The sequence below is a fragment of the Macrotis lagotis genome, chromosome 1 (assembly GCF_037893015.1).
Source record: "Macrotis lagotis isolate mMagLag1 chromosome 1, bilby.v1.9.chrom.fasta, whole genome shotgun sequence".
NCBI classification, from domain to species: Eukaryota; Metazoa; Chordata; class Mammalia; order Peramelemorphia; family Peramelidae; genus Macrotis; species Macrotis lagotis.
Genome location: NC_133658.1, coordinates 373,301,433 through 373,445,611, shown reverse-complemented (window position 1 = coordinate 373,445,611; position 144,179 = coordinate 373,301,433). Strand labels below are relative to the sequence as shown.

Below are 144,179 nucleotides of genomic sequence, written 5' to 3'. Positions count from 1 at the left end.
ATTTGTCTCCAGGCAGCATCTTTTGGTACAATTTATTATTCTCTATTTCAAAAAACTTAAATGCATTTTGCATATTAGCACGTAACTCTTGTTCCTGTCTACTCAGTGGTGGAAATGGTTGGATTGCTTTTATAAAGAAAAAAATGGCTAATAAAATTGGCCTCAGCACCATTGCTTTGCAATTCTTATGAACAGTAAAGTGGTACTTACAGTCATTGATGTTAAAAGCTATTTCTAAATTATGGTGCCATTTATTATCTCTAGTGTCCAAAGTAAGTTTAAATGATGCTTATAATTCATGTTTTACCAAATTTCCTTTTCCCCCCGAGGATACCTCTGATTAACTTATGCACATTTAAGCGCTTTTTAAATTCTTCTTTTATTGCTATTATGCTCTGAAAATCTCAGCGATTCTCAAAAATGGGTAATAAACTTGAGATAAAATGCTGCAGTTTTAGATCAATGCTGACATATCACTGTGATGATTTCTGCAGAGCGAAAGTGATAATGCTTCATATTTACAGAATATATACTAGGTTATTACTACAGTATTACCATTTTGTTCTAAGATGAAATGAGTAATTTACCAATTTATTAAACCGTTACACTTAAGTATTGCTTAGGACATTATCACACCAATCTGTTTACTTAGCTTGAAGAGTTACCATTAAGATACCCTGTTTATTTAGGTAAAATTTGTAATCATCATGCCTTCCATTAACAGACTTATTTTTCTGCAAGCCTAATTGTCTGGAAATGAGTTTCTCCTTATTTACTGTGGTACATTCTGCTTAGCCAGCTAAAAACGTCACCCCAGCAAGAAGTGCTAGAGAAATTAATAATACATACAGAGAACAGTTTTAATTAGTATAATACCAAATGTTAATAAAAGATTTATGATACAGTTAGAAAGTTCTAACAAAAAAAAAGATCTTAAAGGCTTCAGGCTCAATTTTTCAGTTAAAAAAAAATACTAGCATAGACCAAGCAAGCTTGTTGTAGCCTCTCTTGTGTGTGTGTGATTTACCAAAATTGTTATTTCTTTTACAGCTATATGTTTGAATTGGGGACTTCCTTCTTAAAACTACTTTGGGGGGATTCAATTGAAAAAGTCCATATTAGGAATGGGAAATGTGAAGAAAGCCTATGCAGAAGGGAGAGAGTTGGGTACCTTGGACAGAGTACTGAATTTGGAGAGGACTTTGAGTCCTGCCTGTGTCATGTCAAATGCTACCTCAGCAACTGACTTTACCTCTCCAGACCTCTATTTCTTCATCCATAAAATGAACAGATTGGATTCAATGAACTCTAAGGTTCCTTGAGCTCAAAATCTGTGATTTATAAAAGTATATTCTTTTCTTAGGGATGTAATTATTTTTGCCTGTTTTTTAAAACTATAGCATGAGACTATTAAAAACAAAACTACAAGCATGGGACAAAATTTAGTGGTTGTTGTTTTTTCTTCTCCATATGGTCATTTATAGCATGTTTGAAATATTTCACCTCTTTTGGAGACCTTCCACCAAAAATCTTGAAATTATGCCAACATTGAAAAATAGGGAACAGATATGTGTCTATCTATGTGTCTTACTAAGTGTCTTTCTCTCAGGCAAAAAATGTCTCTATTATAGTGAAAGTCCATTCTCAGAAGTCCTGAGGAAGCAAGATCCATAGTTTCCAATAAAACAAAATTATTCAAGAAAGCATTTGAGAGATTTAACTGACCCATCTTTCTACATCACAGAACATATCCAGGCAAAAAGGTAACAATAAAAAGTAAAAAAAAAAAACCTTAACCAAAAAGTCAATAAGCATTTATTAAGCATCTACTACATGTTCTGCATTGTGTTTAACCTTGCCTATGTAAGGCGAAACATCACATAAAACTGTACCCAGGATTTTCTGGATTCAATTCAATCTAATCCAATCCATAAACCATCTATTAACCAATTCCACAAACCATTTATTAAATGCAAGCTATGTGTAAGAAAACATTGTGCTGACTAGCTTTTGAAGGTACAGAGACAAGAATTTTTGTTCTCATGAAACTTACATTCTACTGGGAAGATAAAACATGCAAACAAATTCATGTGAGAAAGAAAAGAGCACTAAATGAAGGAGTGGACATCAAGGGAGTGCTACCTAAGCCAAACCATGAAAAAAAAAAGAAAAGGATTCTGAGAAGTGAACAGGAAGGAATGCCTTCCAGAAAGGGAAAAAGTCAGCATGAATGCTCAAAGGTGAGAAAAGATGGAGGAAGAGAGGTAGGAGGGGAGAGGAGGTGACAGCAGCAGTAGCTGGACCAAGTATATAGAACACTGGACCCAGAGTCAGGAAGACCTGAGTTTAAATTTGACCTGAGATCCTTATTAGCTGTGTGGCCCCAGGCAAATCACCTAATCTCTGTTTATCTCAATTTTCCTCATCACAAGGGTTGTTATGAGGTTCAATTGAAAAAGTATTTGTACAGTGCCTAAAATTTAGTAGGTGCTTTGGAAATGTTAGCTCTTAGTAGTAGTTCATCTGTGCAAGTCCAGTTTAACTGTAATGTGATGTAAAGATGGAAGAGGAGTATTGGAAAATAAAATTGTAGGGTAATTTGGAGCCAGGTTATTAAAAGCTTTAAATGTTGAAGAGTATATATTTTATACAGAGAACTGAGTCAATTAAAAAAAAACAAGCCATTCCCCAATTGACAAATGGTCCAAGGATATGCAAAGGAAATTTATAGATGAAGAAATCAAAGTGATCCATAGTCATATGAAAAATTGCTCTAAATCACTACTTATTAGAGAAATGCAAATTAAAGCATCTCTGAAGCACCATTTCACACCTCTCAGACTGGCCAATATGACCAAAAAAGGACAATGATCAAGATTGAAAGGGAAGTGGGAAATCTGGGACACTAATACATTGTTGGTGGAGCTGTGAACTCATCCAACCTTTCTGGAGAGCAGTTTGGAATTACACCCAAAGGGCAATAAAAATGTGCATATCCTTTGATCCAGTAATGCCACTACTGGGTCTATACCCTGAAGAGATCATGAAAAAGGGTAGAAAAATCACTTGTGCAAAAATATTCACAGCAGCCTTGTTTGTGTTGGCAAAGAATTGGAAATTGAGTGAATGTCAATCAATTGGGGATTGGTGGTGGTAGATGTACAGTATGGAACACTGTTGTTCTATTAGAAACCAAGAGGGATGGGAACTCAGGGAAGCCTGGAAGGATTCGCATTAACTGATGCTGAGTGAGATGTGCAGAACCAGAAGAACATTGTACACCTTAACAGCAACATGGAGATGATCAACTTAATGGATTTTTTCATTCTATCAGTGCAACAATCAGGCACAATTTGGGTGTGTCTGTGATGGAGAATACCATTTGTATCCAGAGAAAGAATTATGGAGTTTGAACAAAGACCAAAGACTATTACCTTTAATTAAAACAAAACCTGTTGTCTTATTATGTAATTTATCTCTTATTTTTTTTCCTGAAGGATATGATTTCTCTCTCATCACATTCAACTTAGATCAATATATACCATGGAAACAATGTAAAGATTAACAGACTGCCTTTTGTTGGGGGGGGGGGGAATTGAGATTAAGGGGAAAATTGTAAAATTCAAAATAAATAAATTTATTAAATTTTAAAGAGAGTGTATATTATATTTTGAGCAGGGAAATGGCATAGGCAGACCAGTGCTAGAGAAAAATCATTTTAGCTGCTTTGCAGTGTAAAGATTTGGCAGCTGGGGCAGTAGGTGGTACAGTGAATAGAGCACTGGCCCTGGAGTCAGGAGGACTTGGTTCAAATCCAGCCTCAGACACTTAATAATTACCAAGATGTGTGACCTTGGGCAAATCACTTAAACCCATTGCCTTGCAATAGCCTAAAAAAAAGATTTGGCAGCTTCGAGGAAGATAAATATTATCAATTTTTCAATTGAATATTTTGCATCTTGTAAAGAATCTCCGTTTAGTGGGTTTGGGAGAAAATCAGTCCTGGACTTGTCTTTTCTCCCCTTTTAATGGGAAACGCTTTGAAATCTTCAGTATAATAACAATGAATTAAATAGAAGGCAGCATTTTTATTTTCTCGGTTTTGTGTGTGCGGGTCTTGCAAACATCTAGTGTTTTTTGTATGGTGGAGGAAAATTCTTTCTCTTGTAGCAAATAATACACACAGTTGCAGTTTCATCTTTGTGTTGCAAGATCTCACTTCCAAACCAGTCAAAATGTTTCTTTTTTTACTTTTACTCCATTTAAGAGTCAAAAACTCCTTCATTCCTTGCTTCTTCAATTAACTAAAAAAGGAAAGAAGGATGGGATAAAGGAAGGAAGGAAGAAGAGAGGGGAGGAAGGAAAGAAAAAGAAAAAAGAGAATGGAAAAAAAGAAAGAAATTCTATGGACTACCATCCAATGAAATATAAGATTGAGGAAAATTAATGTAAGATTTTAAGGAAAGAATTTTACAACAGAGAAGCTCCAGGAACTATGCAATTGGCTTCCTCCTTCCAGCTACAGTGGTATATGCACTGAAGTTCAGAAGTTCATTCTGACTTAAATCTGTTCCAGCTTCATCCAAATTTAATGAAACAGATTGAGAGTTGGCTTACTCTTAGATTAATTTTTTCTTTTTTGAAAACTTTTTAATTTTCCTGGAATTTTCCTAATTTGAGAAATAAATTGTTTCATATATAAACTGTAATTCCCTTAATGGAACCCCTATTTCTGTCATGATCAGTTTCATTGTATTGTTTATATTTGGGTTTATTCTAAGTCATAGCTCTGAGCCCCCATTAATGTAACCCTGACTAGATCAATCTAGATAATATTTTCATTCAATGTAAAGGTACTTATTTAAAACACATTTGAAAATTTCTGGTTGTTACCAAAAATTAGAAAAAAAATATTATAGCCTTGGTATGTATTCACAAATGGTTGACATCCCTCAAAAGTATCTCTTGAATACTAATTGACTACCAGTTCACTCTTTCTCTACAACACAGCAGAAGTATACATTAGTTTATACCTGGAAAGATGTTATGAGCTCTTTCTCTTCCTGGAGCAATTTTGGGAATATTTTTTTAACTTATCTCAAGAACTGAAGAGAAATTCTCTTGCAATGTTTCTTTGTATCTCTTATGTCTCCTTCATTTCTGCCATTCTGATCCCCATTGTATCTTTGCTATGCATGATCTCTTTTTTTTTAGTTTTTTTTGCAAGGCAAATGGGGTTAAGTGGCTTGCCCAAAGCCACACAGCTAGGTAATTATTAAGTGTCTGAGGTCGGATTTGAACTCAGGTCCTCCTGACTCCAGAGCCGGTGCTCTATCCACTGTACCACCTAGCTGCCCCGCATGATCTCTTTCCATCTCTCCTTTCTCTACTCTTATCTTTCAGCTATGAACACCTAACCAGATTTCTACTGTGTCTGGATATACCTTGTAAACTTGCTGTCTTCTTTCCAACTGAAATCGCTCCTTTTCAATTAAAGTACACATGTTGAGTGATGTTCCCATACCTTGGAATTTGTGCAGAGGCGGAAGATATAATCCAAGGAGAATTTCCTCTAATGAATGAAGTTGTCTCAGAACTGAGTACTCTGGGATCCTGAGGCCTATGGACACATCCCACTACACATGTAACACATTTTAAAGACAGGAATATTATCTACATATGCAAAGTAAAGTGAATTCATATGAGGAGGGGAGTATATATTTGAGTTTGAAGATTAAATCTGCCCCTAAGTGATGCAAAATCATTTAAAATCTCTAATTCATAGTTCTCTCATCTCTTAAGAAAGGAAATTGAACAAGACCACCTCTAAGATATTTCTAGCTCTAAATCCTTTGAATCAAATTCTAGGAAATCCAAATCCAAAACAAATCTTTTACTTAGTTCTTTTATATATTTCAGGAAAAAATTTACTGATATTGTTTTTTAAACTGATTAGAATTATTGTTTCAGTTCTCCAATTCATTTCATTTGATTCCATAAACCAGATTTTTTTTGTTTTTGCAAGGCAATGGGGTTAAGTGACTTGTCCAAGGTCACACACACAGCTGGTCTGAGGTCAGATATGAACTTCTGACTCCAGGACTGGTGTTCTGTCCACTGTGCCACTTAGTTGCCCTTTTACTTACACTTATCTATCTATCTATCTATCTGTTTCTTTATTTATTCATTTATTTGGTTTCTGTAGGGTAGTAGGTTAAGTGACTCGCCAAGGTTACACAAGCTAGGTAATTATTAAATGTCTGAGGTTGGATGTGAATGGAGATTTTAAAAAATAGGATTCACACTTTTTTTTACACAAAATACCAAATCAATAGTAATTTTTTTTTGCTTTTTAATTGTGTTCACTTAGCCAACATATTTATTTATTTTTGTAAATTTTCTCTTTCAAATTAAAAATACTCATTAAACAATAAATCTCTACTAAAGGCCTACTTTGTGTGCATGTCTGTGATATGTGCTGATATAGATATAAAGATCATTAAGACACGTTTTATGCTCCTATACATTCCAGTGGAGGTGTATAGGTACAATATATATATATATATATATATATATATATATATATATATATATGTGTGTGTATGCATATCTATATCTATATCTCTCTCTATATATGTATATATACACAGTATTTGCACAGATTCTGCAAAATGAGAGCTAAAGGTCTATATGTTGTAGGAATTTAGCCTTGCTCAGATGAATTGGCAGAACAAGATAATTTTTTCTTTTTTATGTGTATATTGTTTTCTGCAGTTAATAAATAATTGATAAGAAAGCCTCTTTCCATAATTAAAATGGATGTCCCTTACTTGTCACATCTGATAGCTTTTCCAGTAATGAATGGATTTAGATACATGTTAAGCATGGAATATATTTGCTCAGTCTTTGGGTCTATTGCAGCAAAGCATAGTAAGTGCAGGTCAATCTTGGGGGGAGGGATGAGAGGGGGTAGAAGAGGGAAGAGGACTCAGAGAATGCTGGGTCTTATTAACTACTACATGCCTAATATATTACCATGAGTGGGACACTAGGGACAGAAGACATCAGGGACCAAAAGAAGAACACTTCCAAGCATGAGATTACAGCACTAAAGGCTGATAACAGGAGGCAACATTTGATCATTAATGTTTGCCTTTGGTGCTCCCAACCAAGTTCTTCATTCTTTGTTTTCTACAATGTCACCTTTTCTGAAAGCTCCCCATTCACCTAACCAAGTGTCTTCTTGCTTTCTTTGTCTCTGTTATTAAAAAGTTCTCTATCCTTCATTCTTGTTCAGGGCAAATGACTTAACAACAACTTAAGATGTTGTTTGTACAAGAGTATTTGCAATCTAACAGACATCAAGAGCTTTGCCCAAATAGATGATACTCTTGATGGAATTTCAGCTAGAGGGCAGAGAAGGAGTTGGAATAGCATTGGAATATTACTTGAAATTACACCATTAGTTTTTAGAAGCAATAATAGCTCAAGTGCAATCACAATTCTATGAGATAGATAATAAAATAAAGATAATAATAGTTCATATTTCTATAGTGCTTCAGGATTTGCAAAGCACATTATACATATTATTTCATTTGAGTCTTGCAACAACCCTGTGAGAGAGCTAATCCCATTTGACAGTTGAGAAAACTGAGATGCAGAGAGGAAAAATGATTTGCTTATGATCATAAATCTAATACATATCAGAGGTGAGATTTGAATTTGGGGCTCAAAATCCAAGGCCTGCTTTATTTTTTTTTTTACTCAATAAAATTCTTTGAAGAGATAGGGAAGCAAAGAGCTCAAAGGCAGACTTCATGCCGTTCATAGATTTAACTGGGGCTAGTTAACCCTAGTGGTGGAAGGAAGTGAGGGAAAATCACAAGCCAGTCTTCTCTGAAGATCAAAATTTGTTCTTGATTTGTAGGGTTTGTTCTCAAATGTTTTTTTTGGGGGGGGGGTGTTGCAAGGCAATGGGGTTACTTGCCCAAGGTCACACAACTAGGTAATTTTTTTTTAGATTTATTTTTTTTTGCAAGGCAATGGGGTTAAGTGGCTTGCCCAAGGCCACACAGGTGGGTAATTATTAAGTGTCTGATACCTGATTTGAACCCAGGTACTCCTGACTCCAGGGCCAGTGCTTTATCCACTGCACCACCTAGCCACCCCACAACTAGGTAATTATTAACTGTCTGAGGCTGAATTTGAATTCAGGTCCTCCTGATTTCAGGGTCAGTGCTCTATCCACTGTGCTACCTAGTTGCCCTCTCAAAGCTTTTTTTTAGATGAACTCAATGGCTGACATCTAAATCCTATTGGTGAATGTGTGTTCTAATATCAATGGCAAACCCTGACTCTTGTTCCATCAATATCAACAGCACCACCACTCAGGAAGACCTGATTTCAAATATGGTCTCAGAAACTTATTAGTTGTATGACTTTGGAGAAGTCATATTCCCTGTTTGCCTCACTTTCCTCATCTGTAAAATGAACTGGAGAAGGAAATGAGATGGGAAGGCAAACCACTTTAGTACCTTTGCCAAGGAAATCTCAAATGTCATCATGAAGAACTGGCTACAATTGAAAACAACCAAATAACAAATACTAGCTATTATATCATCCTTTATTTTCTAGAGTAGTTGTAGTCTCAATGTAAAAGATATTATCTGTACTTCTGACAAATGATTAACTAATTGATTACAATATTTTTTAAGTATCTCCTATGGACAAGATCTAACTATGTTTTCAAGGAGCTTGCTGTTTATCAAGGAAAGCAACACACACATATACATATATATGTACACATATATATGCACAAATTAGCTATAAGTGTAGGGTTAGTTAGGTAACACAGTGGATAGAGCACCAGTCTTGGAATCAGGAGGAAGAGTTCAAATCTAGCCTCAGATACCTGCTACTTACTTAGCTGTGTGACCCTGGTCAAGTCACTTAACTTTGATTTCTCCCATCCAGGTCCCTCTCCAGTCATCTTGATTCATATTTGGCCACTGGACCCAGATGGCTCTGGAGGAGAAAGTGAAGCTGGTGGCTTAGCACAGCAGCCCCTCACAAACATATCCAATTCATGTGCTTGTTATGGCATCACTTCCATGATGTCATGGTTTTCTTCAATAACAAAGGAAGAACATCATCATTATCATCTGCTGTAAGTGTAGAAGATTGAAAAATAACATGCCCTCACATGTAATAGGTAAAAAGAATATAGGGCACCTTAATTACTAGCAGGTCTTCCAACTTCAGCCTGCCACTTGACTCTTCTTTATATTTCATTTTATCCTTTTGAGAGCTGTATCAACTATTTGAATACTATTTTGTTTTATTTTTTCAATTACATGCAAAGATAGTTTTCAACATTCATCTTTTTATAAGCTTTTGAGTTCCACATTTTATCAACCTTCTTTTCTTTCCCCCCTCCCCAGCGACTAATATGATGCAGGTTATACATGTTCTGTATAAATTTTAGTTATTTCTCATCAACAAAATTGGAATCTTTATCTGACTTTCTCATTATTAACTAGCTCAATTCACTAATCCTATCCTATTACTAATTATTTTACTTGTGGATATTAAATATTAAAGTTATTGAAGATATGATTTATTGACAAATGAGAATGTTAATAAATATAAGGATATTTATAGTTATCCTTTCCACCTTGTGACTTTTTCCATCATAGTTTTGTTATACTGAGTAACAGCATAAGAAATTAAATGCGAATTCTGGGGAGTTTTGTAGAAGCCTCAGATGACAGAAAAAGTTTAGAAGCTCAGAAATGCAGAAATATATGTATAGTGTTGCATTATATCAACCCATGTTTTACAAGAAAGTACTGTAGACATCCCATAAAAGAAAACAAAAAAATCCTCTTATAAGTTTCTATGGTACAAAGAAAGGGCCAAAAATTTTTACACAGGTTTTTAAATCATGAGGGCATTATACCCCTAATCCTTGTGATGAGGAAGGGATAACTGTAAACCAATTTACAATATTTTAGATATGACAAATGCCATAGTCTGCTGCACCTCAAATCATCAATTTATCAGTGAATGGTTCCTTATCACTATCCTGAAAAGAGTCTCAATCAAGTCATTCAGCTCTATCCAAATCATAATTAAATCATCTTCTCTATTTTTCCCTCATATTACTTCTTTTCCTTTATTCTTTCTTCAGTAATCATGGGAAACAAATTTTTGTTTCTCTCCAGTTCTTCATAGATTTCTTTCTTATAAGCAACTCTTTATAGGACTTCTTCATTTAAAAAACAACACTATATGGAATAACTCACAAGAAAGTCCATCCTCACCTTCTTTCTCTCTGTTCAGTAGAGTTTCCTTTAAGTCTTCATGGGCAACAGATAAAATATATATCCTTTCCTTGATTATCTAGATATACTTCCTAACATATCATATTCTCAACTGTCATGTATCTTCATGGATCATAGATAGAACATAGATTTTTCCTAACTTCATAGGGAGAGGAACTTTATATTGTCATTTTCTCAACTGTAAATATAAGACATTGTTCAACTGACTTTTTAAATGGATAAAACAAAACTAATTTTCTATAGGCAGTTTTATGAGCTCTTAAAACTGCAGGACCTGTATCTATAGTTCTTGCAAGAGATGCATTTGAAAGAGGGATGAGACAGATCACTTTTTGAGAATGGAGCCTTGAAGCTTTGGGGCTGTGAAGTGGAGGGTGACAAAAAGACCTCACTTAAGAAGCAGCACTTAAGTTGAACTTGGAAACTTAGAATTCTGAGAGGCAAATAAGAAGATACAGAGGTGGAAGATCTGTACAAGGATTAAGAATAGGAAAGTGTGACAGCAAAACAGAGAGTGTGAAGGTGACTTATATTTTCTTTTCTATGAAAAGCTAAAGCCCAATTGTAAAGGACTTTAAATGCTAAACACCAAGAAACCATTGATACTTTTTAATCTGTGGGGTGACAGAATAAGACCTGCACTTTTGGAATGTCACTGGCAGCTGTGAGAAGGATAAATTAGGGGAAGGAGAGATTTGAGGTAGGGAAGTCAATTAGAAAACTTTTGCAATAGTCCAGATGTGATATGATGTGATAATGGTCTGAATGAGAATAGTGGCCCAGGGAATGAAGAGAAAACAATGAAAGGGAGAAGTGTTGAGGAGGTAAAGCCAGAAAGACATGGAAACAGATTAGATAAAACATCTATTGATTATTGTAGAGGGGGTAGAAGAAGACACTTTAAACTGGGACCTATTGTTTTAGAAAGCATATTGTCTGGAACCTTCTAACCATTATTTCAAATTTAGCAAGATAGCCAATAATACATCTTTGAAGCTAAAGTAGCAGGCAGAGGGCAACTAGATGAAACAGCTGATAGAGCAGGTCTGGAGTCAAGAAGACTCATTGTCCTGAGTTCAAATTTGGCCTCAGACTCTTATTAGCTGTGTGACTCTGGGCAAGTCACTTCATTCTGTTTGCCTCAGTTCCTCATCTATAAAATGAGCTGGAGAAGGAAATAGCAAACCATTCTAGCATCTTTGCCAAGAAAACCCCAAATGGGATCCCAAAGAGTCGACTGAACTGATTGATCAACACTAATGACAGAAAGGAGAAGTCAGTGTCCCATGGTGGAAAGAACATTCTAGAGGGACATGGTCCAAGCTCTTCCTATTTCACATGTTAACTGACTGACCCTGGAGAAATCACTTATTCTTACTGGGAATCAGTTTCCTCATTTTCAAAAGAGGGGTGATAATAATATCTATAAGTACTATCACATAGTTTATTATTTTGTAGGTGTTATTATTTCTTCATTTGCAAACCAAAGATAAGAATTTCTATTCTGGGAAAATGATTAATGTTGGAGAGATTGTGGGAAGATTGGGACATTAATGCTCTTTTAGTGGACTAACCAATCTAGAGAGCAATATGGAACTAGGCCCTAAGAGCAATTAAACTGATCATATCCTTTGACCCAGGAATACCAAAACTTGGCCTATATCCAGAAGAAATCATAAAAAAGTGGGAAAAGTCCCACATGTTCCAAAATATTCATAGCAACTCTTTTTTCCAATTTCAAAGAACTGGAAATTGAGGAGATGATTATCAATTGGGGAATGGCTAAACAAAGTATATGAATGGTGTGGAGTACTATTGTTCTATAAGAAACTGAATGATTGGACTCTAAAGAAGCATGAAAAGAATTACAGGAACTGATGCCGAGTCAAGGAAAAAGAACCAAGAGAACATTCTACACATTAATAACATTTTGAGTTGATCAACTTTGATGGATGAAGCTCCTCTCAGCAATTTAGAAATCTAGAACAACTGTGGGAGACATCCAGATGAATTTTTAAAAAAATAAACAAACAGAAAAATAAACTACAGAATCTGAATGAACACTATCTTCACTTTTTAAAAAATTTCTCATGTTTTTCCTTCCTTTTTCCCTTAGCCCTATTTCCTCATATAGAAAATGACATATGTAAACATGTTAGACACAATAGTACTTGTACCATGTTCACTAGACTGTTTGCTGCTGAGAGGAGGGGAGTGGGAAGGGAGGGTGGGAAAAAATTGTTTAACTTGTGAATATCCATGTAGATGAATGTTAAAAAAATTTTCATGGTATGTAATTGGAAAAATAAAATAAAATATCAATAAAGAAAAAAAGGATTTCTTTTCTTATAGAGTTGCTGTGAAGATCGTATGAGTTAATGAATGTACATATTTTTCAAACCTTAAAGTAATGTGTCAGTGTCAACTATTATTATGTCTTGAGGACTAAAAATGGAACAATTCCTCCTCAACAGTAGTCAGTTGACAACACTAATTGAACATTCTCTTGAAAGAAATTCAGTCCCAGTTACTTGGTAGGTGGCAGGGAGGGAAAAGAATACAAAAGAAATAGGGTTCTTACCCTCAAGGATATTACTTATATTCTAATATACAGACAAAAACATATTCATATACACATATGTGCCTATATAATTAGAAATAAGCACTTCAATGGATGTTTAATTACTTTGATGTGATTATCCCTCCTTTTGCAGTCAATCATTTCTGCCCCCCCAACCTCCCTTCCTTCCCTAGACACCTATTAAAGGCTTCCCCTTTAAGATTATCTTCTATCTACTTTGTCACATCTATATACATACATAAGGACTTCTTGTCTCCCTCATTAGAATGTAAGCTCTTTGAGGGCAGGAAATGTTTTCTCCACTCTTGCTCAACTTGCTCTCTTATCTACTAGCTTTTACCCTGCTTTCCACATATAGACCCAGGCCTCCTCCATTCTTAAAACCAAAACCAAAAGCAAAAACCTCTCATTTGAATCCAATACTCTGTGCTAGCTATGGTATTTACTAGATCTTTTTTTTCCCTTCTAGGTTAAACTCCTTGAGAAAACCATTTACACTAGATACCTCCACTTCCTTTACTCTTGCTTGACTCTAAATCTTCTGCAATCTGATCCAACTTCATCTTCCAACTGGAACTACCTCTCCAAAGTAACTGAGATGCACTTAGTTGCCAAAGCTAATGATCTTTTCTAAGACCTTTTAGACCTCTACAAGTTTCACACTGTTGATCACCATTTCCTCCTAGATAGACTCTCTCTTCCTGATTTTTATGAAGATATTTTCTCCTAGTACCCTTCTATGTATCTCCTCCATCTCCTTTGCTGGATATTAAACCATAGCCTTCATAGGTGTCCTTCAAAGTTCTGTCCTAGTCCCCTTACCTTCTCCCTCTGTACTGCTTTTGCTGATCTTATCAGCTCCAATGAGTTCAAAGATAATCTCTAGGTAGATGATTCTCAGATTTCTATATCCAACCCTAGTCTCTCTCCTGAGTCCTCCTTTAACTGTCTTTTATAAATCAGAGACTGGATAGAGAGCTCAAAGACATCTCAAACTCAATATATCCAAAACAGAAATAATTATTTCCCCTGCAATCCCTCACCTCTCTCTACGACCATCCTCACAGAAACCAAGGCATACAACCTCAAGGTTGTCCTAGACTATCACACCCTCACTCCTTCTATATATCTAGTCTGTTGGTAGACCTTGTCATCCTGACCTTCATTACAGTTCTTGTATGCATGCCCTTCTCTCCACTCATAAACCACTGCCCTAGTATAGACCCTAATGACTTCTTGTCTGGATTACTGTAACAGCCTTCTCATATCTTTTTCCTTTCTAATTCAATGACCAAATGATCTTTGTAAAGTTCATGTCTTATCATGTCCCCTCTGTTTGTTGTTGTTTTCGGTCATGTCTGACTCTTTTGATTCCATCTGGAATTTTCTTGGCAAAGACACTAGAATAGACACTAGAATAGTTTACCTTCTCAGTTCATTTTAAAATGCAGAAATTGAGGGAAGCAGGGTTAAGTGACTTGCCCATGGTCTTCCAGCTGGTAAGTATCTGAGATCAGAATTGAACTCAGATCTCCCTAACTCCAGACCCGGAAGCCTATTCACTTCTGATCACTAGCATCTGGTCTTCTGATAGGTCTCAACATTAGAGTAGCAGTCTGGATCTTATTACTCTCACTGCATGACTAGTCCACCTCCTTTTCTAGTCATAGATTTCTTTGATACTATCTTTTATCCTGCTTCCCACACACCATTTATCATTGCTAACATGATCCGGCCTATTTATGTCCACCATGAGTCTCTCCATTGACCTTTGGATGACCTGCAATTTTGAATTACTCGATATTGTGGTATTCCATGATTCATAGCTCTATAATATCTCTAGAAGAAAATTGGTGTTAGAAAAATAGGCTTTTGTTTTTGAGAGTGCTTTGCAACTTTCTAATGGAATCCAATTTGCACTCTTCCCCCTTTTCAATTATGGGTTCAGCTACAACTCACTGTCTATCTACATGTCTGACTAAGATAAAAGTGCTGATGGATTAACTCAATGGGCTAGTCATCCAACTACATACCATAATCTGAATAATAGTTTTTCTTCACCTACTTTTTTTGTTTTGTTCTGTGAGGATTTGAGTGATTTTGGATCTCATTCAGAGGACTGCAAATTATTTGCAGTTGTCCAGGTAAGTTGGCCAACTAGCACAGTCATCTACAAAAAGGATTATCTTGAGGGACCTCACCAATGAGAGAGAATCTCTTCTATTTGGACTTTTCTTCAGACATCTTCCATGACAGTAGCAAACATTGCTGGATGGCTTAAGGTAGTAAGAGTAAAAAAATAAAAACAATTCCAAAACATGTAGACATGTACTCATAAATTATCAATATTAATGGAGTGATTGGCAATGTATAGAGTTGATCAGAGGTCAAGGTGCTTTAGAAGGCAAAAGGAAGAAAAAGCATTTCAAATGAAATTAATGAAAGATACCCACCATGTTTACATTTCCTTGCACCCTATATTCAAACCACCTCAAGAAAGATCTGAGTCTGTCCTGGAATGGTACCTCTGGCAAAAGCATCCAAGCTCTCAGGTGTATTCTGAGACCAATATTTCTAACCCTCCCTCCAGTTTCACATAGACTCATGATTCTTGGCTTTGTTACTTGCCATAATTAGAAAGAGCCAGCAGATGATTCAGGCCAGCTATATGAATGAATAATAAAGCTGACTGTATTTGGTAAGGGTTGTTTTGTGCTCAAATACTATTTGTCCCTGAAATTAAAAAAGCAAATGGGTCAGATGGTAATCTAAAAATTCACTGCAAACATTTCAAATAGAAAGTATCATGTTGACTATTTCAGATACTAATCAAATATAATCTTATTATCTATGTATATATATGTCTGTATTTATGTATGAATATATTTCAAATAGAGAGAAGGGAGAGGATGGAGGGACTAGAGAGAGAAGAGAGAGGAAAAGGAGAAGAAGGATTGAGAAAGAAAGAAAATATTTAAATAGTGTTTAAGGGTTGTAAACACTTTCCATATATTAACTTATTTGATCCCTATGATAATCCTGTGACGCAGGTATTATCATTATCTCCATTTTGCAGTCGAGGAAACTGAGGCGGGCAATTTGAATTGTCCAGGGTCATACAGCTAGTGTTTTAGGCCAGGTTTTGAATTTAGTCATTCTGACTTCAAGTCCAGAGCTCTATCCATTTAATATCATATTTATTTGATTGGTTTAAATATAGTTGATACTCAAAGACTTCTAAGAGAATCTTTTTTCATCTAAAAAATTAACATTTTATTTCCTAAAAAAAGAAAAACACAGAAAAATTTGTGTGTCTGATCAAAATTTAGGTCATTGTAAAATTTCACTTGCTATTCACAGACTGATAATGTTTGTACTTTGTTCTCGAGGAATACCATGACATCAGAGAGATGATGTTATAATGAGCAAGTGGATTGGATTTAAAGGAGGGAGTTTTGTACTAAGTCACATGCCTCACTATCTTCTTCAGCACCATCTTGGTCCAGTATCTAGATATAAATTAGGACAAATGGAGATGACCCTAGATGTGAGGCAACCAGGGTTAAGTGACTTGCCCAACGTCACACAGCTAGTATCAAGTATACTAGACTTGAACTCAGATCCTTCTGACTCCAGGGCTAGTGCTTTATCCATTCTACAACCTAGCTGTCCCTATAGACTGGTATAATTCCATTGAATAACCCTGTTGATGCAATGGAAAAATTGAAGAAGATATGAAGGGATTCCTTTGAGACCTCTAATTATCTACCATGTGACTGATGAACTGGTCAGAACAATAGTACTCTGTGGGGGCAGCTAGATGGCAAAGTGGATAGAGCACCAACCCTGGAGTCAGGAGGATCTGAGTACAAATTTGGCCTCAGACACTTAATAATTACCTACCAATGTGACCTTGGGCAAGTCACTTAACCCCATTACCTTGCACAACAAACCAAAAAAAGCAAACAATAGTGCTCTGAAATTTAACCTGACCCATTTTTCTTCTTGAATGAGTCAATGAAATAGATTCTTTGGACCAGAGGAAGTCAAAACATGTTTTATTTCAACATGAAGGAACTATTGTTTCCAACAAAGGGGAAATATAATACCCAAGTTGTATAATATGTGACCTACTTGCAAGACAATGCCAGAAAATACTGGGAAAATTCCCCTAGTTCACTTAAAGTTCTAAGTTATTTCTCCCACATTCCAAATTTTACCTATTGATCCCATCAATATCAAATATATTCAGTACTTCTCTTTTGCTATTCTTCATTATAGGATTTGCAAGAAAGGCAAGGGTATTCCCAAGGATTTCCAGACAAGGTTGACTCCATTGTCTCTCTTTCTCTCTCTTTCTAATACATGTAGATATATATGTACCTATGCATCTATATACACATATATAGATATATATATGCATTTAGAAAGGAAGATGTCTTTCCCAATCTTGTGCTTTTTTTCTGTCAGAAATGAATTGGATTAATGGAAGTTAATGTATATTTCCTATCCATATCTCAGCAATGGTAACAAGGCAATATGCCTCATCTTCAAATAAATCCCTCACCAACAAGGACTGGATCATAGTAAACCAGTTCAAGTAGTAGCTAAATAATGCAGAAAGACCTGCATTCAAATACTGTTTAAGTCACTTATTAGCAATATGACCTTGGACAAGTCACTTAGCCTCAGGTTCTTCATCTTTAAAATGGGTATCACAATAACCCCCATCCCCCAGGGTTGTTGTGAGGATCAAATAAGGTAAAGTGCTTATAAACTTTAAAGTGCCATATGAATGCTCGTTATAATGTCCAACCTCCTAGCCCTGTCACACAGATAAGCACTCCATAGGGGAATCCCAGGGTTGACTTTTGACTTGCCTTCTTTTGGATTCCTGGATATGGTTCTTTCTGATCTCTAGGATCTGGATGGGATTGTATGTATAAAAGTCTAGTATATATAAAAGTCAAAAGATTAGTTGAATCATTACATTTCTCTGAGTGTGATCAACATGTTCAAAGAAACTAAAAAATGGAGAGAGCTCCATTGGGCAAATCTTTCTGGCATGGTAGATTCTAGAAAATATTTTCTGATATGTGATGCTCCAGTTTCTGAGATGTCTATATGAGTTTCCTTTACAAAATATAATGATATCATAATCTTCACAAAGTGGCACTTCAAAAATTAACTTTATTCATTAATATCAGTGCTAAGTATTATTTTAGCTAACAATTTAAAAGAATTCATTTCTAGTGATTAATGGAAGGGATTGGGTGTCAGAATTCCTAACTTTTATTATTTTTATAATTGTTGTTTTATGTTTGTCAAGACAGGCAGTAGAGAGAATCCTGGGCCTGTAATCTTCAAATCCAGCCTCAGATACTAGCTGTGAGTCTCCAGGCAAAGTCAGTTAGTCCAGTTTTCTTTATCTGTACAATGAATTGGAGAAGGAAAGGCAAACCACTCCAATATTTTTGCCAAGAAAACCCCAAATGTGGGTCACAAAGAGGCAGACACAACTGAAATTATTGAACAGCAAAATTTATTTCTTTTTAATAAGATGACTTCTGAATTTTCTTTCAGCTCTAAAATTTTATGATTTTTTTTTCCTTTAAAAATTCCTTTGAGTATAGCACAGTGGAAAGAGGCATCCCTAGAGTCACAGGACCTGAGATCCTGGATAAGTCACTTTAATTAATCCACATACATATACTAAGTGTCTGTGCTGGGGGTGGAGATACAAAATCAAAATATAATTTATGTTCTTGATTTCAATTTCCTCATCTGTAAAATGAGCGGGGTTGTACTGTCTGACTCTTTATGACCCTATTTGGGTTTTTCTTGACAAAGATACTGAAGTGATTTGCCATTTCCTTCTAAACTGAGGCCAACAGAGTTGAGTGACTTGCCTAGAGTGACAAAGCTAGCGTTTAAGGTCAAACTGAACTCAGGTCTTCTTGACTCCAGACCTAGAACTCTATTCATTTTGCCATCATTACCACCTATCTACCCTAGCAGGGTTAGACCAGGTAACTTCAAAATTTCCTTCTACTTCTAAATCTATGATCCAAGTTTCAATATTAATTCATTTACCACTTCTTTTGTGATCTTTAACAAATTCTCTTGCAATTCTGTGTATTAGTTTACCCATCTGTAAAATGAAAATAATATTAGCTTCCTCATGGCATGTTGATATCAAACAGATGTTTCCAAAGCCCCTTTGCATCATTAGGACAGGTGGTATGGATATTCTGAGATTATTATCATGTTATGATTTAATCTCATTAGTCTTGTTTTAAAATGATACATGTACACATGTTTATGTAAATGTGTATAAACTTATAAGATATGGATTGATAAACCCATTTGTTCCATATGTTCTATTAGAATACAAAGGTGCTAGTCATTTTCTGAGGGTTATATAACATAACTACTTATATTTTGCAGAAAGAAAATCATTGAAAAAGTACTCTCACCTATAAAAAAAATAAGCACACTTGGAAAGATTCTCTATATCTCTCAGGCCAAATGTTAATAGCCAAAATACAAGCTTTTCTAAAAAACAAAGGTTTCCCCATTTCAACAGTCTAAGTCACACTGACTTGGTGGTGACACAGTCTCTAGTGCCCCCTGCTGTAATTTGAAAATCAAAAGCTTCTTGTGGGAATGTCTTTAATATCTCTCACATAAGAACAAAACCAAAAATAATAAACAAATACACAAAAAACCCACAACCCACTGTTTCTTCTATAATCTTTCCAAAACCTTCTTCAGTATAGCCACATGACTATTAGAAGTTTGAAGCCAGTTTATTATTTTCTTTCTATTTTTTCCCCGGTATTCACTGTGGAAGTTGAAATCTTTGCCAAAAGCAAATTTCCTTCCACAGAAAAAAAAATCTGCCAAATTCTAGTATTTTGTGGAATGAAAGGAACCTGAAGAGTTTGGACTATAGTCCCTGGATGGGAGCATCCAATCTGCTTTTTGACTTATACAAAGAATTGTCTCACTTCTCAATTTTTATTCAAAAGGTTTAGCGGTTGCTTGATGTGCATGTGTTTTGGGGGAGCAGAGGAGAGTCACTAAAGAGTCAAGAATCTCTGAGACATGAAAGCTTTAATTCTATACCCTTCGGATCTTCTTTATTTGTCCCTCCCCTTACCATCTACTCTACCTTTCCATAGCCCAAAGATCAGATGTTGTTACACACAAGTGAAAAGGAACATTAATTTCAACTCAACCTCTCAAAGTCTCATATAAGACACAGTTAATATAATCTCACTTCAGACAACACTCAGAGGAGCATGAAGACAATTTGTGGGGAGAAAAGAATAAGAGTCAGTGCACATTTAACTGGAATGTTAATATTTACTGTTTGTAGCAATTGATATCTGTGAGGCTACAAAGTCACTAAGTAGGGATTACATCTTCAATTAAGTAATGGTAATGGAGGAGTTAGTGATGTTTCACAAAGGGAAATTGCTGAAATCATACTTTAAAGAGAATATTTTTTTTTAAAAAAACCTCCCCAAAAATTGAAATAAAAACCCTGGGGAAAAAAATAGAGGGAACATTTCTGTTTAGGGAATCTTAATATTTTGGCTGAACACATTATGTAAAATTAAATACTATTTTAAACCAAGGAGATATAATATCTAATTAAGTTTTTGTGGTTGATGGGTTTAGAGAGGATTGTGAGTGTTATAGTCATTGAACTGAAAGCAGAAAAATTAAATAACACTGTTCTGTAGTGTCTTTTACCCAGAGATCATAATACAAGGACTCCTCCAGATTCTTTGTCTGCCCCCTACCTGGAATGTACTTTGAAGACAATCAGGAAGAAAATGAGAATCTAGCCTATTATCTCATTAAGCCTTATAACAACCCTGAGGAGGAGTTTGTGAGAGTTGTTATTCTCATTTCTGAGCTATGCAAATAGGCCCAAAGAGGTTAAGGAACATTGTGAGGGTCATTTGGTAAGTCAAGGACAGGGAAGGAAACAGAATCTAGCTTCTCTGATTGCTAGCCATTATTCTAGCCACTCTATTCTTGCAACTTTCTAATAAATGAATATTAAATATTAAATGGACTTAATTGTCAAAAAACACATTCACTAGGATAACGCCAAGATTTCTTCTCTAGCTTCTGAGTCCTGCTTTTCAATTAAGCAGAATATCAATGAAAAAGTTGTGGAGTAAGATGAAGGGAAGCTCTGTTGTAAAAGAATGTTGAGTCTTTAAATTAAGGATAATTATGAATCTAAAAAAATGCTGGGGCAGCTAGGTGGCGCAGTGGATAAAGCAACGGCCCTGGAGTCAGGAGTACCTGGGTTCAAATCTAGTCTCAGACACTTAATAATTACCTAGCTGTGTGGCCTTGGGCAAGCCACTTAACCCCATTTGCCTTGCAAAAAAAACCCTAAAAAAATGTTAAATAGTCTTGTAAAGAATTAAATCAAACATATCAGTATATAAGTGGTTATGTGGCCCTGGAGTCAGGAGTACCTGAATTCAAATCCTACCTCAAACACTTAATTACCTAGGTGTGTGGCCTTGGGCAAGTCACTTAACCCCATTTGCCTTGAAAAAAAACAAAAAAAGTGATATAAGTGGGTATGTACAAAGATTATAGCATTCTTGTTTTAAAATTTTAATTGAGGTTAATCTTGGAGGTGTAAGATTTTCCAAAGTGAATAAATTTAATTATTAAATATAAATTATTGTATCAACAAAGATAGAAGACAAAGATTTAAAAGAATCACTTCAATTTTTATTCACAGACTCTCCTTTTAAACCTCTAATTTTGTTTCCTCATATTTTCCAATTATTTATCTTTGAATAAATTTCTATCTGAGAGACTGGAGTTTAAAAATGAATGAGGGAGGCTAGGTGGTGCAGTGGATAGAGCACCAGCCTTGGAGTCAGGAGTACCTGGGTTCAAATCTGTTCTCAGACACTTAATAATTAGCTACCTGTGTGGCCTTGAGCAAGCCACTTAACCCCATTTGCCTTGCAAAAACCTAAATACAAATAAATAAATGAATGAATGAATGCATGAATGAATAAATAAACAAATAAACAAATAAATGAATGAATGAATAAATAAAATCAAATAAAAAAGTTAAAGGGGCAGCTAGGTGGTGCAGTGAATAGAGCATACCAGTCCAGGAGTCAGGAGGACCTGAGTTCAAATCCAGTCTTCAATTTAATAGTTACCCAGCTGTGTGACCTTGGGCATGTCACTTAACCCCATTGCCTTGCAAAAATAAAAAAAATTTAATAGTTTAAAATACAACAAAATATGTCTGACCATCTAGGTAACATATACAATTAATATCTGGGAGAAAATCATTAGACCTTTTTGGCATGTCAATAAAATCATATTAAACATTTATGTAACTCCTTAGGGTTTTTAAAATACTTTAATGTACACAATAAAGCTGGTAAAGTAGGCACTCTTTCATTACTCTCTTATTCTTGAGAGACAGAGACTCAAAGAATAACACAGCTAGGAAGTTTGTTGTCCATTTGTTTCAGTCATGTCCTACTCCCTATTTGGTGTTTTCTGAGCAAAGACACCATGTAGTTTGTCATTTCTTTCTCCAGTTCATTTTACAAATGAGGAAATCGAAGCCAACAGCTAGAATGTGTTTGAAGTCAGATTTGAACTCAGGGAGATGATGGAAGGCTGAGCCACCTAAATGCCCAGCCTTAGTCAATAGCAGAAGCACTAATCAAACCCAGATTTCCTAAACTCAAGTTTAAAATATTAGCCACTAAGCCAGGATCCCTGTCCATAACAACTTAAAAGAATATTAATTTTATATTCAATATTTGACAATTAGACCACAGCTTTAAGTAATTGAAAATGAGAAATGAACTATGAAAAGTTACTCTTCAGTGAGAGTTTTTCTCTCAATTTTCATAAACCAGAAAGAGGTTTTAAAAAATAGATCATTCGAGCAGAATACATATCTCTTGACATATATGCAAGTAGTCAGGATTCTAAAAATTCCAATCTTTTAACAAATTGCACCATTAAAAGTCATAATAAGCTTAAGAGCCACTTTTAAAAGAACTTACTAAGTAATTTGACCTACATAATCATCTTGTTAAATTCATTTGATATCATGAGACAGTTAGTGAAATATGCATAGTACATGATATTAAAGAGAAATGTAGCCTTCAATTGGTATCTGATGTGCACTTTGCAATTGCTGCTATTAGTTGTCTATAAAACTCCTAGACATGATTTGATTTGGTTTTATTATGGTTTTATTATTTTACTTCTTAACGTATAGGGGTGGAGATTATAGATCTCCTATTGCTTACTAGGAAATATTTAACACAGGATGTTTTATTTATTAGCATAAAGAGACAGTGGATTGTTTGGTGATTAAAGTGATGATACAGCTGCCATACTTGTCAAAAATATAGTTCTAATTCAATAGAAATGCGACAGTCAGACTCTGGGTTGATATATGCCTAAGCAAAGTGCCTCTGAAAGCAGGACAATACACTCTTAATTTTATACCTTTGGACATTCCTATAAAAGGAACTTTAAAGCTTTTATAATTATGTGGTTACCAGAAATAAAATAGAAGACATATACTGAATTCTGAATGCTAAGTTTACTATATGACCCCCACCCATCCAATGCCTCCATTTTTACTTTCCCAAGACTCCAGAACAATGAGTATACTATTTCAAATTGAAAATACATCTATGGATAAAGCACCCGCCCTGGGTTCAAATCCGACCTCAGACACTTAATAATTACCTAGCTGTGTGGCCTTGGGCGAGCCACTTAACCCTATTTGCCTTGCAAAAACCTAAAAAAAATACATCTATGAAAGCAAAATAGTTTCAAAAAAAGGAAATCGAAAAAGTAATCATGGAAAGAAGCAAAGGTAACACAAATAAACTGAGGAATTTGAAATGTAAATGTGTTTCAATTCTGGATAAGATTTTTAGTCTATATTTTCTTTTGGTTTCTGCAAGTTGAGCCTTGAAAATAACTAGTTTCAGACAGATGAAGCTTTATCTAAACTCCTTAGTACTTAGTTTCACAGTATTGTGGGCAGGAAGATTTGTAAATGCTATTTTGTTGCAATTTTCTAACCCACAGCTCATATACTCAAAATCAGTGGTGAGAACCTAAAGGAGAGCCAAGAAGAATTCTAGATGGGAATTCTAGCAGGATATGATAAGGTTTATTTCATTTAAGAATAACAATGGTCAATAATAAAACACATCTTTGTTCTCTAATACTTTCATATTTGCGCTTAAACACTGGTTATGCTTTACATTAAAATATTTTACAAGACATTATGCTATTGCCAATTATTTCAACATGTAATGTATATTGTAATCAGATCCAGTAACTTAATAAACCTTTAGTCCTATATTTTACTGAGGCCCACTAAATTTTACAGTGCCCTCTGCTGTTAGTATGTGAGTATAATACCATTTTAATCCTTGAATTTTTCCATTTTAAAATTAGACATTTTCACATAAGGACTTTCATCTGACTCTATTGATCAAATTGAACAGAAGTTAAAATTATTTAATAGGAAGTTATACAGTTTTGTTTAATTAAAGTAGATTTTTGGTGTAGTGCAATACACATGCAACTTCACATGCAAATTTATTTTATTTTATTTTTATAGATTTTATTTATTTTGAGTTTTACAATTTTCCCCTAATCTTACTTCCCCCCTCCCCCACAGAAGGCAATTTGTCAGTCTTTACATTGTTTCCATGGTATACATTAATCCAAATTGGGTGTGCGCACATGCAAATTTATATCTAATAATGTTTCATCATGAGTTTTTAATGTCTTTAAAAGTTCTTTAACATTACAATAATATTGCTGTTATATACATTGTTTTCCAGATTACTCTCACTTCACTTGGCATCTATTCATATGTCTTCCCAAGTTTCACTGAAATCATTTCTTGAATGCAACAGAACCATTCTCACCTTTTTGGGTACCCCTCAGTTTCCAGTTCTTTAGTACTCCAAAAAAAGATCTGATATGAATTTTTTTTAGGAAATATGAGTTCTTTTACTTCTTTTATGACTTTGTGTTATAGACCTAATATTGGTATTGCTGGTTTACAAGGTATGTTTATCCTAGATCTTAAGACTCAAGGTAATCTATGAGAAGAGAGTTGATATTAAATGCATTTTCATTTTTCTTATAGAGCATAGAAAAAAGTAAACATTTCCTTTCTATCAAGTGCCAATAAATGTTTTTTTTGCTTTTTACAAGGCAATGGGGTTAAGTGACTTGTCCAAGGTCACACAACTAGGTGATTATTAAATGTCTGAGGCTGGATCTGAACTGAGGTCTTCCTGACTCCAGGGCTGGTGCTCTATCCACTGTGCCACCTAGCTGACCCTATTAATCGTTAATAGTTGTCTCCCAAAAACATATACTTAACACACTTTTAAGTTAAATCTGCATTTTTAATATTTTCTTTTTCATAATATTTTCCTTTTCTTTTTCTTAAGCCTAGATAATCAACAAAAGAATGAATCAAGTTTTGATTGGTAGCATTTCTGATTTCTGGGGTATAAATGCTCACACAGAAGATGGAGGTATGGCTATGAAATTGTTCCAATACACCACTGGTATTCATTCACTTTTTAAAGATTTTTTTTCAAGTTCATTCAGTATTTTATACATTTATTCTTTTAACAAATACTTAATCTGCTTTTATTGTATAAAAACACTAAATTATGTATTGAAATAAATTCAAAGTTAAGATATGATCCTTGTCCTCATGTAGTTTATAGTCTAATAAAGGGAAAAGGCACTACACAGAATCATATTATAAATTACATAATAAGTAGAGTTGGAGGATATAAATCTTTTATGGAAGAGGTAGCATCCAATTAGATTTCAAAGAATATACAAGAATTCAACAAGCTAAGAGGAGTGGAGGAATTCTAAGAATAAGAAATGACCCGAAGAAAGGATAGAGGAAGGTACAAGGTGATATCAGAAAGAACAGATGAACTTGAAGAGTTTATTAATATGAAATATTATAAAAGGAAGGTGCAGTCTGATTGTAGAGTCCTGGAATCCAGGAAAGATTAGAATTTTACCTAAGAGGCAACAGGGAAACAAACAAAAAAAAACCCTTTTTTTATACCAGTGACCTGATCAATTCTATAGCAAGGAGTTTGGCAGTGGTTATTAGGACTGAATTAAAGAGAGTAAGGATAGAGATGGAAAGAATTATTAGAAGTTGATTGCCATAGTTCAGGTGGATTGTAACATTGTCCTGTACAAGGGTGGGAGAGAATAAAAGAAGGGATGAATATGAGAGATGTTGGGAGATAAAAACTCACACTGAAAATAAATGTGACTGAAATTGTTCTAGTATAGCACTGCTATTCATTCATTCTTTTTTTAAAAAGGTTTTTGCAAGGCAAATGGGGTTAAGTGGCTTGCCCAAGGCCACACAGCTAGGTAATTATTAAGTGTCTGAGACCAGATTTGAATCCAGGTACTCCTGACTCCAGGGCCAGTTTGACTCCAGGGCCCATGCTTTATCCACCGCACCACCTAGCCGCCCCCATTCATTCATCTTTTGATAATCATTTAGTCTATTTCTAAAATACGAGGACTAAGCTATATATTGTTAGAAAGGTAGAAAGTTATGATCCTTGTCCTCACATAACCTGTTTCCCATGCAGCACATTCTACCTTCTACCTCTGGAATTGCTGAAGAGTCCCATTATATCAACCTCATTGAATTTCCTGTTCTCTTTAACTCACAAATCAGAAGCTACCTTCTACATGAGATGGTTCTTGTTTGCCCCCAGTTGCTGTGGTTGTATATTTGTGTAAATGTTGTATTCCTCCAGGAGAATACAAGCTTCTCAAGGGTAGGAACTAGTTCGTATTTTCTGTGTTTATATCTGTATCTTGCAGAGTGCCTTTGATATATATATATATATATATATATATATATATATATATATATATATATAGTAAATTCTTAATATTTGTTCTACAAAGAATTACAGAAGTGGAATCAACAGGACTTGATAATTCGTTAGACAGATAAGGTGAGGGATAAGAAAAAGTCAGTTAGCTTCGGCTAATATGAAAACATAGATGAATGGTGGTATCATAACCAGAACTAGTATGTAGGAGGGTATAAACTGGGACTGTATTGCTTTGCCCATTTAGATAATAGGTCTATCTGGATCTGACTCAAAGGGAAGCAAGTCTAGATATATCTGAATACACCTTTCCCCACTCTTTTTCAGGGGAGACTGACTCTTGCCAGAAAGAGAAACAAGAGTTTAGGATCTTAGGCTGATTACTCTGTTCTCCTCAGGGAGAATGGTAGTAGGTTCTAAAATAACTATCTGATCTCTTAAATGCTGTAAGTCTAGGGGAAATCATTTTTAGGTTCAAGATGCACTCCTGACTGCAACCCTTAACAGGGAAGGAGTGCCCCAAGCTATATATATTCAAGGTTTGATTCCCTTTCAAACATAAATTTCACAAGGAAGTTGCAGTGAATAGTGAATAAACCCATTTATCCAAAAATATAGCAAAATAGAAATCAGAGAAGATAATACATTGATATTATACTACACAATATAAAGTGAATAAGTTCTCCTACTAAGAGATAACTCAACCAAAGCAGAGAGTCTCAGATCCTATCTAAGAGGAAACTCCCCAAAGCCTCTAGTGTAGTAAACTGGGGATAGGGATATGTTTGAGGTTGCTCTCTCCTCTACATGTTGATTTCTTCTAAGATGCTTTCTCTGCCTTCAGGGACCTGAATGAAGAATCTGAAAACTTTTGTCTTTTCTCTCAAAGCTGGAAACTGCGGCAGCTAGGTGGTGCAGTGGATAGAGCACCAGCCCTAGAGTCAGGAGGACCTAAGCTCAAATCCAGTCTCAGATATTTAATAATTACCTAGCTGTGTGGCCTTGGGCAAGTCACTTAACCCTGACACCTTGTAAAAACCTTAATAAAAAAAAAGTACTAATGACCACATGCCAAACTACAAACAAGACATGCACATTTCAAAAGCTTGGCTAACTTACAAAGCAAAGTTAAATAATGAAACAATAACATTATTATATTATATTATATTATATTATATTATATTATATTATATTATATTATGTTATGTTATGTTATGTTATGTTATGTTATATTATATTATATTATATTATATTATATTATATTATATTATATTATATTATATTATATTATATTATATTATATTATATTATATATATAAAATTCAGTTTAACTATAACTTGTTGTTTATGTCTATTTAGCTGTGTCTTACTCTTCATGACCCATCTGGGGTTTTCTTGGCAGAGATACTGGAGTTATTTGCCATTTCCTTCTCCAGCTCATTTTACAGATGAGAAACTGAAGCAAACAGGATCAAGTGACTCTCACAGGGTCACACAGCTAGTATTTAAATCCAATAGATTGGATTTAAACTTAGGTCCTCTTGGCTCCAGGTCCAGTGGCTCTATCCACTGTGCCAACTAAGCATTAGTGTGTTTGTAAAACAATGAACAGATATTGTTATAGCATTATAGTAACATAAAATATAGTCAAATGAACATATAAGCAAAATGGGAAAAAGTCTACTCAAATCTTCAGTAACACACACACACACACACACACACACACACACACACATACACACACACACAGTAGCCTACTGACTGATCTGATAGACCTAGTTCTGTCACTGACTAATCTCTGTCCCTATGCCCAAGCTTTTGTCCATCAGAATCATTATAGAATTGTTTGTCTACATATGGGATGGCAGTTGTATTTTCATGTTCTGTGTATTGAATCAGTACTTTTGTAGTCTCTCTAGCAGTTTTAGTTAGGAAAAGAGTTGCTCCTAGGTTCAGGTGTCCTACCCCTACAGTTTCCTTGAGGGGATGCATCACTTTCAGCACCTATATCTGGGTCAGGAAGTCTTGTGCAACTTGAGGACATTCAATATCAAACTAACTCTCCTATGGGCAAGAGTGGCATGGATCCCTCCATTCTCTGAAACCATTTTATAACTAGGCAAGTTTTCTAGTCTCTCAATAACTTTGTATGAGTTTTCTATTGGTCAGTTTACTTGCAAGTCCCTTGGATGTTAAAATTCCTCAATAGAATTCTACCTCCTTATGGGTCTTGACATCATGCTTTTGCATAATAATGTCTTTTACTCCTTTCACAATTCTTTGGGGCTAAAGCTGTTGCTGGTTGGCAGACTCTTTTGATATTTTCTTAATCTGAGATATAAACTGAATGTAAATGCATCACCTCCATATGAGATATCAAGATATAAGTCAATAGGTAAGCATGGTTCTCATCTAAATTTAAGTTTGGTGTAAAGCCTGTAATATCATTCATGGTGAAATTGTATGTATGCAATAGAAATGATATATGTCTATTAAAAAATTCCACTGAGATTTTTAAAGGTTTGGGTCTCAAAATTTCTAGTATTATTAAGTGATTTGAAACAATCTATGATTGTTAATAGTTCAAAATTCATCATGTAAGAACTATTTATTCATATCCGTAAACTAATTATTCACTTGGAGATGGTTCTTAGTCATATTAAATTTTTACGTGTCTTCACCTTTGTAACATCTCTCAAATATGAATCTTTCTCTCTTCTGATATTGCTACCACAATGATGCAGACCATTATCACCTCTTGCCTAGATTATTGACTAGCCTGTTGGTGGACCTACCTGCCTTAAGTCTCTCCCTACTCCAATACATCTTTCATTCAACCATGATTCAAAGTTATTTTCCTAAAGCATAGAACCAATCATGTAACACCTCCCCTACACAAACACACACACACACACACACACACACACACACACATACACACACACACATACATGGCTCCCTATCACCTCCAAGATAAAAAAAAATATCTTGTTTGATATTCAAACCCTTTATAACTAACCCCACACCCTCTTCCTCCTTCCACACCCCCTGCCAGCCTTGCAAGTCTTCTTACATCTTATTTACAGCCATGAACTCTTTAAGCCAGGGGTATTAGACTCCTTGCTATTCTACAAATAAGGGCAGTTAGGTGGCTCAGTGGATAGAGCACAGGCTTTGGGATAAGGAGGATGGGAGTTCAAATCCAGACTCTGATACTTACTAGCAGTGTGACCTTGGGCAAGTTTCTTAACCCTGATTCCCTCTCATCCAGGCCTGTCTCCAGTAGTCCTGATTCATATTTGGCTACTGAACCCAGATAGCTCTGGAGGAGAAAGTGAGGATGGGGTCTAAGTACAGCATCCCCCTCACTCAAATCCAATTCATACACTTGTCATGACATCACCTCCCTGATGTTGTGGTCTTCAAAAATGAAGGACAAATATTATTCTACAAATAAGACACTTCAGTTTTCAGATCCAGGTATTTTCTGAGGCTGTTCTCCATGACTGGAATGTTCTCCCTCCTCCCCTCCATCTCTTGGCTTTCTTCAAATCTGAACTTGAATCCATTTTCTATAGGAAGACTTTGTTTGCAAATTTATAAGTAACACATTTTTCTGCCACCCTCCCTTCCCTCCTCCATCCCCTTGGCAGCAAACAGTCTGATAAAAGTTGTACATGTACATTTGTGTTAAAATATTTACATGTTAGTCATTTTGTATAAGAGAAATTAGGACTAAGGGAAAAGAAAGAAAGCCATGAGAAAGGAAAAGGAAGAGAAACCTTAAAAAAGTGAATATAGTATACATTCAGATTTTGCCTTTTTGTCCCTCCCCCCAACCCCCTGGAGGGTACATGGTAGCACAGTGAATTCAGGAGGAGAAAGTTCCAATCAGTCTCACATATTTGATAGTTACTAGCTCTATGACCTTGGGCAAGTCACTTAACCCTGATAGCCTCACTTCCAGGGTCATTTCCAGTTATACTGATTTATATCAGGCCACTGGATCTAGATGCTCTGAAGGAGAAAATGAGGCTGGTGACTTAGTACAGCATCCCTTCACTCAAATTCAACTCATGTGCTTTTTATGGCATCACTTTCCTGATGTCATGGTCTTCTTCAGGGATGAAGGATAAATCATCACATCATCCCCTCTGGATGTGGATGGTATTATCTGTAACAGATCTCTGAGCTGTCCTTGAGCTCTAAACTGTTGAGAGTGGCATCTGTCATAGTTGATCACTTCACAATGTTGTTGTTAATGTGTAAAATATTCTCTTGCTTTTACTCCCTTCATTTAACATCAGTTCATGTAATTCTTTCCATGCTTTTCTAAAGTCCAACCACTCATGGTTTCTTATAAAACAATAGTATTCCAAAACATTCATATAATATAACTTAGGGGCAGCTAGGTGGCGCAGTGGATAGAGCACCTGACTGGAGTCAGGAGTACCTGAGTTCAAATTTGACCTCAAACTCAAGCCACTTAACCCCATTGCCTTGCAAAAACCTTAAAAAAAAAATAGACATATAACTTGTTCAGCTGTTCTCCAATTGATGAGCAGCCCTTCAATTTCCAATTCTTTGCCACTATAAAAAGAGTTGCTATAAATGTTTTTGAACATGTGGAACTTTTCCCTTTTTATGATTTCATCTGAATATAGTCCTAGTATTGCTGAATCAAAGGGTATGATCAGCTTTGTTGCTCTTTGGGCATGATTCCACAGTGTTCTGCAGAATGGTTAGATCAGTTCATAACTCCACCAATAGTTCATTGGTGTTTCAATTTTTCCACATTCTCTCCAACACTGATCATTTTCCATTTTTGTCATCTTAGCCAATCTGATAGGTGTGAGGTAGTACCTCATGGTTGTTATAATTTGCATTTTTCTCTAATCAATAATGATTTGGAACATTTTTTCATATATCTATATCTCTCTATATATATATATAGTTTTATTCTTTATATGAAATCTATCTATTCATAACCTTTGACCATTTAGCAATTGAAGAATGATTTGTAATCTTATAAATTTGATTCAATTCTCTATATATTTTAGAAATGAGACCTTTATCAGAAACACTAGCTATGAAAATTATTTTGTTTTCCTTCTAATCTCAGCTGTATTCATTTTATTAGTGCAAAAACTTTAATGTAGTAAAAATCATCCATTTTGTCATTTATAATATATTCTATTTTTTGTTTGGTCAAAATTTCTCCCCTTTCCATAATTCCAACAGATATGGTATTTCTTGATCTCTTAATTGGTCTATGGTATCCCCCTTTATATCTAAATCCTGTATTATAGGAAGACTTTCTTAAGTCCTCTGACCAGAAGGAGATTACAAAAGACCCTGTATTAGCACAAGGTACAGGATTGGGTACTGTTTTACAATTCCCCATACCCAGTCATAGGTCTGAGTTAGAGATCTCTGGTAGAGAAAGATGCTTGTGCTCAGAGTTCCATGGTAGAGGAGCAGGAGTACTAGTGCTTGTGACTGTAAAGGAACAGGAACACTTTCTGAATAAGCATCAAAAACAGACCAGGAGAGTAGAGATGGGGTGGTTAGGTGCGCCAATGGGTAGAGCACTGGCCTTGGAGTCAGGAGTACCTGAGTTCAATCCGGCTTCAGACACTTAATAATTACCTAGCTGTGTGGCCTTGGGCAAGTCACTTAACCCCATTTGCCTTGAAAAAAAAAGAAGGAAAATAACTTAAAACCAGAATTGGTCATATGCTTAAAAGAAATACAAAACCTCATAGAAAAAAAAAAGAACTCCTTAAAAAAGCACAATTGACCAAATGGAAAAAGAGATAACAAAAGTTCACTGTAGGGGTGGCTAGGGTGGCACAATGGATAGAACACTGGCCCTGGAGTAGGAGGACCTGAGTTCAAATCCGGCCTCAGACACTTAATAATTACCTAGCTATGTGACCTTAGGCAAGCCACTTAACCCCAACTGCCTTGCAAAAATCCAAAAAAAAAAGTTCACTGAAGAAGATAATTCCTTAAAAATTTGTATTGGACAAGAGAAGACTAATGACAATAAACCAAAACTAAATGAATGAAAGAAAGAAAAGAAAATATGAGATAACTCAATGGAAAAATAAATGACCTGGAAAATAGATTGAGAAGAGAGAATTTAAGAATTGTTAAAATACCTGAAAGCCAAGATAAAAAAAAAAAAGAATCTAGACAAGGTATTTCAAGAAATTTTAATGGAAAACTGACCTGTTATCTTAGAGCCAGATAGTAAAATAGAAACTGAAAGAATTTGCTAATCACTACCCTAAAGAGATTTCAAAATGAAAATTCCCAGGAATACTATAGCCAAATTCTTGAGTTCCAGTAGGAAATATTGAAAGTGACCAAAAAGAAACCATTAAAATACCATAGTTATAGTCAAGTTGCACAAGATTTAGCACCCACTAGACTAAAGATGTAAAGGGCTTAGAATATGATACTTTGGAAGACAGAGGAGCTAGGATTATAACCAAGAATAACACACTAAGGAACATTTGAGTATGATCCTCCAGGAGAAAAAAATGGACATTTAATAAAATAGAGAATTTTTTAAACATTCCTGATAAATAAAGCAGAGTTGAATAAAAATTTTACCTTCAAATATAAGACTCAAGAAATGCATAAAGGGGCGGTTAGGTGGCACAGTGGATAGAACACTGGCCCTGGAGTCAGGAGGACCTGAGTTCAAATCCAGCCTCAGACACTTAATAATTACCTAGCTGTGTGGCCTTGGGCAAGCCACTTAAACCCATTTGCCTCGCAAAAACCTTAAAAAAAAAGAAATGCATAAAAAAGGTAAACATGAAAGAGAAATTACATGGGACTTAATAAGGTTCAACTATTTACATTCCCATATGGGAAGACATTTAATTTAATTCCTAAGAATTTTATCATAATTAGGATAGTTAGAGCTTACATAGACAGAGAACATGAGTGCGAGGATTAAGCTGAGATGATCTAAAAAAAGAGGGGGGTGAGAAAGAGATATTAAGTGAAGGAAAGAGGAAGGGAGAGGAAGAATGCTGAAAACTATTTCACATAAAAGAAGAGAACAAGGAAGAGCTTTTAGATACTTTAACGTTTAATGTAATGATTAACGGTTTGGTAAAAGAGGCACAAAAATACTGAAGATAATAACTTAAAACCAGAATTTGTCATATGCTTAAGAGAAATACAAAACCTCATAGAAAAAGAGTGGCAGAAAATGGGAGAGGGACAGAAAGTGCTTGAACTTCACTCCCATCTGAAAGAGTTCAAAGGAAGAATTTTTACATATACATTCAGCTGGAAATAGAATAGAATTGAATACTTTCCTACCAGAAAGTAAGAGGGGGAAGGGAATAAGAGTAAAGGAGGAGTTGATAAGGGGAGGATTGATGAAAGTGAGAAAGCAAATAGGCTTTTGAGGAGGGGCAGAGTAAAAAGAGATAGATAAGCAGAAGAAAATACATCATTAGTTATAATCATGAATGTGAATAGGATGGACTCACTCATAAAACAAAAGGATATTGAATTAGATCACAAAATCTAACAATGTATTGTTTACTTGAAAAGAAAGATATACAGACAGTTAAAATAAAGGGCTGAAGCAGAATCTATTATACTTCAAATGATGTTAAAAAAAGGGAGATGTGATAATCGTTAACATCAAAGTAAAAGCAGAGGTATACCTAATCAAAAGAGATAATCAGGGAAACAACATTTTACTAAAAGGTTAATATAGACAACAAAGTAATAATAATACTAAACATATATGGCCTAGCATCTAAACTTTTAAAAGAAAAGTTAGATGAATTACAGAAGGAAATGGACGATAAAATTATATTAGTGGGAAACCTCATATTTCCCTCTCAGATGTAAACAATTCTAAAAATAAAATTGATACGAGAGGTGATGAATAGAATTTTAGAATAGTTAAATATAATAAGACTTTGGGAAAAACTGAATGAGACCAAAAAGGAATATATCTTTTTCTCAGTCACATGGCACCTTCATAAAAACTGATCATGTGTTAGGACATAAAAACCTTATAAACAAATGCAAAAAAAGCAAAACTATTAAAAGTATCCTTTTTAGAAATATTGTAATAAAAATTATATCCAATAAAATTATTGGAAGCAGAGATTAAAAATTAATTGGAAACTAAATAATATAATCCCAAAGAATGAGTGGATTGTGGTCATTACTAGAATGGCCTTCACCTGACATTAAGGGTAAATCCCAGGGAATAGAACTTCAAGTCTAAAAAAAAAGAATGAGTGGATTAAAGAACAAATCATAGAAATAATAATTTTTTGATATTTTATTTTATTCTTCCAATTACATATTATGAAGAAAGTTTTTCAACATTCATCCAGTTACACACACACACATGTGTGTGTGTGTGTGTGTGTGTGTGTATAAACTACACATTTTTCTACCATGCTCCCTTCCCACCCCTCTCCTGTCAATGATGAACAGTCTGGTAAAAGTTTGCGTTTAACATGTTTACATATTAGTTATTTTGTGTATGAGGAATTAGGGAAAAGAAAAAGAACCATGGGATAGGAAAGAAAAAGATAAGAGAAGTTTTTAAAACATTAACATAGTATTCATTCCATTCTGTGTTTTTCCCCCCTCTAAATGTAGATGTCTTCCAGGGTTGTCCTAGATTTCTGAATGTCTGAGAGGAACTGCATCCATCAACGTTGATCAACTCACAATGTTGATATTCATGTGTACAATGTTCTCTTGGTTCTGCTCTCTTTACTTAGCATCAGATCATGTAATTCTTTCCATGCTTTTCTAAAGTTTGACCACTCAATGTTTGTTTTAGAACAATAGTGCTCCAAAACATTCATATAACATAACTTGTTCAGCTATTCCCCAATTGATAAACATCCCTTCAATTTCCAATTCTTTGCCACTATAAAAAAGAGCTGCTATAAGTATTTTTCAACATGTAGGACTTTTCCCATAATTTTTATGATTTCTTTTTCCCCTGAAGGATTTACTCAGTTTTTCTGAGTGTAATATTCTTGGTTATAGGATATAGGCCTAGTATTGGTATTGTTCAGACAAAGGGTATGATCAGTTTTATTGTCTTTGGGCATAGTTGCATATTGCTCTCCAGAATGATTAAATCAGTTCACAACTCCAACAATGCATTAAGTTCCAAACTTCCCACATCTTCTCCAGCATTGATCATTTTCCCTTGGTACCTCCTGGTTGTTTTAATTTGCATTCTCTAATCAGTAATGATTTGAAGCATTTTTATATGATTTTATACACACACACACACACACACACACACACACACACACACACACATATATATATATATCTTTAATTTCTTCATTTGAAAACTGTCTGTTCATATCCTTTGACCATTTATCAATTGAGGAATGAATTGTAACTTTATAAATTTGATTCAGTTCTTTATATATTTTAGAATTGAGACCTTTATCAGAACCTCTGGTTGTGAAAATTGTTTCCCAGCTTTCTGTTTTCCTTCTAATCTTGGCTGCATTGGTTTTATTAGTGCAAAAAGTATTTAATTTAATCAAAATCATCTGTTTTGCAATTTATAATGTAACTCATTTCTTGTTTGGTCATAAATTTTTCCCTTTCCATAGATCTGACAGGGTATTTCTTGAACTCTTAATTGGTCTATAGTACTGCATTTTACGTCTAAATCCATATCCATTTTGAACTTTTTTTTGATATAGGGTGTGGGGTGTAGGTCTATACCTAGTTTTTGCCATACTATTTTCCAATTTTCCCAACAATTTTTGTCAAATAATGTGTTTTTAATCACAGAAGCTAAAGTCCCTGGATTTGTCAAACAATAGATTACTATAATCATTTACTACTGTTTCTTTTGTACCTATCCTAATCCACTTGTCCATAACTGTATTTCTTAACTAGTACCAGGTAGTTTCACTGCTGCTTTATAGTATAGTTTTAGAACTGGTAGAGCAAGGCTACTTTCCTTTACAAGTTTTTTTTTTCATTAGTTCCCTTGATATGACCTTTTGTTGCTATAGATAACTTGTTACTATTTTTTTCTAGCTTGGTAAAAATAGTTATTTGGTTTGGCACGGAATAAATAATTTAATTTGATTGGTATGGCACTGAACAAGTAATATAAATTGGATAAAATTGTAATTTTTATTATATTAATTTGACTCAACTATGAGCAATTGATGTTTTTCCAATTGTTTTGATCTGACTTTGTGTGAAAAGTGTTTTTTTAATTGTGCTCATAGTTTCTACATTTGTCTTGGGTGGTGGATTCCCAAGTATTTTATAATGTTAGTTACTTTAAATGAATTTCTCTATCTCTTTCCCTTGGGCTTTGTACATAAATGCTGATGATTTATGTGGGTTTATTTTATATCCTGCTACTTTGCTGAAGTTGTTAATTGTTTCAAGTAGTTTTTTAGTTGATTTTCTAAAGTTCTCTAAGAATAACATCATATCAAGTAGCAAAGGGTAAAAGTTTTGCTTCCTCATTGTCAAATTCAAATTCCTTCAATTTCTTCTCTTATTGCTAAAACTAACATTTCTTCCATTTAAAGATTTTATTTGTTTTACAATTATTCCCTTAATCTTACTTCCCTCCCCCCACCCCCCCACAGAAGGTAATTTGTCCGTCTTTACATTGTAAAACTAACATTTGTAATACTATATTGAATAATAGTGGTGATAATAAGCATCCTTGTTTCATCCTTCATTTTACTTTTTTTCTTTTTTTATTTAAGGCAATGGAGTTAAGTGACTTACAGGTCACACAGCTTAGGTAATTATTAAGTGTCTGAGGCCAGATTTGAATTTAGGTACTCCTAACTCTAGGGCTGTTCTCTATCCAAGGCTCACCTTACCCCCCATTTTATTGGAAAATCTTGTAGTTTATCCCTATTACATAAAATTTTTATTAATGGTTTTAGATAGTTAATTATTTTAAGGAAAATGTCATTTATTCCTATATTCTCTAGTGCTTTTAATAGGAATGGATGCTAGATTGTGACAAAGGCTTTTTCAGTATCTATTGAGATAATCATATGATTTCTGTTGGTTTTGTTCAATTATGTTGTGTTTTCCTAATAATCCCTATCTGGTATAAATCCTACCTGAACATGGTATATTGTGCTAGTAATAACTACTTGTAATCTCGTTGCTAAAATTTTATTTAATATTTTTGCATCAATGTTCATTAGGAAGATTAGTCTATAATTTTCTTTGTCATTTTTGGCACTGCCTAGTTTAAGTGTCAGCACCATATTGGTATCATAAAAGGAATTTGGTAGAATTCTTTCTTCTCGGGGCCGCTAGGTGGCGTAGTGGATAAAGCCTTGGAGTCAGGAGTACCTGGGTTCAAATCTGATCTCAGACACTTAATAATTACCTAGCTGTGTGGCCTTGGGCAAGCCACTTAACCCCATTTGCCTTACAAAAACCTAAAAAAAAAAAAAAAAAGAATTCTTTCTTCTCTTTTTAAAAATAGTTTATGTTGAATTGGATGTTCCTTAAATGTTTGGAGAAATTCACTTGTAAATTCATCTGTATTTGGAGACTTTTTCTTTAGGAGTTTATTGATGGCTTCTTCAACTTCTTTTTTTTGAAATGGTGTTATTTAAGTATTCTATTTCCTCTTCTGTTAATCTGGGTAGTTTATATTTTTGTAAATATTCACCCATTTCACACAGGTTGTAAAATTTATTGGCATATAATTGGGCAAATAGCTTCCAATTATCTCTTTAATTTCCTCCTTATTGGTGGTGAGTTCACCCTTTTCATTTTTGATACTGGTTATTTGGAATTCTTCTTTTAAATCAGATTAACCAAAGGTTTATCTACTTTATTGATTTTTTCATAAAACCAATTCTTAGTTTTAGTTCAATGGTTTTCTTGCTTTCAATTTTATTAATATCTCCCTTGATTTTAAGAATTTCTAATTTGGTATTTAATTGGGGATCTTTAATTTGTTCTTTTTTTAGCTTTTTTAGTTGCATAACCAATTCATTGATCCCCTCTTTCTCTATTTTGTTCACATAAGCAATTAGAGATATGAAATTTCCCCTGTAAATTGCTTTAGCTGCATCCTATAAATTTTGGTATGATTTCTAATTGTTAGCATTTTCTTGGATGAAATGATTATTTCTATAATTTTTTATTCACTCATTCTTTAGTAAGTTATTTAGTTTCCAATTAACTTTTGGTTTTTCTTTCTATGATCCTTTATTACATGTGCTTTTTATTGCATCATGATCTGAAAAGCATACATTTATTATTTCTGCCTTTCTGCATAATTTTATGCCCTAGTACCTGGTCAGTTTTGGTATAGGTGCCATGTGCTGCAGAGAAAAGGGCATCCTCTTTCTTTTTTCTCCAGAGGTTTATCATATCTAAATTTTCTAAGATTTTATTCACCTTCTTAACTGTCTTCTTGTTTATTTTGTGGTTAGATTGATCTAATTCTTAGAGAGGAAAGTTGAGGTCCCCCATTGTTATAGTTTTGATGTCTATGATTCCTTATAATTCATTTAGTTTCTTCTCTAAGAATTTGGATGCTATACCACTTGGTGCATATGGGTTTAATAATGATGTAACTCCATTGCCTTTTCCATTTTTAAAGATTTCTTCTGGATATAGACCTAGTATTGGTATTGCTGGGTCAAAGGCTATGATCAGTTTTACACGTCTTTTATCTGTCCTGATAGAAATTCCATTCTCAAAGGTTGACTATGATTGTTGATTGATAATCTTCTCAGCAGTCATAAGTCACATCAACTTCTAAGTGATTTATACACTCCCTCTTTTCAAGCACCCTCTGTGGACACATAATCCTCATGAGTCAAAACATTGTACAAAGCCAAATCATTTAATGAATCATTTATACTGCATTCCCTTCAAGAAGCATCAAGCAAAGCAAAATCACCTCATGATCTTTTTATGTCCAGTCCCTCTTTGTATACCCTCTCCTTCCATCTCTATAACACTCTAACCATAACCCTACAATGTTCCCTAATCAAAGTATCTGTTACACTTTCTCCCTCTGTTCTTTAGAACTCCAACTATAGTTCTATAGACCTTGTTAACTAAAGTATGGATTAAGGCAAGATCTCTTCTTAGTCTATTTATGTCTGACCTTTCTAAGTACCTTCCCACCCTCTGTTCCTATTTTACATCACTCCTTAACTAAAGTATAACTAAAATATCTGGTAAAGTAATGTCACTTCATGATTTAATTATGTTTTGGGTCTCTAAGTATTCTCCCTCCCTGTAAGTACTCTAGTGTACCATCCTCATAGTAACATTTCATATCTCATTTATACTCATATCCTCTAAGTAAAATCCCTTCAATTATATTCAATCCCTGTCTTAAGAGAAACACAATTCTTAAGAGGTACAAGTGTTATCTTCCCTTACAGGGAAGTATATGGTTTTATGTTCTTGACTAGTGTTTTTCCCCTTTCCATTTACCTTTTTAATGTGTCTCTTGAGTCTTGTTTATGAAGATTGAATTTTCTGTTTAATCTGGGTCTTTTGTCAGAAAATTTTGGAAGTCCTCCATTTCATTGAAAATCTATCTTTTTTCCCCTGACAGAATATGCTGAATTTTGCAGGGTAGCTCATTCTTGATTGCAATCGAAAGTCCTCTGCCCTCCAAAATATCATATTGCTCCTTTAATGCTGAAGTTGATAAATCCAGTGTAATGCTTATTATATTTTCTTTGTATTTAAGTTATTTCTTTTTTGGTTGTTTGTAGCATTTTCTCCTTTAGTTGAGAATTCTGGAATTTGGTTATGATAGTCCTTGGAATTATTATTCTGGGATCTCTTCCAGGAGATATCCTGTGTATTCTTTCAATATTTTGTCTTCTTAATGTAATCTATTAGGACAGTTTTCCATGACAATTTCCTGAAAGTCTTTTCCAGGCTCTTTTTTTTTTTTGATCTAGGCTTTAGGGTAAACTAATAATTTGTAAATTATCTCTTCTGGATCTATTTTTCTGGTCGTTATTTTTTCCTTAAAGATACTTATCATTTTCTTCAATTTTTTTACACTTTTGATTTTGTTTGATGAAATCTTGGTGTTTCATAAAGTCACTAGTTTCTATTTGTGCAATTATAATTTTTAGAGTTTTATTTTCTTCAATTAGCTTTTGTGTTTCCTTTTCCAGTTGATCAATTTTACTTTTAAATGTGTTGTTTTCCTTTTCCAGTTGGTGGACTTCACTTTTTGGTGAATTGCATTCTTTTTCCTGTTGGATGATTTTATTTTTTGATGAGTTATGTTCTTTTTCCAGTTGGTCATTTTTACTTTTAAAGGAATTGATTTTTTCAGTCAATTTTTCATAATTTTCCTGCATGGCTCTCATTTCTTTTTTCCATTTGTCTTCTTCCTCTCTTTGGTTTTTAAATTTTTTTTCTGAGCTCTTCCATGAGGTTTTAGATTTGGGTTTGATTCATAAACTTGTTTGAGACATCCCATGTAGGTAATTTGTCACTGCTTTCTTCTTCTGAGATGCCATCGTTATCATCTCTATCTAAATAATAGTGCTCTTTTGGTTTTTTGGGGTTTTTTTGCTCATTTTGATAGTTGGACTTTGCTCCTGCAGTATAGGAAGTATAGTCCTATGGAGTTGGGGTCTGATCCCTGGCTTATGGGTTTGTTTCCTCTCTTTATGTCTAGCCCTGATTCCCTCAGGGCTCCTACTTTGTCTGGGGATGGGAATAATAAATAGTTTCATTAAAAAGATTGACAACAATAACACCATATGCCAATATTTATGGGATGTGGCCAAAGCAGCACTTCTCTAAACCCTTACATCAATAAAAGAGAGAAGGAGCAGATCAACGAGCTGGGCATATAACTAAAAAAGAATATAGAAAAAGAACAAATTAAAAATCCCCAATTAAATACCAAAATGGAAATCCTAAAATTCTTTTTTGTTGTTGTATGTGCAAGGCAATCGAAGAGTTTAAGTTACCTGCCCAAGGTCACACAGCTAGGTAATTATTAAATGTCTGAAACCAAATTTGAACTCAGGTCCTCCTGACTCCAGGACCAGAGCTTTATCCATTGAACCACTTAGCTGCCCTGAGATGATAGATTTGTAAAAAAAAAAACCAAAAAAAAAACAAACCAGTAAAATAGACAACCCATTGGCCAATTTGATTTTCAAAAAGAAGAAAAAGTAAATCATCAGTATCAAATATTTATAAAGGGTGAATCCATCACCAATGAAGATAAAATTAAAGCAATTATTAGAAGCTATTTTGCCCTATTATATGCCAACAATTCTGAAAATCTAAGTGAAATGAATAAAGATTTAAAAAATATAAAATATGTTGATTGCTAGATGAGGAAATAAAATAGAAAAAAGAAAATAAACAAGGCATCACTGAACTGCCTAAGAAAAAATTCTTAGGATTAGATGGATTCAGAAGTGAATTTTATCGGGCTGGCTAGGTGGCGCAATGGATAGAGCACCAGCCTTGGAGTCAGGAGTACCTAGGTTCAAATCCGACTTCAGAAACTTAATAATTATGTAGCTGTGTGGCCTTGGGCAAGCCACTTAACCCCATTGCCTTGAAAAATCTAAAAAAAAAAAAGAAAAGAAAAGAAAAGAAAAAAAACCAAGTGAATTTTATCAAGCAATTAAAGAAAAATTAATTCCAATGCTATATTGAGCTATTTGGAATTAAAAATTTTTTAAAAGATTCCTATTGGGGTGGCTAGGTGGCACAATGGATAAAGTACCAGTGTTGGAGTCAGGAGGACCTGAGTTCAAATCCGGCTTCAGACACTTAATAATTACCTAGCTGTGTGGCCTTGGGAAGCCACTTAATCCCATTGCCTTGCAAAAATCATAAAAATAAAAGATTCCTACCAAATTCCTTCTATGACAAAAAAAATATGATGTTGATATCTAAACCAGGAAGAACAAAAACAGAGAAACTTATAGACCAATTTTTATAACAATTATTAATGCAAAATTTTTAGATAAAATAGTAGCAAAGAGATTACAGCAATATATCAACAAGTCATACATTGTCACTGTTAGACTTTGTGCCAGAAATGCAGAGCTGGTTCAGTATAGAGAAAACTATAAATATAATTGACCATATCAATTACAAAAACTATGTGATTAAAGCACTAGATGTAGAAAAGCCTCTGACAAACCCATTCCTATTAAAAACCCTAGAAAACAAAGAAATAAATGGAGTTTTTTTTTAAAAAAGTAGTATCTCTCTACTTCTGCCCTTGCAAGTATTATTTATAGTGGGGATAAACTAGAAGCCTTCCCAATAAGATCAGGAGTGAAGCAAGGATACCCATTACTGCCGCTGTTATTTAATATTGAACTAGAAATGCTAGCTATAGTAATAAGAAGAAAAAGAAATTGAAGGAATAAGAATAGACAACCAAGAAACAGAAATATCACCCTTTGCAGACAATATGACCTTAATGAATCATAATCAAGTAAAAAAGCAACTGAAATAATGAACAGCTCCAACAAAATTGCAGGAAATAAAATAAACCCACATAAATCATTAGCATTTCTATATAATATCCATCTATATACTATATATAAAACCCATCAGAAAGAGATATAAAGTGAAATTTCATTTAAAATAATTCCAAGTGATTCAAAATACTTGGAAATCTACCTGCCAAGATGTACATGGGAAACTATATGAATATAATTATAAAACACTTTCCACACAAATAAAGTTCTTAACAACTGAAGAAAAATTGTCAAAACAAATGACAATTCTACAGAAATTGCTTATTGAATGCTATAATCAAACTACTAAAGAATTATTTTATAGAGCTAGAAAACTATAACAATGAGATTCATCTAGAAGAACAAAAGGTCAAGAATACCTAGGGAATCAATTAAAAAAAAAATTGAAGGTAGGCTGCTAGCAAGCAGTACTAGATCTCAAACTATCATAAAGCACTAATCATCAAAACAATCTGGTACTAGCTAAGCAATAGAGTGGTGGATCAGTGAAATAGATTTGGTACATTATATACAATTGTAAATGTTTGATAAAGTGTTTGATAAAGATTCATTCTTTTTTAGCAAGAACTCACTTTGACAAAAATTACTGGGAAATTGTCTTTGCAGAAAGAAGGCACAGACCAACATCTCACATTATATACCAAGATAAGGTTAAAATGAATATGAGTTAGACATAAGGGTGATGTCATAAACATAGAAAAATTTACCTGATAGATCTATGAATAAGGGAAGTTTATGATCAAATAAGAAATAGAGAGGATTACAAGAAGTAAAATGGATAATTTTTATTGCATGAAATTATATGGTTTTTGGACAGCTAGGTGGCATAGTGGATAGAGCACTAGCCCTGGAGTCAGGCATACCTGAGTTCAAATCTGGTCTCAGACACTGAATAATTATCTAGCTGTGTGGCCTTGGGCAAGTCACTTAACCTCATTTGCCTTGCAAAATCCTAAAAAAAAAATATATGGTTTTGCAGAATCAAACAGAAATTTCTCTGATAAAGGATTTGTTTCTTAAGTATATATGGAACTAAACCAAATTTATAAGAATAAGATCATTTTTCAATTAATAAATGATCAAAGGATAGGAAAAGGCAGTTTTCAGAAGAAAAAATCAAAGCTATCAATAGTTATATGAAAAAAATCTTTAAATCCCTAATGATTAGAGTAATGCAAATTAAATTAACTTTGAGTTATCACTTCATATCTATCATACTGGATAAGGTGACAGAAAAAGAAAATGACAAATGGTGGGAGAATATGAAAAATTAAGAATGCTAAAATGTGACTGTTGTGTTGTGAACTTATTTGATTATAGGAACAATTGGAACTATGACTAGAGGACTCTAAAATTGTGTATACACTTTGAAGAACAATACCATCATGAAGTCTATATTCCAACAAGATCAAAGAAAAATGAAAAAGACTTACATATACAAAAATATTTCTAGTAGCTCTTTTGTGGTGGCAAAGAACTGGAAAATGAAGGGATACCATCAATTGGGGAATGGCTGAACAAGTTTGTGCTCTTTGAGTAAGATGCAATACTATTGTGTTATAAGAAAGGATAAGCAGGATGGTTTTAGAAAAACCTGGGAAGATTTATTTGAAATGATGCAAAGCGAAGTGAGTAGAAATAAGAGAACATTGTACACAACAGTACACAACATTGTATCATTATCAACTATGAAAGACTTAATTAACTATTTACATCAATACAATGATCCAAGACAATTCCAAAGGACTTACGATGAAAAATGCTCTGAAAATCTTTAAATTAAGCTTTAAATACTGGGGGGAAAGCCTGGCATGTGATCAGTAATATTTAACTATTAATGTAAGTATTCTATATTTATCTTGAATATAATCAATATAGAATACCAAAAGTGATAAATGATTTGCTATGTAAGATAATTTGGAAATGCATTTGATCAAATTAATATCATATAAGTTTTCATATTTTAAATGTATTACATTGTATGTGCAAACTTTTTCTTCTATTATGAAATATGCTGTTAGAAAAATAACTTCTTTTATGTGACTTATGTAATATGAAAATATTTGAAAATTATTAAATATTTATTGGGGTATATTTTATGCTAAATTGAAAAAAATAATAATGATAGCTTATGGCTGGGAAACTAGAATAGCAAAATCCTCTTAAGTTACTCTTGCCTGTAAGATTCCTTCAAACTTTCTCCTAGGGCAGGTGTCATAAGATCTTATCAGACCTGCCACCAATATACTGAAAACTCTATAGTGCTTCAGGTTGAAGAACCAGGACCTCTCCTAGCCAAAGTGGAAAATATAAGCATACTTAAAATGTGAATTGTAACTAAGATCATTTGGAAAATCATGAGGGTGTATCAGTTAATAATCAGTATATAATGAAGTTACATTTTTGAACCAGCTATTTATTGTATGTGTTGACCTAGTGTTCATCACATATTTGTAAAACTCCAGAATGAAGTTATTCTTACATGAAGAATCAATTAAATGTCCATATATATATATGTATATATATACATATATATATATCTATATATCTATATATCTATATCTATATATATAGAGAGAGAGAGAGAGAGAGAGAGAGAGAGAGAGAGAGAGAGACTAAGACATGAAGGAAATAACAAGAAACTAGCCCTAAATTGTGATTAGTAAAATTTTCATATTTGAGGTAAAATTTCATGGGATTATAATTTGCTGTCATTCTGAATTTTGATTTTAGGTCTGAGTGTCTGAATTGTCATGAACCCAATAGCCCCCAATTTAAGGAAAAATGCCATGTTCTGCCCAAATGTAGTGGAGTCTGAGAAGTACTATAAGTAGATATCTGGCAGCAGGGAAAAATTGAAGAGATGACTTCAAAGAGACAAAAGTAGTTTTCTGATTGTGCTTTTCCCTTCCAAACAAGAAAAATTTCCACCTGGTTAACTTAGAGACTGGTTTACACTCTATGAATCCTATGGAGTTTTACTACCTGATTGACTGGTGAGTATGAATGGTGCCTGAAATCAAATAGAGTCAAGGGAGTTTTCCCCTATTTTTATGGCTTGTGTCAGGTTAGTTTGTGCCCTTGAGGGACTATATATATATCATCATAACCATGTCCCTCCTTTTTTCTCTCATAGCAATTTTCTATAATCAGGGCAGGTAAACTGTGAAAGTTTTTGTAATTCCTTATCTATAAATTAATAGACTAATATTGAAACATCTTTGAGTCATTATAATAGAATGCAAAGATGAAAGATCCAGTGAATAAGTTATTGGATCTTCCATCTACTTCCTCATAGTCATATAATACAAACAAAATAAAATTATACATTTTAATAAGAAAGCACTTAATTTTATCCAGTAGCTACATTTATCAGATTTTGTAAAAAACATTTTTAACTCCCATAATTTAAATAGCAAAACTTATATTTACACCTATGTTTAACTTTCAGTTGAAGCTCTATACTTATTATTTTAACCCTTAAAATCTGGCAAATGAATTATAAAACTTCATGTGGACTTTTAAGGTCCTATAATGTATTCTCAATCTTTCAGGATAATATGGGAATTAGGAAAAAGGTATGTAATCTATTTTTTTCTAATTTATATAGCATATACAAAAATCATTGGCTTTCAAATTTTAATAAGGTCTCTCAAGATTGTCTGAATTTTACCCAATTAGTTATTATAAAAATCAAATTTAGAAAACTGTACTAAATTTTACTGCCTTGCTACTGACAGATTTCAGTAGAAATTCCTAAATAATTCTACATGTATCCTGGAACTAGAGAAATAGATTTACTGAGAAAAGTTGTCTTGAGAATGAGATCTCTTCCAGAACATTTAAGGGAAGATGTTTCCAGGGACTAGGTGACTACATTGGACATTTGGGCCTCAAATTACAAAAGTGCTAATTAACTGAACATTGTAACTAAGGGGGGGATTGATATAATAGAAATTGATTGACGTTATTGTGGTTAAAAAGTTCAAGAAATATTTTTTGGATAATATAATCATTTTATTAATATTGCTAGCATGTTATTAATAAAAGAGGTCAATGACACTCTCAAATAAGTGTCAAAGACAATTATGTCAGAGGGTTCATGGCTTATATGCCCTTGGAAGAGGGATGTTCCTGAGGATAACAATCAACTTCTGATTGGTTAATAATTAGGGAGATACTGAATATTATAAGGGCTAGACCTATTCTAATAAAGTTTGGTAATATAGGGGGGTGCTAGTTGGTGCAATGGATAGAGCACAGGCCCTGGAGTCAGGAGAACCTGAGTTCAAATCCAACCTCAGATACTTAATAATTACCTAGCTGTGTGACCTTAGGAAAGTCACTTAACCCCATTGCCTTGTCATTTGCTTCTAAACAGTTTAGCCTTGGATAATCTATTCAAAGAATTTATCCTCATCCAAACCTGAGTTGAACACAATCCCACCTGGGTGGGATCAAAACAAGATTGTTAAGAAAGCAAATCCATTGATTACATAAAATTAAAAACTTTTTGCAGAAACAAAACTAATGTAACCAAAGTTATAAGGAAAACACAATTGGGAAAAATATTTTGCAACAATTATTTCTGATAAAGGTCTCATTTCTCAAATATGTAGAAAACTGAACCAAATTTATAAATATACAAGTCATTCCCCTATTGATAAATGGTCAAAGAATATGAACAGGCAGTTGTCAGACAAAGAAATCAAAGCTATCTACAGTCATAGTTAAAAATGCTCAAAATCACTACTGATCAGAGAAATGAAAAGTTTTTTTTTTTAGTTTTTTTTGCAAGGCCACACAGCTAGGTAATTATTAAGTGTCTGAGACCAGATTTGAACCCAGGTACTCCTGACTTCAAGGCTGGTGCTTATTCACTGCACCACCTAACTGCCCAAGAGAAATGAGAATTAAAACAACTCTGAGGTACCTTTCATACCTATCAGAGTGGCAAGTAAGACAAAAAAGGAAAATGTTGAATGTTGGAAGGATTGTTGGAAAACTGGGACAACAGTATGTTTTTGTGGAGTTGTGAACTGGACCAATCATTATGGAGAACAATTTGGAACTATATCCAAAGGGTTATAAAACTCTGTATACCCTTTAATCCACTATATAGACTACTACTAGGTCCACATCCCCAAGAAATCCAAAAAAAGGGAAAAGAATCCATTTGTCCAAAAATATTTATAATAGCTCTTTTTGTGCTACTATTAGAAATTAGAAATCAAAGGGATGACCATCAGTGGGGAATGACTGGACAAGCTGTGGCATATGTCTATAATGGATTATTATTATGCTAAAAGAAATGTAGATGCATTTGGGTTATAATCAATTTTAGAAAAATCTGGACTTACATGAACTGATGCATAGTAAAGTGAACAGAACCAGGAGAATGCTATATACAGTAATAGCAATATTGTTCTTCATAAAACTGTGACTAACCTAGCTATTCTCAGTAACACAATGATCCAAGGCAATTCCAAAGGACTAAAGATGAAGCATACCTCCAGAGGAAAAAACTGATATTGAAAACAGCCTGAAACATCCTATTTTTCCTTTTGTGTTTTCTTGTTCAAAATGACTAATATGGAAATGTTTTACATAATTGCATTTGTATAAGCTATATTTGATTACTTATTGCCTTAGGGAAGGAGGGATAAAATTTTGAACTCAGAACTTTAAAAATGTCTCCTCTGAGATCATATAAGTTCAACCCCTCAGTTTTTTTTTTTCTTGGGCGGGGGGAGGAAGCAATTAGGAATAAGTGACTTGCTCATGGTCACACTGTGTCAAGTGTATGAGCCTGCATTTGAACTCAGGGTCTCCTGACTTCAAAGCTGGTGCTCTAGCAATGGCGCTACCTAATTGTCTCTCCCACCCCGTCCATCCCTATTTTTCAGTTATAAAAACTGAAGCTCAGAGGAGTTAAGTGACTTGGTAGAGGCAGAATTCATACTCAAAAAAACTGCCATATTTTTTACCTTAAACTTTGAAATTCACCACTCTTGTCACAATCTTCTTTATCCCCACCTTTCCCCCACCCTCCCTCCCATCCTTCTGAACCTATCTGTAGCCTCACTACTACCTTAAATTACTCTAGCCTTCCCTGGTCTCCCAGCCTGAGAGTTCTGACTTTACTCTTTTCTCTTCCCTATCTTGGTGCTGTACAATACCCAGTTCACCTATACACAGTCCTCTTCCCTTAAATATCTTTTCTCATTGTCCTTCTATAGTCACTTATCATCTTTGGGTTACATGACCATTTGCTTTCTCTGCTCCAATTTCTGTGTTGCAGGATGTCACTGAAGAAAGTTATACTAGTGTGCTGCAACAGTTATATGCATTACCTAATCTCTGCTGGGCCTTTACCTCTACACAATGATTCTATTATTCTTCTCTATTTGACTACCCCACACCCTGCTGTGGCTGTTTAAATCTCCTCTCATCAAATATCCAGGCATTTTCACTCCCTTCCTCTTAACAGATGACCTTGCCTCTTGTTATTGAGAAACTGAGTCTCTGTTACTACTTTTATCTCCTTAAATTTCAGATTTTCTGTACAAAAAAAAAACTCCAACAATAACAATAAAAATTTCTGTACATCTTCATTTTTCTCTTCCTGTGCATCTCTCTTAGGGAATGAAGTAGTACTCCTTAACAAGGTGCTAACAGGCCCTTCTGCTTTGAGTCCTAGATCAAATATATAGAATGAATTTAAGTTTCTTGAGGGCAGGAACTATTGTGTTTTGTATCCCCAGTACTTAGCCCAGTTGTAGGTGAAAAATAGGACAATAAATGCTTCTTGATTCATTCCCTCCTTGTTGACAGAATGAGAACTTATCTCATTATCAATTACCTTCAATCTTTTCCTATTGGTTCCTTTCTTAATGTTTCCAAACCTGTTAAGAGTCTTTGTTGATGTTTCACAATTGGTGTGAAACATATTATCCCTGGGGGTTTTCTTGGCAGAGATACTGGAGAGGTTTGCCTTTTCTCTAGTGGATTAAGGCAGAAGTTAATATAGGATCTCTCTCAGGGTCGTATAGTTAGTAAGCAGCTGAGGGCAAATTTCTTTTTTTTTTGTACTTAAAGATTTTGAGTTTTACAATTTTCCCCCCAATCTTACTTCCCTCCCCCCCCCCACTCCCCACAGAAGGTAATTTGCCAATCTTTACATTATTTCCATGGTGTACATTGATAAAAATTGGATGTGATGAGAGAGAAATCGGATTGAGGTTACATTTGAATTCAGGACTTTCTGACTCCAGGAAGTGAGCTAATTGGGTAAAACTCTTTACCCACCATCCCCTCAGGTTTTCCTCCTGATTATATATGTGTGTGTGTGTATACATATATATGTATATATAATTTTGCAAGATAATGACTTGCCCAAGGTTACACAACTAAGTATTAAGCATCTAAGGTTGAATTTGAACTCAGGTCCTCCTGGCTCCAGGATCAGTGCTCTATCCACTGTACCATCTAGTTGTCCTTCCTCCTGGGACATTAAAAGGGTCTGTCCTAAATGCTACAAGCCTTTCTTTCATTCCAAAAATCTCAGGGAAACTTTTAATTCATATTCTGTGATTCAGGTTATCTATTTGTTTTCTCATTCTCACCACAAGACCAGTCTCATTACCTAGTGCCTTTAATCTCTTCAAGGCCATTTCTTGAGTACATTGTTGTTGCTTACTCCACACAGCTTTCCTTCTCACTTCTAATAATTTGTAATTTTGATCATTCCATGATTGATGCAACCTCATAGAATCATCAGAATATTGGTGTTAAAGAAATAACATGCTTTTGATATAGTGGGATAATCTAAAGTGCTGCATAATTTCCCAAATATGTCCCTGTCCGTTTTCCTACCATTTATTTCCTAATTTGCCTATCAATTATTCCTGTTTCTATTGTCTCATCTAAGCCACACCTTGCTTTACAAGAATATAGTTCTTAATATATTATAATTCAATGTAATGAATCTTATTAAGTCAGAGGCTGCAGTGGCAGAGGGGAAGTATTCGAGGACAAAGAAAAGTATATTGATTGTGAAATCAGAAGACAAGGTTCAAGTTCTACCTAATGGAATCACAGAATATGAATTAAAATTCTAGATCTGCTACCTGCGACTGTGGGCAAGTCGCTGCCCTTCTTTTGCTATTTGTTTCTTTGGAACCCCCCGAAATAAGAAGTAGGACTGAAGGGTGGCTCAGATTCCTTCAGGGCAGCTAATTGGAGTTGGAAATCTAGGCTCAGACACTTTGTAGCTGAGCATACCTGGACAAATCATTTAACCCTGTTTCCTCCTTTGTTAAATGATGGCAGATTCTTTTCTGGAGAAGGAAATAGCAATTCACTAGAATATTTTTGCCAAAAAAAAAAAAGCCCAAATAGGGTTATGAAGAGTCGGAAACCAACAGCAACTACAAGGCCCCTTCAAACCCTAAAATTGCTCTTCTAAAACCACTTGCTCGGATGCTGATTTAGAGATGATTAAAAGTCAAATACTTCTCATTTTAGCGGGGGCGGCGTCTATTGGGAGTCGGGGGGTTTGGGGTTGGCCCCTTCGTGCCCCTCTGACATGGGGTGCTCAGGTCTCGGGGTCCTGGGGCTGCCCCGGGGTCGATGCTGTTGGGGTCCCTTGCGGGGGCTGCCGGAAGGGTCGCTGGGCCCACTGAACACTCAGCCCCTCGCTGGCTGTCCTGGCCCAGTCTGCCAAGGAAGCCCCCGGGGAGCCTGGGCGGAGGTGGCGCAGGCTGCCTTGGCACGGGTTTACAGCCGGGGGGGCGCACGCCACTGGCCCCACATGGCCCGAGCGCCTCCTCCCGCGGCCGAGCCGGTTGTCCGGATAACGGAGGCTTTTCCTGGGACCGGTGGATGGCTAAGATGGTGGGGCCGGGAGCGGGAAGGGGGGGGCGGTGTCGCCATTTTGCGCAGGGTCGGCAGCGCCGCGTTCCCCGAGCCGGGGCCGCGCTCGGGGCCGGGGCGCCCGCCGGTCGCGTGCCCGCGTGCGCTTGCGCGTGGTGGGGGAGGCGCGGACGCGGCGGCCCGGTGCTCGCGCCGGCTGCGGCCGGGAGCGCGCCGGCGGAGGGGGGGGCGGGCGGCGTCGCGCGCGCAAAACCCGTTCTGCGCCCGGCAGGCGGGGCCGCGCGAGCGAGAGCGGCCGGCCGTGCACGTGCGCACGGAGGCGGATCTCGCGAGATCTGCGAGGGACTATATGTGTGCGCAGGGAGCCCGCGTCCTTTCCTCGGTGCGATTCCGTCCTGAGCGGAGCCCCTCGGGAGCTCGAGCCCGTCCGCCCGGCCGCCCCGTCCTCCTCCACGCACGTCTCCGCGCCCCTCTGCATCGCTGCCCAGATGGAGGACTCGATGGAAATGGATATGAGCCCCCTCCGGCCCCAGAATTTCCTCTTCGGTAACGGCCGAGGATTAGGAGGCGGCTGCGGGGCTGGGGGCGGGGCGCCCGTGCCCAGCCCGGGCCTGTGTGTGTCGTGGGGGGGGGGGATGGATGGGGATGCAATCTGGGGCCTAGAGAGACCCCGAGGGTGGCGGGCCGGACCCCCCGGGAGCCCGGCTGCAGGGGCGGGGGGCCGGCCGGGCCCGGGATGAGGAGGGGGCTGGGCAGGGGAGGCCCGCGGCCGCCGGAGGCCGGGGGGAGGGGATGACGGCGGAGAGGCCCGGATCTGATTCTCAGTGGAGGCGAGGAAGGCGGAGGGGGCTCACGGGGGGTAGGGAGGGGTCGGCACGCCGAGCCCGGCCTCCTCCCATCTCCAACAAGGCCCCGGGCGCAGCCGCGCAGCCGCATCTCTGCGGGTGCCCGCCGGGCCGCCGCCGTTGCTGGGCCCGTTACCGGGGTGGGGGCGCGGGGGCACGTGGGCACTAAGCATTGGCGCTGCGGGGCCGCCTGCGGAAGCACGTGGCGCCCTCGAGGCCTTCGGCTGAGGGCGGAAAGCAGCTCGGGAACATCCAGCCCCCCCGCAGCCGAGCCCGGGCCCATGCAGAGTCGCCGCCACCGCCACCTGGACGTGCAAAGCGAAATGGGCCAGGGCTTTGGCCTGGGTGGTTTAGGTTTAAAATTAAGGAGAGACCTGTGTGGTCTGATTTTGATCTCGGTAGTTTGATGAGCCTGTTCTTTGGCTTGCTTTGCTGAGTTTAGATCATTTCGAATGCGGCTACATTTCCATGATGGGAACATTTTGTCTTCTGTCTCGCTTGATGAGATAGCCTTTATTTATGACGACATTCCTCCTACATTGAAACTTAACTTGGGAAACAAATTGAGCGAATTTTTGAGGTTGAGAAGAAAAAGACAAAAAAAAATTAATGCTTTAGGAATGAAAAGGGTTCAGGTCGTCTCCCTTCCCCCCACCTGTTTGTACATCAGAATGGCTTTGACACATACTAAATTCATTTCTCTTGGGGAAAATCTGATCCTGGTCCTCCTTTCGAATTTGACTCAAACCTTTATAGATGACTTCATTAAACTTTTTATAAACCGAATTGCTCCCATAAGGTGAAGGTAGAGCAAATATTTGCTCTCATTTTTCAGATGAGGAATCTTGAGGGTCAGATTAATAGATGATAATCAAATTTTAGGGTATGAGTCTTGCTATTTTGAAGAGATTTATGGTAATAACTATGACTCTGCTCCTTTTCAGGTTGTGAACTAAAGGCTGACAAAGATTACCATTTTAAGGTAGACAATGATGAAAATGAACACCAGTTGTCATTGAGGACCGTAAGTAACTTTTCTTTCATTAAATAACCTTTTGTATCAAGAATAGATAGTGTACATCTTGTACAAGAGTATTCAAAATGAAAATAATGGTTGATTTAGGAACTTTATAAATTGAATAACTAAATGGTTGCTTTTCTTCTCCAATTATAGGTGAGTTTAGGGGCTGGTGCAAAGGATGAATTGCATATTGTTGAAGCAGAAGCACTGAACTATGAAGGGAACCCAATTAAAGTAACACTGGCATCTTTGAAAATGTCTGTGCAGCCTACAGTAAGACTTTTAAGTTTTTTTTCTCTTTGGTAAATCCATTGATTCTAATCTTGCATATTTTATGCTTTTGCCATACAATTAAGATTAGGGCTTGGGGTCATTCTACAATATTCTGATTTCTGCTTTGATATATTTTTTTCCCTAGCCAGAATAATTGTAACATTGTAATGTTTTAAAGTTTTAGAAAACCTTTTAAACATTGTTAAGTAGTTAGGTATGAACTATACAATTATCAGTTTACCAATGCAGGTTCTCATCTTCTCTTGCAACTTAGTCTTAAATGTTGCCTACTGAAAAGGTAGTGACTGGGGTTAACACAGCAAATAAATGGTCAGAGGTAGAACTGATCTTCTAAGATACTACTACTCCCAGAGTCTGAATATTGACTACATATTATCTCCCAATTGTGATGGTACTATATAATTTAGACAATGAATGTTTTAATTAGATTGTGTCTAAAGATTATATACTCAAGTCTCAAGTTCATTGATAGTTTAAGAAAGGTAATACATTTCTGGTCTTGCCACTTAGGCTAAAATTAAGTTTTAGTGCATAACAGGGTAGCCAAATAAAGAATTATACTTCATCATAATTCAAGATTTTATTCTTTTTTGGTTTGTTTTTCAAGGCAGAGGGGTTAAGTGACTTGCCCAAGGTCACACAGCTAGGTAATGAATTGCCTTGAATTCTGATTTGATTTTCCTGACTCCAGGGCCAGTGTTGTATCTATTGCATCACTTAACTGCCCCTGAAAGTTTCTTAGGTATAGAGATGGTTTCATTTTTATCTTTGTAGTCCCAGTGTATGGCATATTGTGAATTAATATAACCAAAAACATTTAATACTTGGTGCTCAATCTTGTGGCATTATATGCCTCTTAAATTCATCTAGGTTCATGCACTTGTCATGAAATCACCTCCCTAATATTGTGGTCTTTTTCAAAAAATGAAAGAAAACATTATCTAGATTAGTCCTTGGACACTAGATCATCAGACCTTTACTACTGAATTTTAACAGTTTGCTCTTTTCCTGAATACCACTGAAAATTCAGGGTCAGTCCTCACAAGTTGTTGAAGTTATGCCCAGATGTTTTGCATGTAAATATAATTTGATCAGTGTTTAATCAAAGAGGCCCAAAGAATTGCAAAAGTTGGGCTATGGTCAATTAGCTCTAGTAATGGTCTTAAAGAAAAGGGTAAAAAAAACAAAAATACACCTGTTATGACTTTAACTTACATGTCACTTAAAGTAAGTTTCTATTTGGGAAATGTTAACAAGGGTCTTGATTCTTCCATGTTATGTTTCATTTATGGTATTTAATGATAAATTGACTTTTCTTCTCCCAGGTTTCTCTAGGTGGCTTTGAGATCACACCACCAGTAGTATTGCGGTTGAAGTGTGGTTCAGGACCTGTACACGTGAGTGGCCAGCACCTAGTAGGTATGTAATGTTTCATACTTCTTAAAAATGGTGCTAAATAACTTATCAGATTATTACAGCCTATTAGCTTTTCTTATGAAATGCTCAACATAAAAATTTTGTTAATGCATTTAGATGTGAACTTGAAAATCTTTGTTTTGAGATGTATTTGTGAATGATTGAGTTTATCAATGTACATTATCAGTTTTAATTTACATGACTAAAGAATTGGAATATGGCTCCTGGGGCAATTGTTATGTTCAGTTTTTTCCCTCTCCTGAACTCATTTGAGGCAAAAAAGTTTATAAATTTGAATTTGGTCATGATTAACACAAAATTCTTTTCTTAGCACTGGAGGAAGATGCAGAATCTGATGATGAAGAGGAAGATGATATGAAACTCTTGAATATGTCTGGCAAACGATCAGCTCCTGGAGTTGGTAGCAAGGTTCCACAGGTATAAATAAATGCAACTTAATATATTCTGATGTTTGTAAGCTTTGTAAACTGTTATCAATAAAATTATTTCTATTCCATATTTCCTTTAAAGAAAAAGGTAAAACTGTCTGAAGAAGATGAAGAAGATGATGAAGAAGATGATGATGATGAAGAGTAAGTATTTCACATGGAATTGCTGTTTTTAGGAGTCCAAAAAGAACTTTCTTAGTTCTGACTGTCCTAACCAGAGGATTAAATACTTTCAATGTTGCTGGAAATTACTGAATATGTTGTTAAAACTGCACTAAAATCTCTGGGGTGTGGGTACTTGAAAGTGTCAGTCCTGACTTTGAATTTTGATCTTCCTGACTCCAGGGTCTGTGCTCTATCCACTGCACCACTTAGATTAAGTAGATATATCTAAATATATATTTCCTGACTCTGAAAAAGCCTGTTATGTCTATCAAAACAGGATACTGTGAATAGACTACAATTATAAAGGACATTACAAATCTAGGTCAGTCTTTTAAGCACACTTATCATTGAACAAGTTACAAAGCTGTGTCTAGGTTTAATGGGTCTATTTCAATTACCAGAAAGAATTTTTTCACTGAAAAATTGCTAGGGGGCAAAAGGGGGTGGCACACAAGCGGTGGGTTTTTTTACAAGTTGCAAGACAAATTCAGAACCCTGACAACAGGCAATAGCAACACATACTACAGTAGGCTTTTGTTGAAAAGGAGATTTAAAATAATGAGTTTGGAACTTAAGTTTTAGAACAGTGGGTCAAAAGTCATGATTTTGTTTGAATGCATCATTTTTAGGGTTGATTTCCTTCAAAAGGTAGTAAAAATTGGGGTGTCTAGGTGGCATAGTGGATAAAGCCCTGGCCTTGGAGTCAGGAATACCTGGGTTCAAATCCGGTCTCAGACACTTAATTACCTACCTACCTGTGTGGCCTTGGGCAAGCCACTTAACCCCATTTATTTGCCTTGCAAAAAAAACAAAAGGTAGCAAAAAATGGAAAGGCCTGTTTTTTTTAATGTGTTTTGGTCTTGTATACATAATTTGATCAGTATAAAGCACTGTTTATATTTGTAGTGATGATGATGATGACTTTGAAGATGAAGAAAGTGAAGAAAAGACCCCTCCAGTGAAGAAAGTAAGTGTTGTTTCTTACCACAGAACCACAACTCATAACTTTTGCCTCATAATTCCCAGTAGAGCAATTTCTGATGTTCTTGACAGGAAACTGAGCTTTATGAGAAAAGACAAACCTGGGCATAAGAATTGTCCCTCTTGTGACTGTCAGCAAGTTGGGTGGGATTAAACAGGACAAAACCCAAATCTATATGGGGATTGGAATGTCATAATGTAGATTATGCTTAGGAGAAAGTCATTAAATTTTTATGTGCCTTTAAGAAAATTCAAAGAATCTTTAGGAGTCTTTAAAAGAATTGAACTTGTATTTGTAGTCTGTTCGTGATACTGCTGCAAAAAATGCACAAAAATCAAACCAGAATGGAAAAGATTCAAAGCCGTCCACACCAAAATCAAAAGTAAGTAATTGAAACAATTTAGGACCCTGCCTTGCTTTGCATGTAAATTTAATTTCATCAGTATTTTTTCAGAGGCCCGGAGAATGCAAGAGTTGGCTATGGTCAATTAGTTTTAGAAATGGTTTTAAAGAAAAGGGTAAAAAAAGCCTTAATTTTTATGACTAACAATTTTTTTTAAGTGACTTACTATGGGTTTGACTTATTTTGGGGGAAATAAGCATGTTCCTTAAATGTACCAATTTCAAAACCAGTCTGATCCAAGAAGTAAGGGAGTGATTTGATAAGAGGAAGTTTCTCCTCCATTATCATTTTCAGTTTAGTTTTCAAAAGTACTGAAAGCTTTAGGCCACTTAATCCCACACAAGCCAGTACGTGTCCAAGACCAGACTTCAGATTCATCCTCAATCTATAGTAGAGCTCTTCTGTCTTCATCGGTAAAAGGAGATAGATGGTATATAGTAAGTGGTATAAGGGAAAAGATTGAATTTACATTCTGGGAAAGGGAAAGCTTGTTTTTTTCATTCTATTTGTGCCAGCCATTGTGGTTCATGTAAAATTTCAGGGAATTAGACCTTGCCACCAAGGTCTGTCTCATCCTACTCTAAACTCCACGCAAAAGTAAGCATTTGTACATTGGGAAGGTGTTAAAGGAAAAGGAGAAAGGAAAACTGGGTATCTTTATTTGCCTTATTTTTTTTTTTTAAAGCAATATTCTTGTAAGCGATGTTATGTAATTCTAACTTGAAACAAATTTAATCTGGAAAATTTTAGGAACTTGTCCCTATCCTGTAGATCTACTAAATTAGCAGGTTCTTTGTATAAAAATGCTGTAAAAGAAAAGATTATTCATTTTCAATGTTTAACAACTATGAGAATGACTTTATGCTGGTTTTGGTTAGTAGGCAAATTTTAGTTTGGGATAGGTGAAGGGATAACTATACATATTATATATATATATATATATATATATATATATATATCAAAACATCACATAATTCCAAAAAATTTAGGGTCAAGAATCCTTCAAAAAGCAAGACAAGACTCCCAAGACTCCCAAAGGACCTACTTCTCTAGAGGATATTAAAGCAAAAATGCAGGCAAGCATTGAAAAGGTGAGTGTATATAGATTGTTTTCATTTAAGGAGTAACTTAGACTACTTTTAGGCATTTTCATATGCTTATGTCTTATGGCTTTTGGGAGTGTTTACCCCAGGAATTTGTCCTAGTTCTTAGGTAAACAGACAGAATTTTGGTTGTTTTGGGAAAGATTTCTTCTAATAGATCTCTGCTCTTCCCATTTGTATTTGATGCTTGCAGAAAATCCAGCAGAGGGCGATGTAGTTTCAGGAAAACACTAGAGCCATGAATTTTTTTCTTTTAATTTTGATGGCTACCTTTTTTTTTCTTTTTTTTTTTGGTTTTGCGAATGAGATTTGAATATTTCATTGTAACTTGCAATTACCTGAACAGGTAACCATTACAAGAACAGGACATGAGTACATTTTGCAAGAATCTAAAAACAAGTTTATGATATTATTTAAAAACAAGCCATTGGTATCCAATGCCATTTCATCCCCCTTTTAGTCTTAGTTGCTCAGTCATTGAGTTGATAACTTATTAATCCTTTAACAAGTTACTTTGTTCAAGAATGAACTCTTATGAAACCTTCCCTGAGCCATCTCAGAATTCATTTTTTAAGTTTCTTTTTTAGGTTTTTGCTAGGCAAATGGGTTTGTGGCTTTGCCCTGAGGCCACACAGCTAGGTAATTAAGTGTGATGCTGGATTTGAACTCAGGTGCACTGACTCTAGGCAGTGCTCTATCCACTGCAGCACCTAGCCAAGCCCCCCCCCATTCAATCTATTCTTTTTATTTTCATTTTTTTCAATCTATTCTTATAACTACTTAATTGCACTCAGTACTTTACAGCAGTTTAAAGTTCTGCCTTTTAGTTAACTTCAAATTAAATTTTAATCAGATTCTTCCAATTGGGGAACATGTCTCATTGTGTCAGAGAGCTGAATCAAGGCTTTCCTCTTAGAACCTGGCTCAGCACACAATTAGTGCTGCTGAAGGTTGACTGAAATGAGATAGGAAGACATACATTCAAATCCTGTCTTCACAGTAATAAAGTAATCCTATCACAGACCTGTCAGATGGCAAATTTTAACACTGGGGTTTAGATCTGATTAGGGGCAATTGACATATAACTGAGGTTAGATTTTTGTTGTCTATACAGGGTGGTATGTTGACTAAGTTTTCTAACCTTAACAATGAAAAAATTGCATGACTTCAAAGATCTCTGAAAGTTAAGGAATTTGTAAGGTATATACAAACTACTGAAGTAATTATAGCTTCCATGAGTGTGCCTCAAGAAGAGATAGCATTATTTTCTTGTTAGTGATTACCTTAATAGAGAGGAAGTTACTTTTAATGAATAGCAACCTGGCTCTCTATCTTGGAGGTTCCACTTAATGGCATCTTGGCATAAACTGTATTAAAGGTATATTTTTTGTCTTTTAATCTTTCTTGATTTTGTGTCTATAGGGTGGTTCCCTCCCAAAAGTGGAAGGCAAATTCATCAACTATGTAAAGAATTGCTTCCGGATGTCTGATCAGGAGGTAAATGAATTTTCTGGGAACTTGACAATCCAAACAAGTTTTTCATCATGATTTATTGTGATTCTCCTTTTCCACTTTTAATCTCCACATTTTGGCTTTTTTTAAAAGGTTCCTAACCACAGACAATACTTCAGATTAAATAAATGGAAGTTGTTTTAAGGATTTAGTTGGCAGAGATAAAGAAGTTAATATTTTAGTACATTTTTTCCAGCTTTTGTATGGTTGGTAAATTATCTCTTGGTTACTAAACCCACAGAACTTTACTTTTGGCACCATATTGGCTAAGGAAATGAGCTGTGGTTTTCCTCACTGCTGAATTTGGCCACTTGGACCAGTCTGGTCTTAGCTTTCTTTTGGGGGGTAGAAGTATGGGGAGAGACTTCTCTTTTAGAGCTTATGGGAACTATATTACCTTCTACCCAAAGTCAACTGACTTTGTGTTCAAGCCAAAAGGTGGAATCAGGAAGCAAGTTGCTGAATTAGTTATTACTCAACTTGCGTTAGGGTTAAACCTGTGTTAAATTTCTTTCAGTTCTTGTAACTGAAATAATTTTGTCACTGGAAGGAACTTTTATGTTTTCCTGACTCCTTTCACTGGTTTAAAGTTGACTTGTTCCAAGTATCTGATCAACAATCACAAATTTGTGAGAAAATGTTGTGAGGGCAGTTAAGTTTTCACTACTGAAGTTGATCTGACATAAGTCAGGGGCATATGAAGTTCAACTAGTGTTTGCCAAACTGGTCCCCACCCTTCCTCTTGCTTTCCTTTGCTGAAAATCCTTTTATAGATGGGTTTTTAAACCTTGATGTAACAGGTAACAGACTGTCTTGGGTTTTTTTGTGAACCAATTATAAGTCTCCTAAATTTTGAAAACTAATATTTGATCTTCATTGACTTTTGCAGTTGTGAACCTTAACAGCTGAGAAGGGAAGGGATAAAAGATATTAAGAATTGTGCAAAAAGTTTAATTTATTGATGTCTATGTGGTGTTGAGTTCTTTGACCTCATTTCTTTTCATTTTCAGGCTATTCAAGATCTCTGGCTGTGGAGGAAATCTCTTTAAGAAAATAAGTTTGAACAGTTTGTTAAAATTTTCCGTCTTATTTCTGTAACAGTTGATATCTGGCTGTCCTTTTTATAATGCAGAGTGAGAACTTTCCCTACCGTGTCTGATAAATGTCGTCCAGATTACTTTGCCAAGAATGTGTTGTCCAAAATGCCTGTTTAGTTTTCAAAGATGGAACTCCACCCTTTGCTTCATTTAAGTATGTATGGAATGTTATGATAGGGCATAGTAGTAGTGGTGGTCAGACAAATGGAAATGGTGGGGAGACAAAGTATACATGTGAAATAAATTCAGTATTTTAATAAAGTAATATTGTTTCTTTTATTTTGTGGATGGGAAGGAATATCTCCATTTTAATTTGGGATTATGCAAGGGCACTTAAAAATGTAATGCTTCAAATCTGAATTTTTTTTATGGAATTTGTGGTTACATTGGTATAGGGAGCTCCTGGTGAAGAACTTCCTCTAACAATGTAGATCTGCACCTTCTCTAATTTATAGTTTATTTGCCTTAGGGCACTGAGAGGTTGTGACTTTGTAAAAAGTCAGTCAGCAAATGTTAGAGGCAGGACTTGAACCCAGGACTTCCTGACTCCAAGGCCAGCTCTTTTCATTAATCCATGCTGCCTCTCAAATTTAATTAGCTTAAAATTAATCTTTATAAGTGAAGCAGTTAAAGGTCAGTGGAAAAAATGGCTTGAGTGATGCAAACTTGATTAAGATTTTATTGTTTATTTGGAACTTATCTTTTCAACTAACTTTTCACATTTCACTAGTTAAGATGAGATTGCCAATTCTGTGTTCTAAAGCAGTATAACCAGTCTTCTTTCCTCCCTTACCCAGATACTTGTGATGCATGTCATACAGAACTGGCTTATGTAGGAGTTATAGTAGCAATGTTTTCTTACTGTTTCCTGGGATCCTTTGGTATGGTTTCTTTTAGAAATGGAACTGTATCTGAATATTATACTTGAATGCCTGAAATATAAAGTTGCAATTGACTATTGAGTTCCTTGTTGTGTCTCCCTGCAGTCAACCCTCGCTTTGGTTTTATTGAAGAACATTTTGTGCTAGAAAACCGTTTGGGGGAGGGAGTTTGGCTCGATGACCGTGTAGTCCCCCCCCCCCAAGTTTGAAATTGAATTCCTTTAAAATTTTCAAGGAATACACCCTGAGGTTGGGCCAACTTCAACCCATTCTCAAGCTCTCTACCTCCATTAATGTACACATGATGGTGATGATGTTTGATCCTTAAGCAAGAATATGCTGTGAAATCCTATAAAAGTTAGTTTTCTACACTGGGGAAAAAGCTGCTTTTTTAATATCTTTAAAAAGATTGAATGAGGTTCTTCTGGTTTATTTGGAAAATGGTAATACATAAAAAAACAAGCATTGCTACAGACTTCACAGACTTGCTGAAGATAAATAAGCTAGAAAGCATATCTCCTTAGTTTTCCTATCAGATGATCCAAGTGTTCAATGGCTATGATATATGCTCCTAGTAGGCATTAATTAGCCAATAATAAATCATTTAAAAATTATTTTAAGGCAAATGGGGTTAAGCAACTTGCCAGAGGTCACACAGCTAGGCAGTTGTCTGAGATCTGATTTGAACTACTCACTCCAGGGGCATCGCTCTGTCCACTGTGCCACCTAGGTGCCCCCCAAATCATTAATAAATAGCAAAGTTTCTACTTTGGTGATTGAAACATTAAGGGAGAAAAAGGGAAGCTTGTGATAGTATAAGGCTTCTGCCAGTTATTTAGCTGTTCAGGCAATTTCAGCTTTAAAATGAAGGCAATAAGTTAACTAATCAGTAAGGACCAACTAAAGGATAAAATTGTATAAAAGTGAGCCAGTAATTCAGGTGCTTACTATTGGGCATTACTAGATAAAGAGAAGTGAGCTGACCCAAATGGTAATGGAGTGATAAAACACAGTGTAGCATATTAACCCCACAGTACCTTGGAGTGCTGTGTTAAGTTTAGGAAAATTGTCTGATTTCATACTTGGCTTTTAGTCTGGAGAAGACCTCCAGAATAGATTTGGGGGCAGTATGCCAAACAAATGGGGAATAGGGAACTACACAAGTTAGATAAGCTGCATAATTGTTAGTTTTAGACTAAAAATAGGTTTTGTATTTGTTAGGTATTTCCCAATTACATTTTTTTTAGTTTTTTTTGCAAGGCAAATGGGGTTAAGTGGCTTGCCCAAGGCCACACAGCTAATTATATTTTAATTTGGTTCTGGTGGATGGAAGTATTGTGGTTGCTGGGTCATTTTGTCAGGTTAGTTTTCAAAGATTTATGTAAAGACAAGTGTGAGTGGATAGCAATCCACTCCTGGGAATATCCAAAAATTATAGATACCAAGCATCCATTGAAAGGTGTTTTCCCCATCTTGACAACCTTGAGGATTGATTGAACCATAAAATAACTTCCCCTAGTATTTGTTTGAAAATAGTATTTTCAGTTTTACTATATAATAAGCACTAAAAAGGATGTTATCTAAGTAGTTGGTGAATGCTGTGTGTCTTATCACTCTTGGAGGAGGGGGTATTAATTATGTACACAAACAACATTTGGTAATGCCAGAACCAAACATTTGTCAGACCAGATTGGAACTTTTGCGTTGTCAACCAACAAGTTGTATTCTTAATAAGATTTTTGAAAGACAGGCACATAAATTATATTATAATTTCTCAGTTCAGGTTTGAACAGGACTGAATCAAGTTCCCAAAGATAAGTGCTTCAAGGACATACCAAACACTTTGTAATTTACAGGATTAAACTGTTCCTGGTGAAGATCTTAAATTGGGTTTTAGTTAGAAATTGTACCTTTTTTTCAGATGCAAGTAGCATTGTCCCTTTTAAGATTTTTTTTTAAGGCAATGGGGTTAAGTGGCTTGCCCAAGGCCACACAGCTAGGTCATTAAGTGTCTGAGGTCAGATTTGAACCCAGGCATTCCTGACTCCAAGGCTGGTGCTCTATCCACTGTGCCACCTACTGGCCCTGCATTGTCCCCTTTACACCCTGTCAACTGCCAACTCATTTCCTTACCAACCTTGATTGTGGTCCCCCCCCCCCCCAGTACTTGTAGGCTTATTTTTTAATAGAATGTGTATATGTAGTTTGTCAACCACCTGATAGATTTGATCCTCACAACCTTATGAGATAGCTACCTCTAACAATTTTTTATACAGACTGGTTTTAAGAGCTGGGCCCAGGGGTTACTCAACTAGTGTCTGAGGGTCTTGACTCTAGATCTCATACTCAATCCATTGCATGAGGGACCCATAGGTCCAGAGTGCCTTCGGTTAGTGGTGTTTTTGGGGTAAGGAATAGTGAATATCTCCTGGAGACAAGAGGGCGAAGTTTAAATTTGTGTTTGATAACAATCCAGTTTATTGAAAGCCAGGTTTGCCACTGGATGCAAGCTATTCATAACTGAGTTAGTACTAAATCTTGGAAATTTCTCTTTAATCGATACTTAATCCTAAGAATTAGTAGTTGATTTTTTTGCTTGGGGGAAATGACTTGGGTAGTAGAGGTATTGGTATTATGAATTAGGTGAGTTTTAGAGAAAAAGAATTCACAAACTATAAGGAAGTGGGAATAGTTTGGGGGATCTGACCCCTGTGAAAGGGAATCATGGCAAAATGGAAGAAACAAAATCAAAGATGGAGTTTTGAAGAAAATGCAAATTCATAGCTTACTTTAGAATGTGACATGGCCATAAAGGCTCAGACAAGGTTCTGTTATCTAACAAACTTGTTACCTATTTTTTGAATGGCAAAACACTGACAGGTGCCCAGGGTTGGTGCTTTTGCCACTAGTAGGCTATATCTGTCATTTGTAAGTCATACCTTGCTACCAATTAAATTTAATGTGTGGACTTAGGTGGACCTCTATGAGAGATCCTCCTTTTCTATTGCTTGATAATATGGAAGTTGAGATGTTACTTTAGCTATATCTGAAGTCATTATGGATCCAACCTGTTTTAACACCTAGTGTATGGTGTTCCTGCAGACTTCTGGGTAAAACACCACCTCACTCCTGTTCAGTCAGCCAATTTCTATCATTTTACTATATTCCAGAATAAAAACTTATGCCTTGATTTTTCTTAAAATCCATAATGTAGATTTCAAAGCTCTTGGGTAGCTGCTTTCTTGTGGCCATGAGCTCTAGGCCGGTCTGACAAGGGGACAGGGTGAGGCCGCTGTGGGAACTTGGACATGTGGAGGGCAGGCTGTGCTTTGTAAAGAGGAGTCGGGCTAGAGCAGGACCCATCAGTTTGAGATTCTACAGAAAGTGAAAGGGGCCCCAACTGTTGTGAATAAGGGTGAGGATGGCAAGGCGGGTGGGGGTTGGGGATAGGGATGGAAAGGGATTAAAGGATTGAGGAAGTTGAACCCCTTACGAGAGTCTAGATGGGGGTCAGGTTTATGACGAATGGGCCACGATGGCGCATAAACGCGTAGGGATCACTAGGTGGCAGCCGTGCGTTTCCAGAGCCGTTTGGACTTCAGAAAGCAATGGCCAGAGGCAGACCCCCCCCCCCCGGAGGGGGCGTCCCGGGGCCCCCCAAAACAGAATGGCGGGACGTAGAATTGCCTCAGCCTCGAAAACAGCCAGAAAAAAAGCCGGTAGGGGCCTGGGGCGGCGGTCAGGAATTGGGCAAAGTGGGGATGCAAAGGCGGCGTGTAGCGTGGGGGCCGGGAAGCCTCTCAGCCCAGGCTTTGCGCTGCGGGCAGCCCGGGAGAGGAGCGGCCGTCCGGGGGCTGCCGGGGGCGGTGGCGCGGACTCGCGTGGGCCCGCGGGCTGTGTCACGCCTCCCCCTCCCCTCCTCCCCGGAGCCGCCCCAGGGGCCGGGCCTGTCCCGCCCCCCTCGCCCCGCTCCCCCTCCCCGCCCGAGCGCCAGTCAGTGTGCGAGTGCGAGGACGCGGGGCGCCTGCCGGCGGAGATGAGCTCTGGAGTCCGGGCGCGGGGCGGCCCGGCTGTCCGCGGCGCGGCTGCGCCCGCCAGTTCCGACGGCTCGGCGGCCCCTCGGGTCCGGCTCGGCGGCCCGAGCCCCACGTCTCCTGCGGCCTGAGCCGCGGCGCCTCCTCGCCCTGCCCCTCGGAGAAGCCGGTCCCATCGCCGAGCGGCCCACCGCCCCCCTCCCCCACCCCACCCCCCTTTTTCCAGCCAGGAGCCAGGAGGAGGAGGAGGAGGAGGAGGAGGAGGAGGAGGAGGAGGCGGCGGCGGCGGCGGCGGCGGCGGCGGTGCCGGTGCCGCTCCACAGCCGCCTTTGATGTGGGCGCGGTGCACACCGCTGAGCTGAGCTCCCGTCCGGCCGCGCCCCGAGGGGGGAGCCCCGGCCCCGCATCCTCATTGTGCCGGCTCCGCTCCGGCCCCGGCCCTCCCTCCCCCACGCCCCCCGGCCCCCCTCCCTCGCCGCCCGCGTTGAAAACGCCCCGGCCGCCGCCTGTGGTGGGAGGTGGCGATGCGGACGGACGGAGACGGGCCGAGGAGGAAGCATGAGCCGGCGGGAGCCCGGACGGAGCGCCCTTAACGCCTCCCCGGAGCAGCGCGCCCCGGCCCCCGCGCCCTGACCCTCCGGCCCCGCGCCGCCCCCCGAGAGCCAGCCCCGCCCGACCTTTCCGCCCGGCCGGCCATGCTGGCCCCGGAGTAACCTGCTCGCGCCGCAGACCAGACCAGGCTTCCAGCCGCCGCGGGTCGCAGCCCCGAGCCTCGGCGCCCGGGAAGCCCGATCCGGAGCCGCGCGCCCGGGACTCCGGGAGCGGGCGGCCGCCCCTCCGCGGCCTTCCGAAGTTCCCCACCGGCCGGAGCGCCAGCCGCTCCGGCCCCCCCGAGGGCGCCGGGCCCCGGCGGAGGAGCGGCGGCCGCGGGGGCGCTGATGCCGCAGGGAGCGGCCGGCAGGGCAGCGGAGCAGCAGCAGCGGCGGCAGCAGCAGCAGCGGCGGCGGCGGCCGCGGCGGCCTCGGCGGCGGCGCCCGCTCCCGTGCTCGTCCTCCCCGGCCCCCGGCCCAGCCCCGCGGAGCGGAGCCGCTGGAGCCCCCCCGGAGCCGCGCGGCGCCGCCCGCTGTAGCTCGCCGCCTCCCATGTCCAGGCTGGGACCCGGGCCCCGGCGCCGTGACGTGACCTCGGGCTAGAAGCCGCCGCCTCCCTCCCTCCTCAGCGATGTATTCAGTGTTCTCCGCCTGCACTTGCCTGTAAGCGCCGCGCCTCCGGGCTGGGACCCGGCCCCCGCCCCTGCCCCTGCGCCCCCCACCCCGGGCGCTGCCCCGGGCGGCCGTCCCCGGTGCCCGTCTGACCCGCTCACACTCTCTCTCTCTCTCTCTCCCCCCCCCGCAGATGTTTGCACTTCCTGCTGCTGTGCGTACAGGTACAGGTAGGTGACATGTCTCCTTCCCCCCCCCCCCCCCCCCCCGCGGCGGCAGGTGCCGGGCCACAGGCCGCCGGGGCGCTCCCGGGCGGGGTGGCTCGTCCCGTCCCCGGCCCCCGGGTCTCCGGGCGGAGGTGCGCTCGGGCCGCGCCGGCTGCTCCCGCCCCTGCCGCTCGGCCGTGTCCTGCTCCTCCTCCGGCAGCCCCCATCCCCCTTCCCTCCAGCATCCAGGCCCACGCACCTCTCCCCCCAGCCTCGGCTTTTCCTCGTGGCCCCGGGCGGCGGGAGCGGAAGGGCCCCGGGAGGGATGCAGAATTGGCAGTGCACCTGTTCCCGGGATGCTGGAGGGCTGGAAAGCACGTAGGCGCTCCGGGGTGGCCGCGTGCGAGCGGGGGCCCGTGCTGGGGGCCACAGCCCCCCATCTCTTGTGTGTCTCCACCTGATATATATATGTGTGTGTGTTTGTGTGTGTGTGTGTGTTTCTTTTTTGCTTCTTGACTGTTTGATGTCAGGAGACGGTGATCAGCTGCAGAAATATGACCAGATCCAAGACCCATGTGAGGAGTTTGACATATTTTCCCTGAAAATTGCTGCTAGATTATAAAAACAAAAAGACTTCTTATTTCAGCAGAGCTGATTTCTAGTCCAGAAAGAAGCCTTCAGTTGTAAATTACTCTGTGGTTTCAAAGGCGTTTGCTGTATTGAGAGAGAGAGAGAGAGAGAGAGAGAGAGAGAGAGAGAGAGAGAGAGAGAGTCAGAGTCAGAGTCAGACAGAGACAGAGACACAAAGAGACAGAGAAAGATAGAGACAGAGAAGGGAAGGGTGTAGTGAGTAGGAAGAAAAAGTCGAAAAGGGAGAGAGACCCTGACTGGGTGAGGGCTGTCTGGGCGAGGTGGACAGCACCCTTGGAGGGGCAGCAGGATGAACTGCGAATCTTCCTCACTTATTCGCTGAAGCCTCAGACCTAGGCTTGTTCCCCTTCGTAGTTCTCAGTGAATCAAGAGAGGGGCTGGCGCCCCGCCTGGAAAGCACTTGCTAAAATCTGATCTCTTACTTCAGCAGCCTTCAGACTTGGGGAAGTTATTGGCATGCAGACAGTTGGAACGCGCCGGCTTCCAAAACCATGAAATAATGAAAAGAAAGAAAAAAAGGAGAGAGAGAGAGAGAGAGAGAGAGAGAGAGAGAGAGAGAGAGAGAGAGAGAGAGAGAGAGAGCCGCCTCAGCTACGATTAGAACCAGACCAAGGGCGGCCTCTCCACTGGGGGGGGGGGGGGGAGGGAGGGAGGAAGCCCGAAGCCCCAGCTGCTGGGGCCCCCACCCACCTGGGGCAGGGAGGGAGGAGACCAGTGAGGGGAGCTGGACTCTAGCCAAGGGGATTATGCACCTCCCCCCATTCCCCCTGACTTGACTGAGGGCAGGTGTGGGAATATGGCCAGGGAAGGCTGGCCCTTTGTACTGGACCCTTACAATGCCAGGTAACTGTGGAGAGACTGGGATGATGATTACAGAGTTGGGGGGGGGGAACTGTAGTTTTCCACATTTTCTAGGGGAAATTCAAGAGTTGTGTGTGTTGAATAATTGTCCAATTTAATAAGGGCACCCATAACATTCTCAAAATAGTAGAAATATCTAAGAACTAAAGTGGGACTTTTTAGGATCAGCCCGGTATGTGTGTGTAGGGGACTTCAGCCACCTCTTCTCCTTGTCCTGGCCCTCCCCTTCTAATTACTTTCCTTTGCCCCAGGGAAGACCTGTTCTTCAGGTCCTGGGGACAGATGCCTTTGCTGCTTGCTCCCACCCCCACCCCTTTGGGGAGTCGTTAGCAACAATTCTGGAAGTTAAGTGCGCCGGGCAATTAGGGTCGACTTGCCAGATGATTGGGTTGCAGGGATGGGGTTGGACAGACTGTCCTTTCCTCCTGCATGGCTGTCTGGGGTCTGTGGCTGGTGTCCCGGGTGACTCCCTGGATCGATAAGGCAGGAGCCAGTAACTTAAGACAAGCCCGTTTGCAAGAGCAGATGTGACCCTGTGTGTTAGTCCCAGGGGAAAGGAGTGTGGGGGTTGTAGGGAGGGAGGGGAGATCCCTGATCAGAGATGGGGGTCAGGGCCTGAAGTGCCAGTACTGCATCAAATATTATATCTCCTAGCTATGAGATGAGGGGATTAGACTTAGAGATCATCTTAAGATACTTTCCAGTTCTGATATTCTGTGATTCATTTTGAATAGTCCCATTGCATCCGATCTTTATAAAGTCACTGGGCCCTCCGAATGGTAGGGAGGTGAGGAAGGAGAAGGGCTTGGTAAAGGAGGGGGCATGAAATAGTGCCATCATAGGCTTTTTGATGTGGATACCTGCCTAGGGCCAGTGCCCAAGCTTCCTTAAGTGGGGCCCCAGGAAGGTTTTGTGTGTGGTCTTTGTTTTTGTGTCTTTGTGTTTGTAAGAAGCTGAGCCTCTTTCCTCCTCCCCTGACCTCCACCTCCGGCCCCCTACCAGAATAAGAGCTGGTGCTTCTGGGGAACTGTTGGGTGGTCTATCTGAATGAGGCAACCTTAGAAATAGAACCTCATAATCTAGTAGCCTCTCAAACCCTTTCCATGAAGACACTGACCTCCATATTCTTGCCTTAACCACAGCATCTCTGGGGGCTTCTCTCTCTTCCTCCTCATGAAGAAAAGTCGAGTTCACAACCAGGCCAGAAGGAGTTATGGGCTATTATTTTAGGATCTCCCTCCCCTAAAAGCAGCACTTTGGGGTCCTCATCCCCAGCTGATATGAATAGCTATATCTCATCCATGTAACACAGTGACTTTGTGGGAAAAATTAGAAAGATGAAGGAGAAGGGTGCTGGGCACTTTTCAGGTACCACAGTGTCAAGGGGTTTTAATTAGTCTGTGGAGATAGTTTGAGGAGAAGAGAAGACAATGATAGTTTGTTGGCTTCATTTAAATGTTGGTAATTGGGAAAACTTCATGGCAGGTGGAATGATGCTAGTGAGGCAATCCTGTTTGGCAGCCAGCCTTAGCCTCTGCAGGAGAATGGAGCTCTGGTCTGAGCTCTGTCCCTGCCTTGATGACCTAGGGAAGTCACGATCCTCTGGGCCTTGTTTTCTTCATCTGTAAAATGAAGGGAGTCAGACTAAATTGCGTAGAGTTACTCTTTTAGTTCAGTCTTTGTTCTAAGGTCCCCTCTTAGCGTAACAATCCCATTCTTTCCATCTTTGTTTCTCCTCTCTAATATATACAGTGAGTAATTCAGTTTTGCTGCAAAAACAAAACAAAACAAAACCAAATCTTCCCTGTCTTTTTTTTCTTTAAAAGTTATCTTCAAATCTAAAATGTGACCTCTGGGGTTTTCCACATCCTTCTATGGATGCTACCAGACCCAGTCCAGCCAGTTGTGTTTCAGTGTCTTCCTGTCACCAGGAGTCACAGATCTATGTGGGCCATAGGGTGACTAGGCAGGGACCCCCGCCTCTCACCCTGAAATCAAAGCCACATTTCTGAGAGCATATCCAGTGGAGGACACTGTCCTGCCCTCTTAGCTGGGGGTTTCAGTTCTGCCTCCTCTCTCTCCCGCCCCTGGCCAGGACCCCACTCAGTGAAAGCCTGGAATTTAATAAAACCCCTTATCCAAGTAACTCGGGACACCTCGGATGGTTAAAATTGGAAGAATTTTAAAAATTTAAGCAAAGAGCAGAAACCGTGACAAGTAAATTGCTTTTTTGCACTTGGCTGAACGTTGACAATGACACCGGCCTGGGTCTTTCACTCCCTGCTTCTCCGGCACCTGCCTGACATTGTTCCCTGTCCGGTTCCAGCAATGGGGGCTTAGCCTGAGACAGAGAGAGGCTGGAAAATGTGGAAAGCAAAGAGGGAGGGAGACTGTAGTTCTTGAAGCTGGGGGGGGGGGTGGGATTGCAGAGAGGGGGGTAGTGCTCTGTAGGGAGATGCTTCTCTGTCTAGATTTCTGATGGTTTGTTTCCACCTTCCCTGTGGGTTGTCTCTTCTCCTGGGCTCAATTTCCTCCCTCACCACCACATGGAACTTGGAAGGTTAGAATGTTCCCTACATCCCTCATCTCCCTCATCGCTCCCCTTTCTGACCTGCTTCCTCATTGAGGCCCCATTGAGACCCTCCTCCTTAAGCAGGGCCAGGGTATGGGGCCAGTCAGGAGACAATACCCTCCTGGTCAATGATGGGAAGCCAGGGCTCACTGGGTGGTCAAAGGGTGAAGATTTCTGGGGGTGTCCCTCTGATTTCTCTCCACACCTTCCCCCACAAGCTACTTATTATATTTGTGCATTGCTTTTAACTTTCCAAAGTGTGTTCACACATCTCTAATCTCACTTTATCTTCACTACAACCTGCTGAGGGAACTAGGGCATGTATAATTGCCTTCATTTTACCGAAGAGGAAATGGAATCACAGAGAGAAGTTCAATGACTTGCTTAAGATTACACTGAGCTGTGTCCAAGAAGCAGCTTGATTTTTCTGACTCTGGTCTAGCACTCTTTATGAATGATTGAAACAGAGCCTCTATAGATAGATGTATCCCCGTAAGAATGGAATAAATGAGGCACAAATGGACAAATGGTCTTTGAGGGAGAGTTCCTACCAAGGTCATCTGAGATAGGGAAGGAGGTAAGGACCTGTATCCTCTAGCCCACAGAAACTTTTCTGTAGGAATGTGTCTGATTGGCTGCTGTGTTCCCCAGCTCCCAAATCTGGTCCCAGTTTTTGATATATTAGATTTGATCTATTTGAATCTATTAGACTTTATAGAACCTACTAGAACTTAATAAATTTGATCTATTTAGATCTATTAGACTTCTCAACCTATAGTCTTCCTTTTATTGTGTGTCTGCTCCTCTGAGCAGGGTTGATGCTTCTAGCTAGTCCAACCTTCCTCATTTCACATAAGAGGAAATTGAAGCTAAGAATGAGGTTAAGTGATTTGTCCGGGATCACACAGATGGTAAGTGACAGAGCCAAGATTTGCACACAGATCCTCTCATGCTAAACCCACTACTCTTCACTGTTCTGCTGGGGCTCCTATGTAATAGAACTGGGAGTTGAACACAGAATCAAAGTATGGTAAGTGGAATGAATATAGAAAAGACCTAGATTCAAATTCTGGGTTTGCTACTTAGAGCAAATCCTAAACTGGTTTCCTCATTTGTAAAATTAGGGGGTTGGAATAGTACAGTGGTGTCAAATTCTCATTGATTTAGGAAATTACAAATTCATATCAACTATGATATATTGTACTTAAATTGGTTTTGTTAAACATTTCTCAGTTACATTTTAATCTGGTCCTAGTAGCATTGACTGGGAGATGGTGGTGGTGAAGCAACTGTCAATTTGGCAACTCTGGATTAGAGGATTGATACAGTCTGTTCTATATTGAAACTAAGACTCTATGATATAGGATCTTCTATCATAGATTCTTGGAATTGGAAGGGCCTTCCAAGGTCATTGTAGCTCTTCTCCTTCATGAACAGTTGTCCCTTTTTACAACATTTCTTGTGCTTGTACTCCAGAGAGAGAGGTAGAGATGGATTTTGGGCATCCTTGGAGTCAGAATCAAAGATATTAAGATAAGAAAACAAACTTAAAAAATTTATTGGGTTGGCATAGTGTTGGTCTAATTCTGCTTCAGGAGTTGTCCATAGGAAAAGTCTTCACCCAGGTAGCTGTTCAACATGAATTACCTAGGTTTAATGGGAGGAACCATAAGGTTATATTCTTCACATTGTAATTTTTTGATTTAGCTTTGATTCACACATGGCATAAGTATTAATTTACAGGTATGAAGAGCATGAATAATTAAGGTGACGAGAGTGTCAAGATGTTTGTTTACTTGTTTTTTAAAAAGGGGACTCAGTTTCTTTTGCCTGGTTCCAACCAGAGTTTCTGCCCTACTTCTATAGGCTATGATACATAGACAGCAGTGCTCCCAGGTATCCCAAGAAATATCCAGCAAGGCTAGATTCCCTTAATGGATAATGGGAGTAGTCTGTCCTACTGATCTTTTTTTTGGATAGAGCTCTTAGCTAGCAATAGCTAGGTTAGCCTCTCATGATAGGCAATGGCATTTAAGTGACTTGCCCAAGGTCACACAGCTAGGTAATTATTACGTGTCTGAGGCTAGATTTGAACTCAGGTCCTCCTGATTCCAGGGCCAGTGCTCTATCCTCTATCCACTGTACCACCTAGCTGCTCCCCCCCCCCCAACCAGGATTACTGTTAATAGGTATTTAGCACTAGAAGGGTGAGGTATGTCAATTACATCAACTTTCGATTATAAAATTAATATAAATTATAAAAATGATTTTTAATATTTTGAGTAATTTATCTTGTCTGTATAAATGTTCTTTAAGTACAAATAATTACTAGTAGATAACATCATTTTACTTTGAAATTTACTTACTATTTCTATTTCCTTTGCCTTACGGATTTTAAAAAATGTTCTGCATTGTCTTTTGAGGCAACCTTAAATGCTGATCATTCTAGTAAATTGAGTCCCCACTTTGTGCCCTAGAACTTGGTAGGAAATACAAACCTACAACTTAGTTTCTGCACTCCAAAGAATGACCAAAGCCTAGGATTACTAAATGACAAGAAGACTCAGAAACCATACAGTCAACAACTATTTGACCTCTGTCAACACTATTTGACAACTATTTGCAACAGAGGTGCAAGTGATCTTCTAGACTTTTCTCAAAGTCCTCCGTGGAGGGGAAACCCATTCCCCTTTAGCACAGAGCTCCTCACTCTTGAAGTGTTTCCTTGATGGAGCTTGGCTTTTTTCCTCTTTGTATCGCTCCCTATTGTTTCTCTGGGATGAAACTAAACAAATTTTAGCTCCTCTCCCCCTTCATCTGCTTGAAACTAGCTATTATATTTCCTCTAAATCTTTCCTTCTCTAAGCCAACTTCCTCAAGGGGTAAGAACAGAAACACTAACCTCAAGATTTGTATCAAGGTGACCTTAGAGACAGGTGAGTGACTTAGGGGTTCACTTCAAGAACTTCATAAGTTCTCTGATGATACAAGGATGAAGAATGATATAGTATCTATCCTTTAGCAGTTCAGTAATCTGTTTTACTATTAGTACTGGAGCTGGGGCAGTTCACAATTATGTTGCAACATAACAGTTAGTGATAAGTAGCAAATAAACAAGGGCTCCACTGTGTTCTAATATATTTTAAAGAGGGAGAATTCATGTTTATTTGGGGAGGGGAGATCCTAGAAGGCTTCAAGGAGTAGGTGGCATCTGATTTAGTCTAATAGGAGATGAGAATGTATTCTAGGCAAAGGAGGCAACCGGGTTGATAAACTAAGTGGTGAAAGGAATCACTGCTCACCTGAACCCTCAAATAGTTCTGCTGCTCTGCAAGTGAGATCATTTGGTTCAATTCATCCAGCCTTTAGTAGATGTCGACTTTGTGCAAGGCTCCGTTTTTGTCCATTGAGATGGAAGAGTACTACCTGGGATATTTGTTTCTTAGCATGGGTCTTATGTCAGCAAGTGAGATATTTTGGGGGGTAAGAGAAAGGGAGGAGGGGGAGGGGAAAGGGAATAAACATTTGTAAACATTTGGAGCCTAGTGTGTGCCAGACACTGTTAAGCACTTTTTTTTACAAAAATTATCTCATTTGATCCTAACATCAACCCTGAGGGGAAGATGTTAATGTTTCTATTTTGTAGTGGGGGAAACTGAGGCAAGTTAAATGACTTGCCAGGGTCACAAAGCTATTAAGTCTCTGAGGTCTGAACTTCTGACTTCAGACCCAGCAGTCTTTCCATGGAGCCATGAGCTGTCACTTTTGGGAGGAAGCTTGATCATAGTTCTCAAGGATTATAGTATCATGGTGATGTGGACCCTAATTTTGTTGCCCTGGCATATTCCATTTCACCTTTAGCACTACTTCTTGTGACAAATGGATATGACAGTTCCTTCTGAACCAAATGTCTCCCCAGACTAGTTGTCCTATGTCATTGGGATGGACCATTGATGAGGGAGAAAATGTCACCTATTTTCCTATAAGGTTAGAGGATCAAAAATCAGTGATTTCAAACTATAAGGGACCTGAGAGGGCAATGGAATTCATCTCTTCTAATCTCTTTTGCCATCTTCCTTTTACAAAAAGGGAAACATTGACCTAAGAAGTTTCAGAGGCAAGATTTGAACTTGGTCCTCCAACTCTCTAGTCAGTATTTCCCCCCCCCCTTTTTTTTTTGTGAGGCAATCAGGGTTAAGAGCTTTGCCCAGGGTCACATAACTAGTAAGTATCAAGTGTCTGAGGTCATATTTGAATTCAGGTCCTCCTGATTCCACGGCTGATGCTCTGTTCATTCACTGTGCCACCTTGTTGCTCCAATATTCTTTAAAGAAGTGTGTTGGGAAAGGACCTTAGATGAATGGAGTCAAGAGAACTTTGTTGTGTTGTAATCCTCTGAATCTTCATCTTTGTCAATTTTGATCAGAAGGATGGAAGTAGATATGATGTGTTATATATAAGATGATATGTATTATAGATATATAATGCCATAGTAATAGATATATAACTATATATGTTAGATATATAACTGATAATATATATTTCATTATAAATATTATTAACTTTTAAATAGTAACTATTATTAAACAAATTATTATATAAATGCATATAACTATATTTATATGTTATTATATTTATCTCATAGATCATCCTTGTTTCTTCCATGATTCTGGCTACCTCCATATAGATATATCTATATACATATGGAGACAGCTAGTTGGCTGCCTAGATGAGTTGTTTTAGTGCTGTAGACACTTTGTGACCCAATTTGAAGTTTTCTTGGCAAAAATACTGGAATGCTTTTCCATTTCCTTCCCCAGCTTATTTTACAGATGTGGAAACTAGGACAAACAAAATTAAGTGACTTACCCAGGGACTTCAGGGTGGGTACTCTTTCCATTGCTGCTACGTAGCTGCCCTGGAGTCAGGAAGACCTAAGATCAAATCTGGCCTCAGTCACTTACTAGCTGTGTGACTCTTGGCAAGTCACTTATAACCTCTGTTTGCCTTAATCCACTGGAGAAGGAAATGGCAGACCTCTTTAGTATCTTTGCCACAAAAAACTCGTGGACTGTTGACCCATGGGTTCATTAAGAGGTAGAAATTACTGAACAACAGCAATCACTTTGATCATATAGATTCAGATCTCTCTTAGATCTATCTGTCTAGGCTTATGTTGCTGCAGTGGTAAAGGAAGTGATTCAAGGACCAGATTAATGAATGTGACAGGAAATATGGATTATCTGTCCTTAAAAACAGGTATCAAGGCCTCGCCTTTCTGAGTATAACTTGGTGTGGCTTCCACAGAGGACAATTGGGTAGGTGATTGGGATGGGGACTAGGGGAATCTGTGACCTACGCAATGAACTCTGGAGTGTAGGATCATTGACCAACATTCAAATCATCATTCCTGGAAAAGTTGATGCTGAGAATGTTCCCCAGAGAGTAAGGCCTTCTACTGAAGGAGGAAGAGGGGGTGACCAATCCTTTAAGAAAAGCAACTTGGAAAGGATAATCTCATCCTTGCCCCAGCATTTGGGAAGTGTTCCCTTTTCCTTCCCACATTCTCAACCCACTTGTTGTTAAAATCATATTTTTCTCTGTTCGCTGCATGGAGAACCTGGAACAAAGTGGGGAAGGGTTAGTCAGAAGGATATAGGAAATGCCTCTTGATAGCATAGCATTACTGAAGCAGCAGATTGAAAGAACACTGAATTAAAATCAGGGGAAGTGAGTTTAAATCCTGGTTTTGATATTTACTAATTGTGTGGCCATAGGCAAGTCAACTAAGATTTCTCTGAGCCTCTGTTTTCTCATCTGTAAAATAAGGATAATGATACTTACATTACCTAAATGGACTGTTTCAAGGAAAATACTTTATAGACCTTTAGTGTAGATCTTTGAACTCTTGGACAGATCACCAAGATGTGTCTATCTAATTTATCTTCCTCTTTCTGTCTATAATCTCAGTATATCTATATATTGTTTTTCAGTCATGTTTGACTCTTTGTGGCCCCATTTGGGGTTTTCCTGGTAAAGATACTAGAATGTTTTGCCATTTTCTTCTCTAGGTCATTTTACAAATGAGGAACCTGGATCAAATAGGAATTAAGTGACTTGTCCAGGGTTACACAGGTTGTAAGTGTCTGATATGAGATTCAAACTCAGATCTTCCTGCCTCCAGGCCTCCTGCCTTCAGGCCTGGTGGTCTATCCACTGAGTCCCCTAGCTGCTGAAGAATACATGTTTAAATATAATTATTACTGTTATGCCGGAGATGAGCCACTACTCCTTTCTTCCTTTGCCCTCTTCTTTGACCCATGCTTAGAAATTCTGTGTCTAGTGATAGAAATAAAGACACTAGTCCTTTCTCTCCTGGGGAAGGTGTATATGTGTGTACTGACTAGATGATATATGTTGGGTATGGTGTGTGATAATATGTTAATTCTCTGTTCTGTTTCTGTGTATCTATAATTTATTCATGTGTTTCTGCTGTTTCTCTGGAATGTGTATTCTCATGTAGGTGGAGGTACTAGATTGTAGATGGGCATGGGGAAGAAATAGGAGACTGCCCTAGAATGTTTTCTCAAGCCCATGGCACATAAGTATCACCCATTGTCCATATGGTGGTACAAGTGTGTTCTATTTATGGGTTAGTGAAAAGTAATGGAAATAAAGTTGACTATCTGCTTCCATCTTTGACTGAGAGCTGTGTTGTGTTGAGGTGAAAAGAATTTGGTCAGGAAGTTTTATCCTCTTATATCCCTAGTCAGTGGCATATCCATCATTTCCCCAAATCCCCCCTCCCCAATCAATATGTTATAGGGGAATGACTTATGGTAGAGAGAGTGAATTTTGAGTCATGAGACTCGAGTTCACATACAACTCTGCCACATAACCTGAGCAGCCATGGGCAAGTCATTTCAGTATGTTTGGGCTAGGTTTTCTTCTGTGGAAAATTAAAGGGTTCAACCAAATGATTTCCAGAAGTGCTAGCAAAGAATGGAGAGGATATTTGAAGGATATCATTGACTAACCTAGGGAGAGGTGACCCTCTTGAGAAATTTATAGGAGGTATCTCTTGGAAAAGAATCATCTATAGTCTTAAACATCTCATGAAGCAAGGCATCAAAAATCAGGCTTAGATTCTTGTTCATAGAAACTATGTGTAAGAAACAGAATGTCAGAGTATTGGGAAGGGTGAGTGAGGTGGAAGGGATGATGTGACCAATGTGAGAGGAGGAAGTGTTGACGAAGGGAAGGGCTCAGAGCAGAAATAGAAATTTTTTCCCCCCTCTCTTTATCTTCTACTTTTTGGTCAGGTGACTGCTGGTTAGTGGAGAAAACCCCCATCTCTCATTATTTATGGATCTTCCTCTGGGGTGTGGTCCATGAAGTAGTTATATTATAGTAAAAAAACAGAAAGACTTTGGATCTGGTCTCAAAGTATGTGAATCCTGGATCTTTTCCTTGCCCTATTTCTCACTTAACTGCTCTATGACAATTTCCTCACCTGTAAAAGAGAAAATACCTGCTTTCAGTGAGGTGGGTGGAAAATACTACCTTCCTCACAGAGGAATAAGTAACTGATGAGATAATGTTTGGAAAAGATTTTATAAACTAAAAAGTACCTCCAAAATATTATTCAGTCAGTTCTGCCTTCCTGGGTTTCCTTGGTGATTTCCAGGAAGGCAGGATGATGGTCATGGTGTTTTTCAGGCTGGGCTGTCCGGGACTCTTCTTAAAGATCACAGGAAACTGGAGGCCTAACAAAGAGGATGGGTTGAGATATGCTAATCATTTGGAGACAGAGCTGGGGTGGGGCTCAGTAGAGGTCCAGGGGAGAGAAGCAATGAAGGGGAAAGGGATGGAGAACCAGGTGATTCAGGGTTTACTTTCATGGAGTCATCAGCCACCATTCCACAGAGAGATTGGAAGAACTAGACAGATTCAGGAATAGAGGAAAGATCCTGGAGACTGAGGAATCTCTCTAGAGAACAGGAAAACCCCCCAACTAGGTCATTAGATTTATAACTGAAAGGTACCTTAGAGATCACCTGGAGCAATTCCCTTTTTATCAATGAGGAAGTCAAAATGACGTTCCGTGTCACAACTAGGAAAGAGAAGATCATGATTTTGAACTTGGGTTCTTTGAGTTCAGATCTCACAGAAAGTTGTGGACTTGGACCAAGTTTAAGGCTTTCTTTGGTTTGAGTCTGCTTCTCACACTTAGGGATCCTTGGAAAAATCATTTAGCCTTCTCTGAAGCTCACTCTCTTCACCCATAAGTTAGGGACAGCATCCTGCAACGTGTAGCATCCATCAGAGGAGACTGTAAAATGCTTGGAAAAACCTTCAAGAGCATCTGAATTTCCATTGTTATTCTCTACTATACTGTATATTAAGGGAAGGGTCTCCTTGAAGAGGAGAAACCAAATCAGCAGTGCTGTGTGGAGATAAGGACTGGTTTGTCTCTGTCACTCCGTAGGTGACTCCTATGCATCATTCAATCCTCCGTGGTCCTGAGTCAGAGAAGGTGGTAGAAGAAAGATGCCTGGAAAGGGGACCTTCTAGTCTGTCTGACTGCCTCCTCTCATTATCTGTCTTTCTCCTCTTTCCTCTCATTCTTCTCTCTTTCTCTCCCCTTCTCTCTCTCCCCTTTCTATGTCTCTTCTCTCCCCCCCTTTCCTTCTCTCCCCTCCCTCTCCTCTTCCCCCCCTCTGTTTTTCTCTCTTTTCTCTCATTCTCCTCCCCCCACTGCTTCCCTTCCTCCCTCCCTTCTCTCTTTCTCTTTGTATCTCTGACTCTTTCCTGCTCCCTTCTACCCCCCCCCCAGCATACACACACACACACACACACACACACACACACACACACACTCTCTCTCTTTGGAGGGCAACCTGGACACCAGGTGAGACATAGTACTTACAGAGACATTGTGTTGTAGTCAGCAGAGCGTGGGATGTATAATCAGAGAACCTGGCATTGAATCCCAAATCTATTACTGGTCACCTGTGTGACCTTCCACCTTTTCCCATTTTGTATCTCAGCACTTTGGCTTGCTACATTCTAGTTACTTAGTAAAATGTTTGATAAAGTGAGTGGGCCTTCTCTGGGCCTTAGTTTCCTCAATTGTAAAATAAGGAAGTTGGACCCAGTTAATGCACATTTTATTTTCACACCTTCTTTAAAATCATCCCCTGTTTTTATAATTTAGACAAAGGTTTTGTTCTCTCTGGTTTGAGAACCCCATTGCAAAACTAATGATTTGAAGGTTTTAGCTCTAGTAAGTGTCACCCATTAAGGAAAGGCTTCTGAATTTGGGAACTGTGTGATTTGTGAAAGAAGGGGGACATGCAAGTTTCATTTTAAAATTCAATTGGTTGAGTGAGTAGAATCAAAAATAAAAAGTAAACATGTTCTTGTTAAAGAAAACCATCTCTGAGGTACTTTTGTTGTTGTTGGATTTTTTTTGTAAGACAATGGGGTTAAGTGACTTGCCCAAGGCCACACAGCTAGGTAATTATTAAGTGTCTGAGGTTGGATTTGAATTCAGGTACTCCTGACTCCAGGGCCTGTGCTCTGTCCACTGTGCCACCTAGCTGCCCCTTCTGAGGTACTTTCCAATTGTAAATCCTATGATCTTGTGACCTTGGATCAGCAAAAAGATTTAATCTTATTGAGTAAACAAGATATTCTGCTGCTATTGCTGCTTATTGGTTGCTTCTTCATCTGTATTAACCTTCAACAAACAGGGAGAAGAATGTTTTCTGATGTTTCAACCTGGAACCAGGGGATGGAGAAGCAAATTATTTTTGAGTATAGATGTACCCCATTAAAAAAAAATCATTGGACAATATGTTTCTGTCTTAGAAAACAAATTGGGGAAAGTCATTAACTTTCTGTAAAGATAGTAGTCCTTTAAGATAATGAACCTCTTACATGCATTTAAAAATACAAGTCAATTTACAAAAAAAAAAAAATGATTGCTTGTTCCAGATTATATCTTTTCCAGATCTATAAAGAGTTTAACTAATAAAATAAAAGCAATTCTGGAGTGCCTCAGCGTAAGACAACAGCCAGAAGTCTAGAAAAGAGATCCTCTTTGGCTTAGTGAAGGAGATGGGAAGGGAAAGAGCTCAAGTCCACATGCAGAGTGTTGGGAATGCTTCAGAGAGGATTCTCCAGCATGCTGCAGAGGGACACATTTACATCAGTGGGTGTATTTGTAGACCTGTGTGCTTCTCTGTGTATATTATTTTTTTTAGGGTTTTTTCCCAAGGCAATGGGGTTAAGTGGCTTGCCCAAGGTCACAGCTAGGTAATTATTAAGTATCTGAGGCCGGATTTGAACTCAGGTACTCCTAACTCCAGGGCTGGTACTCTATCTACTGTGCCACCTAGCTGACCCTGTGTATATTATTCTTAATCCTTCAACTAAGACTTCAGGTGGAGAAAGCCTTTTCAAGAAGGGAAGGTTAATAGCTGCCTCTCTACCTTATGAATTGATCTGGGAGATCCTGGGTTATTTTCCTCTAACCTCAGTTTTGAGCCACCCCGGGTCTTGGCTTAGAGAAGATGATGTGTTCTATTATGTATGTAGAGATGCAAATTATCAATTTGGCCATACCTGGTACCTTGGACCTTGAATATCAGGACTATATGGTGCCACCTTTGTGGTCATTCCTGCCCCTTACATCACCTTGGGGTGGATATTTCCTGTTTTTATCTGATATCTGGGAGTTTGGCTCAGGTGGTAGAAGCCATAAGAGATGGATTGCTCTTTCCCACATCCTGGGGAAAAAGCCACCCAATACCTCCTGATGACCTTAGGTCACTCACTTTGTGTCCAGAGGGATCAGGAAGAAAATCATTAATGTGGAGGCTGGCTTCTAGGGAACAGTGAATTCCTGCTTATCTGTGGGAGATGTGGGGTCATGAGATTGGTTTGACCTCTGATCAATAAGGTCCCTAGTGAGTATGAGAAGGTGTCTGAAGGTAAATAAAGAACTTTGAGACTTGTTCCTAGAGGCACATATGGGGCAGAAAGAGGAGAGAGAGAGAGAGAGAGAGAGAGAGAGAGAGAGAGAGAGAGAGAGAGAGAGAGAGAGAGAGAGAATATTGCATGAAATAATTAGATGTGTTTCCTGGAAAAGTCTTTGGGATTTCTCAATGGGTTAAACTTCTTTATTAGAATCAAGAAGATGACCCTCATGAAATATGAGGCCAAAGTGAACCTCAGTTTCCTCAGAGGCTCCTAAACTCAAAAAAGAACTGAACATTACTAGAGGTATGTCTCTGTGTGTTAATACCCCCTACTCTGTTCTTAAGGTTGGTCCTTGATAGAGACTTGATTCACAAGAGAAGAAACCTTGGGTTGAGATGGCATGCAAAAGACACAATGAGGTGTCTAGTAATTGCATAGATAGATGCCAGTGATAGTGAACAAAACCTTTCATCACATGAAGTTCAGAGTTTGATATTTTAGGAATTTGTTGGATTCTAGCTCTTGAGCTGGGAGGGACCTACCTCCCACATTTTACAATCAAGAATCTGAGATGTGTCCAAAGTCACAAAGGTGGTAAGCATCAGAGATGTGATTTAAAACCAAGCTCTTTCCATTGTACCATGATTCATAGTTCAGGGTATGTTGGAGTGATCAAGGGTAATTTCATAGAGAAAGTCATGAAATGCTAGCCTCTCTCTCTATTTAAAAAAAAAATCTGGACATGCAGATCTGGACCTTGAAGTATGGTTAGGGTTTGGAGGGTCAGGAGGGAGAGGGGACCTGAATTGAGCAGGTGGAGCAACACAGGATGATTGTAGGACATAGGGATACATGGAGGGGGTGCTGGTATTCCAGGCTTAAGGTGAAGACATAGAGATTGTAATGCTTGTGGTATATTTGGGAATTTGACAGAAGTATATAGGCTGTGGCCTGGAGATCAAGGTGGACATTCTCATGAAATTTCCTGCACATTCTAGGTTACTCTTCTCTATTTAGGATCCTACCTTGGACTTCTTCACATGACCCTGAAGGCTTCAGGTTGGCCAAACTGGAAGAATTTTGTTCTAAGAAAACTCCTTTTTTTGGTGGACCTTGGGTAGGGGGAGCAAAGGAGGAGACTTTATCTTGTGGTTCCAGAATATTGTGTCCTTTGCCTCAACTTGGGCAATCTTCCCTTCTGTCTCCTAAAAGCTTCTATAAGACAACACTTCTTACTCATCTGGTTGTCTCATTTGATCCTCAATCCACAATCATCCTGTGATTTAGAGAAGGAAGTTAGATGCAGTGTGAAGTTAAGGGCTACACAATGAATCATTCTCAGGGCTGAGAGTAGAACCCAGATATACCCATTCCAGCGTGGGGAACTGTGTAATGTAAAGGATAGGGTATTGAATTTGGAATCTGGAAGACCTGGATTCAAATCCTGCCTTGGATACTTCCAAACTGTATGACTCTAGGCAAATCACTTAATCTCTCTTTCCTCAAATTTGAGGCAACTAAGTGACTGTGGACAGAGTGCTGAGCTTGGATTCAGGAGGAGCTGGAAATCCTGCCTCAGATACATATTGACTATATGACCTTGGTCAAGGTCATGTATCAGCTTTATCAGCTTCAATTTCCTCAACTATAAAAATGAGGGGGATTATCTCAGAATCCTCTAAGGTTCTTTCTAGCTTTAAATTTATGCTTCCAATCCTATTGTTTTTATTTTCCCAAACCCAATCTTCTACCACTCTGTCATATGAGGGTCACACATTCAATTGCTCAGAACCACAACTGAAACCAGACCCAGAAGCTCTGGGCCATTGGCACCAGCTCCCCTTTGTCCCCAACCCCCAACAGATCCTCTATCCCCACCCTCATCCCTGTGAGAGACCTTTTCTATGGAAGAGAACTCAGTACCCTCAGGAGTCACCTCTTTCCCTCCTTCCTTTTCCCCCTTACAGGTGTTGGCAGCCGAGGAGAACGTGGATTTCCGTATCCATGTGGAGAACCAGACGAGAGCTCGGGATGATGTGAGCAGGAAGCAGCTGAGGCTGTACCAGCTGTACAGCCGGACGAGCGGGAAGCATATCCAGGTGTTGGGGCGGAGGATTAGCGCCAAAGGGGAAGATGGAGACAAATATGGTAGGAGACTTCACTGGGCTCAGTCTTTCTCTCCCAGGCCCCTCTCCTTTTGGGGAAGATGCTCATGGGTCTGGAGTTGGGGTTCAGTGGCTGAAATAGCTCCAGGGATCTGAGGGAGTTACAAGGCATAGTGTTCTGTCCTGGGCAGAGGGTCCAGTGGTTTGATCTGTGGCTTCACAAGCCTCTAATCCCATAAACTAAACGGGTTGAGGGCTTCTCCCTTAATGTTTGCTGACTTAAAGGCAAATTTAGGCTAAGCATCAGGGAAAACTTCCTATCAGAGTAGTCTCAAAGAGAATGGGCTGCCTCAGGGGGGATCCTGACTTCTCAGTCACCATAGGTCTTAAAACTGGATAACACTGGAAAGAGGTTGGTATAGAGAAGGTTCCTGAGTGAGTGAGACTAGATGCTTTCTGAAGCCCTTTCTAGCTCTGAAATTCTGTGATAGCATGGCCCCAGTATGTGGGCGTGTGTGTACGTGTGTGTGTGTGTGTGTGTGTGTGTGTTTATCTGTGCATGGGTACCCATGTTAGCTTTCAGCATGTGGGGTAGAATCCCTTCTCTTATCTTCCCTGATTTGCCCGTATCCAGAGCTGTGACTAGGAAGTATCCCAAATTTAGGGATAGAAGGTAGTATCTCATGGGGGTAAAACAGAGACCTTGGGACACTGGTGAAAAAGACCTCTGCTGGAGAGGGAGGGAAATGTTTAGAGTAGGAGAGGAACTCATCCTGGCTTACTATTCACTTCCTACCATATCTAAGCTCTCTTGTTCTTGGTGTCTTCTGAATTTTTTTGTCCTGTGACAAAGCCAATTGCCATGCCCTATTTATGTGCTACCCGGCCCTCAGGGAGCTTGATGATTGAGCTCTGTTTAAAATCTAGGGCTGACTCTGTGAGGTTATTTGGGGTTTCCTGAACCTCTGGTTCAAGGGATATTGAAGAAATGAAAACTCATTACTCCATTCCTTCCTTCTATAAAAACAGAAAAACAGAAAAACCCAACCCATTATCTCATTGGTATCTTCTTGTTTTCCAAGGGAAAACCTTTGACCTGAGCAAAAAACCTAGGAAATGTTAGTCAGTCTCTCTCTCTCTCTCTCTCTCTCTCTCTCTGTCTCTCTCTAAATCTAGTCATGCAGTCCTTATAAGAAAAGGTCAGTGACTTATAGACCCTTAGAATATTAGGGAACCCTCCAGTCCCTTATTCTAGGCCCTGCTCTTTAAGTCTGGGATAGAAAAGGAGTGTTCAAACTTTATAATCTGCCTATTCCCAGAAGTCAGATCTTTGAGGAAGAGGTGGGGGGTGGGGTGGGGAGGTCTATTGCCTGAGTTGAGATGGTCTTGGAGGCTCAGATAGTGGAAGCTCTGTGTTTGTGTGTGTGTGTGTGTGTGTGTGTGTGTGTGTGTGTGTGTGCATGCGCATGCATGCACGTGCCTCTGTTGGGGGAGGTGGCCCAGCACTGGGGGGCCAAGGGACTTGGGGCTTGTGTATGAGTTGAGTAGAGGTGGGGGGGGGGAGAGGAGAAGAGGCGGTAGTGCCCTGGGAGCTCTCCAGCTGAAACAGCAGGATGCCTGGCCTGCCGGGCCCCCAGCTCCTGCCCGTTACAGTTGTGACATGACAACAAGACAAATAATTTCTTGGACCTTTTATCTTGGACTCCATTTATTTTCACTCACTCAGCCCCAGGGCAGAGCTGACCTCATCTCAAGATCCCAGAGTGTGGCAGCTGCTCAGTCACTGGGGGCCAGGCCGGGCTGGGCAGGCAGAGCTGGGAGCCCTATACTGCCCAGCTGCCCAGGAGCCCAAGTCCTGTGGGTCCCTCATCTCGCCTTCACTCTTCTCTTTCTCCTTTTTCTGCCTTTCTCTTGTATCCTCTTCATCTCTCATGCCTACACCCTGTTTTTCCCCTTTCCTTGTCACTCCCTTCCTATCATCTTCTCCTTTATGTTTCTCTTTCCTTTATTTTCACTGGGGGTGGGGGTGGGGTGGGAAATGGCTAGATCAGAATTCAGAAGACCAGGTTTCCAAATCCATTTCTGCCCTTTGCCAGTTGTTTGACTTTGGGAAAGTCACTTCTCCTCCTCCACAATATCAGACGGTGGGATTCAGTGGTCTTAAGTCCAGGTTCAACATTCTGTGATTCTGTGATTCTCTTTCCTTCTCCTCCCCTCTCCAACTCCTCCATTCCCTAAATATCTTCCTTCTATTTGGATTTGGGGGATGACAGTTTTCTCTTGGAGCTCTGGGAGGATTACTATGGGTTAAACTAGTCTTTTAAAAAAAGTTTAATTAATGCCCTTTTAAAATTGAACATTGTTGTCATTTCTTCTAAGTTAGCTCAAACAGACATTGGCCATGTTGAACAAGGTGACTCTCATTTCATACTTGTAGTGGACCTCTAATGAGAGGCAGAAAGCACTGCTGACCAGCAGCAGGGCCAGGGTCACTCGATATGGTGCAGAGGCTGCAAACTCACATAGATACAGGTGGTTTACCCAGACACCAGGATGCCTGTGGGTGGCATATTGATTTAGAAAAATAGTAATATTATCTACTTTTAAATTTTATTTTGGTTTCTTTTCTTAAAGATCTCCCAATGACATTTTAATCTGGTTCAGGCTATACTCAAGAGTGTTATGGGTCCATGTTTGACACCTCTGGTGAGGTTAATAGAGTATTAGACTTGTAGTGGATTAAGTCTGGATTTGAATCCTGTTTCAGATTTTTGGAATGTATCACTTTAAATCTCTGAACCTCAGTTTCCTCATTTGTAAAATTTGGAGTGCGAGCTGACAAATCTAACTCTCTAGATCTCAGTTTCCTTATATATATAAAATAAGGTCTCTTCTAACTCTAAATCTATGATCCTTTGAAGTCTCATTTGGTCATTCCATTGAGTATTTTCTAATGTTATTCTATGTTGTTTTCTTTTATACTTTTGTGATCATCATGCCAGTTGTTCTACTGATCCTATTGACTTTGCTTTACATGGATTCATACTTTCCTAAGTTTCTCTGAATCCTATTTGTTGCTTCTTTAAGCGTGATGATACCTACACAATTTTCTCATGGCTTACACAAGTCCTCACCAACTTGGTGAGCCTAGGAACTCCCCTGCTCCTGGACCTCTCGGGCCGCACTATTGTTGGTACCAGGGGTTGCGATGGTCAGCACCCGATCTGAATTACCTGTGCATATTTGGCCAGTTCTGGGTTTGTGCCAGTTCTAGAAAGATTGGAGAGCTAGAGTCATAACTCAATTAATGGAAAATATCTATTAAGGGATAAATCAGATGTTATGCTAAGCAATGGGAATACAACTCTAGTTCCTAAGGAGATTACATTCTAATGAGCTAAGACCATATCTATTGGAAACTATCTATTGGAAGTTATAATGGGAAAGGATCACAGAAAAGGGGAAGGAAGGAAGAGAGGATGCCTTCTCCCTGATTTGGTTTGGCAGACACCTAGTGAGATGGTCTGGGTGGCTGTATGGATAAGATAGGAAACCGAGGCAAGTTTCAAGACCACCATGCCCAGTCTCCCCTATTCCCTACAATTCCTCAACTTCCCCAAGGGACCACTCTAGACATTTCATCTTTCACTTTTCTCCCAGCCTCTGAAAGAAGAATTCTGCCCCTCCAGGGCAGCAAAGGGGCTTGAAGCTTCATGCTGCTGCTCCATTTAAATATCTCATTAGAAATGCAGATGAGGAGCTGAGACCCCATCTGTTTGTCCTGGGAGGGAAGTGAGACCTGGAGCCCAGTGATGCTCCAACCCAGTTAATCAATACAAATATTATTGGGATGGGGATTTATGTGGCCAGACTCTATAGGAAAATGGGGATGCCCAAGTCGATACTGCATTATGCATTTCAGCCTGGTGCTTCTCGCACCTGACTTGTCCTTTGCAGAAGGGTGAAGAAGATGGGGGGGAGGGAAGGGAGGACAAGGCTGTCTCTTCCCTCCTGTCTTGAGGTCTTTGTGTTCCTTTCCTAGTCTCCGAATGGGGCTTTTTCTGGATTGTTGAGGGCTCCTTAGATCTGGTCCTCACTATGCTTTTCCCCCTGTGCTAGGGGTCCTGGGGGAATGAAGTGGGTTAGAGGCTACTTCTTTAGAGCAGAAAAGTTGAGGGCAGCCAGGTGGTACAAGTGGATAGAGCACAGGGTCTGGAGTCAAGAAAACTCATCTTTGTGAAGTCAAATCTGGCCTCAGACACTAGAAAGCTGTGCAACCCTGGGTAAGTCACTTAACTCTGCCTCAATTTCCTCATCTGTAAAATGAACTGGAGAAGGAAATAGCAAACCACTCTAGTCTTGCCAAGAAAGCCCCAAATACAGTCATGAAGTGTCCTACATGACTTAAACAATGAATAACAACTGTGGTAGAGTCAGGAGAAGCCTTTCCCAACTCTGTGCCCAGGGAAGCTGCTCTGGTTTTGGATTTCCCTGAATAAAGTCCTAGAGAAAAGGGAGACCTTTATATGAACCGCCTGGGGTTTTATGCTTTTCTCTGAACCCTTATCACAAGCTTATTTTGTATTATAGAAAGAGTGACTATCAGAAAGGATGGTGGACCTGCAGGCCAGCTGCCCAAGTTCTGATTGTGACTCTGTACTAACTCACTCTGGAACTGTGGGCAAGTCACTTCACCTCTTTCAGCCTTGGTTCCTGCATCTATAAAATGGAGTTATTAATACTTCCACTACCTACCTCAAATTGTGAAGAAAGCATTTTATAAATTATGACCATGTAAAAGATGACCTATTAATAATTGCCTCTCCTTTAGGATTGCAGGCTCCTTGAGGGTCTGAAGTATCTTATTCATCTCCTGACATCAGAGTCCTGAACTTGAAGTCCCAAAGTCTTGAGTTCAAAGCCTTCCTTAGATATTTATTGGCCGAGTGACCCTGGGCAAACTCAAAATGTGAGGCTAGCAAATACACACACACACACACACACACACACATATACCTATATTTAAATAGATACATATCTCTTTCTATCTATATTTAAATATATACACATAAACTTATATAAAGACATTTCCCTGTCCACACTCCAGAACTATAATTAGGGCAGATTGTGTTGCTGGAGACTGATATATAATAGCTAGCATATATATGTGAATATGTATGTATATGAATGTATAGCTCTCTATATGTATATGCTAGCCATTACTTCTCCTATATGTCTTCTTCATAGGAGTACTTCAGCAGATGTTTGAATGAATGAATGAATGAATGGTGTTTATCTAATTGCTTAGAGTAGGTTGCTTTAATGTTTAACAAAGCGTTTCTTTCACAATAACTCTAGGAAATGGATAATACAAATACTATCATCTCCATTTTGCAGATAAAATAATCTTGTGACACGCCAGATTAGAGAGTGTTTGTCACAATGGATCCTTGCAGCCCAACTTGTCCATTCTCACATGAGCTGAAGGATCTAGGCCATCATTTGAACCTGGCCCTCCTGATTCTAATGACGTGATCCAGTCAATCTCTGCTTTACTATCCTTGATGTTTGGTGGACAACATCAAAGGATGTTTGTCGGACCAGCTCCTCCTTTGCAAGTGTTCCTTCTGGTTTTACTAACTCCAGTTCAGAGATCATTTGGTTCAACTCAGCACCTCCTTGGCCTGGGCCTTCTTCTTTTAATAGACTTCAAAGGTTGGAGGACAGTTGCTCCACAGTTTAGGGACTCAGATCATTTCCAACTTGCTCCAAGTCCAGAAATGTTTAGGTTTCTTCCCATTGAATTCCTTCCCCAGCCATATGTCCCATTTTTTTGGAGGAAGAGGGCTTGTGAGAAGGCAGAATGATATCCCATTGCCCTTTGAGGAGATTCAGGCTATTGGGCACAGGAGATTCCTGAGGAAGGAAGAATGTTTTGGATTTCTCGGCCTCTCTTTCCCAGCTCTGACTATTTGGGGAAGGGGACTTTCCATTATTGGGTAATTTTGCTTGATGAGAGAAGAGCCTTGTTGTTGTCCTCTTCAACTCTCCCTTTCCTATCCTCCTTACCTCTCCAGCTATCCAGATTCCAGAGCTGTAACTAGGACAGGTTGATGTGGCCTTGGCACTGAGTGGGGGGATGGCTGAAATTTAGAGGGTGCCAGCAGTGTTTTAAGCTTACTAGCAATGAAGAAACAACTGAGCTTAACACCTAATTAGGAAGACTACCTAACTAAACAGGCCAAATGACCTGCTTCCTGACTATTTTGCCTCATCCCAAGTGATAACCTGAGCCCAGCCCCACTCTTCTTTCCTCCCCAGTAATGAATGGCTTCTTAGTGTCCCAGGATCTGATCTATAAGTTTCTAAGAACAGTTGTACTCGACTCCATCCCTTGTTCCCATGGATCATGTGCATCCTTGGAATGTCAGAGGAAGGCTGCTAAGATGTTGGTTCTAGCTTGGGAAGGTAAGAGGAACCTCAGGGAGGTGGTGGAAGTTTGATTTCATATGTCCTAGAATCAGAATATTAGAACTTGAAGGGACCTTCTAGAAGAGCTTATCCAGTGGCATCTAGATTTGTTTTGGGTCATGTGCTTCATGATCAGAAATCTAGTTCATGACAAATGAATTTTTTAAAATAATTCCTTATTGATTCAAGACTGCAAGAGTGAAAAAACAGAAGCAACAGTAAGTAGCAGGCATAAAGCTAGTTTCCATTGACCTCCCAATCCTGCAGGATGGCTAACTAACATATTTTGAGGGAGATAAAAAAACTTCAGCAAGTCACATTTTGACCCACAGGAACACCTGTGATCTAGTCGATCCATCCTATTTTATCACTCTGAGGCCCAGAGAAGTCATATGCTTTCTCTAAGGTCATACAGCTTGTTAATGACAGGACTGGAAAGAGGCTCCTGACCACTATACCATACTACCCCCAAGCTAAGCTTTTGAGAGATATGTGCCAGAACTTGTGCTAGGTGAAAAGAAGTATCTTTGCCCTCCAGGACCTTATGCTCTACTGGAAGGAAACAATATGTTCACAGATAAGTAAAATATAAATAAATAGTACAATATATTGATTCATAATGATAAATTTCTAAGAAGTATCTATTCAATGTAATTAAATATTTAATCTAATAGAATATATTTATATATTTATCAGATACAAATTATATGAAAATATGATAAATATTATTTATAATAATAAAATAATATGCAAAGCAAATAGACCATAATTTCATGGGGGGGAGGTCTGAAGTGAGATGGATCTGTGGATCTGCTGAATCTTGAATGGGAGAAGCTTCTTCCCTGTGCTTGTAATAGCTAAGCTTTTAGGTTTGTAAAACATTTTGCAGATTATTTCATTTGATCCTCATATCAACTAAGTAAAGGGGATACTTACTATTATCATCTCCATGCTACAGATATGGAAACTGAGTCTAGGAGAGGTTAAGTGACTTAATACACAGTCATTTGTGCCCAAGTCTGTATTTGAACTTGGGTCTTCACATTTCCCTGAACTGAACTCTATCAATTGCATCCCATAGTTGTCTTGGAGCTGCCCTCTTGGCGGGGTGCTATCTTACTGTATATATTCTGAACTATTCTTCTCAGTCAATACTTACCCTTTCCCAATTGCTTATGATTAGGAAGTCCAGAAAGAAACATCAGTTGTATTGAGGAAAGAATTTGAGCTGACATGATAACTATGACCCCTCGAATTCAGAGAGGATGCAATCCCACTCCCCCAATAAACAACTCCCTGCAGTCAAGAAGCAGAGGAAAACAGTGTATAAACAGATGAGTAAAAACAAAATGTGAACCCTGTCAATACAACATAATTTATACTGAAGAAGAGCAGTAACCACTCTGGTGGGGGTGGTGTCACACACTAAGAAGAGGCCTCTCAGATTCAGGAAGCAGCCCTTCGGCTGAATCTGGAAGGGGAGAGAGGGAGTGAAGAAGTAGAGGAGAGGAGGGATGGAATTCTAGGCCTGTAAGACAGAACTTGTGACAAGCATTGAGGTGGAGAATGAGGGAATTGTGGATCAGATCCCTTGGGAGCCAGAACCTTGATCAGCCATCAACTTTATACCTACCCAACCCCCACATACCATAGCATGATAGAAGGTAAGAGAGACAATCCCTGACCTCAAAGAATAAAGATGAGCCTTTGCCAGTCTTCTTGGTTCAGACTGCTTTTGCTGAGATTGGATTGGACTGAGATTGTTCATGCCTCACCTGTAATCCTCATTTTCTGAGACTTGGGTCAGGATGAGCTGGGAGCAGATGGTCTATTAGAGACAATCCCATAATGGTCTCAGGAACTGGTGAAAGCTTTGGCTCTAACCCTATCCAGGATCCTTCTCCCTCTACCCCCCTTGTTCTTAGCCCAGCCCTCTGCACCTGTGCTTAGTAAATATTTGTGGGATTGAATTGGACTGAGGTAAATCCCAGTTTGAAATACCTGGAGATGCTAAGCTTGATGAAGAAAAAAATGGATGTGGGCACATGGACGACTCTTCCAATATCTGAAGGGTTTTCCAGTGGAAGAGGGACTGGTGACTTGTCTGTTTGGCCCTGGCTGGGGAAGGTGCAGAGAGACAGAGTTCATCTGCTGTAGTGGAAATGAGATTGGATGAAATGACCTTTAGGGTCATTTGAAGCTTAAAATCTGTGGTTCTGTGCTTTTTTTTCTATGGTGGGGGGGAATCTTAGTAAATACAACTGCCCCAAGGTGGAATGAGTGGTCCAGGAGGTAGTGAATTCCCTCTCCCTGTAGGGCTGCAAGTTGAGCCTCAATAGTCATTTATTGGGAATGTATCAGAGATCCATGTAAGCTCTGTGGAGGTGGGGCTCTTGTTTTTGTCCTTGTATCCCCATCATCTTGAACAATGTCTTGACATTTTTAGCAGGCATTATATAAATTCAGCTTTGTGGATGGAATATTGGACTTGGGCGGGGGGTCAGGAATACCTGAGGTCCAATCTGGCCTGGGTGAGGGATTTAACCTTTGCCTGCTTCAGTTCTCCTCATCTGTAAAATGGAGGTAGTAATGGCATCTACCTCATAGAGTTATTAATGTGAAGAGCAAATGTAAAGTACTTTGCAAATCTTAAAGTGCCATACAATTATTAGCTACTGTTGTTATCATCATAATTGTTACTGTTGTGAAATTACATCCAAGAGACCCCAGGAGATTCATCTTCAGGTATGGGATAAACTAGGTGACTTCTGAGGTCCCTTCCAGCTCTGAGATTCTATGAGTGCATCCATCTGTCCTTTCTGGATGTCCCAAGACAAATCTCTTTTCCTGTCTAGCTGTCTAGAGGGACAGATGTGGCTTTGTCATTGGACAAGAAGGCCATCCCCTATTGCCTGAACATTTTGGAAGGGAGCAGATGAGAGTTCTTTTGGCATTTCTGGGTTAGACGTTTCAACTCATCTCTATCCCAGACAAGGGGCTAACTATTGGTCTACAGGTTCAAAGAGCTTTGTGGTCTTGGCTCAGTTTTTGAAAACTTGTGTCCTTTGGGTAAGGTATTTCATCTCTGAGCACGTTCCCTGTTCCTTAATATGACCACAAGGGTACCTATAACTCTAAAATCTGATGAGCCAGTGAATCATTGGGGCCTTCTGAACTGCAGCCCACTGGCCACCCACACTGCTGACCTGATATATGTTGGGGAGTGGGAGGGAACAGGGCTCACAGATGTCATCTTCCCAAAGGAGTGTCAGGGGAACTTGACACCCTCCTTCCTGGGCTCAGGTGACTTAGTCTAGCAGTCTGCCCATCCCCTATAGTGACAACCCTGTTTTGTTTTGTTTTTGCCTGTAGCAGGAGCTGACCACCCAATCTATACTGACCTCTGGGATGGAATTGTTGAGATCTAGAGCTATAGCCAGCCTAAAGCAGATTGATTTTTCTCCTTCTATTTCCCATTACCCTAATCAGATCCCGGACTGGGGGCTCTGCCTGGGAGTCTTCAGTGGTGAGCTGGATTGTCCTCTGGGACCTCTGGGATCCCAGAGAGGGTGAGGGTACTGTTTAGAGTGGGTGAATTTTCACTCCTACTGAGTGATGATGTGCTTCTCCCCTCCCACTGCCTTTGAAAGCCCTTCAGCCACTGGGGAGGGATTGATTTGGTGTGACCTCCATGCTCCTTCACCACTGGGATATTTTCTCTGCTGGAGGATGATGCATGAAAGTGGCTTAGAGTACCATGTCAGCATTTGTCTTGTATCCAAGTCATTCTTTGGCTACTTCCCATCAAGGTGGGGGAAGGGAGGGGATGAAGGTGAAAGGGACAAATGCACCTCCATATTCTAGCCCTTAAGACCCAGTTTTATCTATTTTTTCTTCTTCCAGACAGGCAAGGGTGAGTCAGAAAGACCCTGGTTTGAATCTAGCTTCAGCTAATTACTGCTCTGGAAGCCTCAGTTTACTTATATGTAAGATGTTAGCTTATTTGTAAGTTTTTTCTAGTTCAAAAATCTTATGATTTTTATGGAAATAAATCTGTTTATCAGTAGAACTCTGGCCACAGAACCTGAGAGAGGGGGCCAAATTGCTCTCTTGAACTATTTGTCTATATGTCTGGCAAAAAGGTGCTGGCCACCTCACCTGAAACAGAGACCCTGAGGGTGGTCCCTTTCTGGGACCCTCAAGTCATACATTTCCTCTCTGTAGAGTTGGAAGGAGAAAGGGGCAAGGGTGAGCAAGCAGTGTGATAGGGCAGAGTCTTGGAGTCAGTAAACCTTCCCTCCCTGCTCCCCCCACCCAGGTCAGACACTTAACTGACCATTTGGCCTTAGACACTGTCACTCTGAATCTCTTTTTTTCATCTGTAAATTAAGGATGGTCCTTGTACTGTCTAGAGCTGTGAGGAAAACAGAGTGCAAGCCCCATGAAGGCAGGGCTATTTCTTGGTTGAACTTGCCTTTGACTGGCACATAATAGACACTTAATGGAATGGTTAAAAATGTTTTACAAACATTAAATCATCATAGAAACACGAGTTTTTATGACCTTTTTTCCCCCTAAGATTCATTGGTACAGTGAATATTTCTCCATCCCTTGTGGCCAGACTTCTCATGACTGGTATCTGAATTTTGTTTGGTTGACTCATGAGAGCATTAATTTAGAGCTGGAAGGGCCCTTGCATATCCTGGCATTACTGGACTTTAGAGATTCAGTTGGCAGGCCTGGATTAAAAGGCTTTCTAACTTGGTATAGGACGCCTGCAGATTGAGCAAGAGACAAAAACAGAGAGACATAGTGAGACACATAGAGCCAGAATGTGTTCTTTTGAGGGAGGGGGAGATATCACTTCTTTGAAACTCCTTCCCAACATGTCACATAAGAACAGTTTTCATCATCCTTGGATTTTAGTCAAAGACCAGGGAAATTCCCAAGAACACTATCTAGGACCATTCCAACTTCCCCCATGCCTCCACCCCACAGAGATGTTCCAGGGTGTGACCAGAGTCAAAGGGGTTACCTGGTCTAAGATTCTTCTAACCTCCCAACTTTTCCCTAGGATTATATATATAAGAACTCTGTGTGGGGTAGGAAAAGTCTTTGGCAGCCAGGGAGAGGGGGAGGAACTGAAATCAATTCAGGAACCATCACATGAGAGTCTGAAACATTTGCTATCTTTGGTCCCAGGTCTCTCAGGCATGTCCACCCAGTGACCTTTGCTCCCTAGAAGAGGAGGTCACCAAAAGAAGACCATCCCCCTCTCCCCCCTGACCTATTTGGTGCCTACACTGTTAAATATGAGACATCTAATTTTCTTTGGTCCCCTATGGCCTTCCCCAGGGGCTAGGGATTGTGAGACAAAGGTACATAGAGGGGTATTTCAGATGATCTCTGGAGTTTTAAATTTTGTTCCATATTCCCCCCCCCCAGATAAGAAAACTGGAACATTAATAAATATGAAGTGGTATTATCTCTTCCTGAAAGAGGAAGGGGGCAATGGCAGAAAGTGGTAAGGGGAAGAGAATCAGGTAGCTTCTGCCAGTTATATAGAGAAATCTTATCATCCTCTCCTCCCACCCATCCCTGCGGCTCTCCCTCAATTCTCAATCTGAGGGGCTGGACATTTCCCACCCTCAGGGATCTTCTAATTTGTTGGGGGGAGTCCTCCCCCTTGGGAAAGTTTCTGTTATGTGGGCTTGGGGTTGAAGGGAGCTGGAGGCTATTTTCTTGAGGGGTGAGAGAAGTGTTGATCTAGAAGCTGACCAGGGGAGAATCCCGTCAGCACCCCTGCTGGGTGGGCCCAGAAGATTCTCTTCCTCCCAGGTAAACTTACCTCTTAATTAGCAGAAAGCAACTAGCCTGCTGCATAAATGCTAATTAACCCCTGGGCTCTGGAAGTGGTGTTTTCCTGCCCTGGAGCACTAATGCAGAATGCATTAGCCGCACTTAATGGCTGAGGAAGGAGGGGGAAGGGGGAAAGGGAGAGAGGCCCAGGGGTCAGTTTGCTCAGTAATAAAGAGGCTGCTCTCCAAGGTCTGGCCGGGAAATGGCAGAGACCCAAGGAGCCCCAGGAGTGTGGCTAAGGGAGGGAAGCTGGTGACTGGCGCTGCACTGGAGGAGAAATGCAAAAGATGTGAGTAGTCAGGAGGAAGGAGGGGAAGGGAAGGCTAACTGTCTGCTGCTCACATCGTTGGGATTCTTTGTTGACCTCTCTGAGTCGGCTCCCTCGGTAACGGGGAGCTCTCTTTCTCTCTGTCTCTCATGAAGTTCACTGAGGAGTGGAGGAAATCTAACTGGGGCAGGCCAGAACTGCTTTCAGAGGGTGGAGATGGGTTGGGAGAAGAAAGGCTTCTTCATCAGCTATGTTTATCTTAGGAGTTCTCTGGAGCCAAGGGGCTGTACCAGGCTTGGGTCATCCAGAGCCCCTCCGAAAGGCCTGGAGGGGAGAACCACATGGTAGATCAGCGCTGATGTAGAATGGCTTGGTGTCCTTGGAGTTGGAGGCAGGGGAAGGTGCATGGAGATCCCAGAGGAGAGAAAGAGGAGAGATGCAAAGCCCTGTTCTCTCTCTCTCTCTCTCTCTCTCTCTCTCTCTCTCTGTTCTGGACCCTTTGGAGTAGAAATGCAGTTTTAGCTTTCCCTCAGCTACTGACTCTGCTGTCTTACTTTAACTTGTTTCTTAAACTGTTTTGATAACTGTATTTCAATACAATCATCTTTCTTTGTAATCCCATGTATTTTATTTTAAGCATTTAACAACATTATTCTGAGACTTTCATTAGCCTGTCAAAGGGACCTGTGGCCTGAATAAAGTTGAGAACCCCCTACCTTAGTCTCTTGACCCTCAGCCCTTTATTTGTGATGGGAACCTGAGCTGCACTCAACTTTCGATTGGGCTTCAATGAAGGAATGGGTGAGGGGGCAGGGAGCAGATTTAGCCTCGGACCCGCCTCAGGAATGCTCAGAAACGTGCAGGCAGGACTCCGGGACTGAGCTCAGGGTGGATTCTTGGAGCCCTGGCTGATATTACTCCCCAAAGACTTTACATAATTCTGGCCCAGCTCCCTCCCCATGATGTCATGAATCCTGAGTTGGAGTCAAGGTCATTCCAACCCTCGTGGTGGTGGGGGAACAGGATGCGGCCTCCCTTGGCAAAGCAGCCTCTTCTTGCTCTTCCTGAGCCCGGCTCAGGCCTCGGCTTGGAGACTGAGAGGTTGGAGGAGGGGTGGGAGAGGCTGAGCCGTGTCTAAGCGGGGTATCCCAGTATGGGACTTTGGGAACTTCAGAGATGTCGGGTCTCATCTAGATGAGTCAAACCAAGGCAGAATTTTCCCTACTTACATTGGAGATGACACCCTCCTCTGCTTTGACTGTGGAGAGAAGCTCATCTTCAGGGTTCATAGTTCTGAAAGCTTAACATCCAGGCTGACCCATCCCCGTGACTCCGGAACACTGGCTGAGTTACTCTGTCCAATTAAGCCAGAATTTCTTGAGCATCGACACCTGGGCTAGGTAGGCTCTAGGGAAACAAATTTTAAGTAAGCTATTGCTACCCACATTGGGGATGTAGTCTACAAGGGGACAGAAAATCAGTCTAGTTAGGAAAAGTACTAGATTCAGGCAGCCCAAAGATGCAGGAGAGGATAGATCATGCTGCCAGAAATGCTAGGAAGGCCTGAGTTTAAATCCAGCTTCAGACACTTGCTAGCTGGGTAACCCCGGGCAAGTCACCTAACCTGATTGCTTGGCTTTCCTTTACCTAAAAAATAGAGATAAGAATAGCATAACTCCCAGGATTGTTGATGAGATAATTAATGTATATAAAGTGCTTGGGGGAGCTACAGGTAAATACTTATTCCCTTCCCCCATGTCTGGCACCCAAAGACTGGCTCTCACCTCTGCTCCTTTCTGCCAGTGTGACCCTGGCTGAATCACTGGATTGGGGGCATCAGGGAAATGCTTTCAGGGATTTATAGAGACTCAAGCTACTGTTGTTGTTTTCTTCTCTTGGAATTTCCTTTCTCTTCCCTTCAGAGGGTGAAAGAGCTCTTCTCCCCATTGGCATCCATATATATATGTACACACACACACACACACACACACACACACAGACATATATGTCCCTGGTCTTCTAACTGAACTCCTAGGGAAACTTTCCTACCCCTCACCCCCTCCTCTAGTCAGACTCTCTTTAGTTTCAGCCTCTTCTTCCCTGGACTCTGAACCCTTGGCCAGGTCAGATTTGTAAACCTTGGACACCAACCTAGGAAAACTTCCCCAGATGTCTTCTCAGAGCCCAAACCAAGAAATCCCAGCAGCTGTTCACACACCCACTTTTCCCTCACTGTCAGTCCCATATTTTGTCTGTCTCTCTTTATTCTTAATTCTCCCAATCTGCCTTCCCTCATCCTGTCAGATCCCCAGCAGTGACCCCACAAATCATTTGTATGGGGCAAACTCACCTTCCTCTCCCTCTTTCCCTTGGTGGGCCCTGACATTGCTCCCTGGATCAGAGAGAGAGAGGTGCTGTCCTTCTTAGAGGCTTCTATATAGAATATAGAACCACTATATCTCTCTAGTGGTTAGCCCCACCTGAAAGAACTGACTGCCTTCTGGAGCAGTATCCCAAGGATGGGAGGACAGGGGGAGCTTTTGGATTGTTCTACCTGTTATTAAATGTCTGTTGATTTGGCTTGCCCAGGGTCACAGGCAATGGGTAAATAGCATAGTCAAGATTCAAACTCAGGTCCTCTTGATTGCACAAACAGCATTCCTTCCCCTTCCCCCTCACTTACCCCTGCCACCTCCAAGTTACCTCACTACCAAGCTAGTGAGCATTGGAGTAGGGGCTAAAGCTTAGAACATCCAGCTCCCAGTCCAGGGTTCTTTATCCTGTGATGTGGGTATGTGAAAATGCTTTTGTCTACCTATGAGAACTCATTGTCTTTAGGGTAAATGATCTCGGAACAGCAGCAGAAAACCCTCCAACCCTTCCCTCCCCCAGCTCACCTCTCTTTTTTCACTTTAGGAAAACGTTGGACTTTGGTGTCATTAAGGAATTTTAAACAATAATAATTGAGGCAACTGATTCTGACTCAAGTGCCCCCGGAATGCCTGTGTGAGGTTTTCCCCACCTTCCCTAGATTTTAATCAGCAACCCCCTTTCCAGGGAACAGGAAGCCCCTCCTATGTAAGAATCATGGCTGGTAGCAGTACCATGCCCCTCAAGTTGGCACCTGGACTGAGTCAGCTGCTAGAGACTAGGACTGGGACTGAGGCGATAAATGGGTCTCAGGGATGCTGAAAGCCTGGCCCTGTACCCTCAGGAATCAGGCTGAGCAGGCTGAATGGGGAGGAACTAGAATGAGGTAGTTAGAGAAAGGGTCAGAACTACTAACTTGTTTTACTTTGGGTTTTTGTGGGTGTCCAGGGCCTCCAGGGTGTTGGAGGAAGGGAAGAGGGCAGAATGAGGCTCCACTTGTTTCTGGAATTACTGGTTTCTTATTAGATCTTTGAATTTTATGTAAATTCTGTGTATATGTGTGGGGGGTGTGTATGCATATGTGGTATGTATCTATGAGATGTGTGTGTGTGTATGTGTAGAATGTGTACTGTGTGTACATGTATGTCTGCCAGTGTGTGTGTGTGTGTGTGTGTGTGTGTGTGTGTGTGTGTGTAAGGAGGTATCATATTTTAATTAGTGGTGGTGTCAAAGTAGGGCTAGATTAATTATTGGAAATCACTAGTTCCAGATGGTTTTCATTTTCACAGCAGGGCACTGGCATCTCCTAAGGTGTGTGTGTGTGTGTGTGTGTGTGTGTGTGTGTGTGTGTGTGTGTGTGTGTTTATTAAAATCAGATGGGATATTATTTGTACCCACTGTGTTTTGGGGCAACATGGTCCATTTGCTGCAGCTTCAAGGAAACTGTGCTTTAGAATGCAGGGCAGTGACTTATGTTAAGGAAAAGCAAGTTGCTTATCACTGAAATGAAATTTCTTTGGGCAAAGGAGGTATGAAGGCCAGGGAACAGGAGCGAGATGACATGAAATGGTGGGGGCTGCAGCCTGGAGAAAGGACAGCTACTTGAGAAACTTGGAGAGGAGATGAAAGAAGGGCTAGAGGAGCAAAGAGAGAGAAGGAGAGGTTGGGAGGACTGTGAGGTCAGAGCCCCCCCTGAGTCTGAGTACCCAGTTCAGTTGTTGTAGTCAGCCCCCAACCCTCCCTTCCTGCCTTCCCACTCACTCTGTTCTATTGTTGTCTCTATGACCCATCACTTCACTGCTCATTTTGGGTCAGGGTCCCAGGTGGTCCAAGAGCAGGCTTTCTCTCCTCTGCCTCCTCAGGGTTATTTATTAGGTCTTGGCTTTGAATGCACTCATAGGGACTCATGATAGTGACCAATGAGCTTCAGGGACCAATTCAGGGTGGGGTAACTCCTTGTTCCGGAACAACCCCACCCCATTTCCTCCCTCTAGGGTCCTTATGTTTCCCTTCTCCCACCCTTTCCCTTCCCTGTAGACCTGGCCTATTAGGGCCTTGGAAGGGAGAAAAGGAGGGGGGCACTAGCAGGTGCTTCATCTTCCAGATGTTCTCCCTGGGGGGCCTGTTCCAGCTGTTCTGGGAATCAAAGGATGATGCTTTGTGTGTGTGTGTGTGTGTGTGTGTGTGTGTCTGTCCCTGAAGTCCATCCACTCAGCTCCTCTTGGCCCTGATTTATATGTACATCTGCCTGCCTTCCCAACCTCCCCAGGGTGAATTGAGAGTACTGGGTGCCACTGTTCAGCTCTGAGAATCTAGTAGGGTCAGCTCTTTGAAATCAGCCTCTAACTTTAGTTGCCCCATTTGGGGATGGGATGAGAAGTTCTGCCCCATTCTCTAGAGGTGTGGGGAAAGAGGCCAAGGACTGGCCCTCTCTCTCTCTCTCTGTAAGTCATAAATAGTGATGGTTGGGGACATTTTTGGAATTATACTTTTCTTGAGATTCTACATTGGACCCTTCCTCTCCCAACCCCTTCTTTGGGGAATCCTGGAAAGGAAGGGGGGGGCAGGGGCAGGGAGGGGAACAAGAGACTCTTGGTCAGGGTCTCTCCCTTCAGTATTCCTACAGCCTGGTAAAAAATGCCTTTTTTCCCCTCCCTTTCTAAGCTCAGCTTCTAGTGGAAACAGATACATTTGGCAGTCAAGTCCGGATCAAAGGCAAGGAGACAGACTTCTACCTTTGCATGAATAGGAAAGGCAAACTTGTGGGGAAGGTAAGTGTTTCCTATTAATTCATTTGTAACTTGAGCGTTACCTTGGAGCGATGACTGTGAAACTGTAATGATGTGTCCAGAACCCTGCCTGTCAACCCCAAATGAAAAGCAGGACATGGGAAATGTGGAATTCTCACAGCCCTTGTCTCTATCATCTGGGTCATTCCCCTTCCCTTGCCCTCCTGTTTCCCCAAACTGTAAAGCTAGACACCTTGGCTAACTATCCAGCATTTTATTATGACTGGTTTATCAGCAAGCTCTGTTCTGTGGGTGAGCAGGCTGCTGCTGCTGATACTTATACAGAACTTAAGGTTTGCAAATATTTTATGCATATTATTTCATTTGATCCAACAATGCAGGGAGGCAAATCCTGTTATTATCCCATTTTACAGATGGGGGCAGTGGGAGATGACTTCCCCAGGTTACTAGTAAGTGTCTGAGGCTGCTTTGGACCCTGCTCTTCCAAAACTCTGGTTATGATACCACCTAGCTGATCAATGGGTTATTTTCTTCCTACCCAGGACTAGGGTGGGTTGGCTGGCCATCTCCTTTACTAGGAGTTCGGGAAGGAGGTTAGGCAGGTGAGAGGCTCATCACTTGTTTTAATAATCATGGTGAGACAGCAGAACAGTGCAATCCAAAGGTTTCTATCAGCACTGAAGGTTTATGGTTCTAGCATTACAGGGAGATTTTATTACCGTTTGGTGGCAAGATCCCTGCACATTTGCAGAATGAAAGAAATTATTTTATTTTATTTTTTTTTTCGGTTTTTGCAAGGCAAACGGGGTTAAGTGGCTTGCCCAAGGCCACACAGCTAGGTAATTATTAAGTGTCTGAGACCAGATTTGAACCCAGGTACTCTTGACTCCAGGGCTGGTGCTTTATCCACTGCGCCACCTAGCCACCCCAGAAAGAAATTATTTTAAGCAAGGTTACTAGTAAGGAAGTTTGCCTGGCTAGCACACTGGCCTTTGCTGATGGTGGTGAGCTTTTGTGTCTACCTCCTTAGCTCATCCAAAAATAAAATGTTCCATTGTGTTTTCTGGGGTGGGGGTGGGGAGAGAAGAAAAGGAAATTTTGTAAAAAAAATATATATTATTTATTATTTTGTTAACAATCTAGTTTCTCCAACAACCTCTTAATGCCATTGGTCATGTATAAATCCTTTCCTGGCAACATGCTCTGCTACCCCCACTGCTAGGACTCTCCCCACCCCATCTCCAGACCTTTCCTCCACTCTTCTCCCTCCCTTCCCTTTCTCCTGGCACCTCTAAGTTTAGGAGCAGAAGTTCTGGGACTGGATTCTGAAAGGCAAACTCTTTCTAGTATTTGGATTGGGAAGGATCACTAGATGGGAAGATGAGAGAAGCAGTTGCCAATCCCAGGGATACTATGGCAGAGTGACCCTAGACAAATCATTGTACTTCAGTGGGCCTCAAAAATGAAGAGGTTGGGCTGGATGAATTCTGAAAGCTGGGCTGGATGAATTCTGAAAGCCTTATCCTGCTCCCACTTCTATAATCCTGTGACTTAAGAGGCCTTCAATAGTGGTTTTTTTTTTGGGGGGGGTCTGAAGCCACACATCTGGATCTCTAGCCTTGCATCTCCAAGGGCAGTGAGAACCTTTGAATGGTTGGGTGGTGATGCTCTTCTTGAACTGCTCCCATTAATCCAGCAGTGGAGAGAAACACCTCCAGGGAAGTTGGATAGTCCTGATAGAGAAGGTGTAGGTGGTTGACAAATGTGTAGCCGGCAGGAGGCCAGAGCCAAGGGCAGAGGGAAGAATCCTCACTAGCTTTGTACAATACTGTATTTGGAAGGAAAAGATTCCAGACACATTGCCCACATTAGCTTCTCAAGAGCAAAAAAATCATAGTAAGTCTTCTTGATGCTAAAGAGTGTGTTTTTAATTAGTGATCAAGTTTCCACTGTTTTTGTGACTGGGCATGGGGGGGTTAAAGGAGGGGGCACTGCTCTGAACTAAGGGGTATAGTAGATTACATGGTGGCCCAAGTTTCCTGGGGACCCAGACCCAGTTGGTCCCACAGCCACTGAAGGGACTCCCCAGGGATGCTGGGGGTGGGAGCTATGTCTCTCCTCCAATTGTTTCCTTGCCCTGCATAATCCCTCACGCCTGCTTTGTTCTCCTTCCCACTCAGCATCTTGGGATGTTTCCCAGACACAAACCTGCTTTGAGTTTAGTACTTTTTATTTTATTATAATAATTTTTTTTTGTTTGTTTCTCATGATCACCTACAAAGAGCTTGACGCATCAGGGATGGTTATGGACCTGGCCAGGCAGGAGCTGTTCTCATCTCCGAGACAACTCCATTCCATCAAAAACTATCCATTCTCGGGGTCAAAAGAGCAACCTCAGTCCCGCCAGGCTGAACCCCTCCCACCCGCCTTGGTGACTCACCCCTTCCACAGGAGCCCGTCTTCTGTTTCCTGCATTCTCACCCTCTCCTGTTCATTAATATTGGTGACTGTACAACTGGCACCGACCTTCAATCACTGTTCCCTTTCCTCCCCTCATCCCTCCACCCCTCAGAGCTACCCCTCTCCTCACCTCCCCTCCCCTCCCCTCCTTTCAGCCTGGGTCCTGTTCCATTTTAGCTTTCCTCCTTGTCATTTCCCCTAACTTTTCCCCTCCTGGGTCACCTTTTCCAGATCCTAGCAAAATCTTCAGTAGTCTGGTCCTCATTCTCAGCCCATGAGTCATTCTCTAAAAATTCACCTGTCTTGGTCTTACCCTATGAAGGATCCTTTCTTCATCCTATCCTCTCCTGCTACCTCACTCCTGTCTTCAAGGTTAATATAATCTAGAGTATGTGACAAGAACCCCAATAAGTTTGAAATCAGGCAGAATGAGATAAGGATAAAGGAAAGCTCCCCAAGAATTATTGGGTTAAAAACTAGAAGGAACTTTAGGAGATTATTTAGTCCAACCTCCCTAATTTTATAGATAAGGTGATTGAAATTCCGGGAAGTTAGGGGAAAAAAATCCCCCAAATACCTTTACGAAAGCCTTAGTAAGTAGTTTAATTTGTATCATGCTTATTCATATGGAACATAAAAGCTGGGTTCAAATCCAGTGATCTTAACTCTGCAACAAATTCATTTAAATTGTCAATTTTCTTAAATTTTTTTCCAAAGACTAGGCCCTATATTAGGTTCCAGAATTTGAAAATGAAAATTATACACTCCCTACTTTTGATGAGTTTCCAGTCTAACAAGGGGGAGGGGAGGAATAAGACATAAATATGATTCAAGAATGAATGAGAACAGCAAAGCAGAAATTCAAAGTGAATTGTAAAAATTGGAGAAGGGCTTGATTATTTTAGTAATTACATATGTACCTATATGTATAATGTGAATATGCTTACATATGTGTGTGGATAAAAGTATCTATATGAATAAATAGGGAGCAAAGGTAACTTGAAGGAAGAGATGTTTTCTAAACTGTGTGAGAAAAAAAGTATGAGGAAGTATGTTGGGGATACCAGGAGCTCAAGTTAGAGAAAATGAGAGCCTCTCTAGATATCCTGGGGTGTCCATAATTGTTTTGAAATTCTCAGTCTAAAGTTTGGGGAAGGAGTAGCTAATAGACTGAGTTTAGCTTTGATTCATGTAGTTTCGAATATATGAACTTTAGAGAGGGAACAATCAAGTCCTTTGAAAGAGATTCTCTGGCAGCTGCGAGGGAGGGGCTGACCCTGTCAGGGGTCTCATTGAGCAGTTACCTGTTCTGTCCCAGGGTGGTTGCTGAATCAGAGAAGAGGGAGGGACAAATTTGACAGGTGAGTTAACCTGGGCCTGACCAATATCTCTGCCCTATTCGTGCTGGTGAAAGAATAAAGAGGCTTCATTGTGACTTCTTTATCACAACTCTTATTTCCATTGTTCTATAAGATTGAGTGCTTTCCCCAAATTATTTTTCTGAAGTGACCCTAGGCCTCATAAATCCCATCTGAGTGCAGCTCCTTTTCCACTTGACCACTACCAGAGGGTTGTAAGAGGTGTTGCTTATAAACCTGAATTTTATTGGAGACAATCTGGTTTCCATCTTTGCTGAGAGGAAAACTCACTAAGGGAGAAATGAGCCTGTTGAGGAATTTGAGGGTAGACTAACAGAGCTAAGGGTTAGGGCACAACATGTGGGTACAGTGAAATTAGTGATACATTTTATAATCTCATATTTTTAATGCCAAAGAATTCTTCTCTGTATGGTTTATAGGCATTTCTTGATAAACTAAGAAATGACTTGTAAGGTCCTTGAGGGTAGGGATTGTCTTTTGCCTCTTTTTGTTTACCTTAGCATCAGAGCCTGTTTTTTTGATTAATAGAAGATGCATAACCTACCCTGAGCCAGTAATCCACCAAGAGCACAATGATACAGCTTTGACTAGAGTTCTCAGAAACCCCTGTCCTTGTTCTGGAGCAGACTACACTTGGGAAGGAGTGAGTGGGCACTGTCAGCTCCCAGAGACAAGGATAACCAGACTTGGGAGAAATTCTTCACCAGGTGTTAGAATAAGCTATACAACAAAACAAAAAGCTTTAGTTTTACTCAAAGAAGAGTTGGTGTCTTGGGGAAGATTGTTACTGAATCAGATTGTGGTATCACTGTGAAAGGAGATGGAGAGGAAGAGAGAGAAAGAGGAAGGGAGAGAGAAGGTGAATATATCAAGGGGAGCTTTTTGGAGATGGGATTTTGAAATGTTTTAAATGAATGGATAGGAATTCAATTAAATGATGAAAGGAAAAAGGTCTAAATGAGAAGGTTCCAGTCCTTTCTTTTTGTAAAATCTAGCCAGTAGGTCTCTCCATTTTTCTTTTTTTTTCCTATTGTCTGTTTAATGGAAGCAGAAATCAAAAATAGAGGGGTTTTTTTAAATTTGAACCTCATTTTCTTGGCCCTTTCTTACTCTCATCACCACTATTGACATTTTTCTGAGTGACCAAACTGTTTAGCCTTGGATCAGATTTAGCATCCCTTGGGATCTCAACTTCTATATTCTTGCTTCTAATATTTAATGCTTTCCCAAGAATATAGGTTCCTTTGAATGTAGGTCATTATTTTTAACCTCCCTAGACCTTTGTGAACACCCCTTCTACAATGACCAACCTCTTTTCCAGTCTTTAATGAGCTTTCTTTTCCCTCCTACTGAAAGCAAACACATTCACATGCAGGGACACACATGCCTGCAAACACCCCTACCACATACTCCCTGAACTCCCAGCAATTTCCATGAAACATTTTATCTTGGAAGAGCATTTTGTATTTGTTTATAAGTTTTGAAAAGTTCAACATTCTCTGAAATGTCCAAGCTCATTCCCAACTCAAAGGTGAATGTTACTGGATGCATTTGGGAGAAATCCTTGGAGTCATCAGTAAGTTATGAAAACCTGAAAGGAAAAAAAAATTCAGTTTCCCACTTCAAACAAAAGATTGGAACTCTATTTAATCTTTAAAAAAAACCCAAAACAACAACAAAAAAAAGCAGACTAACCTTGAGATTTCCAACTTGGCTGAGAATTGGTCCATAACGAGGAGTATGTTCTGGCTAAGTTTGGAGAAGCTCTTGGAAACCCAAGCAATATTAATATATCCGTCCAGCCTGGGATTTGTGCTTTTTTTTTCTCAACCTTGCAATGATCTCTGTCAGGGCTGTGCAGAGGCCCGTAATAGGCTGACTAGAATTTCTGGAAAAAAAGGGATTTTAAGGCCCTTTCTGCCAAGAGTTGAGACAATAGAATTGAGCCAGACCTGTTAGGTGAAAAGTTGGGGCTCTTCCTACAGACTCCCCCTTATCTCCTTGCTGGACAGGTTGTATGCCTCTCAATTTAATAAACTTTATTAAGTGTCTAGGATGTGCTGAATGTTGGAGATACAAAAAAGAAGTAAAAGACAGTCCCTGAGGGCAGCTAGGTGGTGCAGTGAATAGAGTACCAGCCCTGGAGTCAGGGGTACCTGAATTCAAATCTGGCCTCAGACACTTAATAATTACCTGGCTGTGGGGCCTTGGGCAAGCCACTTAACCCCATTTGCCTTGCAAAAACCTAAAAAAAAAAAAAGAGACAGTTCCTGTCCTCAAGAAGTATATAATTTAATGGATATAATTTAAGTATATAATTTAACTAGAGTGGGGTCAAAGGAAGCCCAGATCCAGGGAATGTTTATCCAGATTACTTGGGAAAAAACCTGATTGGCTTTAAAAGGTCTCTACCTGCACTTTGTTGTTGCAACCTTTGCTGTTTGATTCTTCCTTGATTACTCTTTTCTAGCCCTACCCAGAGGGTCTGGCCATGTGATGAGTTTGAAATATTTGGGCACAGTGTATTAAAAACTATTAGGGCCCTATAGGGTAGGTGTGACCAACTCTCAGGCCTCAAAGTCCATTCATTAAGTACCCAAGCATCTCAGTAACTGGAAAATGAAGGAGCAGCTTTAACCCTTAACTGACATAACACGACTTTTTCATATAACTAACATTTTGCAGTCTCACAAAACTGTAGGAGTTTTTTTTTTTAATAAAAGAGATGCATTTAGGTATTAGGATCTTTAAAACATCAAAACTTAAACAATATAAAATTATTAATTGCTGTTTTGTCACAGAACTATAAAAATAGATTTCAAGATTTTAGGAAACACCAACTGCATTTCAATATATTTGCCATTCCATTCTTGGTTGACATTAACACATTGCCTACAAACTTGCAAATAGAATTTATAGAATTGCAATCAGATAGGCATCTTAAAGAAAAATTTATTCAACTGTCTTTATTGAACATGTCCTGTTCATGATGTCTTTTTTTAGAGAGTACTTATATTTGCAAACAACTTTTTTCTTTTTATGAAGCATACAAAAAGTAAAAATAGAACAAAAATTTCAGACAGACATCTTGAAAATGTTCATTACATTGCTATAAACTTTGTCAATCCAGATATAGATGCACTGGTATCAAAAAACCAGGTTTAGTGTTCGCATTAAAAATGGCATGTTATTTTTTGTTTAAAAAGTAAATTCTTATTAGTATATTCATTATTTTTTATTATTATACTTTATTACATTTTATTATACTTTGCTACATTATTACATTTTATTATTATACCACTGCCTTTAGAGAGCTTGCAGTTGACTAGAGAAATAAGGTACATGTATATTTTAAAAAACTGAATCAAAATATGAAAATAAATGAGAAGCAATATTGGTAGAAGGCACACTAGATTAGATTTTAGATATAAAGGAAGGAAACAAACAAGCAATGATTAAGTACCACTGTGCTGATCACTTTACAGATTTTATCTCATTTGATCCTCAAGGCAACCCTGAAAGGTAGATGCTATTGTTATCCACATTTTGCAGATGAGACTGAGGCAGAAAGAGGTTAAATTACTAGACCAGCCAATAAGTGTCTATGCTCTCAAGAGATCTAAATTCTACTTGGGAGAATCCATGTAGACCAAAAAAAAAAAAAAAAAGATAAATACAAAGGAATTTCAGGATAGGAAAATGTTAAAACCTAAGGGAATGGGAGACAGTGTATTAGGAAAGGCATCATGTTGGACTGCTTTGAAGAAAAAGGGATTTTATGAGGTAGAAGAGGAACAGAGAGTCTTCCAATCATAGATGATCATTTGTGTAAAGGAAATGAGCAATAAAATGTCAAATCTAGGCCAATTTGAGAGAATACATGAAAGGGAAAACTATGAGAAGCACTAGAAAGGCAAAGAGAGCCAGATTTGAGGGAAGGGTTTAAAAAGCTAGGTTCAGGAGTTTATATTTTATCCTAGAGGCAAAAGAGAGTCATTGGGAAGGGGAACATAATCACATCTGTGTTTTAAGTTGTGAATATTAGTTTGACATTTGGAGGATGAATTAGCTAAAAATTTGGAGTCAGTAGTATCAATTTAGGAGGCTAGGATAGTTGACCAAATGAGGGATGGTAAGGGCCTGAATGTCCTAGAGATGGGACTAGTGAAAAGGCTTAGCAACTGATTGGGCTGAGAAAGTGGGAAGAGTTTAAGGAAAACTCCAGGGATATGAAACTTTGAAAGGTGTTGATATCAGAATCAAAAAGAGGGAACTTGGAAAGATGGATGGTTTTGAGGGGCAGTATAAAGAATTTTGAACACATTGAGTTTGAGATGCTTAAGGGATATACAGGTGAAGGTGTCCAGTAAGCAACTGATAACATGGGTCCAGAATTTAGGAGAGAGGATGTGACTACATAATTTGGGAGTCATTTGAAGAGAGATTGTCATTGAATCCCTGGGGCTTCATGAGAATACCAGTAGATAAAGTATAGAGAAGAAGGAGAAAAGAGCCTTTGGGGCTTTCTCTTGGTGGAACATCTACATTTAGCTGGTCAAAGAAGACTGAGGAGTGATCATACAGATAGGATGAGAACCAAGAAACTGGTGTCCTGGAAGCCAAGGGCAGAGGTTAGGTCCAAGTGTAACCGATTAATGGATGGTAACAAAAGCTACAGTTAGGTTCTAGTAGAATGAAAATTGAGAAGAAGCTGTTGAATCAGTTAATAAATTGGTGATGACCTTGGAAATAGTCTTTCAATTAAGAGTGAGATAAAAACTGGACTTGAAAGAAACTGAGAAGTGAGTAGGAGATGGGGAAATAGATACAATTTGAGAGCATAGACTGTTTTTTCCAGGTATTAGTCTATAAAGGGAGAAGAGCCAGGACGAGAGCCTGAGGAGAGATGACAGTCAGGTGAAGATATTATAGGAAGCACCACTGTGATTTGGTGTGATTGGAATTATCTTCATAGAAGGATAAGATTTGAACTGAACCTTGAAGAATGGATAGGGTTTGTACCTTTAGGGAAGAAAAGGGGAGAATTTTCTACATTAGTTGGTGGTAGGAGGGAAAGGAGATGGCATTAGCAAAATCTAGAGGTAGAAATGCCTGGGACTACTTGAGAGGACAGGGAGGAGACAAATGTGGAGAAGCAAGGGGGATGTGGTAGGGGAGGAGTGTATAGGACCAAGAAGTACTCTTCTCACCTCTCTATTTTTTTATCTCCCCCTTCTTTTCAGCCTGATGGCACCAGTAAAGAGTGTGTCTTCATTGAGAAGGTCCTGGAGAACAATTACACAGCACTGATGTCTGCCAAGTACACAGGCTGGTATGTGGGCTTCACCAAGAAGGGGCGACCGAGGAAAGGCCCCAAGACCCGGGAAAATCAGCAGGATGTACACTTTATGAAGCGCTACCCCAAGGGCCAAGCTGAGTTGCAGAAGCCCTTCAAGTATACAACGGTGACCAAGCGGACAAGGCGCATCCGGCCTACCCACCCTGGCTAGAGCAGCCAACCCCACTAGCCCCAGCAGGATGGTGCAACCATAAGCCACACACACACACACACACACACACACACACACACACACACACACACAGACAAACACACAGACACACACACACCATCACACACGCTGACACACACAGACACACACAAAAACTGCATCAGAGAAATATTTTTACATTAAAATAAGGAAGAAGTTCTATTTTTGTACATTGTGTTTAAAAGAAAAAAAAACTGAACCCAAACGCTAGGGGAAGCGATAAGGATTTATTGTTGACTTGAAACCACCCACAACAAAAGACTCTTATCTAACTTAAGTGGACTGGGTGCTCACTTCTCTTTCGGAACAGACAACTTTAAGCTGGTCCCCAGAGAACTTTATTAAAGGAACCAACAAGCAAGGGAAACCAAAGTCCTTTTTTTCCAAAGTTACTGGAAAAAACCCCCCAACACCCCCCCAAAAACACTCCACAGACTACCTTTCTCCTCTCCCCATCCTTGTCCAACCCTTCCATCAAACAAAAATCTCTGGTTTGCAGTCATTTATTTATTGTCCACTGCAAGCTGCATAGAGACAAGATGGTGACACCGCGCGGGGATGGCGTGTCCTTGGAGTTCTCAGCGCATCGACCTTCTGACGACAGACGGCTCCGTCCTAGCTCCGTGACCCTGCATCGCTCTCAGTTCTGGAGAATGCTGCTAATTACATTCAGTGACTCAAATGATCTAGTACACCAATGATAAGGGAATATTTTAAAACCAGCTATATTATATATATATTATATATATATAAGCTATTTATTTCACCTCTCTGTATATTGCAGTTCCATGAACCAAGTATTACTGCCTCAACAATTAAAAACAAACAAACAAATTATCTAAAATGACATGTGCATGACTGTGGGAGGCTTAAGTTGGCCAACCTTTTCTAATTCTGTGGCCTATACAGCATTTGGTTTGGTTAGATAATCTGCTACATTGATCCTTTCTCTCCCTCTGAACACAATGGGGGTATCAGATTAGGAATGAATATCTCTAAGCTTACTCAGATCTTGGAACATAGAAATGAGTCCTTGGGAGCGCCGAGGAAAGGGGGGAGGGGAGTGTTTGGTGTGGATGAGGTGGAAAAGGATCAATTTCTCAGAAACTCCTGATTTATAATCTGCCTCTGCCCTCCCTCCTCTTCCTTTACCCCCATTTCACCCCCAGCTGTAGTGTAAAGACTGGAATAAGTTATGGAAACTGATATAGTCCTGAGAGGATGGGTTCTGATAGAAGGGGAAAGAGTATTTGTTTTGAATCCTGGTAAATCACTTTGACGCTCTGTAAAGTGAGGGAGTTAGATCCTAGAGTCACTTCCAGTTCTGAATTCTGGACTTGAAGTTGTTTATGAGCTGCATTCAATTCTTAAAATGGGCAGTTGAGTATCTGCACCCCAACTGAGATACAAGTCAGGATGGTGGGGAAGAAGAATGATGGTGTTCCTGGTTTGTTTGTTTTTTCTCTTCAGATTTTAGGTATATTAGGAAAAGGATCAGAAAGCCAAGGATTGCACTATTTGTGTTGGACATGCATGGAGAAGGATGGTTAATAGAGATTCATATCTTGTCCTTGTTTCAGGCAACTTCCATCCCTCAATTACCTAGTTCTGACCTCTGGGAAACAACCCTTCCATTTAACAACCCTTCAGATATTCAAAGACAATAATCTTGTCTGCATCCCCCCCCCCCCCAAGTCCTCCCTCTCTTCTAAAAGCTAAGTAATCCTCAGTTTCTTTCATTGAATCCCCTCTCTATGTTGTAGCCCTCCTTTGTACACATTTCAGTTTGTCAAAATTCTTCCAACAACACGATGACCTGAAACAAACCCTCTCTATTCTAACTGAGAAGAGGACAGTGAGACCATCACCTTCCTCTTGGCTGGACTCTATTCATGCATATGAAGGCAACCTTAACATTATTGTTTCCAGCTTACACCATTGACTCACATGACTCAAATGTGCCATTGAAATGTTGTGACAACTCTTGTCTAGTCCCACCTCTCTACTTCAAACTTGTGCAATTCAGTTTTTGAATCCCATCATATTCATTCTTATTAAATTCTATTTTATTAGATTCAGCTCATCTTTCTAGCTTGAAATATGTATATATATATATATATACATACATGTGTATATATATACATATATCCAAATCTATATCTATTTAGAAGTGGTGGTAGGGGTTATTGATTACAGTCCAGTTTGTTAGCTGTCCTTTCCAGTCTGAGTCATCTGTGAATTTGATAAGCATGCTATTTATCCATTTCACACAGTCACTGATTAAAATGTTGAGAGGGTCAGTGCCAAGGATAGATGTCCAGGACATTTCAGGAAAGATTTCCCTCTGGGTTGATTATCAGTAAGGTAATACAATACAGTCAAAAACAGTAAGTGCAGCGCACTGTCTCTGGAGCCAAGAGACCTTGGTACAAATCAGACCTCCAGCTCTTATTTCCCTGGCTGATCTTGGGGGGAATCAATTTAAGCCTTCCCAGGGACAGGTAGGTGACTCAGTGGATAGCTCTGGAGTGAGAAGAACCTGAGTTCAAATCTGATCTCAACACTAGCTGTGTGATTCTGGGCAAGTCACTTAACTCCATTTATCTCCAAAAATAAAAAAAATATAGACCTCCATGTACCTCAGTTTCCTCATGACTAAGTTGAACTAAATGGAGAGTCCTAGCTCTAAAACAAAGATCCTAATTTTGTTTCCTTAGGAATCACTAATAATTCTTTGTGCCTGCTCAATCAGTTTCAATTTACCATCTTGTGTTAGCCCACACTTTTTACAACACTGGTTTGAGTTCTTTTCCATGGTTATTCATATAAGTGGAATAAAACCCTGATAATCAAATCAGATGATTCACTTCTTGGGAAATGTGGCTAAAATGATTTCAGATGGGTCTGGATTCTATAAGCAGGTAAAAATATACCCCACATTCCAGGCCTGTTCTCTAAGGACCTGGTGCTGCAACATCCTTCACACATAAGTGCCAGAAAAATCCAGATGCCTGACCATGTAACCCCTCTCTTCCTTCCACTCAAAGACCACCAGTTTCTCCCTATTGTCTCTAAAGGGTAAAACAGAAACTCCTTATCCCAACCTTTGAAGACTTGCACAGTCTGACAGTCTTCTGCCTTTTCTGTCTTATTTCACACATCGTCTCAATGAATCATCTACTCTTTTCTTAATCAGATAATTGGGTGAAGGTAGAAACTACAGCCAATAATACCTTTCATTTCAAACAATACAAAGCAAATGGCATGGCTGCTATTTTAACTTGGTCCAGTAGGAGACATTCCTACCCATGCCTAAAGGTCAGTACTGAGGACCATTAATGAAGAGAATAATGGATGATGAGTCAAATGGTATGCAGCTGAACTTCTTTATTTTAAGGGAAGTTTTGCTTCTATATTCAGGTAGATTACAGACTCAAAAATCTCAAGCATCTTTGAGTCTTGTTTCTCTATCCCCATCCTAACTAACCAATCAGTTATCAAATCTCTTGCATACATTCTCTCTTCAATCCCCTTGCCCTCCCTTTAGCCCAATTCCTCATCGTGACTCATCTGGAAAGTTCCAAAAGCCTCCTAATCTATCTCCCTGCTCTGAGGTCTCTTCTCTTTTCAGACCAGGTTCCATAGTTTATCAGACTCATCTTCCTGCTGAAGCATTCTATCAAATTGTGTCACTTTCAGGAACTCCTTGTCTCTAAAATAAAAACTTTTCAGCCTGCTCCAATCACTTTCCTAGACTTATTACATAGTCCTTTTTAAAATACATTTCCCATTCCATTCTGCCTGATGCTGTCCTTGCCCCTCTGCCCATAGGCAATCTCTCTACCTTTCTTTGGATTGGGGTCCTTCTCCTTCGAGGCCCACCTTTGTTGCCACCTTGTCTATGAAGCTTTACAACTAGCATTACAACTAATATTCAGCTAAAAACTGACCTCTTCCTCCTTAAATTTTCCTAGGGAATTTTGCCTTGTGTTCTTTCGGCATTATATTTGTTTTATATTTGTACATGATTTTCTCCCCTCTCCTCAGCTGACTGTAAACTCCCTGAAGGAAAGAACCCTGCCACATTTTTTTTGATGCCCAGCTTAGAGTATAGAAGCTATATAGAGTAAGTATTGAATATATTTGTGGTTTGTCTTTTTTTTTTTTTTTTTTAGTTTTTTTGAAAGGCAAATGGGGTTAAGTGGCTTACCCAAGGCCATACAGCTAGGTAATTATTAAGTGTCTGAGACCGGATTTGAACCCAGGTATTTCTGACTCCAGGGCTGGTGCTTTATCCACTGTGCCACCTAGCCACCCCAGAATATATTTGTTGAATCGAATTCAATATATTAATGTTGCTAAAAAAGAGGCAACTCTAAGCACACTATGCTTTTGACAGACTATTCTGGACATAGAGCCTAGAGCTGAAAGGGCTATTAGAGATCATTTAGTACAATCAAATGTACTTCACAAATGAGGAAACTGAGTTCCAGAGAGGTTGGGACTCTCCTAAAGTCACCTATGTCTCAAATATCAGCTAAGATTCAAACCCAGGTCCTTCCATTCTATATCTGTTCCTCTCTAACACCAAATCATTCTGTTGACTCATAATTCTTTTCCATGAGGGTTTTGAACAATAAGTAAAATAAAATGCTATTAGGAATGACTAAGTACAAAGCAAAGATAAATAGAAAAGTGAGATAGTCCCTACTCTCAAGGAGCTCACATTCTAATGAGGAGACAAAATATACTGGAGGTTTCAGCAACAAGTCCTTAAAATACAAAATACTCCCTCAGGGAACAGGAGCAAAAACAAATGACTAGGACTCTTTTTTCATGCCATTCCACTCATAAAATCCTATCAGATTCTGATGCCAAACCAAGGCCTTGGGTGACATGATCTTTCTTTTCTGGTTCTTCCATGACTGAGCATCTGTAGGAATATTTACTGGGGTGCATCTCCACAGGACTAGCTTCCCAGGTGAAGAGGACATGGGACAATTCCTTTCCCCTCCTATCTTAAATTTTTCTGGGGTAAACCTATATTTTGAATATTAACAATCCACTGAATAAAAAATCTATGACTCAAGACTTTTGCCCTATGGGTACCTCTAAACCTCCCCAAACTATTTAGACTGGGTCCTCCCTCAGGGTTTTTGACTCATTCTAAAGAATATTGTAAAGTGCTTTGTATTTGAAGCTAGAAAAACCAGATTTGAATCCTGCTTCCAATGGATAGATAGATATAAATATATATATATATATACATAAAATGTTTATATATGCATAGTAGCCATATGATGTGTGTTTTGTTGTTATTGTTCATGTTTTATTCTCAAAGAGAACCAATGACATCATGGGTGATGTCTTAACTTGTATGTGATTTGGATTTAAGTGTGGCAGAGTTGCACAAAGTGTCAGCTTCATGTTCCTTTCCAGAGTCACTGAAGTCCAGGGACAGGACAAAAGTCAAAACAATTGTTGATCTATCAGATGTCCTTAGCATCTTCAGTGTCTGACCAAGCTTACAGATATCCACAGTGTTTGCTCAGTCAACTTAATGGCTAATGGAACAAACTGTTCTCAAACATCCATTCCAAAGTGGGAATCTTTATGTGCTTAAAGTAGACATCCCCTAATTCACTAAGGGGTTTGAGACTTCAATCTGGTTTAGCCCATCTGCCCAGATAGTTTTACTGGGTATGGCTACTTTGAATGCTATAGTTTCTTGGAGCCACTGATGAGAGTTGAGTGAAGATAGATATTAAAGATGGATGAGTAGCCATGAAAAGGACTCAGCAAGCCCTCATACCAGAGGTGCTAGTCCTCTCTAAACATTCCATACATCTCATACATATATATGTATTTAGTGTATATGTTCTAATATATGTATATATATATATATGATTTCTAGACTGATAGGTAGGTAAATGGATAGATGAGATATAATCAATAAGAGTCCAAAGCTGTTCGAACTCAGATATATGAGCAACTGCCTATAATTGACAGTCTTGGAAAATTGCTTAACGAGGTTATTTTGCTCTATATCATGCAAATAGTATAAGTCAGAGGCAATACTTCATCCCAGAATTCTTTCATTCCAAGGCTCTAACCACTACAATGCAGGCTTCATGATGTACTATCTATAATAACTACTGACTATTTATTTACTTAAAGTTTGCAAATGCACTCTTATATACATTATCTCATTTGAGTCTCACAACCACTCTGTGAGAAAGGCAGTACAGTTATAACTCCCACTTTACAAGCAAGAAAGCTGAATCTTAGAAAAGTTATGGGTTATTAAGTGTCAGAGGGAGGATTTGGATGCAAGTCTTCCTGACACCAAACCCGCATCCTACCTGCACTCTAACTTCCCTATGAGACACCGGGGAAAGTAGTTTGTTGTTGTTGTTGTTGTTGTTTTGTTTTGTTTTGTTTTCCTACTCTGGACCAGTTTTTTCAATTACACATTTAAGTGATTGTATTGATGTTTTCTAAGGACCTTTTCATGTCTGAAGTATATGATCCTACAATTATAGCATGCCCTAGGCCCAATCCTACTTTCTCTTCATTCTCTCATCCTTTACCTGCCTCTTCCTCTCACCTAATCAACCCTCATATCAGGATTAAACGCTTGGGGTAACCATTTCCCAGTTTTCTTATTCCCTGGAAAAATCGGCAAAATCAGAGGACAGGTTGTGTGAGGTTCAATTATAGTGTTGTTTTGTTGGCCCTCAAATGAAGGCACTATCGGTTTGGAGAATGTGGTTCCATGATTTTGTTTACTAGTAGACCTTCCTGGAAATTTCCCTAGCTATGAGAAATATTTTAATTATATCCAGTTGCATATTTCTGGTGGGAATACTTCCCAGTTGTAAATGATGTTCCATTAGTAATATAAACATAAGGAAAGTGATCTTGTATTACAACCGTCAGTTTGCCCTGTGTCCCAGCTGTACCTGGCTGGAGTGAAAAACCCAAACCTGACTCTGAAAGTGTTTCTGTCCCCTCAGTGGTATCCAGATACTTGGAAGGGCCTGGGCGGGGGGATTCTCTCTTCCTGAGCTCTTAGGCTTTAATCACTTTCTTGATTTTTTACTCCATCCCCAGAGTTCTCACTGACCTCACTCTGGCCCTCAGGACTGGGCCTGCTTGGATTCTTTTTTTTGCACTGAGACACTAAGATTCTTTCAGAGAATCCCTCCCATCCTAGACCAAATCCAGGGAGCAGAAGCCCAGGGCTGATCATCACAGGACTCCCACTCCCAGAGCTCATCGACAAGAGGACGGCTTCTTGGTCCTGGGAGCTACTATCCTGCCCGCTCAGTCCAAACTTCACTTAGGAGTCGGGAACACTAGGATGGCCTAAATTCGAGACTGGCAGAAGGCTGGCAGAACAGATTGCATCCACTAACTATGAGACTGAAAGGAGAGCTAGCAAATAGAGGGGGAAGGGAATGAGAATGCAGGGGAGTGGGATGAATGAAGGGAATGGGACTGGAAGAGGCAATGGGGTGAGAAGGGGAATGAGTCTGGAAAAGGACGATGAGGAGAGTGGAATATGGGGAGCTGGTGCCTAACCCTCTTGCCCGAGGGATTCGCTTTCATCACCTGGGTGTAGTGGGGGCAGTCCACTGCTCCAGTTACCTAGCAACCATCCAATGGGACGCTAACCACTGAACGCAGAGCTGCTGGGGAAGGGGGAGCAGCTCGAGATACCCGCCGCCCCTTCACCCCCGCGGGGGTGTGATCGAGTCTCCCCAGCTGCGGGTTCAGACAAGTCTTTGTAGGCGAGTCTTTGCATGTGTGTATGTCTTGGAGACTACCCTCTTCCTTGCTCCTTCCAACCTCCCAATATCTCCCATCTTCCATAGAATGAAAGTTTGACTGAACAGTAGTTTGGGTGAATTTAAGTGATAAGACTTATCACTTTTCCACGCCTCAAGACCTTCTACACTCAGTTCTGAATTGTGTGAAGATGTCTACTAACATCAAGTGCCAGGACTTTAGATTGGGGGTGAGAGGATTTGGGTTGAATAACTCTACTGCTACTGGGACTGGGAAAATCACTTCCTTTCTCTAAGCCACAGTTCCTTTATTTGCAAATTTCCAGGGCTCCTTTCACCTTTAATTATACGAATCTGGGTTAAACTCCCCACTCTCCACCCCAACAAAAGGAGGGGTCAAGGCAGATAAAATTTCACCCACACCTCTAACTCTCCGGGTTGTGAACTGTTAGAGTCTCTTCCTCCCCCCCTCCCCCAGCTGATCCAAGTCTCCTGTTTTGGGCACTCGAAGGAAAGGCAAGGATTCTGCCCGCGGGCTTCTTTTGCCCCCCACAGACCAGGGAAGGGGCTGGGCCTACTTGGATGGTACCAAGCACCAGAGAAGTTCGCAGCCTCCTTCCCTTTAAAATCAGGCTCTCGCCTCTTTGTCCAAGCAGGAGAGGGTGCATTTCCAACATTTCTCTAAACCTTTCCACCAGCACTAGAGCATCTTTCTTAATCGCCACCCCCAGTTCCTCCAGGGATCTGGTTGGGGAAAGTTGGTAAGCCCGGAGCAGGAGGTGTCCGGTTTCTCTGGAGCCTTGGTGGAAAGTGATGGTCCCCAGTGCAGCCCCCCAGGAGTGGTGGGCAGTGGAGCCACGCCGCGCGTGGGCCAGCGCTGGAGTGAGCCCCCGGGCAGAAAGGCCGCGGAAGGAAGGGGTAGCTGAGGCCCATAAAGCGCCGGGCAGTGGTCGTTAAAACGGGGGTCATTACACAGTTAGCACAGCGGTGGTACCCGGCCCAGCGTGAGCCCCCATAAAGCGGACCCGCGTTTCCCTCGGCCGGAGCAGAGCCGGGGTCCTAACGAGGCCTCCGGCCGCCCGGAACCTCGAGCGCAAAAAACGCGCGGAGACTTGAAAGCCACCATAAAACCTGGGGGACCTCGGCCCCAAAGCCGCGGGGAAGCGGGCGCTTTCAAAGAAACAATAGTAAATTAGGTGCTAAAGATATAAAAGCCGGTTCCCTAACTATTTAATTAGGTAGCGTGTCTGTTCCAAACATTAGGCTGGGAGTCTGGAAACAGATGGCCCGGGCCTCGTCGGCTCCCCTCCCCAGGGACCGGGCTCTCGGGGCTGGGAGTCCAGCCCGGCCCCAGAGTTCTGCCGGGGGGAAATGAAGTGGGGACCGCAGGTAGCTTCAGGAATTGGGCCCCACCCGCCCCCAAAATGTCACTCCTCCCCCCTCCCCTTTTCCTGGGCGGGTAATTAAAGCATGATTCCATTCACTTGTTTGAGTCGACCCCATGGGCTTAATTAGCACTTGCTAGAATTTCCCGCAGCTTCTCCGTTAGGAGAATAAACAGAAGTTTAAATAGGGTTTTAATTCTCCGCCCATAGGTCTGACCGCAACTGTGGCTTTGTGACAGTCACCATCCTCCAGGAAGGCCCTTGCTCTTAAGTATACTCACACCAGGAACAAACTTCCTCAATTTAAGGTAGTATAGATATTCAAGTTCAATTTGGGAACATTCACTTCCCGGCTCATCTATTTGCTTCCCTGTTTGGCCTCTCCGGGACTCTATTTCCTCACATAAAGTGGAGGAGGTGGGAAAGAAGATTAGAAAATTTTGGCTCTCAATCTATGATTCTGTTATCTAGGCCAATCAAAACACAGACACATCACAAAATATTCTCAGACCTGCTTAAGCCAAATATACAAATATGTGTGTGTGTGTGTGTGTGTGTGTGTGTGTGTATGTATATATATATATATATATATATATTCATTTACATCATCAGAGTTCACATACACACATATGTAGGCACTTTATTGATGTTTATTGATTGATACACCAAATAAATTGATAGGACAGTGGTTCATATCCTCTTTCGTAATCTTTTAGTCTTTACATTTACCATCAGGCTCCAACACATTCATGCCCCGGATAGCTTAAAGCATCACTTAAAAGATGCATGGTGGGGATGGGGCAGAAAAATGACTTAATAGTCATATACTTATTGTAAGCAGGACATCAACACCAGTTCAAATCCTGAATTTAGAGCTTTTAGTTTCTAGTACACATACAAATTATTTATCCTATATCCTGGTACCAAAGTAATTTCCTTTAAACACATATCTGATCATTGAGGTCAATAGTTTCCTATTACCTGTAAAATCAACTCCCCTGTTAAACTTCTAAAAATATAACTGATTTTACTTTCTTCATTTTGGCATTTTTTTCTCCACCCCCCTTGGAAAAATTAAAACATTGGCAACAAATATTCTTAGTCAAGCAAAACAAATTCATCCATTGGTCCTGTCCATAAAAATATATCTTTTTCTGCATCTTGAGTTCATCACTTTCTCATGGTGGGTGGCATGGTTTATCATTGGTCCTCCAGAATCATGGTTACTCATTTCATTGATGTTGTTCAAGATTATTTTTTCAGTGTTTATATTATATAAACCGTTCTGGAAAACATTTTGCATCAGTTCATACAAATCTTCCTAGGTTTCTCTGGATTTCATTTCTTATGGCACAATAGTATTGCATTACATTCACATGCTATAATTTGTTCAGCCAATCTCCAATGGATGTTTATTTTCCAATTCTTTATCATTACAAAAAGAGCTGTTATAAATATATTTTTTAGTGCATATGGACCTCTTTCTTCTTTCTTTGATCCTTTTGGAGCATTTCTGGGTCAAAAGATATTCATAGATTAGTGATGTTTTGGACATAGTTCCAAATTGCTTTCCAGAATGTCTGAACTAATTTCTTAGCTCCATCAACAATGCACTAGTGTGACTGTTTTTCCAAAACTCCTCCAATATTGGTCATTTTCCTTTTCATAAATTCTTTTTTCAATATGTAAAGTAGAATGTCAAAGTTATTTTAATTTGCATTTCTCAAATTTTTGGTGATTTGGGCCATTTAAAAATGACTTTTTCATATAGTTTAGATTTCTTTCTCTGAAAATTATCTTTTCTCCCTTTAACCCTTTATTAAGGGTTATTTATTAAGGACTCTGTTTAGCTTTTAAAGCTCTTCACAGATTGTTTTTCTAAACAGTGGATTTTATTCCCCTTCTTACACTCTTGGTTTCAGTCAAATTGCCCTTCTTTCCTTTCCTTATAACCCCATGCATTTTCACTGATCATCTCAGTTCCTACAATGCACTCTCTCCTTACCTTGGCCTCACAGAGACCCTCTCTTTAAGACCCAATTCTAGCACTATTTTTTGCATGAAACCTCTGCTTATCCCTCCTTCCAACTTCTCATGCCTTCCTCTTAAACTACCTTGCATTAAGTTACTTTGCATAGATATATTTACTTCACATTTATGCTGTTATGTATTTTTATGCATACTTGTCTTTTTTCTCATTAGAATGTAAACTCCCTGTAAGTAGGAATTATTTCATTCTTTGGATTAGCACCCTCAGCACCTAGCACAGCGACTGACTATTGATTGTTGATTGATTGATCAAAATATCCAAATCAGATTATTAGGGGATTTCATCTGAACCAGGATTATTTTGGATCCTAAATCGAAGAATTGAAAAGTTTCTGATTCCTACCCAATGGATTGTTGTATCAATCAACCAATAAGTATTCATTAAGAGCTAATTATGTGCCTGATACTGTAGTGGGTGCTGGAGATACAAATACAATGACTGAAACAATCCCTCCTTGAATGGAGTTTACATTCTATCTAAAGAGACTGCAGGAACATATTTAAACATAGATAGTCAGTCAGTCAACATTTATGAAGTGCCTCCTATATGCCAGATTATGGGAATACAAAAAAAAAAGGTAAAAGACAGTCCCTGCTCTCAAAGAACAAGCAGTCTAATAAGAACACAATACAAATAGCTAGAATTTATACAGCATCTACTAAATGCAGGCACTGTCTAAATATTTTATAAATATTATTTCATTTGATTCTCACAACAAGAAGAAACAGAAAAAAATAAATGTCACCCCTTTCCTCCCCCAAAAGTTGCAACAGATGTTCTGGAATTTCATAAACATAGTCATGTGATTCTGTTAGTTCCTTAGTCTAGAACGATTCGCACTTATCAGGCACTGGGAGCAATTCCAAATGTGGAGAAAAACAAACTCACCCAGAGAGCTCTACACCTGTATACTTACAGACAAAGCTTGGTTGATTTTGTGTACATACATACATACACATATTTCCTCACATTCATAGCTCCCAGATCTGAGACATCTGAGATGACTGGATGCTGTTAAGGTCAGTATTAGAAGAATGAAGCTTAAGAATGTCAGATACACTGGACATCCATCCATCCAACCATCCAACAATCTCTCTCATTCTCTCTCTCTCTCTCTCTCTCTCTCTCTCTCTTTCTCTCTCTCTCTCTCTCTCTCTCTCTCTCTCTCTATATATATATATATATATATATATATATATATATCTTCATGGTAAAGGCAATATCATCCGAAGAGGTTAAGAATGAGGGGAGAAAATGTAGATACAGACTGGCTTGACACAAAGAGCTCTACATTTGTAATAAGGGTATTGCCAGGTTTTTGGCTCATATAAGTGAAGAACTCATGACCATCTGACCCTGGAATAGCAGGTATATAAAAAAACCCATATGTATTAAAAAGTTATAACAACACATAATAGATAAGATGACAGAGAGAACTAGTCAGTTAAGCATCTTATAGAGTTAAGAATTCTTTAGAAACCTCGAAGGGAGTTATGCACAGTAGTCTAAAACAGGAAAGTCAACTGCCCAGCTAGAGTAGGAAAACTAAGAGAATGAGGAACATACCAGACTCTCTTTAACTGTTCCTCCTAGAATGGTGGAAAGGGTAGTGTTTTGGAAATGGTCAGTATCTGGTATTGGAAGAGTTACTATAGGAGGGGTTTCTACCATGCATATTTAGCCTGGTCCACAGGTGAGCATGTAGTCAAGGTCATTCAAAATGGCTACGAATTCACAAACATAAAAATGCCAAAAAGGAAACACTAATAGTACAGAAAAGGTTCCAAAAATTTGTTTCCAATATTCATATATAAGATTACAATATTTCTCTGTACCCATAATTTTCTTGGATCAAGAAATTCTGGGTTTGAATCCCAGCTATATCTTTTTAGCTGTATGACCTTGGGCAAAAGTTAGAAAAATCTATCTTTTGTCTAATCTATTGACTAAGTGTGTGGTATTAGTCTCTAAGCTCTCTTCTTGGTTAAGATCTCTGAAGATATTGACATGAAGAAGATAAGGTGAGAAATTTTCTCACATAAAACATAGTTTTCAGGATACATTATAGAACTCTTCTGGATTTGGGTTCTTCACTTCTGTGCCCTCATGAGGAAGACATTAGGGGTTAATTCAAAGAAATTCTTACCAAATAAAGGTCCTTTTTAAAGAAGAGGGGTATTTTTGCATTTGATTCTATGACTTTCCATGTAAAAGAAGGTCAATGAGTTTACCTTTTTGGGTCAGTTCTATCATTTAAAATTTTATTTATTATGGGGCGGCTAGGTGGCACAGTGGATAGAGCACCGGCCCTGGAGTCAGGAGTACCTGGGTTCAAATCTGGTCTCACACACTTAATAATTACCTAGCTGTGTGGCCTTGGGCAAACCACTTAACCCCTGTTTGCCTTGCAAAAACCTAAAAAATATTATTTATTTTTCCAACTACATATAAAGATAGTTTCAACAATCATTTTTTGTAAGGTTTTGAGTTCCATATTCCCCCCCCCCTTTACTATCCTCCCCTAGAAAAAGAGTAATCTAACGTAGGTTATACATGTAAAACCATGTTAAACTTATTTCTGTAGTAGTCATATTGTGAAAGGAGAATCAGAACAAAAAGGAAAAAAAATACAAGAGGAATAAAACATAAAACAAATCTTAAAAATTGGAAATAGTATGCTTTGGTCTAAATTCAGATTCCATAGTTCCTTCTCTTTATATGGATGGTATTTTCCATCACAAGTCCTTTTGAATTGTCTTTGATTATTGAACTGATGAGAAAAGCAAGCCCATAATAGTTGATCATTATATAATGTTGCTGTTAGTAGGTGCAATGTTCTTCTTGTTCTGCTCATTTCACTCTGCATTAATTCATGCCAGTCTTTCCAGGCTTTTCTAAAGTCCAGCAGCTCATGATTTCTTACAGAACAATATCTCAGTTCTGTCATTTGTAAAATAAGGGAGTTACACTAGATGATCTCTAATTTTAAATATATAATCCAGTTTTTATACATTGAATACCAAGAATGGGCCATAAGATGGTAGTCTTTGCCATGTGCCAGATTTTTTGTAGTAAAATAGGTAAACACATAGGCGTAAGATCTGCATTATATTGCTTCTAAAAAACTATCTTTTGTAACCTTGATACTTAGCACTGTATTAACTCTTCTATGTTAATTGATTTTGAATGATTCTCTAAGTATTTGCTGAGTGTGTTTGTGGCTAACAAGGCACTATCAGGGTTATGTAATGTTCAGCAATATCTGATATCCAAAGATCCCACTTACATTAATTTAAAACTATAGAACAATGTCAGACCCAGAAATATAAAAAAAAGATAATTCTATTTTCCTTCTTCCAGAACTTTGTATAAATTTGACCTATATTCTTGGAATGCTATCCCTACTTACCTCTGCCTCTTAGAATCCCTTCTTTCCTCTGTCCTAAAGAGGTGATTATAATTGGTAACTTCAATTTGAGATGTCTGGTTCAAGGTTCAGCTCATTAAGTTTTGGTGGAATTGGGGGTTGACTTCCCAGTATTCTGCTACTGATCTTTTGAGGTTTCCACTCCCTTCTTTCAGGATCTCTCACACAGACTGTATGTCCCCTCACTCCCAGGTGTGAACTAATTCATCTCCCAACTCAAAGATTATGATAGTCACAAATTATTCTCAAGTATGAGAGGTAATTCAAACCATCTAGTACTACAATTCCAAGATGTCAAGGAAATTTCAAACTCCAATTACATATTAAAAAAAGTCCCAAAAAGCAAACAAAAAACCTACCAAAAAAAAAAACCCCAAAGTAATTTCATCAGGAGTTGCAGGAGGGACAATTGGAAGAATAAGGAAAGATCTCCTGTAGCATATGAGCTGAGCCTTGAAAGTATCTAAGGGATTCCAAACCTGAGGAGGAGATGAAGAATATGAGGAATAGGAGACAGTCTATGCAAACATGAAGAAGTTGGAGATGGAACTCCAATTTGGCTGAAATATAGAATATGTGAGGGGTAAAATACAGTTTAGAAAATCCAGATTATGAAAGGATTATGTAAATGCTTCATACATGATTTTAATGATTGCAGAGTGGAAACAGAATCAGGACTCATCTTTTACTTTTAGTCTTGGAATCTTGCCTGGTGTATGGTGAAGTCATTGACTTGTCCATGGTCACAAAGGTAATAGGCGACAGAAGATATTTGAGCTCAGATGATTTTGAGTCCAAGGTTGGCATTCTATTTACCACAATAGTTGACTTAACCTATGCTTGATGACCCCGAGTCATTCTTGTTATTCTACTGTACTTCAGTTTTATTCAATTTACCAAGCATTGCAAAGATAGTAATAAAAATAGTTGCTGCCTTGAAGGATCTAACATTATATTGGGGAGAATCAACATATAAGTGCAAAATATAAAGAAATTAAGGCAAGAGAGGTTTAAAGAAGTCTGAAAGGTCAATAGATGGGTGGGGAAATCAGGAGAGACCTTGTGTAAGACAACTTGAATGATTCAATTCTGACCATGCCATTCTTCTGCCGAAGAATCTTCATTGGGGGCAGCTAGGTGGCGCAGTGGATAGAGCACTGGCCCTGGAGTTAGGAGTACTTGAGTTCAAATCCGACCTCAGACATTTAATAATTACCTAGCTATGTGGCCTTGGGCAAGCCACTTAACCCCATTGCCTTGCAGAAAACCTAAAAAAAAAAAGAATCTTCATTGGCTATTTGTTGTCTGGGGGCATGACTAATGAAAAGACAATACATGGAAATGGATTATTTTGAGTGAAGAGTAGAGAGATGAATTTAATTGGATCACAGAGTTCTGAGCAGCTGGTGGTACAGTGGGGAGAGTGCCAGACTTGAATTGAGGAAGACTCATCATGACTTCAAATCTGGCTTTAGACATTTACTAGTTCTGTGACCTGGAAAATCACTTAAACTGTTTGCCTCAGTTACCTCATCTGTAAAGATGGAGAATGAAATAGCATACCAATCCAGTATCTTTGTCAAGAAAACCCCAAATGAGATCATGAAATTGGACAAGACTGAAAAAAAAAGACTGACTAATAAGAACAAAGTGCAGGACAGAAAGTAATGTCCAATGAGTCTGAATTCATAAGTTGGTTTAAAAGCTAACAAAGGAGTTTATATTTTATTCTCAAGGCAACAGAAAGTCATTGGCAATGGTGAATAGAGGAACCATAGGGTCAGTTCTGTGTTTAACGAAAATTTCTTTGGCAGCAATGTGTTTGATTGACTTTGGGCAGAAATGTGAACCAGGGAGAACAGTTGGGAGGTTATTGAAATAATTTAGGCAAGAAAGGACTGAAGGCATGAATGAAGGTGTTAGCTGCATGAGTGGAGAGAAGGGGATGGATGCAAGAAATGTTGGGAAGGTTGGAAAAATTAAGATTTGGACTGATAGGATATGTAGAATTAAGGAGAGTGCAGAATAAAGGATTTTGCCAAGGTTATACAACAGACACAATAGGAAAGTTTGGAATAGGGCAGGGTTTAGGGAAAATACAGTAAATTCAGTTTTATAAATGTTGAGTTTCAGATGTTTCTAGGACATCCATTTTGAAATAGCCAATAGACACCTGATGGAAAAAGACTGAAGTTCAGGGGAGAGACCACTTGGATATATAGAATGATTTGCCATTTCCTTTTCCAACTCATTTTACAGACAAGGAAACTGAGACAAATGGGATTAAGTGATTTACCCAGGGTCACACAACTAATGAGGTCTGAGGTATTTGAATTCAGGTCTTCCTGACTCTAGGTCCAGTGCTTTATCTATTGTGCCACCTAACTGCCCTTCACACACAGAAGTTAGGCATAAGTGAATGATTAGCCAGCAAAGGAGATTAAAAAGCTACAGTAAAGCAAGTAAGAGTCAAACCATGAGCATGTATTATTTTGAATACTCAGAGAGGAAAGAATATCCAAGAATAAAGGTTGTTAGTAAATGTACTAGGTTAAGAAGGATTAGGACTAAGAAAACAAATTTGATTTGGCAACTGGTAATTTTGGAGAAAGCAGAAAATTGTTTAATATTTAGTGCTTAAAAGATGAAAATATGTTTATATAGAAATTAACTTAATTATCATCTAAGAAGTATTAATGTACATTTATCTTTTTATAGTAAATCCCTTGTTAAATTATAGCTTATTATATGTATTAAGAGATCTGCCTTTCCACAAAACCCAGGACAGTCATTTGCTTAATATGATATGTACTTAGTGCTTTTGGTTGGTTGAATTTTAACTAAAGAGTGTGATACTTTTTAAGACATTGTTTTTTAGGGAGGAATAATATCAATAATGAGGGAAATGGTAGACCTATTTATTGTACCTTGTTCTGGTCAGAATACATCTGAAGTGCCACATTTTAGGAAGGTCACTAATAAACTGGAGACTGCCCAAGAAGGGCAATGAAGGTAGTGAAGGTTCTTAAGTTTGTAACAAATAAGGATTATTTAGAGAAGAATTTGTGGTTTTTTAACATATGGAGAACACTGAACTGATGACATAGTAGCTGTCTTCAATTACTTGAAGGATTGATTGAAAGATTGATTGAAGGATTGAAGGAAGAGATGTTAGATTTTAGCTTGGTCTCTAGGGAACAGAGTTAGGAAAAAGGGTGGAAATTACAGAGCAGCAAATTTTTAGCTCAATGGAATTAAGAAAAACTTTACACTAAGACTTATTCAAAATGAAATGAATTGGACTTAGGAGAGAGTAAATTTTCCCACATTGATAGTCTTCAAGGAATGACTGGATAAGCATTGTCTAGGAATGATATAGAAGAGATTTTTTATGGCATGGAAGATAGTGGGCTGGACCTGGACTCAAGAAAACCTGAGTTCAAATCCTACCAGAAACATGTACTAGGAATATTGATTCTGGGCATATTCCTCAACCCCTGTTTGCATCAATTTTCTCAACTGTAAAATGGAAATCATAATAGCACTTACCTCCTTGAGTTGTTGGGAGGATAAAATGTGATATTTGTTGACTGCTTTGTAAGTGCTATATATGTGTGTGTGTGTGTGTGTGTGTGTGTATTCTTCTTTTGGGAGAGAGAATCAGTCCCAGCTTCTTCCCCCATTTTGTCACTCCTATACCAATTATGACAGAAGAGGTCCACATCCTAACGAAGCTACCCAAAAGTCTATGAGCCAGCCTGCCCGACACCTAGATTCAATTAATTCAGAGGAGAGGAAGAAACCTCAGCCCTCTGCAACAAAACCCAAGGATCATTTCCATATACAAAGAAGAATAACAGAAAAGAGAATTGCTCATGGAACCAACAATTCTGACATAGTTTATATTTCTTATCACAATTATATAATAAATTGAATATTTTAGCTTAAAAAAATTCTTCTCCCCCCCTTCCTTCTTTATCTGGTTAAATGGATTACAAGGTCCTTTCCAATGTCCAAGATTCTGTGAAATATCAATACTCATCTTTCTGGACCTCTTTGTGGCATTTGACATTTATCTCTCATCCTCACCATGTAACCAGTTCATCTTCTTTTTCAATTGTACATTTCCCTGAGGATATGTTTTACTCTATATTCAAAGAACTTGAAGTTCCTTGTATCTTGTGTGTTGTAACCTTCTTACATAAATACACACACATCTCCTTTACTTTCTAGCTGTTACTAATGTTTGATTCTTCAGAGACTATTATGCCTCATGATGTACCTCAGGGGTAGGGAATTTCTGGTCCACAGGCCATTTTGATCTGGCTTGCCAAGGCAACCACGGCGGGGGGGGGGGGGGTCGTCTCAAAATTTAATAAATATGAGAGCTTTTTAGGAGTACATTAATTAAATATTTGACCAAATAGAGCCCACAAATGATGTTATAAATATCCAAATGGGAGGATTTTCCTTGGCAGAAAAAAGCCCCACCCCTGATCTATGGTAATATAAAAATACTAAGAGAATATTCCTCAGTCATCAATCTGCTGTGTAACCTTGTCAAGTTACTTAACCATTCAGTTTCAGTTTTCTCCTCTGCTAAATGAGGATAAAAATAGCATTTACCTCATAGGCAGGTTAAAGAAGAACATATGTACCATAGGTTAAAGGAGAACATATGTAAAGTGCTTTGTTACTTTAAAGAGCTAGCTGTTGTTATTGATATTAATTAGATAGAGCTTTATTTTTAGAAGTTTGGATTTAGTAAAAGAGCTTTGTAATTTGCTGAAGGCAATCCAACTTTCTTTCTTTCTCCTTTTTTAATATCAGGCCCATTTTTTTTTTGGTACACTTTGTCCAAGAAATATATACTGGTGGATAAGGTCCATAGCTCTTCCATCTAACCATATGTAAAAATTTGTACAATGTAACTCTATTATTTATCTGCTTGGTTTTTTCTCATGTGGATGGATAGATCAGATACTTCTGAGGGATTACAGATCTCTTCCAGGAGGCTCTGCAATGTTGCTGGAGGAAGACATCATTGGCAAACAGAACATGTGGAGAATCTCACTCACTATCCATAGGGAAATCTCTCTTCATCTTGGACTTTACACTAAGATTTCTTTCATGGTAGCAGTGAACACCTTTGTCAAGCAGATGTATTCCTGCTTTTTGCCTTTCTTGATATCTATAAGGCCATCCATGTTGTTTTATCTTTCAACGAATACTAAATAATTTTGATGTACTGATGGGGACACCTTGTTGGAACAGACCTTTTAATATAGTATTATGCTTGATCCAATCAACTGCTTTTAAAAAATAATTGGCAAACAATAATCACCATGGATTCATGTAGTTTCTATAACCTTTAGTCAACTGTGTAATGGAAAAGCTATGGTATACTATGGAATATCAGTTGTAAAAGTGCCTTTTTCTTAATAATATCTTTATTAAAGATTTTATAGACATGGAAATGGTTCTCATAAACATTTTAGATGAATGTGAATGTAAACATATTAGTAGGTAGCTGATGTTTTCTCAATGCCTTTATTTTAGCATCCAATTATCCACTTTTGGTATCTTCCACTCCTTCAGAAACTTTCAGTCTAAATGCTTCAGTGCCCACAAAATTAAATCAGCTCTGACACAGATCTAGATTATGTAGAGTTGGTTCAATCCAATTGTTTTTCCTGTCTTTGTTCACTTTAGTACCAATGCTATGCCTACTATATACACAGTCTGGACTGACATGTTAGAGTTTATAGTCCTTGATGATAAAAAAGTTTGTTTTCTTCTACTTGTCCTCCTCCTTTCATCTTCATCCTTAAATGTATATACAATAATTTTGCTTAGTTGGATCTCTCTACATTTTATTTAAAGAGATATTACCTTCTACTCCTCTCAGTTTTATGAAGCAATACATAAGGTCCCATTATCCTTCTTCATAAGATTTTATAAATGAGTTAATATTCTAAACTTGTGTTGCCTTTGGTTTTCATATTTATAACCTGTAAAATAAGTTAAATATTTGCTATTCTTTAGTTCTCCTTGGTGTAGCAAAGTTATAGCAATCAATTTGCACTGGATGAACTGCTCTATGATATACCAGCTTCTCTAGGATCACTCCTCCAGCTTTCAGTCAAACTGATAGGCTTGACTGAAGGCAACTAACTACTATTCCTCTCAGTTTCTAGAGATAATCCTGAAAGGTTATGACTTCAAATATCATCTCTTTCAGACCTCCACTACTATGCCTTTTAAAATCAACCAATTGGTTTAACTCCAACAGCTTTTAGGAAAGGGATTTACTGAGAAAATTCACAATAGTTGTTATAAAACAATTCTCCCAAACTAGGGGTATACTCTCTATTTGCACAGTCATATGTCATCACATTGATGTACAATAACTGTTTCCCAATTGATGCTTTTATTTTCTGTTTTTGAAACCACAAAAAAAGTTGCTATAAATATTTTTGTACAACCTTAACAGCAAGGTGATGATCAACCATAATGGATTTGCTCATTCTATCAGTGCAACAATCAGAGACAATTTGGGGTTATCTGCAATAGAGAATACCATCTGTATCCAGAGAAAGAATTGTGGGGTTTGAACAAAGACCAGAGACTATTACCTTTAATTTTTTAAAAAAAGTTATCTTATTATGTAATTTTGCTATCTCTTATACTTTATTTTTCTTCCATTCAACTTAGATCAATGTATACCATGGAAACAACATAAAGATGAACAGACTGCCTTTTGTGGGGGATGGGGGGAAGGAAGCAAGATTAGGGGAAAAATTGTAAAATTCAAAATAAATAAATAAATACATTTAAAAGAAACAAATAATTTGTACAGATTTATCCTTTTCCTCTTTATAAAAAATTGATTTTTCTAGTATAGACTTGCTATTGGGTATTGTTTGGTCAAAGGAAAAATTTAATAACCTTTGGAAAGATAGTTCCAAATTGTTTTCCAGATTGGCTGGAGAAATTTGCATTTTTACTTGCAGTACCTTGATGTGACTGTTTTCTCATAGCTCTTCCAAAATTTGTTATTTTTCATCCCTCACTCCCAACTTTGCCAATCTGATTGAGGAGGAATTTCAGAGTATTTTTATATCTATTTTTATAATTGCTAATATTTTAGGGAATATTTTCATATGGCTATTGATAACTTGGATTTGTTCTGTAAAGTCTTTGTTCAGATGACTTCTGGCCAAGATGGTGGAGAGAAGCAACCCAATGTTTTAAGCTTTTCTGATTTTCCCTCAGAACTGACATGAATCAAGCCTCTTAACAGATTTTGGATAGACAGAACCTACAGAAGAACAGAGGGGAACATCTTCCAGCAAGGTCTGTCACAACCCAGGACAGAGAGTAAAGGGCCAGAGCACCAGCCACAGGGAAAGGTGGGGAGTTTACCTGAGATGTGGTAGAATGGGAGCACCATGGGTAGCCTGGGAGAGCTCCAACAGGGTTGCCCAGTGGGCCAACTTGACTGTTTGGATGATGGCCTGAACCGTGAGCCCCCAGTATTCCCATTGGAGCTCCAGCACTCTTGCTGGAAAGTTTGACTTTCTCCAGGAAAAACACAGAAACAGCCCAGGCATTTGCACCTTCCCCGGAGGCCTGACTTTGGGCTGAAGCACTGATTACACAGAGAGGCCCTCTGGACTTTCTAGTCCTTACTACCTAGCCCAGTGACTGGGTTGTGTGAGGATAGCTCCAGGCAAAGGGAGTAGGTGACTGACATCTCCAACACAGACAATCCAGAGAAAGCTTCTGGCATTTCTTACTGGTTGGTCCACTGAATAGCCCCCTGGAATGTTTAAATCCAGTGGTCAAGGCCTCTAGGGTACTCAACAAAAAAAGTCTGCAAACCAAAATAATTGGCAAACAATAATCACCATGGATTCATGTAGTTTCTATAACACAAGACCCTAGGAAAAACTAACATCCCAAAATGAAAAAAAAAGACCAGTGCAAAGCAGGATCTATTGAATATTACCTTGAAGATAAGGATACTAGCTGAGAAAAGAAGACAGAAGGGATGCTATGTATGAAGTCTTAGAGGAGAATATGAATTAGTCTCCAGTCCAGAAAGATTTCTTAGAAAAGATTAGAAAGTTTAAAAATCAAATGGAAAAATTGGGAAAAGAAATGCATGAGATAATTAATATCATGCAAGAGAAAAATTAACATCTTAAAACAAAAAAATGGCAGAAGAAAACAAATCCTTTAAAAATATAGTTAGATAGGGGCAGCTAGGTGGCGCAGTGGATAGAGCACCAGCCCTGAAGTCAGGAGTACCTGAGCTCAAATCCGACCTCAGACACTTAATAATTACCTAGCTGTGTGGCCTTGGGCAAGCCACTTAACCCCATTTGCCTTGCAAAAATTAAAAAAAAATACAGTTAGATAAATGCAAAAAGGAAATAATTTCCTCAAAAACACAAATGAGTAAATGGAAAAAGGTAACTACTTTAAAAATAGAATTGATCAAATGGAAAAAGAAATATAAAACCTGAATGTAGAAAATTCCTCTTTGAGAAATAGATTGGAATCTGTGGAAACTAATGACTTCATGAGACATCAAGAATCTGTTAAACACAATAAAAAAAATGAAGAATAAATAAATTTAAGAATGTAATAAATAAATTTAAGAATGTAAAATGACTCATTGGTAAAGCAACTGACCTGGAGAATAGATCTAGGAGAAACAATTTAAGAATCATAGGACTACTCGGAAACCTTGATTAAAAAAAAAGCCTGGATACCATACTTCAGGATATGGTTAAGGAGAACTGCCCAGACATCCTGAAACCAGAGGACAAAATAGTCATTGAAAGAATTCATCAATGCCCTCCTGAAAGGGATTCCAAAATAAAAACACCAAGGAATATTGTAACCAAACTCCAAAATTATCATATCAAGAAGAAAATCCTGTAAACAGCCAGAAAGAAGCAATTCAAATACCAAGGAGCTATGGTCAGGATTACACAGGACCTAGCTGTATCAACATCAAGGGATCAAAGGGCCTGGAATGTGATATTCTGGAGAGCAAGGAAGCTTGGAGTACAACCAAAAATGCACTATCCAGTCAAAACTGAGTCTTCTCTTTCAGGGGAAAAGAGGGACATTTAATGAAACAGGTGACTTTCAAACTTTCCTGATGACAGCTAAACAGAAAATTTGACCTTCAAGCAGGAGACTCAAGAGATACATGAAAAAGTAAACAGGAGGGAAAAACTATTATCCAATAAAATTAAACTGATTACATCCCCACCTGAGAATTGTAACTTTTTTTCCTTTGTTTTTTTTTTTGTTTTTTGTTTTTTGCAAGGCAAATGGGGTTAAGTGGCTTGCCCAAGGCCACATAGCTAGGTAATTATTAAGTGTTTGAGACCAGATTTGAACCCAGGTACTCCTGACTCCAGGGCTGGTGCTTTATCCACTATGCCACCTAGCCGCCCTGAGAATTGTAACTTTTAGAGGGAATTTATGTGGGCTGAAGTTATGTACATTCATGGTATGTTCTTGACTTTGATGGAGTAATTTTTAAAAATATTTATTTATTTTTAAAAAATTTTCTTTAATTTATTTACACATTACTAAAATATTCTTGTTGTAAGAGTAAACATAATAACCCCCCCCCCCCAAATATAAAACCTCATGAGAAATAAAGTAAAAAAAAAGAGAAAAAATGTGTTTTAGTCTGTGTTCTGATACCATCAACTCTGTCTCGGGTGGGTCACGTTCTTTATTGTAAGTCAACAGAAGTTACTTCCACATTTTTCCACAGTTCCTATTGCTGATTATAATTCCTTCCATCCATTACTCCCCACTACCACCTATTATATTTTCTCTTTCCTTTCACTTTGTCCCTCTTCTAAAATATGCTTTGGGGCAGCCAAGTGGTCCAGTGGACAGAGCACAGGCCCTGGGGCCAAGAAGTCCCAAGCCTATATCCCATCCCAGAGACCCAGCAATCACTTGGCCTCATGGTCCCAGACAGGCTAGCCTTGCAAAAAAGTAAAAAAGGAAATTATTATATATAACTACCCTTTCCTATGATTTACCCTCTCCTTTATTACCCCACATTCCCCCTCCCCTCCCTGTCCCCCTTCTCTCCTTTTTTCTTCTAGATTTCTATACCCTATCAAGTTCTATACCTTATGTATGCTGTTTCCTCTGCCATTTCCAATGAGAATGAAGGCTCACTCATTCCCCCTCCCCTTCCTCCCTTCCATACCATTGCAAAAGCTATTTGTTGACTCTTTTACATGAAATACCTTACCCTATTCTACCTCTCCTTTTTCTTACTCCCAGTACATTTCTCTTTCTCCCATTGAATCTATTTTTATAATGTATTATACCTTCAAATTCAGCTTTCTCCTGTGCCTCATCTATAAAGTCTTCTAACTGCTCTATTAAATGAGAAGGTTCATATGAGTATTATGAATATCATCTTTCCATGCAGGAATACATGCAGTTCATCATCATTAAATCCCTCATAATTTACCCTTCTTGTCTACTCTCTCTATGCTTCACTTGAGTCCTGTACTTGAAGATCAAACTTTCTGTTCAGCTCTGGTTGTTTCAACAGGAACATTTGAAATTCCCCCTGTTTTGTTGAAAGTCCATCTTTTCCCCTGGAATAGGATGGTCAGTTTTGCTGGGTAGTTGATTCACAATTGCATTCCAAGCTCTTTTGCCTTCCAGAATATTATATTCCAATCCCTATGAGCACTTAATGTAGTTGCTGCTAAGTCCTGTGTAATCCTGACTGTAGCTCCATGATATTTGAATTGTGTCCTTTTGGCTGCTTGTAATATTTTCTCTTTGAGTGATGGAGTTCTGGAACTTAGCTATAATATTCCTGGGTTTTTTTTGGATCTCTTTCAATAGGAGATCAGTGGATTCTCTCAATTTCTATTTTGACCTCTGCTTCTAGGATATCAGGGAAATTTTCCTGTAGAAATTCTTTAAAAGGGAGGTCAAGGCTCTTTTCCTGACCATGACTTTCAGGTAGCCCAATAATTTTTAAATTATCTCTTCTGCGTCTGTTTTCCAGAACAGTTGGTTTTTTCAGTGAGATATTTCACATTTTCTTCTAGTTTTTCATTCTTTTAGTGTTGAATTATTGTGTTTTGATTTCTTGCAAAAACATCAGTTTCCTTTAGCTCCATTCTACATTTGAAGAATTTGTTTTCCTCAGAGAGTTTTATTATCTCCTTTTCCATCTGGACAATTCTGCATTTTAAAGCATTCTTCTCCTTGTTAACTTTTTGAACAGTTTTATCCATTTGACTTAAATTGGTTTTTAATATGTATTTTTTCAGCATTTCTTTTTGGATCTCCTTGACTAAGCTGCTGAGTTGGTTTTCATTATTTTTCCCATATATCTCTCATTTCTCTTCCCAATTTTTCTTTTACTTCCTTTACTTGATTTTCAAAATCTTTTTTGAGCTTTGTCATAGCCTGAGCCAAACTTCTATATTTCTTGGAGTCTTTAGATGAAGAAGCTTGGACTTTCTTATCTTCAGACTGTGTATTTTGGTCCTCCATGGGACCAAAGTAATCATCTATGGTCAAGTTCCTTTTTTTCTGTTTACTCATTTCCCCAGCCTGTGCCTGGTTTGGGAGTACTTCCTGAGCTTTTGAGGATTATTGGGACACCTCCACAAGGTGGGGTTCCTTCAGGGTCTTATGGGAGGCTCTGACTGCTCTCCTGGTCTGTGAATGACCACAAGCACACCCCTCTGCCCTGGGGCTGTGAGGAAGATCCTTGCTCTGTGGGGTGCCCTGGACTGTGACTAGGGTCTGAATGTGGACAGAGCACAAGAGTCCTGTCCCATGGACAGAGGACAGACCTCGACAGTCTCCCTCCACTCCCTTACCTTCCATGGGCTAAATGCTCAGGGAGCAGCTTCCCAGCAGCTTCCTGCTGGGTTGCTCCACAAGCCTGCTTCCATTTCCTGGGATTTGAGCTTCAGTGAGGGCTGTGGCCACACTGAGGAGGGCCATGTTGATCTAGGCTTCCTGCTCACTCTGGAAGAGGTCTCCCTGCTGATCTTCCAAGTTGTGTTTCATGCTCCCTGGGGTGGCAGGTGAGGAAAGTACTTCTGCTGCCAGGAGTCAGGGCTCCCAGGGACCCAGGAGCCCTGGGGCTGTTCTTAGAAGGCTGAAGTTCCTTCACTCCAGAGAGCTGCTGCCCCCTCCAACCCCATGGAACAGAGCCTTCCCACTATTTTTCAGCTTACCTTGGGCTGGAGAATTGCTTCACTGGATCTTTCTGTGGGTTCTATCTCCTGAAAATTTAGTTAGAGTCATAGTTTTAAGGTTTTTGAAATATTTTGGAGAGAGGTCCTAAGAAAGGCTGTTCTTCTGCTGCCATCTTGGCTCTGCTGGCCCCCCTCCCCCCATGGAATGATTAAAAAATTTATTTCAATAAAAATGGAGGGGAATTAAAAAAGATGAGAGGGAGTGGGAGGTTGAATGAGTAAATTACATCACATGAAGAGGTACAAGGGACCTATTGCAATAGAGGGAAAGAAGGGAGGGGTTAAAACTGCCTGAATCTTATTCTCATTGAATTTGGCTCAAAGAGGGAGTAACAAATACATTCAGTTTAATTTAGGAATTTATTTTACCTTTCAAATATTAGGAGCAGAAGGGGAGGAGGAGGGACTAATAAAAGGGAGGGGAGGGAAGGAAGAAGGAGAAAAAGGAAAAGGGAAAGAAAAGGGAGGGTGATGGATAGAAGGGAAACACATTGAGGGAGGTGGTATTCAGAAGCAAAACACTTGGTAGGAGGGGTAAGGTAAAAGGGGGGGGACACGAATGGAGGGGAGATAGCATAAAGAGTTAGAAACTATAACCATGAATGTGGATGTTTTGAATTCTATCATAAAATGGAAGCAGATAGCAGAGTAAATTAAAAACCAGAATCCTACAATGCTGCTTACAAGAAACACATTTGAAGCAGAGAGATACAGAGTAAAGGTAAAAGAATGGAATAGAATATATTATGCTTCAGCTGAAGATGAAAAAAAGAAGGGGTAACAATCCTTATCTCAGACAAAGCAGTTGCAAAAATAGATCTCATTTAAAGCGATAAGGAAGGAAACTATATCCTCCTAAAAGATACCCTAGACAATGATGAAATTTCAATACCAAACATGTATGCACCAAGTAGTATAGCATCCAAATTCTTAGAGGAGAAGCTAAATGAGTTACAGAAAGACATAGACAACAAAAATCTACTGGTGGCAGACCTCAACCTCCCTCTCTCAGAATTAGATAAATATAACCATAAAATAAACAAGAAGGAAATTAAGGAGGTGAATAGAATATTAGCAAACTTAGATATGATAGACTTCTGGAGAAAAATGGATGGATGTAGTACGTGGCACCTACACAAAAACTGACCATGTATTATGGCATAAAAACCTCATAATTAAATGTAAAAAAGCAGAAATATTGAATGCATCCTTTTCAGACCATGATGCAATAAAAGACCATGGAGAGATAGACTTAAAATCAATGAGAAAATAAATAACTTAATTTTAAAGAATGAGTGGATCAAATAATAAATTCTAGAAAGAATTTATGATTTCACCCAATACAATTCTAATGATGAGACAACATATGAAAATTCATAGGATACAGCAAAAGCATTTAGGCGATACATTATATCTCTGAATTCTTCAGGAACAAAATTGAAAAAGAGATCAATGAACTGAGCAGGCAACTAAAATGTTAGAAAAAGAACAAATTAAAAATACTCAATTAGATACCAAATTAGAAATTCTGAAAATTAAAAGTGAAATTAATAAAATTGAAAGCAAGGAAACAATTGAACTAATAAATAAAACCAAGAGTTGGTTTTATTGGAAAAAACCAATAAAATAGATAAAACTTTGACTAATTTGATTAAAAAAAGAAAGAAGAAAAACAAATTACTAGTATCAAAAATGAAAAAGGTGAATTCATCACCAATGAGAAAAGAAATTAAAGCAATAATTTGGAACCATTTTGCCCAACTGTATGCCAATAAATTTGATAATCTAGTGAAATGGATGAATATTTACAAAAATATAAATTGCCCAGATTAAAAGAAGAGGAAATAAAATACTTAAATAACTCTATCTCAGAAAAAAATTCAACAAACTATCTGTGAATTCTTTAAGAAAATCTCCAGGATCAGATGGATTCACAAATGAATTCTACCAAACATTCAAGGAACAATTGGTTCCAATTCTATATAAACCATTTGAAAAAAATAGGTGTACAAGGAAATCTGTCACATTCCTTTTATGACACCAATAAGGTGCTGATACCTAAACCATGTAGAGTCAAAGTAGAGAAGGAAAATTATAGATCAATATCATTAATGAATATGGTTGCAAAAATTTTAAATAAAATATTAGTAAAGTAATTACAGCAAGTTATCACTAGGATACTATACTATGATTCAGCTAGATTTAAACTAGGAATGCAGAGTTGATTCAATATTAGGGAAACTATAAGCATAATATATCACTAACCTAATAGAAATCATGTGATTATCTCAATAGATGGTGAAAAAGTTTTTGACAAAATGCAGCACCTTACTAAAAACCCTAGAGAGCATAGGAATAAATGGAATGTTCCTTAAAATGATAAGCTGTATCTATATATCTAAAACTATCAACAAGCATTATATGTTATGGGGACAAGCTAGAAGCATTTCCAGTAAGATCAGGGGTGAAGCAAGGATGTCCATTATCACCACTATAATTCAATATTGTATTAGAAATGCTAGCTTTAGCAAAAGGAGAAGAAAAAGAAATTGAAAGAATCAAGAATTGACAAGAAATAAAACTCTCACTCTTTGCAGATGATATGATGGTGTACCTAGAAACCCTAGAAAATCATCTTAAAAAAACTACTGGGAACAATTAGAAACTTTAGCAAAGGATATAAAATAAATCCACAAAATCCTCAGCATTTCTGTATACTAATGACAAGATACAGCAGCAGCAAGAGAAACAAAGAGAAATCCCATTTAAAATAACAGCAGGCATCATAAAATACTTGTGAATCTACCAGTCAAGGTAGACTCAGAAACTTTATTAAAAAATTATAAAATGCTTTTCACAAGAATGAAATCAAATTTAAATAACTGGATAAATGTCAATTGCTAATATAATAAAATGACAATTCTAACTAAATTAAATTATTTCTTTAGTGCCGTACCAAACTTCCAAAACTTCCAAAAATTTACTTTAGGAGCAAAAGGTCAAAAAATGTCAAGGAAATTATTGAAAAAAAAATACAAAGGAAGGCAGTCTAGCCATATTGGATCTAAAATTATAAAGCATAAGTCATCAAAATTATTTGGTACTGGCTAAGAAATAGTTTGGTGAATCAGTGGAATAGATAAGGCATAAAAGAAAGACTACAGTAATCTACTGTTTGATAAACCCAAAGATTTCAGTTTCTGGGATAAAATCTTACTCTTTGATAAAAACTGCTGGGAAAATTAGAAGTTAGTATGGCAGAAATTAGGCATAGACTAACATCTCACATCCTATATCAAGATAAATTCAAAATGGGTACAGGATTTAGACATAAAAGGTAACATAAACCAATTAGGAGAACAAGAAATAGTATACCTGTCAGAGTTATGGAAAGAAGAGATAGAGAACATTATAAAAAACATTATAAAAAACAAAGTAGATAATTTTGATTACATTAAATTAAAAAGTTTTGCACAAACAAAGCCACTGCAACCAAGATTAAAGGGAACATAGTAATTTGGGAAACAATTTTTACAACTAGTGCTTCTGACAAAGGACTCATTTCTAAAATATAACTTGCTGCAATTAAATAAGCAATTAAATAAAAGGTCATTCCCAATTGTTAAATGGTCAAAAGATATGGAAAGACAATTTTCAGGTGACAAAATCAAAGCTATCTATAGTCATATGAAAAATTTCTCTAAATTTCCTCTAAATTAGATTGATTAGAGAAATGCAAATTAAAGCATCTCTGAGGTACCACCTCACACCTCTCAGATTGGCTGATATGACTAGAAAGAAAAGTGATCGATGTTGTAGGGAATGGGGGAAAACTGGGACACAAATACAGTGTGGTGGAGTTGAGAGATTCTACCTTTCTGGAGAGCAATTTGGAATTATGCCCAAAGGTCAATAAAAATGTATATACCCTTTGAGCCACCTACTGGATCTGTATCCTGAAAAGATCATGAAAAAGGGTAAAAATTGCATATGTTCAAAAATATTCATTGCAACTCTTTTTGTGGTGGCAGAGAATTGGAAATTGAGGGGATGCCCATAAATTGGGGAATGGCTAAACAAATTGTGATATACGTATGTGATGGAACACTATTGTTTTATAAGAAATCATGAAGGGGTGGGGTGGCTAGGTGGCACAGTGGATAGAGCACCGGCCTTGGAGTCAGGAGTACCTGAGTTCAAATCCTGCCTCAGACACTTAATAATTACCTAGCTGTGTGGCCTTGGGCAAGCCACTTAACCCCATTTGCCTTGCAAAAACCTAACAAAAAAAAAGAGAAAAGAAAAGAAATCATGAGGGGGGTCATCACATTCAATTTGGATCCATGTATACAATGGAAACAATGTAAAGACTGGCAAATTGTCTTCTGTGGGGAGTGGGGGAGGGAAGTAAGATTGGGAGGAAATTGTAAAACTCAAAATAAATAAAATCTTTAAATACAAAAAAAAAGAAATCATGAGGGGTGCAGCTAGGTGGTGCAGTGGAGAGAGCACCAACCCAGGAGTCAGGAGAACCTGAGTTCAAATCCAGCCTCAGACACCTAATACATGTGTGACCTTGGACAAGCTGCTTAACCCTGTTGCCCTGAAATAAACATAAGAAAAGAAATCTTGAGGGATGGGTTTTCAGAAAATTCTGGAAATACTTGCCTGAATTGATATGGAGTGAAATGAACAGAACCAGAAGAACATAATATATACTAACAACTTAGGGTCATGATCAACCATGATGGATTTGTTCATTTCAGCAGTACAATAATCAAAGACAATTTTAAAAGACTTGTCATGTAAAATAGCATCCATATCCAGAGAAGGAACTGTGGCATTTGAATGAATACCAAAACTTATTATCTTCAATTTTTAAAAGTTGTCTATGTATTATCTCTTTTTTCTCTCTAATTTTTTTCTTTCTTTTATTTGGATGTGATTCTTCTCTCACAACATGTTCAATATTGATCTATGTTTAGTATAGTTATAAATATAGAGTTTATATCAGATTGCTTTCTGTCAGAGAGAGGGGGAAGGGAAAGG

At 39.1% G+C, this 144,179-nt stretch overlaps 2 protein-coding genes across 2 annotated transcripts; both read left to right on the top strand.

Moving 5' to 3' along the window:
* The first annotated feature begins 52,637 nt into the window (after positions 1-52,637).
* On the top strand, positions 52,638-62,549 carry NPM1 (nucleophosmin 1). Its single transcript, XM_074212425.1, has 11 exons — positions 52,638-52,846; positions 54,090-54,169; positions 54,320-54,439; positions 55,786-55,879; positions 56,208-56,314; positions 56,408-56,469; positions 57,397-57,457; positions 57,771-57,854; positions 58,865-58,966; positions 60,401-60,475; positions 61,501-62,549. The coding sequence occupies exons 1-11, from the start codon at positions 52,789-52,791 to the stop codon at positions 61,537-61,539; spliced, it is 882 nt and encodes a 293-aa protein (XP_074068526.1). The 5' UTR covers positions 52,638-52,788; the 3' UTR covers positions 61,540-62,549.
* A 5,023-nt stretch (positions 62,550-67,572) lies between these two features.
* On the top strand, positions 67,573-112,351 carry FGF18 (fibroblast growth factor 18). Its single transcript, XM_074212424.1, has 5 exons — positions 67,573-67,755; positions 67,898-67,934; positions 84,948-85,128; positions 102,718-102,824; positions 111,886-112,351. Exons 1-5 carry the CDS (start codon positions 67,724-67,726, stop codon positions 112,150-112,152), a joined length of 624 nt encoding a protein of 207 aa, XP_074068525.1. The 5' UTR covers positions 67,573-67,723; the 3' UTR covers positions 112,153-112,351.
* Positions 112,352-144,179: the final 31,828 nt, after the last annotated feature.

Bases quoted from the DNA above. Each gene is read 5' to 3' on its own strand.
- NPM1 (XM_074212425.1), top strand. From the start codon at position 52,789: ATGGAGGACTCGATGGAAATGGATATGAGCCCCCTCCGGCCCCAGAAT. The intron at 54,440-55,785 runs GTAAGACTTTTA...TTCTTCTCCCAG, and splicing joins AAATGTCTGTGCAGCCTACA to GTTTCTCTAGGTGGCTTTGA. The intron at 57,458-57,770 runs GTAAGTGTTGTT...TTGTATTTGTAG, and splicing joins AGACCCCTCCAGTGAAGAAA to TCTGTTCGTGATACTGCTGC.
- FGF18 (XM_074212424.1), top strand. From the start codon at position 67,724: ATGTATTCAGTGTTCTCCGCCTGCACTTGCCT. The intron at 67,756-67,897 runs GTAAGCGCCGCG...CCCCCCCCGCAG, and splicing joins TTCTCCGCCTGCACTTGCCT to ATGTTTGCACTTCCTGCTGC. The intron at 102,825-111,885 runs GTAAGTGTTTCC...CCTTCTTTTCAG, and splicing joins AAGGCAAACTTGTGGGGAAG to CCTGATGGCACCAGTAAAGA.